The sequence below is a fragment of the Capricornis sumatraensis genome, chromosome 20 (assembly GCF_032405125.1).
Source record: "Capricornis sumatraensis isolate serow.1 chromosome 20, serow.2, whole genome shotgun sequence".
In the NCBI taxonomy this organism is placed as follows: Eukaryota; Metazoa; Chordata; class Mammalia; order Artiodactyla; family Bovidae; genus Capricornis; species Capricornis sumatraensis.
The window spans coordinates 56,202,768-56,327,856 of record NC_091088.1 but is presented as its reverse complement, the minus strand read 5'-3'; the positions used below and the strand labels follow the sequence as shown (position 1 = coordinate 56,327,856).

At 57.4% G+C, this 125,089-nt stretch overlaps 7 protein-coding genes across 14 annotated transcripts; 4 read left to right on the top strand and 3 right to left on the bottom strand.

Annotated features, from left to right (window-relative positions):
- Positions 1-4,327: 4,327 nt before the first annotated feature.
- Positions 4,328-11,042, bottom strand: ERF (ETS2 repressor factor). The gene is made up of 4 exons (XM_068993240.1): positions 10,911-11,042; positions 6,238-6,472; positions 5,736-5,851; positions 4,328-5,616 (listed from the first exon to the last, which is right to left on the bottom strand). The coding sequence occupies exons 1-4, from the start codon at positions 10,930-10,932 to the stop codon at positions 4,328-4,330; spliced, it is 1,662 nt and encodes a 553-aa protein (XP_068849341.1). The 5' UTR covers positions 10,933-11,042.
- A 15,140-nt stretch (positions 11,043-26,182) lies between these two features.
- CIC (capicua transcriptional repressor) lies at positions 26,183-50,527 on the top strand. 6 transcript variants are annotated; one of them, XM_068993216.1, is made up of 20 exons: positions 26,183-28,967; positions 40,975-41,124; positions 41,212-41,446; positions 41,547-41,676; positions 41,772-41,954; positions 42,035-42,200; positions 43,377-43,579; positions 43,668-43,893; positions 44,488-44,591; positions 44,810-46,025; positions 46,116-46,303; positions 46,684-46,805; positions 46,902-47,068; positions 47,167-47,457; positions 47,554-47,876; positions 48,156-48,409; positions 48,508-48,662; positions 48,743-48,874; positions 49,335-49,466; positions 49,570-50,527. In XM_068993216.1, the coding sequence occupies exons 1-20, from the start codon at positions 26,183-26,185 to the stop codon at positions 49,935-49,937; spliced, it is 7,530 nt and encodes a 2,509-aa protein (XP_068849317.1). In that variant the 3' UTR covers positions 49,938-50,527. The 6 variants fall into 6 exon arrangements, with proteins under 6 accessions (XP_068849317.1, XP_068849319.1, XP_068849318.1 ...); XM_068993218.1 differs by having other exon boundaries at positions 47,167-47,463; positions 48,511-48,662; XM_068993217.1 differs by having other exon boundaries at positions 47,167-47,463.
- An 861-nt stretch (positions 50,528-51,388) lies between these two features.
- PAFAH1B3 (platelet activating factor acetylhydrolase 1b catalytic subunit 3) lies at positions 51,389-54,301 on the bottom strand. Of its 2 annotated transcripts, none has more exons than XM_068993252.1 (6): positions 54,238-54,301; positions 53,755-53,848; positions 53,465-53,554; positions 52,663-52,779; positions 52,462-52,584; positions 51,389-51,683 (listed from the first exon to the last, which is right to left on the bottom strand). In XM_068993252.1, exons 2-6 carry the CDS (start codon positions 53,830-53,832, stop codon positions 51,393-51,395), a joined length of 699 nt encoding a protein of 232 aa, XP_068849353.1. In that variant the 5' UTR covers positions 53,833-53,848; positions 54,238-54,301; the 3' UTR covers positions 51,389-51,392. The 2 variants fall into 2 exon arrangements, with proteins under 2 accessions (XP_068849353.1, XP_068849354.1); XM_068993253.1 differs by lacking the exon at positions 54,238-54,301 and adding an exon at positions 54,045-54,122.
- Positions 54,302-57,932: 3,631 nt separating this feature from the next.
- PRR19 (proline rich 19) lies at positions 57,933-59,110 on the top strand. Its single transcript, XM_068993246.1, has 2 exons — positions 57,933-58,551; positions 58,638-59,110. Exons 1-2 carry the CDS (start codon positions 57,933-57,935, stop codon positions 59,108-59,110), a joined length of 1,092 nt encoding a protein of 363 aa, XP_068849347.1.
- Positions 59,111-60,988: 1,878 nt separating this feature from the next.
- TMEM145 (transmembrane protein 145) lies at positions 60,989-70,773 on the top strand. 2 transcript variants are annotated; one of them, XM_068993239.1, is made up of 15 exons: positions 60,989-61,108; positions 61,984-62,058; positions 62,165-62,242; positions 62,321-62,407; positions 62,488-62,547; positions 62,690-62,774; positions 62,878-62,949; positions 63,068-63,136; positions 63,462-63,542; positions 63,629-63,707; positions 63,857-63,950; positions 64,675-64,847; positions 66,744-66,864; positions 69,358-69,564; positions 70,511-70,773. In XM_068993239.1, the coding sequence occupies exons 1-15, from the start codon at positions 60,989-60,991 to the stop codon at positions 70,589-70,591; spliced, it is 1,482 nt and encodes a 493-aa protein (XP_068849340.1). In that variant the 3' UTR covers positions 70,592-70,773. The 2 variants fall into 2 exon arrangements, with proteins under 2 accessions (XP_068849340.1, XP_068849339.1); XM_068993238.1 differs by having other exon boundaries at positions 62,488-62,589; positions 70,039-70,773.
- Positions 70,774-71,834: 1,061 nt separating this feature from the next.
- On the top strand, positions 71,835-112,476 carry MEGF8 (multiple EGF like domains 8). Its single transcript, XM_068993215.1, is given in 42 exon segments — positions 71,835-72,187; positions 77,915-78,078; positions 78,315-78,521; positions 79,484-79,664; positions 79,751-79,839; positions 80,547-80,962; positions 81,407-81,552; positions 81,669-81,791; positions 83,727-83,881; positions 84,214-84,333; positions 84,665-84,809; positions 84,910-85,073; positions 87,323-87,523; positions 87,905-88,105; positions 88,523-88,759; positions 89,581-89,699; positions 89,795-89,926; positions 90,003-90,116; positions 90,555-90,803; positions 91,305-91,504; positions 91,743-91,953; positions 92,049-92,298; positions 92,815-92,947; positions 94,424-94,671; positions 94,762-94,872; positions 95,033-95,151; positions 95,525-95,732; positions 96,234-96,414; positions 97,186-97,349; positions 97,786-97,979; positions 97,981-98,129; positions 99,153-99,384; positions 100,516-100,639; positions 100,776-100,989; positions 101,144-101,358; positions 104,107-104,314; positions 104,511-104,670; positions 105,095-105,287; positions 105,964-106,134; positions 106,224-106,354; positions 107,031-107,163; positions 109,587-112,476. Coding segments are annotated over 42 exon segments (8,568 nt in total). The 5' UTR covers positions 71,835-72,000; the 3' UTR covers positions 110,856-112,476.
- A 3,652-nt stretch (positions 112,477-116,128) lies between these two features.
- CNFN (cornifelin) lies at positions 116,129-117,496 on the bottom strand. Its single transcript, XM_068993259.1, has 4 exons — positions 117,460-117,496; positions 116,904-117,014; positions 116,317-116,453; positions 116,129-116,218 (listed from the first exon to the last, which is right to left on the bottom strand). The coding sequence occupies exons 1-4, from the start codon at positions 117,494-117,496 to the stop codon at positions 116,129-116,131; spliced, it is 375 nt and encodes a 124-aa protein (XP_068849360.1).
- Between the last annotated feature and the right edge of the window lie 7,593 nt (positions 117,497-125,089).

Here is a 125,089-nt window from a genome sequence, read left to right as displayed (position 1 = left end):
CAAGCCGGGAAATGTAGTCGTCGCCACGCCCTCACCGCATTGCAGGTATAAAGCTACTTCCAAAGCACGCCGGGAAATGGAGTCCCATGTGATTCCTAAGCTCCAAGTGGATATTGCAGTTCCGGAAATAGGCTAGGAAATGGAGAGGCAGAGCATTCCTCCACCCTCGTTCGCTAGGCCGCAATCCCTGCTGGGAAATGTAGTCAACACCGAGGCTTCAGGGTAGTTGCTACAGCGAGCCTTGTGTCTTCTGGGAAATGGAGTTCAAGGCGGCCTTACCATTGACTGAGGGGGCGGGGTCTACCGTAATCCTGAAGCATGCTGGGGAATAGTCCAGACCGGATCCCGACCCTTTGTGAGAAGACAGCTGAGGTTTGCCGGAAAGAGCGTGAGCGAAAGGGGAAAGGCAGTCGCCTAAAAGAGACTGCGGAAAGTTTCAACGCCTCCTCTCCTGACGCCAGGTCCCAAGAAAGAGCCGAAGTCAATCAGGGACTACTGGAAAATGGAGTGCAAACACTCCCAAGTTTCCACAAATCCGGAAGGAAAACCCTCCCCGCCAACGATTTAGGAAACAAAGTTTCCGGTGGATTTTCAAGACAATACAGTCTTCGGATATTGTCTAGCTTTTCCTAACAATGTACGTTGCACCTGGAGGCTGAACTGAAGGTTGAAAAAAATGAAAACACAATTTATCTTGAACATCCCATTAAGCTCTTTGAACCCGCAGGCTTCCTAAATTACAGGATCCTGGAAGGCCCAAAAGAAGGAAGCCAGCTGCTAGGAGTAGCCTCGCGTTTTGTGCTCGCATTATGTTGCCCCCACTTATCGATTAATACCCGGAAGGACGGCAGTCCAAAGCGCGCTGGGAAACGGAGTTCGTTTGAGTGTGTGTGTGTGTGCTGGGAAATAAGAGTTCACGTGAATGTGTCGTCTGTGTGTTCCGGAAGTATTTGTAACTGAAATGAAGTCACCCTCTTCTCCTGCCTCGTGGAATGACGGGAAATGGAGTTCTAGGCTTCACTTTAATCAGATCCTGTGATCACTCTAATTGCCCTGCCCTTTGAAAAAAGTCTCGTCCACGCTGTAGTTGAGTGCAATTCCCAGCGGACACAAACTCCCGGGGCAGGACGGATAGTAACTCTGAAGCCTTTCGTACTACATTAACCAGAAGGCAAAGCACAGTCACACTTCCGCTCTCTTCGCAATGAATGCGGCTACATCACGGCATAGTCCAGAGCGGGTGCTTCTGGGAGTTGTAGTAATCCCACAGTCAAAGAGTTCCTGCTGCCCTCTGACGGCGGCTCGGAGTCCAAAAGCAAAAATCTGACTCAAGCCCCAAATCCTGGGGAATCCTAACCTGGACCAAGAAGGCTTACAAGGGCAGGAGAACAGGGCGGAACAGTGGCGGTTACTTAACGGCCAGAACCCGTGGGAAGTGCGGAGTGGGCCGCACGTGTGCAACCGCCAGAGGATATGGGGGTCCGTGGGAGTCTGAGGGAGTCAGTCTGAAGGAATCTTATCCGAATGTCTGTACGAGATGACAACGTTTGTTGAAGGGTGCTAGAGCGGTTTGTAAGTGGCTACGAGGGACCTCTGGGTGTCTAGAGATGCTTAGAGGTGTGAAGAGGTAAAATGGTCTTCCTGGAGAGGAGTGAAGTCAGAAAGGACTTGAGGTGTCTGTAAAAGGTCTGTGGGAGACTGTGAGAAACTGATGGTGACTGAGGGTATTTCTGAGGGACCTGAAGAAGTGAGGGATGGTTGAGAAGCCTAAGAAAGGAATTTCTGGGGACTGAGGGAGTGCTGGGGATTATAGGTAAGGAGAGGGTCTCTGACAATATGAATTAATTGATGGAAGTGTCTTGAGATCTATAGAGAGCTTTTACTTGGTATCAGAGATCCTGAAAGATGTGGAAGGGAGCAAGGGTATGACCTTGCAGAAACTGAATAGATTTAGATGGGCCACTTTAACAATGAGGAGCTGCTGGAGTTTTCAAGACCAGCGGCCACCTGTGACATCCCACTCAGCCAGAATTTGGAGAAAGAAATCTGGCTGCGCTGTCGTCTGATCTGGAGAGGGGTTCTGGAGATGAGTGCCTTTGACTCCATGGTAGATCCGGTTTAGAGGTGCTTTGAAGGCACTAGAATCAGGTGTTGAGACTACTAGTCAGGGTCCTCCCTCCTACCTCAGTGATGACATCCCCCTCTCTCCATCACACCACCACCAACTTAGCTGCATCTATGTTGCCAGGAGACACGCCTCATCCCTACTTCCAGAAATAGCCCAGTGGCCCCCACCCCAAGGGAGTGACTTACATCACCCAGGAGAGGGAGCAGTTGCCTGCAGGCCTCCACAGGAGCCTCACAGTACCCCAGCCCTGGATCCTTTCTTCACTGCCAACGGGCATCATCAGGGACCACCCACCCGGGGCTGGCTTGAAATGAGGATGAAATGAGTGGGTAGGAGTTTCCAGTTCCTTCCCCCAGAGTTGCATAGAGTGGGGTTTCATGGTGAAGCCATGCAAGACCAGGGCCCTCAATTCTCTTAGCAGCTGTGTGGCCTTTGGAAAATTCCTTTCCCTCTCTGGGCCTCAGGCACCTCACCTGCACTGGATGGGTTGTGCTGTCTCAAAGCACCTCCAGCTTGGATACCTCCTCCTGATTCTTTCATCTCTGATTCAAGCTCTCCAACTTGGGCTTCTGGCTTTATGACCTCTCCTCTCAGACCTTAGGAACTTGAGATCCTGGTCTAGAATCAACTATCCTGGCTTTAGAATTAAGTTGTTGAAAGAACATGTATTTCAGAGACAGACTTCATTAAAGTCCCAGCTGGGCTTAAGGCCTTAGGCAAGTCATTTAAGTGAGCCGCTAGCTCCCACCTTGGAGATAAAGAACTCCAGCTCCTAAGTACCTGGCACACAGTAGGTGAACAGCAACTGCAATTAAGCCAGTCTCTTCTTAATTTACTAGTGGAGTGCTCCCATGGGTTGATGGGAAGATCACAAAAGTGCCTTGAAAGATCTATATTGCAAGACACTGCAAGCCTGTCACCAAAGGACTACCAGATGAACTCATAAGCACCTCTAAGAGTTCATATGTGAGAGGACACCAAAGGTAGTGCAGAAGGAGCGCCAGGCCTTCACCAGAGCCTGGAGGAATGAACAGTACTTCACAGAGAAGAGAGGCATTTCAGGCAGAAGAACAAGGGCCATGGCCTGGCACTGAAGAGCCGAAAAGTGCTCCCAGGAAGAGTGGATCCCCAGAGGAGGGCCAGAGAATGCCCAAGACCTTCACCACCAAGCCCAGAGGTTTAGTGCCCCCCAAGGTCAGTTCATTTTCCAGGCCTGGACTTGACCCATTCAGATGGGCTTAGGCCCTCTGGCCATGGATCCACTCAGGGCCAAGGATGTGGCCCTGAGGTGGCTGCGTGCAACGCTCAGATCACTGCGTCCAAAGGTCCAAAGTTTTTATTGTTTTGAATACATTCTCCAGCAGCCCCCAACTTCCCTCCCCACCCACCCTCCATCCCCAATACAGAATAAGGCTTGACCACAGACCCCCACCCCAGGGGCTCCAGCTGGGAGGCAGAGGGGGCTTCCAGTTTGGTTTCAGGGCACCCCTTTCCCCACCCGCCTGCCTATGGGGCAAGTCCTAGGAGCAGCTGGGGGGTGAAGGGGTTGGACTGGCACTGGGGTGGGGACCAGGAGAGGGATAGCAGGCACTTGTAGAGATTTGTGGCCTATGGGCGGCACCCCTCACCCTCCTCTGCCCCCAACCCCCCCCAACACGGAATTTTTGGTTCATCATAAAATGTCCCTCCCTCCTCTGCTGCAACCCTGTGGGGCTATGAGAAACCCAGGCACTCACGGCCCCTGGAGGGGCGGGGAAGGCAGGACTGGGGCTGAGGACAGCCGGGGATAGACAGGGAGAGAGGTACCAGAGGCAGAGGACAGGGAGGGAGACAGGCTTTACTTCCTAAACGATTGTGATAAAAAAGTTCCTGGGCTTTGAGGCCGGAGCCTCAGTTCAAATATAAATTCCCCAGAATGGAGGTGGCCCCCTTAACTCCCCCCTCCCTCCCACCCCCACCACTTTGCCTGGAGCTTAGAAACCCACAGGGAAAGGGGATGGCCCCCCACCCTGGGCACCCACCCACCCTCACCATTAAAAAAAAAAAAAAATTAAAAGTTTTATACAAAACATGGGGGACGGGAAAGAGGAGGCGGCGGAGCGAGCCTAAAAAGCTGCCCTCACCTCCAGGTAATGGGGGGGTTAAGGCAGCAAAAGAGGCATGGGGGTAGGGGGAATGGGGGTCCCCTGCCCACAGCCCTCAGGAATCTCGATGCTCCAGAGAGAGCTGGGCTGTAGCGTGCTGGAGGTCAGAACTCACCCGCCTTGGGGTGAGGGGCCCCCCAGCCTCCCCAGGCCCCTCCCCACGCACCTTCTTGTCCTCACCCTCATCCTCAAGGCCCCCAGCGGGGCCCCCACCCCCTTCAAGGCGACAGTCTTCACTCCAGCGGCGTTTAAAGCGCAGCTTGAGAGGCATGCACTGGGCAACCCCGGGCACCTCGCCCGGGTCGGGCTTTGGGGGTGCAGGCGGCACACGAGGCGTCTTGAACACCTCCCCATCTTCTTCGTCCTCGTCGCTGATGTCAGTCACCTCCACCTCCTCCGACTCGCCTTCGGAGATCGGTTCCACCTTGATCTGCGGTGGCGGTGGCGGTGGCGGCGGCGGGGCCAGCACCCCGGCACCCTCGGCCAGCCCGCCTGCACCGCCGAGGGCCAGGCCGCCGCCCTTATCAGCGCCCGCCGGGGCCTTCTCCCCAGCAGCCCGCTGCCGGCGTCCCAGGGGGGGCGGCTGGAGCTTAAACTTGAATGGAGAGGAGGAAGAGGAGGCTGAGGCCGAGGAGGGGACCGGTGGGGTCTCGGGGGCCACGGGCGGCAGCGGGCACTTGTCGGGGCGCTGCGGCTGTGGCACCACCAGCCCGGGGTAGTGCAGGAAGGCGCGGGGGCTGAGGTGGTAGTTGTAGACGCTTTGGGTGTGGGCCTGCAGGTACCGTTTCATGTCCTCGGGGCTGAAGGAGAAGTGGGAGCCTCCCCCCGAGCCGCTGGGGCCCCCGCCACCACTGGGGTACATGGGGCTCAGCGTGGGGGAGGGGGTGTAGGCCAGGTGGGTCGGGGTCATGGGCAGAGCCGGGGAGAGCTGCGGGGGCAGCAGGGAGCCAGGCCCGGCTAGAGGCGACACGGGGAAAGGGCTGAGGGGCTCAGGGCCACCCCGGGGCCGGGGGTAGACACGGAAGACACCAGGGTCATGGGGCAGGCGGGCCAGCGGGGGCCCACGAAAAGCACCCAGCTCCGGGGGGCCGGGCGGTCGGGCCCGGGGGTCCTCTCCCAGGGGCTCTTCGAGCTCTGACGTGCCATCACTACAGTCACTGACGGAGCCCCGGCCCAGGCGCCGGGCCACCACGGCCGAGAAGAGGGATGATGATGACGAAGAGCAGGCCGGCGGTGAGCGGGGGTCCTCGGTGGGAGACAGCACCTCGGAGGGCGTCGACGGAGGAAAGCGGAAGTGGCTGCCGCCTGTCGGCACTGGCGGGGCGCTCTGGGGCACCGCACCCCCTGACAGGAGAGGGAAGACGTGATGTCAAGCCCCCCCCACCACCCGCTCTGCCTCGCCTGGACATTCGGGTAGACCCTGCTCTCCCTCTAAGGCCGTACCCACCAGCCCTGGTACTCACCAGCCAAGCCCACGTCGATGAAAGGGTAATTAACCAGCACCAGTTTGTTGAAGTTGAACTTGTAGGTGAACCGTTTCCCCTTGGTCTTGTGCAGAATGCGTTTGTTGTAGTAATAGCTGGGGGTGCAGAAACACCGTTCACCAGAGGGTCAGTCACAGGGGACCTGAATCTAGAACCCAAACCTTGACCTGTATTAGTGCTGCTCGCAAAGGGTGACTGAGAAACGTGGGCCACATGGGAGGAATCAAGGTCCAGAGGGTGGGGACCAGTTCTCCCCTTAGTTCTGGGGCCAGACTACAGGCCACATCCATGACCACGTTCTCGCTTTGGTGTGACACGTGGGCTCAGAGGGGTTAGAACTTGGCCCGAGGTCACACAGCTACCATGTGGCACAGCCAGAAGTCAAACCCAGTGCCCACCCCCACGGGCCAGGGGGCTCCCAACTGGTGTGTTGGGTGGGGGGGGCTGTCCACGTCTGCCCCAGGGCCTCTGCCCTCCTCACCGCAGAGCCCGGCTCAGCTTGTCATAGTTCATCTGGGGCTTGCACTTGCGGACCCCCCAGAGCCGAGCCACCTCGTCGGGGTCCTTGATGACGAACTCCCCGTAGTCCCCCTGCCAGGCGATGACGCCCTGGTATTCCTCCTTCCGCAGCAGCTCCAGGATAAAGTGCCACAGCTGGATCTGCCTGGAGCCGGGGGACGACTCCGGCTTGTAGGCCCAGTCCGGGAAGGCAAAGCCTGGGGACGGGAGGCAGGAGAGCGGCCCCGGGTCAGGGCGCCGCGTCTGGGCCCTGGGGCCCATCCCAGGGTCCACCTCCTATCCCCGCCCTTACCATGGGGAAACCCGTCTCCCCTCGGCCAAGCCAAGACCTGGTTAGAGGGAGACAGTGCGTGTCTGTGTGTGTGAGGGGGGCTAGACAGGAGCTGGGGGGAGGGGAAGCTGGAGCCTGCTCCAGCGACACCGGGAGAAACAGGAAACCGTCGGCGGCGGGTCCCGGGGCCAGTGCCAGGGGGCCAGGCACCAGGCCAGGCCGGCGGGCAGGGCTGCCAGTGGGGGAGGGGCAGGAAGGGGCACACGTGGCCAGACGGGCTGGGGCTAGCCACCCCCAGCCCACCCTCACTCCCATTCAGGGTCAGTCATTACCACGCCCCTGCCCCCCCAACCTCCTCTGTTCCCCTCCTAGGAACATACACTGTCTCCCTCCCAAGACCTACCGGAGCCCTTACTCCCACCCTAGGCCCCCAAGAGGAGAAGGTTTTTTTTTTTTTTTCTTAAAAGGACCAGGAGGGGTGCGGTGGCTGGTTGACGATGAGGTCAGCGCTTGCACACACAGAGGCTTCTGTCTTCCCTGGAGAGTGAAACCCAGACTGTCTGAGAGAGCGCCCCCCCATCAAGCCCGGGACCCTCTGTGCTGCACTGCCCTACCCAGACCCGGGCACATGGACCCAACCTGGCTGGAGGGCCTCAACACTGACAGGCATCGCTCGCTGCAACCCATTCCCCCTTCTGCCTTCTCATCTTCAGCTTTTTCCCTGCCCACCTACCTACCCGCCCCCAGCATTAACCTTGGGTAGAGGTTGGTGGTGGGCTGGTATGTCCCTAGAGGGGGTGGGCAGCCTGAGTGGGGGGAGTTGGGGGGGCTGCGGTTGTTGTCATTTCCCAAACCCCCGGGTAATCAGGGGCCATCAATAATTCAGCACAAGGCAGCCGGTAATGGAGGGGTGGGAGGAGGGAAAAGGGAGGAAGAGAAGAAGGGGGGAGGCAGGACAGGAACCCTGGTGCCACTAGAGGGAGAAGGCCAAGGTGGACAGCTAAGGATGGGCGGGTCCCCAAGTCCCAGTCAGGCTGCAAGGGCCAGCCTTCTTCCATGGCCCTGGCTCAAACCCCAGCTGAAGACGGCACCACCCCAACCTGAGGCAACATGGAATCTCCCTGAAAGCCCCCACCCAAGTCTGGAATCCAACAGGGGAGCCTTCCCGATGGGGACGCTGGGGATCAGCAGCTCCTGGTCCCAAAGGGGCCACTCCCTCTAAATCAGAGCTGACTCTAAACCCTGACCCCTGGCCTTGGGCAGACTGAGATGGCCAGCATTCCCCACCTGGTCCCTGCCCCATTCAGAAATCCCAGCCTCCAGTCAGTCCCTCAGGGCTCCAGGGATATGACCACATGACCTCAGCTGGTCACAGACCCAGGGTCCTGTACCAGCAGTTCCTGCTCCATTCACAAGTGACAGTCCCTGACAGCACCTTCCACGGACCCCAACATCCACAGCCCCATCCCTCTCTTGGGAATCCAGGTGTTCACCCCTTGATCCTCACCCTGCTAGAGAACCAGGTCCGACAGTCTTGTTCAGGGCCCAGAGGCTCTTGGGAACCCAAGAGACCGCCTGCTTCATGTACCCGCCAACCTTCTCCAAAAAACTCCTGTCTCCCTTCATGGCACCAAGCTTCACGCCCCCGCCCCCGCCCCCAACAAGCCCCAATCTGGCTCTTGGACTCGGGGTGGGGGCCGAAGCCCCTGAGACATCAGTCTAGGGTTGGGAGGGTGTACTGATTTCCACCCTCCCCCCAAAATTAAAGCCACCCTTCCCAGCCCACCCGCCCCAGCCTCCTTGTCCCGGTAACCAGGCAACGTGTGTGCAGCGACAGTCCTGGGAGCGGGGGAGCAGGAGGCTAAAAATAAACTTTGCAGAAGAGAAGGAGTGAGAGAGACTACATGCAACACAAAGGGAACTCAGAAGGGAGGTGGGGGGCTCTGGAAAGGCCTCAGGCTGCATTCTAGGGGTTGACCCAGGCCCCCTTAGTTAAGCCCCCTCCCTGAACAACCGTGCCCCGGGGCCAGGACCCTGGCTCCCACTCATGGCAGGGACCCTCCGCATTCCCAGGCCAACCCCAAAGCCAGCTTTCCTCATCGGACACGGCATACATGAGGGCCTGTTCCCAGCTTTGGGGGGAGAAGGAAGATGGGGGGTGACGTCAGGGTGTCTCAATGGGGCTCTGTTCCCCAGGCTTTGGAGCCAGGAGCCAGGCACGGGCAAGGGGAGCATGTGTGAGTGTGTGTTGTGTATGAGTCCACGTGCTTAAAACAGGGAACCACCCGGCCTACACCAAGAAAGCCTGGGGATGCAGGACCTCTGGAGCACGGGGTGGGGGGGGGGGGGGGGGGCGGTATAGCGAGGCAGAGACAGAGCAGCTGACAGAAGAACTGAGGACATTGCCAGACAGGGTGGAGAAGAGGCAGCAGACAGGAAGGGCTGGGATGGCGGGGTCCCAGAAGACACACCTGGATCCCACACAGGCGGGGTAGGGAATCTCCCAGACAGACTGTGGAAACCTGGGGGTGGGGGCGGGCGCGGGTTGCAGAATTCTCGCGCACCCCTCAAATTCACCTTAACTGCCCAAACTTTTTTCAAAAGGACTATGGGGGTCGGAAGGGAGGAGCAGTGGTAGAGGAAGAACACGCCGGCCTCCTGGGGGGCCCCACCACCTCCCCCACTCCAGGCAGCCCTCGGTGGCGCCAGGGCCGGGAAGAAAACAGGAAGTGGGAAACAGCCGCGGCAGAGGAGAGTGGGGCCGGGAGAGAGGATCGGATGGAGGGGCGCGCAGCGGCCAGCCAGGAGGCAGATGGACCCATGGACCCATCGGGAGGCCAGAAGAGGCTCCCGCCCCTTCCCCCAGCCAGAGAACCCACACACGGCGCGGCCCCAAGACTGGGATGGGGGAGCGGCCCAGCCGGTCCCACCAGGCGAAGGCCCATAGCAGGGAGCGAAGACGAGGCGGGGTTGTCTAGGTCCCTCGGCCCCCTCCTCCGGCGAAGGGGAGGCTCCGGCTGCCCCCGAGGCCCAGCGGCCCTGGAGCCTTTAGGAGCCAGAGAGTATGTGGGACGCACGTGACTGACCCTACTGCACTCCGAGCCCCTGCCCACACCCAGCCCCCTCCTCGGCCCCCAATCCCCAGGCGCCCGAGCCCTGCTCGGAGCCCTTTAAGAGCCGCCCCCACCCGCCCAGCGAGGGGGGGCGGGATGGGTGGGCCGGTCGGGGCACACACCCGCACACAGGAGCCGTAGCCGCGGCCGCCGCCGGGGGAAGGAAACAAGTTTGAACAGCGGCGCCCGGCCCCCTTCCCCCTCCCCCGTCCCCGCCCCGGGCCGGATTCCGACGGGGCAGACGGGCAGGGGGCGGCTGGGACCCCTCCCCCAGCGCGCCCGGGCGCAAAGTCCAGCCTGGGAGAGCCCGGGGGCGGCGGGGGAGGGGAAGGGGGAAAGTCCGAGTGGGAGGGGGGGTTAATCCTGCTGCCCCCCGCCCGCCGACCGAGGGGGGGAGGGGAACCTTGGTCCCTTAAGGAGGAGCAAGTTGGCGGGGAAGAGGGGGGCGGAGGGAAGAGACGGCCGGTTGAAAGAGAAGAGCTGGATGAGGGAGGGGGAACGGGGGGGGGGAGCCTCCGCGTCCCCCCCACCTTCCCCACCCTCCTCAACCCCAGGTCCCCGGCGGCGAGGGAGGAGGGTTCCCAGGTCTCTCCGGAGCGACCTTAAAGCCGCGCGTTCTAAGGTCGGAAACAAAAAGTTCCTTTTTCGAACGTTCGGGCTGCGCTTTGGAACTTTGCGACTCGGAGCGGGCGGGGGAGCGAGGAGCCGGCGGAGACGGGCGGGGGAGGGGCGGCGCAGCCCGGACCCCGAGTCCCGGGCTCCCCACTCACGCCCTCCTCCTAGAGGCCATCCCATATCCCCCTCTAAGCCCGTGCGGGGCACGCATCGCGGTGAAGGTCACGGGCCGGACCGTGCAGCGCGGAACCGGGAATAGCGGGCCCTGTGGACAGCGCCCCCCCACACACACCCCGCACACGTCCCGGCCCCCGGAGTGCAACGTGACAGAGCGGCTGGGAGGAACCCAGCCACCCCCGTGATCCCGGGTGTCAGGGAGAGCCCAGGTTTTGGGGTCCAGGCAAGGAAAGAACCAGGACTCGCAGCACCCAACCACTGCGCCCAGAACCAGGAATTGGGGGCCCGGTGCACACCCCCGCTCGCACCGCAAGAAGCAACAGGTCTCGAGTGCTTGGGGGGTCCCCCGCAACTGGGGAACACTCGGGCTCCCCCAGAACCCTTCAGCCCCCCCAAAGTTTCTCCGCCTGGTTTCCCGGGGCAACAAGTCTCCCCCACACGTGCTGCCCCCGCCCCCACCTGTGTCCGCCGGGGTCTTCATGCTGGGGGGCCCGGGGCTAGGCGCCCCGACTCCGGGCCGCAGCTCCCAGCGCCCGCGCTGCCCCGTCCCGTCCCGAGCACGTCGGGCCGCCCTCGCCGATTCACCCGGCCTCGCCTCTCAGAGCCTCTCCCCTCCCCGCCGCCGCCTCCCGGGTTAATATCGCACTCCGGGGCCGGGACGCCCACGCCCCCCGGCCGGCGACGTCACCGCCGCGTCGCCATGGAGACACTGTGCCCGCCCCCTCCCAGCGCACTCACACAGACACACACAGGCACACATACATACACACGCGCGCGCAAGCACACACATACACACACACACACACACACACACTCGCCGGCGCGCTGCCACTGAGGACCGGCCGGCGCTAGGCTTAAAGGGGCCGCGCGACGGGGGAGGAGAGAAGGAGGAGCTGGGATAGGATGGGGTCCTGGGGGTCATGACCTTTCTCTGAGGCTCCAAGTCTGAAGATAACTTTTAAGTCCTCAGGATCCGCGACTTGCCGCCCCTCCTCCTCCTCCTCTCCTGCCCACTGCGGGGTCCACATTTTCTTTGGAAGCCTGTAAGAGGGGTTGGGGGATACCTTATGATGAGTGTCAGAAACTTTTGTGAGGAGTATAGACCTTTTCGGAAGAACCAGAACTTTCTCTGCAGGAGGCCGGGGGAGGGGCGGGGGGGGGCGTCGGGTCAAGACCTCAGGGGATGATCCAGACCACAGTTCCCAGGCTGGCCTTGCCATGCGCACCCCCTCCAACCCTGAGCCTGACTGGGGGCAGCTGTCCAGGGGTGGGGTGGAATGGGTGGGAAGCATTTCCCAGTGTCGGAAATGGGGAGGCGGCTGCCTCCTCCGCTCCTCCAGGGATAGGGTCTTGGCCTTCCAGATAGCCCCAGTCCCATCTGGGGAGGAAGTGACCAGAGAGAAAGCACGCAAGAGCCGCCCCCCCATCTGCGACTGCAGCTGTCTTGGGAACACGGCTGGCGCCGGAGGTACCCCCACTTCCACCGCCAGGGCAGGGGGGTTCCGGGGGTGGAGCCAGGATGCGAGGGGGTGGCCAAAGTCTGAACAAATGTGCTCCCCAGGGACACTAAGGGGTCGCCAGGAGAGAGGAAGGCAGGGCTTAAGGATGAAGGCCAGTGCGTAGGGATGTGTAAAGGCTGTTCTCTGCAGCTGGGAGGAATGGATGGAGCCTGAGGCTTTGGGAAACAGGAAATCAGCAATGATCAGATGGCCAACGGTAGAGGGCAAATAGCAGTTATATTCACAGGTTGATCCTGGAAACAATCTCAGAAAAGACTCTGAGGTACCAAAAGAGAGGAAAGGGGGTTGGGGAGGAGATGCTCAGAGAGAATGAAACCAAGATAGGGAGAAGTGAATAGAGAGGAAAGGACTGAAGGGTTAGGTTCTGGGTGCTTAGGGTTTCAAGCCCACCCTCCTTTGGTGGGTTCCTAGAGGCCTTAGGGCAGTCCCTAAGCAGTGCCTCAGAAGAAGTCTCAGGCCTCTTCCTCGGGGAGACCAGGGCCTCCCAGGAAGCATCACCCCCTTGGGGAATTATGTAACCTTGCCTATGGACAGTGCAGCTCCCCCACGGATATTGTAACCCTCTGGGAGCAGTGTGGTCCAGCAATAATAACCATCATCATTGTTATCATAACAGCTCCCGAATTGCTAACGTTCATGATGTGCCAGGCGCTGGGCCAAGCGTTGTCGGGACATCTTCTCATTGAAGCCTCACAAAACCCCAAAGAAGGGAATTCCTATTATTAGCCCCATTTACAGATTAATGAAGCAAGGCTCAGAAACTGTCAGAGCCAGGATTCAAATCCAGTCTATCCAATTCAAAATCACCACCCTTAACCAGTATAGTTTATTATGTCTTTTACTGCCCCACCCCTCAGAAAAAGATAATGCCAAGTTTAAAAGATAATAGATCCAAACTACAGCCTCAGAGACCTCTATACTCCCACCAGAAGACAGAGACCAGGGTGGCAACCCAAACTGCTATTTCCTGTATGTGAGAGAGATTGTATAGAGCAAGTGAATTGATCTTTTTAAGCCTCAGCTTCATCATCTGTAAAATGGGGGTATTAATGATTAGGTTATTATGAGAAATCAGAGATTTGAGATAAGTAGGCAATAAATACTGGTGATAATTAGCAGAAGTGAGCAGCATAACCTGTAGACAATGTAAGCCTAGAGAGTCCAACTGTAGGCAGCAAACACACAAGCATGGACAGTGAAATTGCCTGTTAATGGCAGAATTCTACCCTGACTCAGCTGAATAATTCAATCCCACAATTTCTGTGAAACACAGTCATGGATGGTGGGCGTGCCTCAGGGGAGACTTTCAACCATCCACAGAGAATGGGAACCGCTGATGAAAATGACATGTCCACAGATATTATAACACGACTGCACCATGGAAGTGTGGACTGTGTTGGATAGTTCAGTTGCCTTGTGAACACTGGAAACCACCCCCAGGAATGGTGAACCCCACAATTACTGTGTGAAACACCCAGAGGTTGTGAACTTGTGATGAGAGCTCTCACTGCTGGTCAATCCTTGAAGACGTACTGTGCAACCAAGACCATGTGAACTCCAGTGGACAAGGATCCAACCCCTCCCCCGACTCTCCCCAGAAAGCCTTCACAAATGCCCCTGAGGCTGGGAAAAAGCACAGCCTCTCCCAGACCTCAGAGGTGCCCAGGATGAACAGGGTAACGCTCCGTGGAGAAAACACCTCTGTCTGGACAGTGAGGAGACACCCCACTCCCGTGGACCTAGTAGTTCCTGTTCCAGTTTACTGTCCTGATGCAGATAAAACAGTTATCCTGTTGTTGTCAGGCAAAGGCATGGACAGAACCTACAGAACCTACCCCTACAGAAGTCACAACCCTTCACAGAGTCACGCCTGGAAAGGAGACCGTGTGGACGATAAAAATCATAATCATCGCCCACCCATCGCCCCTATGAACAGTGACGAACCACCACTACTCTGTGAACATTGCCATTCCCTTGGAAATAGCGGGCCCCACCCACACTGTTTAGAGCAGCGGTACCCAACCTTTTTGGCACCAGGGACGGGTTTCATGAAAGACAATTTTTTCCATGGATGAGGGAGAGGGGGATGGTTTCGGAATGATTAAAGCGTATTACATTTATTGGGCACTTTTTTGTGTGATTATTACATCAGCTTCTAGATCATCAGGCATTAGACGGATCTCAGAGGTAGGAGACCCCTGATTTAGAGAGTGAAGCCACCTAAACTGTGTAGCCATTGCCAGACAGAAAATGTAACCCCATTAGATTATCACCCATGCTGGTCTCTCTGATTTGAAATGCCGAAGGACTCGAGGACTCAGTCCTAGGTCCTCTTCTCTTCTCCATCTATGTCCATGCCTTTGCCTTTGTCCATGCCTTTGTCCATTCCTTTGACAATCTCCACCAGGCCCATGGTTTTATACACTATATGCTATGCTGATTACACCCAAATTTCTGTCTCCATCTCAGGACTCTACCCCAAACGCCAGTCTCACACATTGAACCACCTCATCGGTATCTCCATTTAGATTTCTCAAGTTTTCCAAGTAAAAAAGATCTCTTAGAGCACCCCCATGGAGAAGGCAATGGCACCCCACTCCAGTACTCTTGGCTGGAAAAACCCGTGGACGGAGGAACCTGGTGGGCTGCAGTCCGTGGATTGCTAAGAGTCATACCTGACTGAGCGACTTCACTTTCAGGTTTCACTTTCATGCATTGGAGAAGGAAATGGCAACCCACTCCAGTGTTCTTGCCTGGAGAATCCCAGGGACGGGGGAGCCTGGTGGGCTGCCGTCTATGGGGTCGCACAGTCAGACAACTGAAGCGACTTAACAGTAGCAGCAAAGCACCCCCAAAGTGACCTCACCCCCAATCTTCCCCATCTCTGGAAATTGCAGCACCGTTTTCCTGGTTGCACAGGTAGAATACCTCGGGGTCATCCTTGACTCCTTTCTCTTCTCTGACATCCAGTCTGAAGGGAACTCCTCCCATCAGGTCTTCCTTCAGCTTTTTCAGACTCAGTCACCCTCCCCCCACACACATCCCCCACCATCTCCCTGGTCTGGTGACTCCTCACTGGTCTCCCTGCTGCCTCGTCCCCATAGTCTGTGCTCCACTGGCAGGTGGAAGTGCTCCAGTCAACCAAATGACATCCCTTCACTGCCCCAAACCCTCCATCAGCCCCTCCACTCCCTGGGAGGCTTTAACAACTCCTTGCCTGCAATGCCCTTTTCCCCTCCTGACCTCACTTCCCACCTTCCCCACTTCATTTTTCCTCCAAGTGAGCTCCAGCCTCTTTGCTATTTCTTGAATTTGCCAGGCATATTCCTCCCTTGGGGATTTTGCCCATGCTCTTCTATCTGCTTTGAGGGCTCTTCCACCAGAAGTCTGCATAGCTCTGCCCCTCATTCCCTTCAGGTTTCTATGCCAAAACCACCTTCTCAAGAGTTCCCTGGTGGTCCAGTGTTTAGGACTCTGAGCTTTCACTGCTGAGGACGAGTCAGGGAACTAAGATCCTGCAACTCGCACAGCATGGCCAAAAATTTTTAAATAAAACTAAAAATATTAAAAAACAAACACCATCTTCCCAGTACTAGGCCTGACCACTACATAGATATACATACATAACTATCTGTGTGTGTGCACTCAGCTGTGTCCGACTCTGCGACCCCATGGACTGTGGCCCACCAAGCTCCTCTGTCCATGGGATTTTTCCAGGCAAGAACACTGAAGTGGGTTGCCACTTCCTACTCCGGAGGATCTTCCTGATCCAGGCATTGAATCTGCACCTCTTGCATCTTCTGCGCTAGCAGACAAATTCTTTACCACTAGCGCCCCCTGGGAAACCCAGATATATACCTATATGTATGTCTATATGCTTTGGCCACACTGTGTGGCATGGAGATCTCAGTTGTCCCACAAGGGATTGAACCCACTCCCCTTGCACTGGAAGCATGGATTCTCAACCACTAAGCTGCCAGGGAAGTCCCTGACCACTATTATATTGGAGGCCCCTTCCCAGACCCTGTGGGTTCCTTTTATTTTTTTGCTGTACCATCCGGTATGTGAGATCTTATTTCCCCCACCAGGGATCAACGCGCACCCCCCTGCACGGGAAGCACAAAGTCTTAAGCCAGTGCCTAGACCAAGGTCCGTCATAGAGCTGTTGTTCAGTTGCCAAATCATGTCCAGCTCTTTCCGACCTCATAGACTATAGCAGGTCAGGCTCCTCTGTCCTCCACTGTGTCCTGGAGTTTGCTTAAATTCATGTCCATTGAGTCGGTGATGCTGTCTAACCATCTCATCCTCTGTCATCCCCTTCTCCTTTTGCCTTCAATCTTTCCCAGCATCAGGGTCTTTTCAAGCGAGTCAGCTCTTCGCATCAGCTGGCCAAAGTGTTAGAGCTCCAGCTTCAGCATCAGTCCTTCCAATGAATATTCAGAATTGATTTCCTTTAGAATGGACTGGTTTGATCTCCTTGCTGTCCAAGGGACTCTCAAGAGTCTCCTCCAACACCACAATTCAAAAGCATCAAATCTTTGGTGCTCAGCCTTCTTTATGATCCAACTCTCACATGTGTACATGACTATTGGAAAAATCATAGCTTTAACTGTACAGACCTTTGTCGGCAAAGTGATGTCTCTGCTTTTTAATACATTGTCTTGGCTTGTCATAGTTTTCCTTCCAAGGAGTAAGCATCTGTTAATTTCATGGCTGTGGTCACCGTTAAAGAGTAGGCTGTAGCCATAGATAGCGTAGGCTGTAGTCATAGAGTAGGCTGGTAATATGTACTTGCTGAAGTGAACTGAGTCCGAAAACAGATGGGATGAGGTGACAGTCAGAACCCATACAGAGTGTCTGTGACGGATGTAAAGCACATATACAGTATGACTGTTGCGTAGACAGTGTAGAGCCCCAATAAACATTGTAATGCTCAGAAACAGTATGAACTCCAGTTTAAACAGCATGACCCTTGTTAGCCTTGTCCAGATACGCTCACCTTCATAAAGTGATGCGAACTCCATTCGAACTACTCCATCCAAACTTTGTAAACAGGGTGGATCCATATAGCAGGGCAACCTACATAAATGGTATAAACCCCACGGAGACAGTATAACCCTCATAAACAGTGTGAGCCCCGTACAGATGGTAAGGAAACAAATAAACCAGGTGTACTGCGTACAAATGACTTGTTTCCTCTTCAGTGTGCGCTGCCACAGAGGCAGCATCACCTGCTTAACATGGTGTGAATTCCTCTAGCAGTAGGGTCAGTTCCCACCCCGGGGTAAACCTCACATGTATGGTGCAGGTAAGCATGTAGACAGGGTCACCTCAAGCAGCAGCAGGAGTCTTCATGTGAACAGTGTGGCCCCATAGTATGGCCTCAGGCAGTGTAACCTACCACGTGTCCCCATGTGGAAAATGCCACGGCTCAGGCGAACCACTCTGTGGACAGTGTAGGCTCAACCCTGCTGGCTCAGATGGTAAAGAATGTGCCTGCAATGCAGGAGACCCGGGTTCCATCCCTGGGCTGGGAGGATCCCCTGGAGAAGGGAATGGCTGCCCATTCCAGTATTCTTGCTTGGAAAATCCCAAGGACAGAGGAACCCAGTGGGGAGCCCATGGGGTGGCAAAGAATCAGACATGACTGAGTGACTAACACACAACCAACAGGTGCAGTAAACACCAATGTCACTGTCGGGTTTTTAAAACATATTTATGTGTTTGGCTCTGCAGGGTCTTAGTTGTAGCCTGTGGAATCTTTGATCTTCTTTGAAGTATGTGAGATCTTTAGTTGCAGCATGCAGGATCTAGTTCCCTGGCCAGGGACTGAGTATGGTCCCCTGCCCTGGGAGCACCAAATCCTAGCCACTGAACCACCAGGGAAGTCCCATCACTGTCAGTCTTACCAAGTCATAGATAATGTAACCCTCTCCCACAGACAGGTGGAAACTCCCTATTCCATTCAAACCCTCTGGGCTCAAATAGAGGTGGCCGAATACATCTGGCAAATAAGATATAAGACATATGGATAGAGAGGGGCTTCCACAAAAGCTGTTAAAAGACTCAGTGTCAACCCCCTACACCCCATATCCCTGCTTGGAACTTGGAGCCAATGGCAAGAGCTTCAGCAGACACTGAGGTAGAGGAACTAAGTGTGACTGAAAAGACAGCAAGGTGATTCTATCTCTTCAGAGGAAAGAGAAAAACACCTCCCTATTTTGTTTAAGCCACTGTTGGTTGGATTTCTATTGCTTGTGTCTGGACTTAAATCTAACCGATAATAGTTCTTTTTAAAAAATTCAATAAAGTTGAAAGACGATTAACATTTAAAAACCCCTCTGGGCTTTTGTAATTTTCATGTGTGTGCGCATGCGCTCAGTTGCTCAGTCATGTCTGACTCTTTGTGATCCCGATGGACTATAGCTGCCAGGTTCCTCTGTCCATGGGATTCTCCAGGCAAGGATATTGGAATTGCCATTTCCTCTTCCAGGGGATCTTCCCAACTTAGGGATCGAACCCATGTCTCTTGCATCTCCTGCATTGACAGGTGGATTCTTTACACCTGCACCCCCTTGGAAGCCTGTGTAATTTTCATACAACTTCACACATCCTCCCAAGCCTGAAAGTCTTAACTCTCCAGTAAAATTTACCCAACTCCCCTTCAACACAAGGTGTTATGACTTGTGTTGACTGTATGACTCCTTAAGGTGTGGTGTAACCCATCACCGAGAATAGGCCCCAAATAAAGGCCAAGAAATGATGAATTCTTTACAAAACTTTTTTATTTGGCTGCACCAGTCTCAGTTGCAGTACGTGGGATCTTTTTTTAGTTGTAGCACGTGGAATCTTTAGGGGCAGGATGCACATGTGGGATCTAGTTCCCAGATCAGGGATTGAACCCTGGGCCCCCTGCATTGGGAGCATGGAGTCTTAGCCACTGAACCAGCAGGGAATTCCTGAAAAGCAGGGACTCCCAGAGTCTAGTGCAGGACAGAGCACATAAAAAATCACTGCTCCCATTTACTGAGCACTTATTATACGCAAGGCCCTAGACTCACCATCTCGTTTCATCCTCAGCTCAACCTAATGAGATAGATACTTGAATGATTCCCATTTTTCAGATTAGGAGAGTGAGACTTGAGAGAGGTTCCAGGCCCAAGGCTGCACAGCTAAAAATCGTTACAAAGGGACCTCAAGCACTACACCATAACGCCTCCTGATGGATTGATAAATGCCCCTCAGATACGCTGCACCCTGGAATTTTTTCAGAAAGCACTACCACAGCACCCCCACAACACACACAAACTATGGACAAAGTTACCAGTAAGGCTGTGACAACATAAACTCTTCAGTTGGTGACAAGTTCCTTCTGAATACTACTACTCACCACAGTAGTTAATATGTTTAAAATTAATTAATTTATGTTTGGTTGGGCTGGGTCTTCATTGCTGTGCACAGGCTTTCTCCAGTTGCTGTGAGCAGGGGCTACTCTTCCGTGTGAAGTACAGGCTTCTCACTGTGGTGGCTTCTCTTGTGGTGGCGAAGCACAGGTTCTAAGCCCACGGGCTTCAGGAGAGGCAGTACATGGCTCAATAGCTGTGGCACTCCACAGCCTGCGGAATCTTCCAGCAGATGAAATCTTCCCTCACCAGGGATTGATTCCATGTCCCCTGCATTGGCAGGTGGATTCTTAGCCACTGCACCACCAGGGAAGTCTAATACTTGACATTTCTGAGGATTTACCCTCAAAAGACATGAGGAGACAAAAAAATACTTGACACATCCTTTTTTTAAAAAAATATTTATTTATTTGGCTATATCAGGTTTTAGTTTCAGCTTTGCACATCTTAATTCTTTACATTTTTGTAGCAACCCTATGCCATAGGATTGAAAAAAAAAATTATCCTGTAACAGATGTAGCCACTGAGGCACAAGGAATTCATGACTTGCCCAAGGTCATACAGCTGGGAAGAAGCCCAGCTCAGTTCCTCCCTGAGCAACCTGGCTAAGCCTGTGTTATCTCACTTCCTGTAGCACCACTTCCCCCAGCTCCACATGACAGTGGAATTTTGATGAACTGTGTAACTAAGTTAACGACATTTTACGTAATTCTTCCAGGGACATGTGAAATAGGCCTTGGACTGTGTGAACTGTCACAGACGGGTCTCCTCTATGCATGGTGTAACTAGAATAAGCAGTGGGGGGTTCCTCTGTGGACATTAAAAACACACCACATTCAGAGACAGTCTTGAACAGACAGTTGATGTTGTTAAGCAGTCGCTGAGTCCTGTCCAACTCTTTGTGACCCCATGGACTGTAGCCCACCAGGCTCCTCCGTCCGCGGAATTTTCCCAGCAAGAATACTGGAGTGGATTGTCATTTCCTTCCTTCTTTCCAGGGGATCTTCCTGACCCAGGGATGGAATGTTCGTCTCCTGCAAGTGGGTTGGTTCTTCACCACTGAGCCACCTGGGAAGCCTGGGCAGGAGAGAACCCCTGTCACTGTAGCATTATGCTCCCTAGGCAGGGTGAATTTCTTTGTGGAGACTGCAGAGCTCATTGAGTCTAATTCTCCCTCATGCCTGATACAGATTGACTGTGGAGCATGAAACACCATCCCAATCAATGGAAATCCTCCCCTCCCCAACACCACGAAAGCTCCCAATGGGCTATGTAAACTTTGGCCCAATATGCACCTCCCCATGGACAGTATACTTAATCTCTTTCATATCTGTGACAAAGTTAACACAGACAGTGAACATCACTAAGCATGGGGAACTTTCTGTGGCTTCTGTGAACACCTGTGGGACAGCATGAACCATTTTCCAAGGGTCTACCTAAATGTGCTGTGGGAACTCTCTGATGAATATAAGTTTGTTCAGACCCACCCATACTCAGCTATGCAGATGACACCACCCTTTTGGCAGAAAGTGAAGAAGAACTAAAGAGCCTCTTGAAAGTGAAAAGAGGAGAGTGAAAAAGTTGGCTTAAAGCTCAACATTCAGAAAACTAAGATCATTGCATCTGGTCCCATCACTTCACGGCAAATAGATGGGGAAACAGTGGACACAATGGCTGACTTTATTTTTCTGGGCTCCAAAATCACTGCAGATGGTGATTGCAGCTATGAAATTAAAAGACGTTTACTCCTTGGAATGAAAGTTATGACCAAGCTAGATAGCATATTAAAAAGCAGAGACATTACTTTGTCAACAAAGGTCCTTCTACTCAAGGCTATGGTTTTTCCAGTGGTCATGTATGGATGTGAGAGTTGGACTATAAAGAAAGCTGAGTGCCGAAGAATTGAAGCTTTTGAACTGTGGTGTTGGAGAAGACTCTTGAGAGTCCCTTGGACTGCAAGGAGATCCAACCAGTCTATCCTAAGGGAGATCAGCCCTGGGTGTTCATTGGAAGGACTAATGTTGAAGCTGAAACTCCAGTACTTTTGGCCACCTGATGTGAAGAGTTGACTCATTTGAAAAGACCCTGATGCTGGGAAAGATTTGAGGGCATGAGGAGAAGGGGACAACAGAGGATGAGATGGTTGAATGGCATCACCGACTCAATAGACATGGGTTTGGGTGGACTCTGGGAGTTGGTGATGGACAAGGAAGCCTGGCATGCTGCGGTTCATGGCGTTGCAAAGAGTCGGACGTGACTGAGCAACTGAACTGAGCTAATGTCTACCCCATGGGCATAGTATAAACAGCTCTGTAAAATTTCCCTCAACTCAGGGCCGACTCAATCTGGGCCTACTCAGTATGGGCCCACTCAATATGGAAGTGCAAACTCTCTTTTAGAATAATATTAAAATAGCAGTAATAATATGACAGTATAAGGCAGTATAAGTCATAACATAATATAGTGTGTTCAGTTGCTAACCTGCCTCTGACTCTTTGCAGCCCCATGGACTGTAGCCCGCCAGGCTCCTCTGTTCATGGGATATTCCGAGAATACTGGAGTGTGTTGCCATTCCCTTCTCCAGGGGATCTTCCTGACCCAGGGACTGAACTCATATCTCCTGCATTGGCAGGCAGACTCTTTACCACTGAGCCACCTGGGAAACCCTGTAATATAATAGCATAAGAAATAGTGTAAGATTTCTTCCCAGTGTGAACTTCTTGCAGGCAGTGAAATTTCTGCCACTCTCAAGGGAAATCTGTGGACAGCTGATGTGAATCTCATGGATAATGTCAATTTCCTTCATACTCAGTGAATCCCACTGGACAACTGCGATTTCCCTATAGCTCAAAGTGAACTGACCATGTCACAATATACTCTCTCACTTGTAGTGTGAATGTTATAGGCATACGGCCCTGCAATAGTCTGGGTGCATTTTCTTCATATCTGGTGTGAACCCCGTATCTGGGCAGCAGGAATCTACTACCAACAGGGCATATCCTTCTCCTCCCAACCCCAGTGTGATCCCTCCCCCCAGCAGGTGTGAACACCTACAAAGCGTAAGCTCTTCACGGAAGGCAGTGATGCTCCATGAAGGGCTGTATTTCCCCATCTCAAGTCTTCCTCTCACCCCACGGCCAGGGGCGCTATCAGAAAACTGAGCCGCCCTAAATGTCAAAGTCTTGGGGAAGGTGGCCTGTCCCCAGGGTCACCAAGCCCCAGGCCACGCGCGGGGACAACTCCGTACCGCGCGCCACCACACAAGCGCTAGTTCTCTACCCTCCCGATGGCAACAGGGCTTTCCGCGGGGCCGCGCCAGACTTTCTGAGACTGTTGATTGGTTGTAGTCGCGGCCACCCGGCAGCCAATCAAATGGGGGAAAGGTGACATCACTTATGCTCCTTCCCTCCCCCCACAAACTTCCCTACTCCCAGCTACCGGCAGCAACAACCACATGGGGGAGGGGTAAGAGAGTAGAACCCGGTGAGGTCATTGCACCGCCCCGACCGCTGCTGATTGGGTACGGGGCTCGAGGGTGGCGGTTGGCTGCTCCTCGCACCTCCCCCTTGAGCCGCTACCGCCGCCACTGAGAGGAGCCAGCAGCGACGCCAGAGCCGGGAATCCGGGTGAGTCGGGGCCCTGGGTCTAAGATGCTCCTGGCGTCCAGTGAGACTCACGAGGAACTGCCCTTTCGACTTTTTCTCCTCTCACGGGTTCTTCAGAGCTCCAGGCACTCTGTCACATGGGAGTTGTAGTCTGCCATGTACTGTCGACTATGGGCCAGAGACGTAAGAAGACTATCATTCCCAGCAGGAATTGCGACCAGCCGGTCAACAAACGCTCAGGCCACGCCTTCCAAGACTGCTCATTGGAGAGCCGGTCCCTTAGCCCCGCCTTCTTGCACTTCATTGGCTACTGTCCTTCATAGAGGCTGGGTTCCGGCCTAGAGTGTAAGACGACTGGGTACTGTATTCGTCATTCTGAACTAAGACGGACTACGATTGGTCGACGTTGATGTCCATCACTTGTTGTAGGGCAGGACCCTAGGCTGATCGGGCGGTCGTAGGCTCAGGTTGGTGTCGGTCCCAGAGGGAGGCCGATCTTGGACTTTGGCCCCTCCCCCTCGCGCTGCCGGGTGGGCACGATTGGCTGTGGCAAGCGTCGCTCGTCATTGAGAGGCGGAGCCGACCAGGCTCTGAGTATCTATTGGTCTAGGACGGCGCCGGTCAGCGGGGTTGTGGCCGCTGATTGGCTGACTGCTCCAGCTGTTGCAGGTCCATTCACCATTTTGTGTGTTGGAGTAAAAAAAAAAGGGAGAATCGAGAGGGAGAGCCGGAGGGGGGGCGGGGAGGGACCGGACCGGACCGAGCCGGGGCCACGGCCCCCCGCCCCGAAACCCCGCTGAGCCCGAGGTGAGGGGCGGGGCCAGGGCTGACACAGGCAGGGGGGATTTGGGGTGCTGGGGGCCGAGAGGGGACAGGTGGCAGGGACGGGGAAGGGGTACAGGGGAAAAGGGGTGAGTGGGATGATGGGAAGGTGGGACAGAGTAGAGGAAGTGGTGAGGAGAAGGAGTGACAGAAAAAGGGTGACAAGGAGGGGGTGGTGGGCAGAGACTTGGTAACAGGAATGGAGGGGTGACAGGTCTAGATCAGGGTGACAGGGATAGAGAGGGGACAGAGTTGGAGGGGGTGACAAGGAGAGGTGATGGGGAGAGAAGGTGACAGGTCCAGAGATGGCTGACATGAGAGTGACTGGGAGGAGGGGGTGACAGAGATAGATGAGGGTGACAAGGAGGGAGTGACAGAGGAGGGGGCCTAGGGCCTGTGAAGAGAGAGGTGGAGATAGAGATGGTGACAGGATGGGAAAGAGAGTGGCAGAGACGCTGGTGTCAGGAGGCCTGATGGGAGCAGAGGACGTGAGACCCTGAGAAGCCTAGGCCAGCCCGGGCTTCAGGAGTTACTGCTTAGATTCTGAGGGAGGTGAGGGCCCAAGAGGGCCTTGGGTGGGAGTTATCCTGAGAGGGTGGACAGGAAAAGAGTAGGCCCCAGGGGAAAAAAAGAGGCTTGGTTTCTGGTGTGAAGAACTTGGACCAGGCAGTGTGGTTGTAGGCCCTGGGTGGGGTATGCAAAGGTTTGTGTTGGGCCCGGTCTCAGTGCCCAGGACGGTGGCCCAGCGGGTCAGTGGGAAAAGGTGGTGGTGGCTGTCCAACTCCTGGATACTTGGGTGCCTGCCCCATTGTGAGAAGCCCCGGGGCCCCCAGCCTCTGCCCGAGAGGACCCCAGGATTGTCTCAGAGAAGGGGCAGCCTGGGACTGCAGGCTCCTAAGCAGCAGCAGGCCCCAAGTGGGAGAGCATGAGGTCGGGGTCCCGTGGGAGCCTGAAGGCTGAGTCAGGGGTGCCTCGGATCTTCTTTGGCTTATGGTCCTGGGTCCCCCAACCCTGCCGGGGGCCCCCTTTTTGGCCTCTCAGGTTCTTTTAGTCACTTCAGAGTGAAGTTTTTTCCCTTCTCTTCTCTCAGGGCAGCCTGAAAGGGGGCGGGCAGTAATGACTGTTCAGGAAGTGGGTGAGGTTGGCCTGCTGGGCTTGTCCTGCTGTCTTTGACCTTCTCCCACTTACCCCCACCTGGAGTCCGAGGGCATATTTGGGGACCAGGGGGGCCTAGTCAGCTCAGCCACCCTGCCAGAGCCAGCCCGGGCAGGGCGGGGATGCAAGCAGGCCAGAAGGGGGGTGGCTGGGCTTTCGGGTATCACGCTGGGTGCTGTGGGGGGAGGGGCAGGCTCCCATCCAGAGGGACCGTGAAACCCTGGGGTGTAGCCCTGTGTCCCACTGTGTGATGTGTGTGTCTCTGTGTGTGTGTGTGTGCTATGTGTGTGTGTGTGTGTGCGCGTGCGCTTATGTACAGCCCTGTGGTAGCACTGGGTATGAGCTCTTGCCCCAGACGTGCCCCTGCCTGTTCTCTGCCAGGATCTGGGGAGATGGCTGTACCTGGCAGGCCTGGGGTGCAGAACAGAGTGGGCAGCTGTCCCTTGGGACTTGCAGCTGCCCACTCCTTCCCACAATGCCTGGCCATGCCAGGCTGTCCGGGGCTGGGGTGGGGGTGGTAGAGAGAGGCTCACATCACAGCCCAGTCACCTCCCTTTCTGTCACTGTGTGCTTGTACATTTGTGTGTGTGAGTGCGTGTGTTCTCTGGGCAGTGACAGTGCAAGGAAGCGTGCCCTCTGGATCATGTGACAGGGAGCACACTGAAATGGTTAGGAGCACAGACTCTGGGGCCAGATTACCTGGGTCCAGATCTCAGCTCTGCCATTTCCCAGCCGGATGGATGTGGACGAGTGGCTTGATCTCTCTGTGCCCCAATTTCCTCCCGTGTAAATGCAGCTGATGGTAGCATCCGCCTCTTAGGGCTGTGGTGAGGATGCAATGGGTTAATAAAGGCAAGTCTAGCCCAGGGCTTGGCACAGAGTGAATGCTCCATAGGTGTGAGCTGTTACTTTTAGTCGTGGTTCCCTTGGGGCAGTCAGAGTGTGTGCCTGCACCTACTGTCCTCTGCAGAGAAAGCAGAGTATGTGAGTGTTCCCAAGGAACCAGAGCATATAGCTCAGGGCATATGGGTGCCAGTCTGTGTCTGGGTGCTGGCCAGGGGCCCACAGGAGTTGAACACAGCCAGGCAGGAGACCTTGGGGATCATGGAGTTGAGGAAGTAACCCCAGCAAGTGGGAAGTCTTGGGGGACACTGGGTCTAGGGGGGGTTCCTGAGGTTGCTCCCAATGATCCCTGTCTATCCTCTCACCCGGCAGGCGGACAAAAGATGAAGCCCATGAAAAAGGCGTGCACCAGCCTTCCAGGTTCTGGCAGCAGTGGCAAGTCCCCACCAGCCACCAGGGCCAAGGCCCTGAGGCGGCGAGGGGCTGGGGAGGGGGACAAGCCAGAGGAGGAAGACGACGAGGCGCAGCAGCAACAGCCGGGGCCAGAAGAGGCTGAGGAGGGCGAGGAGGAGGAAGCTGAGCGGGGCCCGGGGGCCGAGGGGCTGCCCCAGGAGCTGCAAGCCGATGACTCGGCCCCAGGCCCAGCCGAAGAACCCAAGGTGGAGGGGGAGGCGGGCCGCTGGGAGCCATCACTCAGCCGAAAGACGGCCACGTTCAAGTCACGAGCGCCCAAGAAGAAGTATGTGGAGGAGCATGGTGCCGGCAGCGGCAGCAGTGCAGCGGCGGGTGCCCCTGAAGAGCGGGCACGGACCCCCGAGGAAGCCGGCGCCCTGGGGGTGCCTCCACGGCCACCCACCTCCACGCGCTCCTCCTCCACCGACACAGCCAGCGAGCACTCAGCTGACCTGGAGGATGAGGCGGCCGAAGCCTGTGGTCTGGGCCCCTGGCCCCCTGGCAGCACCAGCGGGGGCTACGACCTGCGGCAGCTGCGGTCCCAGCGAGTCCTGGCTCGGCGCGGGGACGGCCTCTTCCTGCCGGCTGTGGTGCGCCAGGTGCGCCGAAGCCAGGACCTGGGTGTGCAGTTCCATGGGGACCGGGCCCTGACTTTCTATGAGGGGGTGCCTGGCGGGGGTGTGGATGTGGTTCTGGACACCACGCCCCCACCGGGGGCGCTGGCGGTGGGCACAGCGGTCTGTACCTGTGTGGAGCCCGGCATGGCAGCCTACCGGGAGGGTGTGGTGGTGGAGGTGGCCACCAAGCCCGCCGCCTACAAGGTCCGCTTTGGCCCTGGCCCCAGCTCCCAGCTGGGCCCAGCCGCCCTGCCGCAGCTGCCTCAGCCACCACACCGGGAGCCCGAGGAGGCGGTGTGGGTGGCCCGCTCCAGCCTCCGCCTGCTGCGGCCCCCCTGGGAGCCTGAAGCCCTGCCAAGGAAGCCCCCGGCAGGCCCTGAGGAGGAGCAGGCCGAGCCCGGGGCCACCCTGCCCCCCTGCCCTGCTGCCCTGGACCCCAAGCAGCCTGAGGACGCCGAGGTCTCCAAGATCAGCTTTGGTGGCAACCTTGGGGCTTGTGAGGAGGGTGAGGAGAAGCACCCGCCCGCCCTGGGCACCCCGGCTCTGCTCCCACTGCCGCCCCAGCTCCTGTCACCACCACCCAAGTCTCCTGCCTTCGCAGGCCCAGGCCGCCCGGGTGAGCAGCCCTCCCCGTGCCAGGAGGGGAGCCAGGGCGGCAGCCGGAGCAGCAGTGTGGCCTCACTGGAGAAGGGGGCTGCGCCGGCCGCCCGGGCCCGCACGCCCCTGACAGCGGCCCAGCAGAAGTACAAGAAGGGCGACGTGGTCTGCACACCCAACGGAATCCGAAAGAAGTTCAACGGCAAGCAGTGGCGACGGCTGTGCTCAAGAGACGGCTGCATGAAGGAGTCACAGCGGCGGGGCTACTGCTCCCGTCACCTGTCCATGCGAACCAAGGAGATGGAGGGCCTGGCGGACAGCGGCCCAGGTGGGGCTGGGCGGCCGGCAGGCGTGGCAGCCCGCGAGGGCAGCACTGAGTTCGACTGGGGGGACGAGACGTCGCGGGACAGCGAGGCCAGCAGCGTGGCAGCCCGTGGAGACTCCCGTCCACGCCTGGTGGCCCCCGCTGACCTGTCTCGCTTTGAGTTTGACGAGTGTGAGGCGGCGGTGATGCTGGTGTCCCTGGGCAGCTCTCGCTCAGGCACACCCTCCTTCTCCCCGGTGTCTACGCAGTCACCCTTCTCGCCAGCCCCGTCGCCCTCACCATCGCCGCTCTTCGGCTTCCGCCCCGCCAACTTCAGCCCCATCAATGCCTCGCCCGTCATCCAGCGCACCGCTGTCCGCAGCCGCCACCTGAGCGCCAGCACCCCTAAGGCGGGCGTGCTGACGCCACCAGACCTGGGCCCCCACCCGCCGCCACCTGCCCCCCGAGAGCGCCATTCCTCTGGCATCCTCCCCACCTTCCAGACCAACCTGACCTTTACTGTGCCCATCAGCCCTGGGCGACGGAAGACGGAGCTGCTGCCCCACCCAGGGGCATTGGGGGCCCCCGGCACAGCGGGTGGAGGTGCCGCCCCAGACTTCCCCAAGAGTGACAGCTTAGACTCTGGCGTGGACTCGGTGTCCCACACACCTACGCCCTCCACGCCGGCCGGCTTCCGAGCCGTGTCGCCCGCCGTGCCCTTCTCCCGCTCCCGCCAGCCCTCACCGTTGCTGCTCTTGCCTCCACCTGCTGGTCTGACCTCGGACCCTGGGCCCTCCGTGCGCCGGGTGCCTGCCGTGCAGCGGGACTCACCCGTCATCGTCCGTAACCCGGACGTGCCGCTGCCCTCCAAGTTCCCCGGGGAGATGGGCACTGGCAGTGAGGCCCGGGCTGGAGGACCTGGGCGGGGCTGCCGAGAGACCCCGGTGCCCCCAGGGGTGGCCAGTGGGAAGCCTGGCCTGCCCCCACCTCTGCCGGCCCCGGTACCCATCACTGTGCCTCCAGCTGCGCCGACTGCCGTGGCCCAGCCAATGCCCACCTTTGGCCTGGCTTCCTCACCCTTCCAGCCGGTGGCCTTCCACCCCTCACCCGCTGCTCTGTTGCCTGTCCTGGTGCCCAGCAGCTATACCAGCCATCCCGCCCCCAAAAAGGAAGTCATCATGGGCCGGCCTGGGACAGGTAAGAGGTTTTGCTAGAGTGGCTGGGTGAGGGCTCATTTTGTATTGGGTGACTGGCAAAGTGGCTCTTGAGAGAGGTAAGCTCCCCACCCTGGGGGGCTTTCAAGGGGAGGCTGGCCTCCCATCTGCACAGAAGTTCCCATGTAAATTCCTGTGTCAGGCTGAGCATGTGGACTTTGAAGGGTCAGTGCAGTGTTTCCAGAGGCCTCCTGGTTGGGGTCTACCAGTCAGCAGACCTTTGCTGAGAGTGCAGGCTCAAAGCCAGCTCCACCCTTCCCACCCCACTAGAGCTGATGGGGTAACAGAGATGGTAATCACGATGACAACTGCTATGGCCTGAGAACTGACAGGGGCATCACCGTGATAAGCACTATGAGTAGGTTATGTCTCCTAACCTCACACCCACCCCTTAACGTAGCACTCACAGCATACTGAACCTTGCTGTGAGTAGGCTCCTATAGAGGAAACTGGGAGTTTCTCCACGATCTAGTAGTTGGGAATCCACGCTTCCACTGCAGGGGACCCCGGTTTGATCTCCGATCAGGGAGCTAAGATCCTGAAAGCTGCTGCATGGTGATGCTGCTGCTGCTGCTAAGTCACCTCAGTCGTGTCCGACTCTGTGACCCCATAGACGGCAGCTCACCAGGCTCCTCCGTCCCTGGGATTCTCCAGGCAAGAACACTGGAGTGGGTTGCCATTTCCTTCTCCAGTGCATGAAAGTGAAAAATGAAAGGGAAGTCGCTCAGTCGTGTCTGACTGCGACCCCATGGACTGCAGCCCACCAGGTTCCCCCATCCATGGGATTTTCCAGGCAAGAGTACTGGAGTGGGGTGCCATTGCCTTCTCCGGCTGCATGATGCAGCCAGAAAAAAAAAAAGAGGAAACTGAGGTCAGGTTAGTTACTTGCCCAGGGTCACGTGGCTAGTAAATCCCGGAGCCAGCCTTCAAACCCAGGCTGGCTGTCTTGTGACCACTTGGCCACAGTCCTGGGTTACAGATGGGAAGACTGAGGCTCCAGTGGGTCCTTCTGCCAGGTGGTGGCAGGCCCAGGCCTGGAGACCTTATCTTCACTGCTGTACCTGGTAAATAGCACAGGTGTGGTCAGTGCCCTGGCGGGGATCCGGGGGTGTGCCGGGCATGCCTCCCGAGGTGAACCTCGTCTGGCTGCCCTCAGGACAGGACATGTAAGCCAGGGGTTGGAGGAGAAGTTGGAACCTGCAACCCTGGGACAGAAGAACCTCCTGGGAGGCTGATGGGAAGGCTCCGAGGTCAGAAGGAGCACAGCTGAGGACAGCCGGTGTGGCTAGAGGGCTGAGGCCAGGGGTGGGGGCGAGACATTTCTGAGATGGGGCTGGAGAACCATCTGGCCTGGGCCTTGTCAGAGCAACTTTCATGGAGGGTGACAAACCCGTCACTCACCCCTTCCCGAGCATCTTTTTCTTATTTACCTATTCATTTACTGTTGACTGAGGGCCCTCTCTGTGCCTGGCCCTGTGCTGGTTGACGCTAAGGACACAGCCCCATCCTCACAGGGCTCCTGGTTCCTGGAGTAGACAAACCTGTCCCCAGATAGTGGCTGTCCAGAGTGGTCAGGGCTGGGGTGGTCAGGGAGGACTTCTTGGAGAAGGGGCCGTGAGTGCATGCTCAATCGCTTAGTTATGTCCGACTCTTTGCAACCCTGTGGACTATAGCCCGCCAGGCTCCTCTCTGTCCATGGGATTCTCCAGGCAAGAATACTGGAGTGAGTAGCCATTCTCTTCTCCAGGGGATCTTCCCAACCCAGGGATCGAACCCCCAGATCTCCTGCATTGCAGGTGGATTCTTAACCGTCTGAGGCACCAGGGAAGCCCTCTAAAGTGAGGCCTGAAGGGTGTGCAGAAGGGAGCCTGGCAAGGCCGGCAGGAGGACCATCAGGTAGAGGGAAGAGTTTGTGTAAAGGCCTTGAGGCAAGAGCCAAAGTTTAAAGCAAGTTGAATCTGCAAAGTCAAGGGCTCTAGACCATGGGTGAGTGTTGGGATGTGTGGCTGCATAGGTGAGCAGCACATCAAAGTCAGATCATAGAAGGTCCTTCTAAGACTTGGGAACTTTATCCTGAGGGCACTAGGAAACTATGGAGGTTGTACCATATAGGGGGAGTTCCAGCCCCTGAAACCAGGGAAGAAGGAGGTAGACGTGGATCTCTGTAGGAGCCGCTGTGTCTTGGGCTGAAACAAAGACTAGTGTAGGAAGGAGCCCAGGCCCTGCCCTCACTCAGCTCCTGCCCAGACCCAGGGCGGAGGACACAGGCACAGCGCTTTCCCGCATGCTCACCCGTAACATTTGTTACATTTGTTATTTTGTAGCTGATATGAGCAAAATTCCACAAAGTGGGCACAGCAGGGATTTCTGTCCTTAGGCAGATAAAGACACTGAAGCAGAAGGACTCTATAACCATCCCGTTCAGCCCCCCACCCCCCACATGCCTCCAGCCCCCTGACACTGCCCTCACATATAGCACCGCTGGGTCATGACCCTCACTGCAGCTGTGTGGGGAGGGTGACCTGGGGCCTTCCAGGGTGGTCTGGCAGGGTTCCTGCTACTATTTTCCAGATGAGGAAAAGTGAGGCCCTGAGAGAAACATGAGTCCTGACGGAGGTCACCCAACCAGGAAGAGGCAGGATTGTGTCTTGAATCAGATCTCTCGATCTAGATCACAGGACCCTTGCTACCAGAAGTAAGAGTATTGAGTACCACCCATGGATGTGCCTGGCACACTGCTCAGTAAGTGCTCAGTGCACCTTTACTTGAGTCGTGATCACACCCCAGGAGCTCAGCAGGACCATTAGTTCCCCTGGACAGAGGAGGAAACTGCAGCCCCAGAGGCTGAGTGACTTGCCCGTGGTCACCCAGATAGGAACAGGGAGAGCCAGGATTTGAACCCAGACTGTTTGGCGCCAGAGCCCGTTACTCTCAGTAATGATGACAATAACAGTACCCCGCTTTATTGAGCACACACCACTGCCCAGCCGCAGGGATGGGGCTGCCTCCTTGAAACTTCCTGACACTATGAGATAGGGATTACCAGTTTCCAGCCTTGTCGTCCGTAGCGGGAGGGGGACTGAGGTTCAGGGAGGGGAGGCCCCTTGCTGGAAGCCACCTGGTCGTCAGAACTTGTCTAGTGCCTGTCCTGGCGGTTCTGAGCCGCGCCTCCCTGACTACACCCATGCTGAGGTATCCAGGCTGCCCTCAGGTTCCCAGCCAGTGGGCCCTTTTGTTCTTCTCTCAGAGGCCTCCCTAAAGCCTCGGGAGGTAGGCACCTTGGGGCCTTCTCTGTCTTAAGGCCCAGACAGGGCAGACCGTGCCCAGGGACATAGTGAAGCTATCACCCTTTGGCCCGCCCATGCCAGGGCCTGACCCTCTGTCAGGGCAGCAGGTGTGAGGGGGTGGCCCAGGGCAGCCTGCCTGCTTCTGCCCCCCGCCAGGCATTTGCTTCCGCTGGGGGACTTGCTGGAGCAGGCGGGCCGGCATTCTCCGCATTCTGTGCGTGGCCGGGCCAGCCAGCTGCCATCGCCACCTCCCTCTGACTCTTCCCGCCTGCTCCCCCGGAGAGGAAGCCGCCCCAGGGCCTACAGCCCTGGCCTAGGAGGCCAGATGTCTCAGCCTCGTGCTTGGCATGGCCTGCCTTCCAGCTCCTGGCTTCTGCCTGGGTTCCCTGTATTGACAGGCAGTGCCCCTTCTCCTGGGCCTGTCTGCCCATCTGCCTGTTTGAGCCACTGCGTATCTGTCTCTCCCTTGGGTACCTATGTCTGTCTCTGCCCAGGTCTCCGTTTCTGCACCTGAGTCTCCCTCTGTGGACTTCTGTCTGGCTTTCCCTGAGTCTGGCTCTCTATGGCTTTCCTGGTTTGTACCTCCTTAGATATCAGTCCTCGTTGGAGCTTTCATTCCACCCTCTTTCTCTTTTGCACCCCCCCCCCCCACCACCCCAGTCGTGGGCTTCTGTCTCTGGTCCACCCTTGGCCTACCCTCTGGTCCTCCTTCCCCCATTCTTTAGACAGACCTGCTTCCCCTATCCTAGCCCCCGCTCCCACTTTGCGCACATCAGGAACTCTGTTCCTCTAAGTCATTGAGAGTTGCTAAGCACCAGGTCTCTTGCTCCCTCTTTGGGGAGTGCTGGGATAATGTCTAGGCCTGAAGGCCCCTTCTTGGTCCTTGACAAATGTCCGCTCCTGTCCTGAAAGCTACTGAGAGTTATCGGGAGCTATCCTACAGACCCATCAACACCCAAGCACCTGTTCCAAGACAGGCAGGAAGGTGGGGGCTTTGGGGGCCAAGCTAGGAGATCCGGCTGTGGGGGAGCAGCAGGAAAGCAGTTCCTCTGCCCACCCACCTGCTCAAGGGCATGACCCGGATCACCCCTACCATCCCCACCCCCATCACCTTTCAGGAGACACTTTGGTGCCAGCTGCATTTAACTTGAGTCCCACGAGTAGTCCATCCCAACAGGCAGAATCTCAGAGACCAAGCAGTATCCACCCACTGTGCTTGGGTACGTTGGGAAAATGAGGCCCCAAGAAGAGCCAGGGGGGCAGCGGGGTGACGGGGAAATCCTCCTGACTCCGCAGATCCATACTCTGCCCAACCAGAATTTCGGTTTTGTCTCCAACAATAACCGCCCTCTCTCCCACCAGAAGTCTCTCTTCACCCCTCTCCCTGGCCCAAGCTGAGCAGCCCTGGGGTAAAGTGGGTGGGAAAGGCATATGTGGATGCAGGCACAGGCAAGGATGAGCAGAGGGAGGCCCAGAGCCAGAGGAGGGCAGAGGAGAGAAGCAACTCTGGCTTAATGAATGAGGTGATGAGGGAGGTTCAGGTAGGCTTCTCACTGGAGGTGACATTGGAGCTGAAGCAGGAAGAATGAGTGGATTTCAGGGTAGTAGAAGAGAAGGGCCATCCAGGCATAGGCAGCCACAGGAGCAAAGGCCAGGAGGGGTGAAAGTGCATGGTCTTGAAGTGGCCAGTTGAGGCTGGAGCTGACACAGGCCCTAGGCTTGGCAGAAGGGTGCCAAGAAAGACAGGTACAGCCGAGCCACGCTTGAGTGTCAGCCCCGTGAAGAGCCTAGAAACGGTTCAGAGCAGAGGGAGAGGGCTGGATCAGGCTGTCAAAGACCCCTGGATAGAAAGGAGACCTAGCCTGGGAAAAGAGGGTGAATTACAGGAGAGAGGAGAGAAGAGGCTCTTTTGAGGTAGCAGGAGTGAGTCTTGGAGATTTCTTGGAAGAACCCCCAGCGCCAGGCACTGCAAGGGGTCAGGCTGCCTCCTGGTGGCGGCGGGTGGCTGGGGTTGCTGGCCTGCGCATGCGCAACGCCGCGGTGGTGTGTGGCCCGCAGCCCCCGGCGCCCGGGCATTAATGGCTCCATTAGTGGCAGGGAGGGAGGCGCATTAGCGGCGACGACGGCGTCTGGCTCCCATTACCACCGGCGGCAGCGGCTGCACCGCAGGCGGCTGGACCCTCGCCTGCCGCGCCGCCGCCTCCGCCTGCACCCCGTTCCCTGTTCCCGCTCCGCTTGGGGGCTTGGGCCAGGGAACCCCCGTCTCCTCATTTCGGTGGAAAAGCTAATCGTGAAGCCAGGCAGACCGGGGCTCAAATCTTGATCGTGCCACCTCCTGACTGCAAGATCCTACCCCCTTCTGAGCCTGTTTCATGCGAAGCAGCCAGAGAAAGAGGGTGCATCGGGGGCTTTGTGGGTCCAGACCTGCACCCAGTCAGGGCCGCGCCCATTCCCGCGCCCTAGGGGGTAGGCCCGGGGCGTCTGGCCTCAGGTCTTCCCATTGGCTGCTGTCGCTCCCGCCGACGCCGATTGGTCGAGATCTGCTCCCCCCGCCCCTGCGCCATTAACCCTTGCGCGGCCGCGTTATCGGGCTGGGTGGGGGACCTCCCCCCCAGCAGACAGTTTGGGTGCCAGCTGGCCCGCGCCCCGCCGCGGCCCGCGTGGGTGTCAGGCCGGCCGGGCGCCCGCCCGCCCTCCCAGCACAAAGCGGCTTTGTGGGGCCCGCCAAGGGCTGGCTGGGGGCCAGGCGGCGAGTGGAAAATCTCGTGAGCGCGGGGTTGGGGAGGAGAACGCAGGGCGGCGCCCCCTCCTCCGCCCAGGCAGTGGCACCTCCCTCAGCCCGCGCGGACCAGCCCTTTCAGCCCCGGCACTTGTACACTCCCCCCGACTCCTTTTTCTACCCCCAAATCCACATCCCTCCCTCCATCCTATCCCGCTCCTCTCCCAATCCCTGGGGAGCCTCCCCCACACCTCTCGCTTGCCTCTCTTTCCCTTCTGGTCCCCCTGCCTACCCCAGCCCCACTCACACTGACTCACCCCGGCGCTATTTTTAGGCCCCCATCCCTCCCGAGCAGCACCAGCCCAATCCTGGGCTCGTTCCCCAGGCAACCCTGGCCGTCGCCGACTCCGCCCGGGGTGGGTGGGTGGGTGTGTATGTGGAGAGCGGGTGAGGGGAGCTGGGGACACCGGGGTGGTGAGCCGAGGCGGGGACCCGGGCCTGGAGAGCAGGGTGGGGAGCCGCAGGCGGCAGGGCGCGGTGCCTCTCGGGCTCAATAAACGGGGGCCCGCGAGTTCAGGGCATGTCTGCCTGTCCCTCAGTCTGTCAGCATCCCTGGCTGTGCGCCCCAGGGCTCTGGGCAGGCCTCAGCCTGTGCCACCCTGGGTGGCAGTTGCTCTCTCTGTCTGGGCTCCCTGTCCCCAGGCTGGGGTGGAGTGGTGCCCTGGGGATTGTTTGGGGCCAAACCTTTTGTGGAGTTGGTTACGCGGTAGTGCAGGGGTGAGCTGCACTGTAGTTCTGTCCAGTACCTGCTCTGAGTGAAGGGTGGTGAAGCACTCCCTCTCACATGGGGCTGAGGCCCTGGTTTGGGGAACCTCCTCAGCATTTTCCAACCAGGGAGGCCCCAGTTAGAGTTGGGGATGGCTGAAGACAAGGAACTGCTCCCTCTTCTCTACTCCTAATCACCCCCACCCAGGGTTCCTCCATTCCAAACAATGGAAACTAAGTATAGGGCTGGCCCAGTGCCCAGGGCAGGGGGGCCCTTCCCGCCCGGATTCCGGCCCCTCCCTGCTAGGCTGGGCCCCCACTTGGCTGTCCCCTACCCTGTAAGGGGCCTCTTCCCATCCCTCCTCTGTGGGCACTGCCTTCTACCAGATGTGCAACCCTCCCAGATGCCTGGGGCCCTCTTTCCCTCCTGTGCCAGGCTTAGCTCCTTTTCTCACGCAGCAGAAGTGGGGGTACTGGGGGCAGGGTTCCTCTGAGCTCAGTCCCTGAGCTGCATTGCAGTGGGGAAGGGGTTAACTTGCCAGGAGGTGACTCACCGGTGGGGAGAGGAGGGGGCAGCCACGGGGAGATAGAGCAGGCCACATTGATTTCAGCCTTGATTTCTGCTTCACATTGCAGTCCCTGGGGCAGTGAGGTAATGGAGGGTCTGAGTCTGGGGCTGCATAGGGAGGAGGGGGTGGTCACCTAATAGTCCCTGTGTTGGTCTCTTCAGGCTCACAGCCAAGAGTCTGGCCCTGCAGTCACTGGAGGTCAGAGGGCTATAGACCTCCCCTTTCCCGCTGGGCTCAGGTTACCTGGTTTTTGCCCCCTCTCCATGCCTTCATCTCTGTAGGTGCAGAAGGCTGGGAAGAGTTTGTGCCTGTCACTGATCCCACCTGTGTAGGAGCTCAGTCTCAGTCCATCTGAGCCTGTGCAGTCTTGACCTGCCCAGTTGTGACCCCAGGCCTCTGCCTTCACAGGATGTGACCTCAGGGCCCCTCTTACATGATCCAAGGCCACTGCCTCTGTGCCTGATAGGCCCCAGACCTTGTCTGTGACTCTTCGTGTACCCTCTGACTTTTCTATAGTTCATCAGTCTCTCCAAATCTTTGAACACATTCCCAGACCTTTGGGTTGGGAGTCTCTGCCTGTGTCTACCCTGAGGTTGAATTTTCAGTAGCAGAAAGAGCACTTGAGTTGGAGTGCTGGGCTGTTATGTCCCAGCTGCATGATCTTGCACCATTTATTGTTTCTCTGAGCCTCACTTTCTCATCTGAACAATGGGCATAATAAAGTGTACTTCCCTAGTGGTTATGAGGTTTCAACGCACAGGGTCATACATACAAGCTCCCCAAACGGAGCAGCCCCTGTGTTAGTTTCCCCTCTTCCTTCTTCTGAAAAGAATGACTCACAACCTAGAGTAGTGGCCTCCTGTGTTACACTGTGAGGTGGAGGGTCCCAGGTGGCCGCTAAGTGTCAGGTAGGGTTGCTCAGTGATGGCAAACAGCCATGGCACTTTGTATACCTGATGAGCCAGGGTACTGAAGTAGTGCTCACTGGGGTAAGTTTATATAGTGTGTGTGGTCAGTATGATGGCACTTGTGAGAGTTACCTGTGTTGGGGTTGGGAGTGCCAGGAAGGCCACGAGTGTTGGTTGTGTTAGAGGGACATAGGGTGTGTGCAGTGGACAGTGAGTGTGATGAGGTGTAGGAGATAATTCTGCCTGTTAATATGTCGTGTGTTTGTATGATGATTCACAGGGATGTGTGAGGAGTATATGCTTTGATGAAGCATATATGACAGGGCATATATGAAATGGGTGATGTGAAGAGGATGGGTGAGAACGAGTGTGTGTAACTGTGGGTGGGGCACGATGGACGGTTAGTATCGGAGGTAGTACATTATGTGAGGAAGTGTTCTAGGTGTGTGACTTCGTGTGAGAGTGTAAGAGGGAGGGTACATGTGACCCTGGGGTGTGTATAAGGTAAAGGGTGTGGTAGGAAGGTCTGTCAGGAGTGTGTGTCTGTGTGTGTGAGTTTGTGACTGCTGTTGTGAGAGTTGGTGAGGGCTCAGGGGTGGCCGGCCCACCCCTACACGCAGTTCGTCTGCCTTGCGGGGCCGTGCGCGCCCTAGGTGCGCGTGAGGGAGGTGGGCCGAGCCGCGCGTGAGCGTGTTCCTCGCGCGGACTGGACACACACAAGTACCACCCACAGCCCCGGGCCTCTGCAGCAAGGCGCCCCGAACCGCCCCCCTGGCTCGGTGCCTTTACTGCAGTGCGCCCTCCCTGCCGCCCTCCTCCCGCGGTCCCGCCCCGGGCCGGCTTGGGTCCAACCGGAGCCCGCCCCGCCCTGCTCTTATTTGCATATGACTGACGTTCCCCCGGGGCGGCCAATGGGGGCGGGCGCGGCGGGGCCTGACCCGCGCGCGGCGGCGGCAGCCAATGGATTTGCGCGCGGTGGGCCGGGCTTGCGCGGAAGGCCGCGGGGGAAGCGGGGAAGGGGCGGGGGGAGGTGCGGCGGGGGGAGGGGAGCGCGTAGTAGTGGCGGGGCGGGGAGGCGGCGGTGGTTCGGCGCGGGGCTCGCTCGGAGCGCACGGACGCACGCACGCTCGTCCGTCTGCCCGCCCGGGGCCGGAGGCCGACCCCGCGCTGAACCGCGGGCTCCAGGCCCGGAAAGGCGGGGCGCGGTGCCGGCAGCCGGGGCGCGCGGGGCCAGAGCCGTTACCCGCCGGAGCTGCGAGGGAGGGAGGGAGCGAGCCAGCGAACGGGGAAGGGAGGGGGCCGCCCCCGCGCACGCGCGCCGCGCCCCGCCCCACCTGCCCCGCCCGCCCGGCTCCGCGCGGGAGGAGGGAGAAGGAGGGGGCGGTGCCGATGGCCCCCGTGCCGCGCGCCCCGTGACGGCCCCCGCGCGCGCCGGGGGGCGGGGCGGGGCCGGCGCGCTCTGACCTACCCCCGCCCCCCGGGCGGCGGGAGGCAGGCGGCGTTGTGCGCAGGCGCGCCCGGCGGAGACCCCCGCGTGGGGCGGCCGGAGGGGGGCGGTGTGGGGGGGGCATGTGGCAACGGCCTCCAGCTCCCCCCGGGCCCGAGCGGCAGCGGCCGAGGAGCCGGCGGCGGGCGGAACGGCGACGGCCGCTGAGGAGGCGCGAGCCCCGGCCGGGCCCCCCCGCGCCGGACCATGTACTCAGCCCACAGGCCCCTGGTGCCCGCGTCCGGCGCGGCCTCCCGTGGCCTCGGAATGTTCGGTCAGTAGCGCCTGGGCCCTGGGACTGCAGGGGTCAAGATGTCGGGGTGCTGAGTGCAGAGTAATGGTGATGGGGTTACAGTACGAGAACGGTGGCGGCAGAGTAGAGGGGAAAGTTACAGAGCTCGGCTGGGCCAAGTGGTTAGTGACGGCAGGTGGGAGTGTAGCAGAGTGATAAGAGTGCAGAGTGGGGCGTAGCTGGGGACAGCTGTGGGGTTTAGGTGCGGGGTGGAACAGGTATGTTGTCATAGGAGGTGAGGGGTGCAGAGTACCTTGGTCTGGAGCATGGGTTAGAATCGTAGCAGTGTGATGCCTGGTCCCAGGTGTGAAACAGAGTGGGGAGGCGCTGGGGGCTGTGATTGAGAAGTGGGCTAAGGACAGGTCTTGGGTCTGTGAGTGAGGCGCTGTCTGCTCAAGAGTGATGTGTTTGTGGTGTGCTTTTCAGAGAGAGAGAGGGCAAGACCCAGGAACCTGGAGGGTAGTGCGCTGAGGAGGAGTTCAGGAGGGACAGGACCAAAGGACGGTCCTCCCATTGTCTGCTGGGCCTCTTCTTTCTCACCCAGCAGATCAGGAGGCAAGATCTTTGTGAAGAGAGGGACCTGCCCAGGTTGCTAGAGGCTCTTGTGGGTTTGAGGGCCCAGCAGGCTTGTGGGGCTCCAGGGCCCCAGTAGTGGGGATGGGGTTTTCATAGTCTCTAGAGTCCTCTCCAGCGTTGGCTTCTTTGTCCCTCTTCTGTTGCCTTGATGTCTACTTCTTGTTTTGGCAGCATCTCACAGAAGCAGGTCTTGAGGCCAGTGTCTCCCATAGGGGCTCCACGAGGATAGCCTTCTGAAGGCATTGTCGGGGGGAGGTCAGCTGAGGTCAAATTGATCTAGATCAGGGGGAGCTTGGAGTGATGGGGACTGGGGCTAGGGCGTTTTCCTCCTGTCTTCATGGTCTTCCCCTAGCAGGGGCCTTTTCTGTGGGTTCAACTTCCCCCAGGGAGCTGGCAGTGAGGAGACCCACTCCCAACCTGGGCCAGCCCCAGGAGTCCAGCCAGGGGTGGGCCGCAGCCTCTGGCTGGCTCTCTTATCACCCAGCTCCTGGAACAGAAGGTTGGCCCCTGGTGCGGGAGGTACCTTCCTGTGGATATTCTCAAGGAAACACCTGGCGCTGTTGCCTTGCCTGGGCAGGGTCTTGTAACAATTCTGTTGTCTGCACTATTGTCCCTGCCTTTTCTTCTGAGGAGCTTACCACACCCTCCCATCTTTCTGGGCAAGAGGGCTGGCCACTGTACTGGAGGAAAGCACAGGAGTTTCAAGTGAGGAAGGCGGGGAGGCCTCTTCACAATTAGTCGACTTCTCTCTGAGGAGAAAAGAGAAGGATGCTGGAGCCACCAGTGCCCAGCCAGGGAAGGGCAGGTCTGGGTCCCTAGGGTGTGTGGTAGGGGGAGGGAGGCAAGGAGAAAGGCCTGAGATCCCATGCCCTGTGGGTAGTGGGGAGAGGAGGGAAGGAGAGGAGTGGGAGAGGAGGTTGGGCCATCTGCCTCAAGAGAAGAGAAAGGGAATGTGAGGCCAAGGTGAGGGGCTCTGTCGGATGAGGCGTGGTGACGGGAATGGGGTGCGACTGGGGGAGGGTCTCTAGCCTCGCGCAGAGAGTGAGATGGCATGCAAACATGGCCTGGTTTGCGACAGGAGCCAGTCGTTCCTCTGGCCTGGTCCCTGGTGGCAAGGCTGGTGGAGGTAGAGGTGGGGGAGGGCGTGGGGTGTGAGGACTCTTTCCCTGCTTCTGTTTTCGTTCTTATAAATCTAGAAATCTGTCAGCGAGGAGCTCTTCCTGAGTGATGTCACACGCCTGAGCCCAGGGCGCTCTGGGATGGGGGAAGAGGGTGTAAAGAAGAGGGGGCGGCACCTTGTCCAGGGTGGAAAAGAGCTTGCTTTGGGTGGAGGGGGGTGTCAAGGCCTGGCTCTCCTGCCACACCACTCAGCTGACTCCTTCCCACAGTGTGGACAAATGTGGAACCTCGCTCTGTGGCCGTGTTCCCCTGGCACTCCTTAGTCCCCTTCCTGGCCCCCAGCCAGCCTGACCCCTCTGTACAGCCAAGTGAGGCCCAGCAACCTGCCAGCCACCCCGTGGCCTCCAACCAGAGCAAAGGTGAGGGGCGGGGGGCTGTGGGGAGGCCCGGGGATGGGGTCGGGATGGCCCTGGAGCCCTCTGACTCGCCCGCCGCTCTACCCGCAGAACCTGCTGAGTCGGCAGCCGTTGCTCACGAGCAGCCACCCGGTGGGACAGGGAATGCTGACCCGGGGCGGCCCCCAGGAGCCACATGCCCTGAGAGCCCAGGGCCCGGACCCCCCCACACTTTGGGGGTGGTGGAACCTGGGAAGGGCCCCCCTCCCACCACGGAGGAGGAGGCCCCTGGACCGCCAGGAGAGCCGCGACTGGACAGCGAGACAGAGAGTGACCACGACGATGCGTGAGTACCCTGAGGTCTGGGACCAGGGGAGGGGCGTGGCCGGAGACTCAGCTCTCCCTGTCCCTGCTGCTCTCTCTCCATCACATCTCATTCCCCATAGCTTCCTCTCCATCATGTCTCCTGAGATCCAGTTGCCCCTGCCACCCGGGAAACGCCGGACCCAGTCCCTTAGCGCCCTGCCCAAGGAACGAGACTCATCTTCAGAGAAGGACGGACGCAGCCCCAACAAGGTGTTTCATCTCCACCCATCCCTAGCTCACCCTGAGGCCACTCAAGCCCATCCTCCGGGTTCTAACAATCCCTTGCGGGCCGGTGTCTTCTGCAGCGGGAGAAGGACCATATCCGGCGGCCCATGAATGCCTTCATGATCTTCAGCAAGCGGCACCGGGCCCTGGTCCACCAGCGCCACCCCAACCAGGACAACCGGACTGTCAGTAAGATCCTGGGCGAGTGGTGGTACGCCCTGGGGCCCAAGGAGAAGCAGAAGTACCATGACCTGGCCTTCCAGGTAACGCCGCCACCTCTCAGCTCCTCAGTTTCCTCTGGTTGGGTGGATGAGTGAAGGGTCTCCCTGGCCTTTCCTGCTAGGTGAAAGAGGCCCACTTTAAGGCCCACCCAGATTGGAAGTGGTGCAACAAGGACCGGAAGAAGTCCAGCTCAGAGGCCAAGCCCACGAGCCTAGGGCTGGCAGGAGGGCACAAGGAGCCGAGGGAGCGGAGCATGTCGGAGACAGGCACTGCTGCTGCCCCCGGAGGTCAGTGAGCCCCTCTGCCCTCTTCCCTCCTGTGGGCCACCAGTCTCCCCTTTGCTTGCTCAGCCCGCTTCCCCAGAAGCTCCTCTCGGCTTCATTCCTTTTGATCCCCTCACTGCAAAGGCCCTGACACTGAGCTGTGGTGAAGGAGTCAGGGAGGTCCAAGGAGGTTATACGTCCAAACAGAAATCTCAACATCAAGTGTCATTTACTGAGTATTTACTACGTGACAGGCACTTCTTAGAGCATAATGTCTAGCATTCAAAACCAAAGCCCATTTTCCAGATGAGGAAACTGAGGCTCAGAGAGGCAAAATCACTTACTTGAAGTCACAAAAAACTAGGAAGTGGCCGAGTCTGAATTTAAACCCCAGCTTGGGGGCTTCCCTGGTGGCTCAGTGGTATAGAATTCGCCTGCCAATGCCGAAGACATGGGTTCGATCCCTGGTCTGGGACGATCCCACATGCCACGGAGCAACTAAGCCTGTGTGCCGCAGCTACTGAGCCTGAGCTCTGGAGCCCTGGAGCCATCACTATTGAGCCCATGCACCCGAGAGCCGGTGCTCTGCAAAAGAGAAGCCACTGTGGTGAGGTGCCTGCAAACTGCAGCTAGGGATCACTGCAGCTCAGGAAAAGCCAGCACAGCTACAGAGACCCAGCACAGCCTATAAATGAGTACATAAAGTCATTTAAAAAAAATAAATAAACCCCAGCTTGTTGGCTCTCAGGGCCGCAGTCAGAAAAGGCCCTTATTGGGTACTGCTGCTGACTGAGGGTGTCTATATAGAGTGCACTGCCCTGAGGCACTTTTCTGGAGATCCCTTGGGTTCAGGCCCACAGCCCTGCAAGGGATGTTCCTTTCTCTCTGAGACCAGGGAACATAGGCTCAGACAGTCCAGTGGCTGTCGGTTAAGCAGCGCCGCACGTACCTGTCTCCAGGCTTTTCTCCCCTCAGAAGGGCCACCTCCCAGGGAGCAGTGGGCTCATTCCTCGAAACCCCAGAGGACAGGAAGTAGTGGGAAATGCTGGGCTGGTGGGTGGTGCCTCTCTTCTGCCTGGTGGCCCAGGAAGTCCAACCTGCTTCCACCCAGTATTTAGAAGTGTCTGTGGATGTTTTGGCCAGCCTAGGCTCTGGTAGCAGGCTTCCTGACTGTAACTCTGTCTCTTTTCCGCCCTGCAGTGTCTTCAGAGCTCTTGTCTGTCACGGCCCAGACGCTCTTAAGCTCAGACACCAAGACTCCAGGGAGTGGCTCCTGTGGGGGAGAGCGTCTGCACGCTGTTGGGGGACCTGGCTCAGCCCGGCCCCGCGCCTTCTCCCACAGCGGGGTCCACAGCCTGGATGGTGGGGAGGTAGACAGCCAGGCGTTGCAGGAACTGACTCAGGTCTGGAGGGCGGGCCACAGGGGTAGGGGCGACGGGCAGGGAGGGAGATGACTGCCCTGGCTGAACTCTCCCTGCACTTGCCCTGCAGATGGTGTCTGGCCCTGCATCCTACGCCGGCCCAAAGCCCTCCACCCAGTATGGGGCTCCAGGCCCCTTTGCAGCGCCTGGGGAGGGAGGCACCCTGGCAGCCAGTGGACGGCCCCCACTGCTCCCCACCCGGGCCTCCCGCTCCCAGCGTGCAGCCAGTGAGGACATGACCAGTGATGAGGAACGCATGGTCATCTGTGAGGAGGAGGGGGATGACGATGTCATTGGTAAGCTGTCTCAGGACCCAGAGTCCTAGCCGGGGAACAGCAGGGTCAGGTTGGGAAAGTAGGTAGAGATTTGGCTCAGGTCCTTAGGCCCCTTTTCCTTCCCTTCCCCGTTTGTTTGTGATCCTGGGCCTGTTTAGTTCAGGCCCTACCAAGGTAGTCTGGCCCTGCCCTCGAGAAGCCCCAGGTCAGGGACTTCCCTGGTGGTCCAGTGGCTAAGACTTCTCCACGCTCCCAATGCAGGGGGTCCAGGTTTGATCCCTGGTCAGGGAACTAGATCCCAAGTGTTGTGACTGAGACCCAGTGCAGCCAAATGAATAAATGTTTAAAAAAAAAAAAAAGAAGAAGCTGCAGGCCAGACAGGAAGCCTGAGGACACCAGTGTGGCCGGGCCACTGGGGCATAGGGTCAGGTGCCGTTCCCTGCTCTCAGGGTCTGGCGGCAGGCAGGTGGGCACACCTGGGCTGAGGAACAGCATTCCTGGACAACACTTAGCCAGCACAGGGCAGAGCTGAGGCCAGAGCCAGGCTTCAGACCCTCCGTTCTGGGCAGCCCCGCGCCCAGCCCTTTCCCAACACTGTTGCGTCTGCTCTCTCAGCTGACGATGGCTTCGGCACCACTGACATCGACCTCAAGTGCAAGGAGCGGGTGACTGACAGCGAGAGTGGAGACAGCTCTGGGGAGGACCCGGAGGGCAGCAAGGTGCGGGCTTGGGGCTTGCTGTTGTCTGGTCAGTGTGTCCTGGGAGGGAGAATGTTCCTTTTCTGTGTGTCAAGATGGGGGCAGATTAGGGCCCAGAGGGTGAGCTATTTGCCCCATGGGCATCTCAGCCTGGATGAGTGGAGGCCTTTGATGGGCCTGGCTGCCAGGCAGGACGTGGAATGGGGACATGCTTGTGTCTCTCTTTTCCTTCCACTCAGGGCTTTGGCCGGAAGGTGTTCTCGCCTGTGATCCGTTCCTCCTTTACTCACTGCCGTCCATCGCTGGACCCTGAGCCTCCAGGGCCCCCAGATCCACCTGCAGGCTTCAGCAAAGGCTATGGGCCCACCTCCTCCGCGTCCTCGCCTGCTGCCTCCTCCTCCTCAGCCGCCACCTCCTTTCCACTGGGCTCAGGGACCTTCAAGGCCCAGGAGTCAGGTCAGGGCAGCACCACAGGCCCCCTCCGTCCCCCACCCCCTGGAACTGGGGGCCCAGCAACACCTTCCAAGGCCACCCGGTTTCTCCCCACGGATCCTGTCACCTTCCGTCGCAAGAGACCTGAAAGCGTGGGCGGCCTGGAGCCCCCCGGCCCCTCCGTCATCGCGGTGCCTCCCAGCGGGGGAGGAGGCGTCCTGCAGACACTGGTCTTGCCCTCAACCAAGGAGGAACGGGAGGGCAGTGGCGCGCGCGTGCCCTCAGCCCCAGCGCCCTCGCTGGCCTACGGGGCCCCAGCAACCCCCCTGTCCCGCCCAGCCGCCACCATGGTCACCAACGTGGTGCGGCCCGTCAGCAGCACTCCTGTGCCCATCGCCTCCAAGCCCTTCCCCGCTCCCAGCCGGGCCGAAGCGTCTCCTGGTGACACAGCCGGCGCCAGGACTGAGGCGGTCACTGGGTCCCGGGCACCAGGGGGCTCCCCGCTGGGCGTCAGCTTAGTGTATTCGGACAAGAAGTCAGGAGCTGCCACCTCCACGGCTCCACACCTGGTGGCTGGGCCCCTCCTGGGCACTGTGGGGAAGGCGCCGGCCACTGTCACCAACTTGCTGGTGGGCACCCCGGGCTATGGGGCCCCAGCGCCACCTGCTGTCCAGTTCATTGCCCAGGGGGGCCCTGGCAGCGGGGCGGCTGCCAGCTCGGGGGCCAGTGCTGGGAGTGGCCCCAATGGGCCAGTGCCCCTGGGTATCCTGCAGCCGGGTCCCCTGGGCAAGGCTGGGGGCATCACCCAGGTGCAGTACATTCTGCCCACGCTGCCCCAGCAACTACAAGTGGCACCGGCCCCTGGGACCAAGGCAGCGGCGCCCGGCGGCCCTGCCCCCACCACCAGCATCCGTTTCACCCTCCCCCCGGGCACCTCCACCAACGGCAAAGTCCTGGCTGCCACCGCACCCACTCCTGGCATCCCCATCCTGCAGTCTGTACCCTCCGCCCCGCCCCCCAAAGGTGAGGCCCGGGCCGGGCAGCACGAGAAGCGGGCTCCTGGCTGCCTCCGCTCCTGTGTGACCACCTGCTCCTCCGTCTCTCAACTTGCAGCCCAGTCAGTGTCTCCTGTGCAGGCCCCGCCCCCTGGCGGCTCAGCCCAGCTGCTGCCTGGGAAGGTACTCGTACCTTTGGCCACCCCCAGCATGTCAGTGCGGGGAGGTGGGGCCGGCCAGCCACTGCCCCTGGTGAGCCCGCCCTTCTCAGTACCTGTGCAGAACGGTGCTCAGCCACCCAGCAAGGTAAGGGCACCTCAGTGGCAGCCCCACCTGTCCCTTGCCTCTCTCCCTTCTGGGCTTTCGTCTCTGCGTCCTGGGGTTTTTGTGTCTGCCTGTTATTCAGTGTCTTCCTTTTCTCCCCTTTGGTGTGTGGGCCTCTGTCTCACTGTCTGGCTTGATGTCTGAGCATCTTGATTCTGCCCTCGGCCCTCATCGTTGGTCCCTTGTCCCTTCTCTGTTTCCAGCTTCTTGCTGCCTTCTTTCCCTTGATTTCATCCTCCCTAGCCCCAGTCCGATGTCTCCCTTCCATGTCTCTGCTGAGATCCAGCTTCCAAGGTCTCAGGCCTCCCCTGCCTCACTCTGGGGCCCTAGCTCAGCCCCTCCTGTGGTTCCCTTGCCTGCAGATCATCCAGCTGACTCCGGTGCCTGTGAGCACACCCAGCGGCCTGGTGCCGCCACTCAGCCCGGCCCCACTCCCCGGCCCTGCCTCGCAGCCTCAGAAGGTCCTGCTGCCCTCCTCCACCAGGTATGGCAGTTGAGCCCTCATCTGGAAGTCAGCGCAGGGGAGGGTTTCGGGGGGCTGGCCCTCCTCACACCTTCCCCTCACCTCTCCCTACTGCAGAATCACCTACGTGCAGTCAGCAGGTGGGCACGCACTGCCCCTGGGCACCAGTCCTGCGTCCAGTCAGCCTGGAACAGTCACCTCATATGGACCCACGAGCTCAGTTGCCCTGGGCTTCACCTCGCTGGGGCCCAGCGGTCCCGCCTTCGTGCAGCCCCTGCTTTCAGGTGGAGTGGGCCCGGCTGGCATCTGGGGACCATGGGGGGGGCCAAGGCAGCCCAGGCCCTAACTTGGTCCCCCGTCTCTGCTGTCTCTCTCTCCACAGGCCAAGCCCCACTGCTGGCTCCTGGCCAGGTGGGCGTATCGCCCGTGCCCAGCCCCCAGCTGCCTCCCACCTGCGCAGCCGCCAGTGGTCCCGTCATCACAGCATTTTACCCCGGCAGCCCCGTACCCACCTCCTCAGCACCTCTGGCCCAGCCATCCCAGGCTCCCCCAGGCCTGGTCTACACTGTGGCTACCAGCACCACCCCACCTGCTGCCCCCATCCTGCCCAAGGGCCCACCGGCACCCACTGCTGCCACCCCGGCCCCTGCCAGCCCTTTCCCTAGTGCCACAGGTGGGTGTCAGGCCAGGTGAGGGCGGGCTGACTGGGTGGACCCAGGGGATGGGTTCCTGTCAAGCCTGGCTCAGCAAATATTCTCTACACCCACAGGCTCCATGACCTACAGTTTAGTGGCCCCCAAGGCCCAGCGGCCCACCCCTAAGCCCCCCCAGAAAGTAAAGGCGGCCATCGCCAGCATTCCCGTGGGCTCCTTTGAGGCTGGTGCTCCTGGGCGGCCAGGCCCTGCACCCCGGCAGCCGTTGGAGCCTGGCCCAGCCCGTGAGCCCCCAGCGTCCGAGTCAGAGCTTGAGGGGAGGCCAGCAACACCAGCCCCTCCACTGCCCCCCGAGACCTGGACTCCCACAGCCCGGAGCAGTCCCCCGCTGCCCGCACCTGCTGAGGATCAGACCAGCACCAAGGGCCCTGAGACCATGGTGAGTGCCCAGCAGCCTGGGGGTGGCCACCACTGCTTGGCTCTGCTCCTCTGTCCCCTGTCTGCCTTTCTGTCCCATCCCTCTTCCCTCTACCTGTCTGAACCACGCCCTTGTGGGTTCTCTGGCCTCGGGCTTGTCTGTCTGCACGACTGGGTCCTGCCCACAGTGCTGTATCTCGGCGGTCAGTATCCATCTCTGTGATCGCTCTCTGTTTCTGGGTCTTGCCCTGGTGAGTCTGACCCCAGTGTTCTCCATCTCCTTCCCCACCCCACCCCCCAGGCCAGCAAATTCCCCAGCTCATCTTCAGACTGGCGTGTCCCTGGGCTGGGCCTGGAGAGCCGTGGGGAGCCTCCCACCCCTCCCAGTCCAGCCCTGGCTCCAGCCCCAGCTCCTGGTGGCAGCAGCAGCAGCAGCGAGGGCGGCAGTGGGAGGGCGGCCGGGGACACCCCCGAGCGCAAGGAGCCGGCTGGTGCCAGCAAGAAGGTGAAGGTGCGGCCCCCGCCCCTGAAGAAGACCTTTGACTCTGTGGACAAGTGAGCATGGGCTGGGGGACTGGGCGGAGCGTGCGGGTTGCTGGGAGAGGGGGCAGCTGCAGGCGGGGGCAGAGGAGGTGACCCTGCCTGCTCTCCAGCAGGGTCCTGTCGGAGGTGGACTTCGAAGAGCGCTTTGCCGAGCTGCCTGAGTTCCGGCCTGAGGAGGTGCTGCCCTCGCCCACCTTGCAGTCTCTGGCCACCTCCCCCCGGGCCATCCTGGGCTCCTATCGCAAGAAGAGGAAGAATTCCACTGGTAGGCAAGCGCCAGGCGCCCGGGGGAGGAGGGGGACAGGTGGGGGCCAAGGACCCTGAGCCTGCTTTCTGTCTGAACAGACCTGGACTCGGCCCCCGAGGACCCCACCTCGCCCAAGCGCAAGATGAGGCGGCGCTCCAGCTGCAGCTCGGAGCCCAACACCCCCAAGAGTGCCAAGTGCGAGGGCGACATCTTCACCTTTGACCGCACAGGTGCCGGCGTGGTGGCAGGCAGAGCTGTGGAGGACCCAGGGCCTCCAAGAGGGGTGGGGTCTCAGGAACAGGGTTAAAGGTCAGAGAGCGGGCCGGGAGTCGCTGAGAGCAAGGACAGCAGGCCAAGGGTGGGCTGTGGAGGTGTTCTGCTTTGTTGGCTGTGCTGGGTCTCCGTTGCTGCATGGTCTTTGTCTAGTTGTGGTGGGCGGGGTCTGCTCTAGTTGAGGTGCTCGGGCTTCTCACTGCAGTGGCGGCTTTGCTTGCGGCAGAGGACAGACTCAGGATGCAATGGCTTCTGTAGTTGTGTCTCGGTTCTGGAGTTTCACAGGCTCCTAAGGTCCCATCTGACCTTGGGCAGGTTCCCTCTCTGAACTCCAGTGTAAAACAGGATTCAGTGAGGGCTGAGTGGACCCTTGCACGGTGGTGGGAGGCTTGACCGGGCTCCCTGTGCTGCTCACAGGCACAGAAGCGGAAGACGTGCTCGGGGAGCTGGAGTATGAGAAAGTGCCCTACTCGTCGCTGCGGCGCACCCTGGACCAGCGCCGGGCTCTGGTCATGCAGCTCTTCCAGGACCACGGTTTCTTCCCATCAGGTAAGCACAGCTGGGAGTCTCGGGGCGAGGGACTTGGAGGGGGCCTACCTACTCATCTCACCCTGCCCTTCTCCCCCTCCCCACCTGCCCCTGCTGCCCACAGCCCAGGCCACGGCAGCCTTCCAGGCCCGCTACGCGGACATCTTCCCTTCCAAGGTCTGTCTGCAGCTGAAGATCCGTGAGGTGCGCCAGAAGATCATGCAGGCGGCCACTCCCTCAGAACAGCCCCCGGGAGCTGAGGCCCCCCTCCCCGGACCGCCCCCCACTGGCACTGCTGCTGCCCCTGTCCCTACTCCCAGCCCCGCCGGGGGCCCCGACCCCACCTCACCTGGCTCGGACTCTGGCACAGCCCCGGCTGCCCCGCCACTGCCTCCACCCCCAGAGCCGGGGCCTGGACAGCCTGGCTGGGAGGGGCCCCCCCAACCCTCACCACCCGCCTCTGGTCCCTCGACAGCTGCCACAGGCAGGTGAGGGGCTCCTGAGAAGACCCCAGACCCACAGTACCCCCCTCAGGACATGGACAGTATGTTAGGTGGCAGGAATGGGGGGGCAGGATGGTTGCCTCCTCCCCAGTAAAGCCATTTCGTCCTTTCCAGTTGGGGGCGAAATGAGGCCTGCTCCCTTGTCTACCCCCCTCCCCCGACAGCTCCCCCCCTGTGACAGGGGGCAACTGAGGGGAAGCGGGGCACAGTCTCCCTCCACCGAGCCCCTGTACATAACCTGGAGTGTGTTACCTTCAGACCTTTTCACTTGTACTTTATGCAAAATGGCTCGTGTGAGGGCTGCCAGCTGGAGGGTAGTGTGGGCCTCGGGCCACAGGGAGGTGCCTGTGGAGTAGGGGGAGTTCATGTACCCCTTTTTTCCCCAGAGGGGCTGGACTCAGGTTAGCTTGGGGGTGGGGGTTCCTGCACTTTGCCACAGGCACGGGGAGGGTTCTCTCCCCACCCCCTCTGCCCTCCCAACTTGGGTTGTACTTTCTAAGAAGGTGATTCCCCCACCCTCGTCCCCATCCCCAGAACAAAACATGTTGATCATGTGCAATATTTCTTACTGTGCTGAGAAGACGCAACGACCGAGATTAAAGCTGTTTAACACACCTGTGTGGCTGCCAGCTCTCAAGGGAGAAGGGATGTGGGTCATACCAGTCTGGCCCCCAGATGGCCGTGGGGTTACAGGCTTTGCCCCCAACCACTGTGAGGAGTGGGGTACCATTCCAGGACCATCCCCTACATCAGCGGGACCTGGTGGGCAGAGTCTGCCTACTCAGCCATTCGGCCAGGCACGGTTGGGGAAGGCCTTTGACTGGGTGCTGTGAGAAGGGCAGTGCACCCTTGATGTTCCAGGTGAACTCTCAAGGTCTGAACCAGGGCAGGCACTGGGTGGGAAAGCTGGTGGGATCAGAGTACCGCCCTGTCCCCAGTGACCCCTGCTGCCCCTGTGTGGCCTGAGCCAGCACTGCAGCCAAGTCAGAGGAATACTCTCCTGGTTTCCGCCTCGATCATACAGCCTTGGACAGTGCTTCTCTGGGAAGACAAATACCCATACACCATGTGGAGGGCTGATTGCCGGGGGTGGGAAAGTCAGAAAGCTGTCACAGGTAAGCTCAGGTCAGAGTGCAGCAGTCAGTGGGCTTTGACTGCTGGGTCACCCAGAATTCTCACTTGACCTTGATGCTACAGGGTCATGTTAGCAAACCAGTTTCACCTAGTGGGTTATTGATTGGCGGTGCCTGCTTGGAGCACTACTGTGATGGCAGAAATCTGTCTGACTACATGAACCAGAATATCTTGATGGATTGGTGAGGCCTCCCTTGGGCAGAGCTGCAGGGTCATAGACATCAGAGTTAGATACCCACACGGGCTTGGCCATAAAGCAGCACATGGAAGACTGAAAAATGGAAATTTAATGTTGTAGGAAGGAAGATGCTTAGGGGCTGGGTTCCGGCAGCGGGATACCACCCTGTCCCTGGTCTTGGGTTAGCAGACGCAGAAGCAAGGAGTGTAGGGCCCGGCAAACAGGTGTGTACCCCAGACGGCTCAGGTGCAGGTAATCATACATGTCGTGGTGGCTGATGGTACCATCTGAGTGCACAAAGCCAGGGTCTGCGTCCAGGAAGTGGGCCCGAGGGTGGCCAGCCAGTGCTGCCCGTACCAGCTCATTCACCCGTCGGTTTTTCTCTCGAAGTGGGTTGGGGTGCTGGCCCCGAGGAAGCAGGCCCTGGGGAAGGCACAAGGAGTTGTGAGGAGGCATCCTACCAGCATCTGGGTGTCCTGCTCCTGTGTCAGATTTCTCTGTCCCCCATCAGGAAGTCCTAAGCTCCAGAATACACTAGGAATGGGAAAATAGGCGTTTTGGAAACACAGATTCCAAACTATGGTCCTGACAGCTCACTCTAGATGTGGAACCTTCTAGAAGTAATGGAAGCTAGCTAGGTTCACCTTGGGAATGTCTGACTACTCTTGGCTATTTAAGTGTTTTGAGTTTTTCAACACCCTGATAGCTCAGTTGGTAAAGAATCCTCCTGCAATGCAGGAGACCCTGGTTCAATTCCTGGGTCAGGAAGATCCCCTGGAGAAGGGACAGGCTACCCACTCCAGTATTCTTGGCCTTCCCTGTAGCTCAGCTGGTAAAGAATCTGCCCGCAATGTGGGAGACCTGGGTTCGATCCCTGTGTTGGGAAGATTCCCTGGAGGAGGGAAAGGCTACCCACTCCAGTATTCTGGCCTGGATAATTTCATGGACTGTATAGTCCATGGGGTCGCAAAGAGTCAGACACAACAGAGTGACTTTCAGCAGTCCCTTGGGCAAAAGGGGCTATTTGCCCCCGAATATGTCCTTCACCACAGCCCTTCTGATGGGCACAGCAAGCTTCAACATGAGATTCTGCCTGAAAGCCACTGCTCTGAGAACTGCCCAGAGCCGTGCAGCTGTGGCTACACCCGAAGGGGTCCCAGACCACAGCCGTTCTTCCTCCCCTTGCCCTCCCCACTCTCACCAGCACCACGACCCGCGCCTGGGGCTGCCGCTCGTTCACCAGCTGCACTATGGCCTTGATGCCCCCAGTCACCTGCTCTGCGGTGTGCCCGTGGTTATTGGTACCGACCCAGACCACCACAATCTGTGGAAAGAGAGGATGGAGCGGCGGTGAGGGGGGCAGGCTGAGGGGGCTCTGGCTGCCCACCCAAGCCCTGCTCACCTTGGGCCGGATGTGTTCCAGCTCCCCATTCTCTAGACGCCACAGCACATGCTGTGTGCTGTCACCACCAATGCCAAAGTTAAGTGCGTGCAGAGGGGAAAAGAGCTCCCGCCAGATCTGTGGGCAAGAAGTGGTGTGGGCACAGGGGCATTGTCAGCATGGACCACCGCTCTCCATCCAAAGGTTAACCAAATGTCGTCATGTTAGAGCTTTGTTTTATGAAAGCAGTCTGGTTAAATCTCACCTTAAGCAAACCCCAATATAGTCAAACCTCACTTTACACAAACCCATCATGGTCTCACTTTCATAAATCCTGATAAAAGCAAGACTCCTTTTACGGAAACTCATTCTGCTTGAGCCAGGTATCAAACCAACAGCATTCCAGTTGAGCTTCACTTTGAGGAAAGCCATGGTTTAACACCTCTTAGTGAATAGGTAGCATAATTGAGCTCCATAGTAGAGACCTACTGACCTTCATTTTGTAGAAACAACTATAGCTTTGTGGAAATCCATTAGGGCTGTGCATTAATTTAAGCAAACAAAAGAGCCTCATGGTAGGCAATCTTCTTGCAAGAAGCCTCATTTTAAGTCTCACTATACACAAACTCAATACGACAAAAAGCCAGGACACAACACACTTCCTTCTCAGTAGAACGTGACACATTATACAGAAAATCTGGGTGTCCGGTGTTACGTGAGGGTATTTTGAGTACCCCACACACCGCCTAGCCCGGGCTCTGGTTCAGGAGAGTCAGTGAAGGCATAGGCCTGGGTGGGGCAGGAGGAGAGGGACGGGCCTCACCTCGCACTGGTGCATCAGCTGGACCAAGGAGTCACCGATGAAGACGACTTCGGGTTCCTTATCTTTGCTGTCTGCTACGAACCGATGGTGCTTTGGGGACGTAAAGGAGGGGAGTCAATGGCATGCACGCTGCGGCGCCCGCCCCACCCGGCTTCCTTAGGCAGCACCACCCCAACTGCCCTCAGTTTCCCAATCTCCCAGGGAGAGCTGCGGGAACCAGCTGCTCTCCTCTCCCTGCCCTCCCCGCCCCCAGCCCCGGACTCCGGAGTATCGCGGGCGGGGTCGCTCACCAGGGACATCCAGCGCCCGTCGCCCTGCACGTCCTGCACCGGCGTGGGCTTGCTGGCTGGGTTCTCGTCTCCACTCATCTTGGCGCCTCTGCTCCTGCAGGACGAGCGAGCGCGGTCGGCGGGACAGTGTTCCGGGAGGAGGTGGCGCCACCACGCCCACCCCTACCCCTCAGGCAACAATGGACGGTCCCGAAGCCCGCACTCCCGCGGAGAGCGCGACAGATTCCCGGGCACCGCCCCCGCTCCCGGGGCGGAAACCTTCACTTAGGAGGGGAGGTGTAATTGGGAACCTTAGCTTCCCCCACGGCGGCCGCGCAGTGGGCTCGTCCGGCGCTTCCTGCTCCGGCCGCTCACTCGGGCCGCGGCGGCGGCGGCTGGCGCACCCAGGCACCGGGGGGCGTGGGGGCAGGCGAGACCATCCAGCATACCGTGGGGAGGGGGTGAGAAACCACCCTACCGGCGTCACGGGGAGGAGCGAAATACCTGAAGGCCGAGAGTAGGCGGGGAAAATCTAGCGCCAGTCCTGGGGGAAGAAACCATTTGCTGTAGGGCGAGAAGTGGGGGGAGGGGCCGGGGTGGGGCTGTATGTGTGTCCCTCATTCACGTGGTGTTGGGGAATGAGTGGACGAGTCCATTCCTTGGATCTCTTGAGGGGGTGGCTCGTACGCACCTGGCTAGGAAGGGACGCACCCATTTTCTTCAGACGTAGGGGAGAGAAAAGGAGGACGGCAAAATGTGAAAATTAGAGGCTAAGCTGAAGGCGACACTTGAAGGCAGTGCTGGGACTTTAGTGAGTCTCTGCGCTCATGGCCCTCCCCTGCCAAAATCACCAGTTTTTGTGACATAATAGCTAAACTATATGTCTCAGCATTATTACCCTGCAGAGAGGGTAGTAGAAGATGCAGAAAGATAAGGGAAATTAGAGATGCTGCAAGGGCCAAGTTAGCTTGGCGCCCCTCCCGCGCAGCTCACCTTACAGATCTGTGGCCTCCGCTCCCCTCCCTAAACCTATGGCTGACCGACTTCAGTTGGGTGTGTCTGGGCTCTGAAACCTACATCCATAGCCAAGGTCATCTAAGGTAGCTGACTCCCACCTTCTGCCCCAAATTAATCTCAGACCTCAAGTCTTCCCAGATCTCCTTGTTCTGGGGGACCAGGTGGCGGGGTCCCACCCCCAAATAATCCTGATCATGTTCCTGAAGCTCCACTCCCAAATGAGACCTTCATAGCTATTCATTCCTTCTAGGAAGGTTGATACTGAGGTACAGAGATGCATTTTATTATGTTTATGTTTTGCCTCAATCCACTTGCCTGGAACAGGGCCTGACTCAGAGTTCAGTTTAGTTCAGTTCAGTCGCTCAGTCGTGTTCCACTCTTTGCGACCCCATGAATTGCAGCACGCCAGGCCTCCCTGTCCATCACCAACTCCCAGAGTTCACTCAGACTCACGTCCATCGAGTCGGTGATGCCATCCAGCCATCTCATCCTCTGTCATCCCCTTGTCCTCCTGCCCTCAATCCCTCCCAGCATCAGTCTTTCCCAATGAGTCAACTCTTCGCATGAGGTGGCCAAAGTACTGGAGTTTCAGCTTCAGCATCATTCCTTCCAAAGAAATCCCAGGGCTGATCTCCTTCTGAATGGACTGGTTGGATCTCCTTGCAGTCCAAGGGACTCTCAAGAGTCTTCTCCAACACCACAGTTCAAAAGCATCAATTCTTCAGCGCTCAGCCTTCTTCACAGACCAACTCTCACATCCATACATGACCACAGGAAAAACCATAGCCTTGACTAGACGGATGTTAGTCGGCAAAGTAATGTCCCTGCTTTTGAATATGCTATCTAGGTTGGTCATAACTTTTCTTCCAAGGAGTAAGCGTCTTTTAATTTCATGGCTGCAGTCACCATTTGCAGTGATTTTGGAGCCCAAAAAAATAAAGTCTGACACTGTTTCCACTCTTTCCTCATCTATTTCCCATGAAGTGATGGGACCAGATGCCATGATCTTTATTTTCTGAATGTTGAGCTTTAAGCCAACTTTTTCACTCTCCTCTTTCACTTTCATCAAGAGGCTTTTTAGTTCCTCTTCACTTTCTGCCATAAGGGTGGTGTCATCTGCATATCTGAGGTTATTGATATTTCTCCCGGCAATCTTGATTCTAGCTTGTGTTTCTTCCAGTCCAGCGTTTCTCATGATGTACTCTGCATATAAGTTAAATAAGCAGGGTGACAATATACAGCCTTGACGTACTCCTTTTCCTATTTGGAACCAGTCCGTTGTTCCATGTCCAGTTCTAACTGTTGCTTCCTGACCTGCATACAGATTTCAGAGTTGACTCAGAGTACCAAGTACTATCTGTGGCTGTTCACAAGTATTTGCTGAATAAGTATTAAAGGAATGGGTCTGATTCTGACCTTCTAGCCATGTTGGAGGAGGCAGACTCCAGACACACGACTGAGGGAAGGATCAAGGCTGTGATTAAGAAAGGTACAGGGGACCTTTGTGGGAGGAGAAAGAGATGGACTCTGAGGGTGAAGGATTTCTTAGAAGTAGTACCTAGGGCGTTTGGCTTTATAAGATTGTGAAGGTTGGACAAGCAATATTACCAGGTAATGCACAATATAGCTTATTAGGGTATTGGGAAAACCCTGGTATAGCTCGATTTGAGAGTTTGAGGGGGGAGTTCACTGGTGGACTAGTGGTCAGGACTCCAGGCTTTCACAACGCGGGCTGGGACTCAGTCCCTAGTCAGGAAACTGAGATCCCGCAAGCTGCGGGGTGGGGTTGGCAGGGGTGGGGGGGTGGGGGGTGGGGGGTGGGGGCTGGGGTGGGGTGGTGGGGTGGGGGGTGGGACTGAGGGGGACAAGTGTAGTGGGAAAGTTTATAGGCATCCATTCAACAAGCGCTCTTTCAAACTGGATGCTGGCACACCTCATACTTACAGCAGTTATAAGAAGGAGAAGATATCAACTCCATTTTACAGATTAGGAAACTGAAGCTCTGAGCAGTTACATACTTTGCCAAGGTCTCAGAGCTCAAATGTGCCAGTCTGGGCATAGGAACCTAGGTAGTGTGACTCTGAAGCCTTGCTCCAAATGACGACACTATATTGATTCCCTAGGGACAAACCCTGTTGACTGCGTGGGGACTGGCTGTATATAGAGGCTGCAACGACCCCTCTCCGCTTTGCCTTCGCCGCACCTTGCCACTCAACAGAGAAAGTCCGCCAATAGATGTCTAAACCAATCAGCATTGAGGAAGGGGGCGGGCCTAGTGGACCAAGGCCAATTGGCAGATAGAAGGTGGATAGAAGGTACTTAGGACAAATGAAAGAGATTTCTGAAAGTGAGGCTGGGAGGGGCGGGACTATAACCGGCACCGCGGGCAGCTGGCACGTGCCTCTGGGCCTGTGACTCTCCGGAACTGGATGCCAAAGGGCGTGGGAGGGGCTCGCGCATGCGTGCGTGCGTGCGTGCGTGCGTGCAGGAGGCCTTGTGTGAGGCCCGGAAGAGCGTCAGGCGCATCGAGAGAGCTGGGGTCACTGCGGAAAAGAAGCCATTGTCCCCCACAGCCACGTGGAGTGGGCAGGGCGGGGCGGGGTTCGTTGGGCATAGGAGAAGGTGAGGTGCCCCTCCTCACCAACTGTACCCCCATCTCTACCTCACCTACCTCACCAAGCCTTGAGGTCTACGCCTCTTCCATGACCAGGCCCCAATCCCTGATAGCCCCTCTGCTGCCCTTTCTGTCCTGCCGGCTTACTCTGTCTCTCCAACTTCTATTCTCTTTCCTGCCTTTCTCTTGCTACCATCTCACTCCACTTTCTGCATTCTCCAGTACTTCCTCTCCCCCTGGATTTCTCCTCTGTCCAAAGTCCCTATCTGGTTCACCAGATCCCTCCAGTATCATGATCCCTTTCCTGTCCCTTATTTTTAAGGATTTCCTCACATCCTAGTTCCATCTAACCCTTGATCTTCTGACAGATCTTCCCATTCAGCATGACTCCCTTGACCCCATCCTGCCCCTATGACTCTGCCTTTTCCCTCGTCTTTCCCTGACCAAACCTTTTCCGATTGCTCTCTACCAATCCATTTCTCTCATTTTGAGTCTCTAAACAGTACTCCCACTTGACCCCAAACCAACTCTTCTCATATGACTACCTGTCTTTATCTTCCAGGGCACCATGGATCCCGGGGAGCCAGCCCCCAAGCCTTTCCAGCAGCCTGAGAAGCCTGGTCGTGTCCGCCGTCGGAAGACCAGGCGGGAGCGTAATGAGGCCCTGGCGGGCAGTCGGCAGCCATTGGCCTATCAGCACCCTCCTGTGGCCAGTCGGGATCCACATATGGTATTGCGGAATTCTGTGGCCCCTACTGCTGCCAAGCTCGTGGTCATAACCCAGGGCCGCCTGAGCCGGGACCACCGGGGTCTCTTCAGCCATGAGGTGAAATCTCTGGACGTGGCCCGGCTGCTTAGCAGTGAGTCTCTGGAGTCGGGCACCCCTGCACTCACCACCAAGCCCTCCCCAAGCCCAGGCAGGGGCCAACAACCATCCCTACAGTCAAGGGGCAAGGAAAACCAGGTGCCTGGAGGCTCGGGCCCAGGCCCCCCCAGTCCCCCACAGCTCCCTGACTTGGAGCAGCTGCTGGGGGAGCTGCAATGCCAGCTGATTCTGCCACAAGCCTTCCCTAGGAGAAACCTAGTTCAAGAGGCCAGGGATGCTATCATGGGCACCTTACAGGCCTGCCATGGCTGTGTGCCTGACCTTACCCTGGTGCTCCGGGGCTGCCAGCCACACTTGCCAGGTGAGCTTAACTCCTGCCTCCTAAACTCCCGTTTCCTTTGTCTGCTCTTGTTCAGCTGTCCCTCACGCTTCTTTCCTCTGTGCCAGGGACCGAGCCTGGGGCCCATAAGAGGCAAAGGATGACATCTTCCTGGATCAACAGTCCTGAGCAGGCCCCAGGGGAGGGGAGGCAGAGGAGGCGGCAGGGGGCAAAGGAGCTCACCTTTGCTGTGCCTCCCACCTCCAGCACTCCTACTGTGCACCAAGTGAGCCTAGCACCACGGAAAGGTCCCTGGCCACCCCCATTATCCTCGTTGCCTTCGCCATCTGGGGCGGCCTGGGGCCCCCCAACAGCCTTTGATCTACTGAAAAGCATCTGGCTGGTAGCCACACCGCCCCCTCCCCGGCCTTGGGGGGTTGGCCCACCACAACTCCTGCCCCAGCCACCATCACCCTTGTTGCCCCAAAGCTCTGCCTTGGACTGGAGCCCCAGCCCCCCAGCACCACTGCCCAGCCTCTCCTGGATGGTGGCTCAGAGCAGCCCAGAGGCCTGGTCCTTTCCACCCATGAGACTGTACTGAACAGGCTGAGGCTGGGTTGGGGGCAGGAATCTCCAACTCTGATCACCTCAATAAAGTGTCTTCTTCACAGTCCTCTTGATTTTTAGTGAGTGGGTGGCTCAGGACAGCAGCTCTCCCTAGCTTTGAGTTCTGGGTCCAAAGTGGAAGGGAAGGTACTGTCCTCTGTCACCGTCCTCGGCCCAGAGACCTCCAGTCAGTCCAACAGGTCCACCCACTAAGGCCAATTTTGTGCTTGACTCTGGTGATGCTGGGGCTCTGGAGTGAGTGAGACTGAGGCTGTGTCTCCATGGGACTCCCAGTACAGTGGTGAACACAGTTTCAGCCCTTGTGGCATCTGAAAGAGAAAGAAGTCCAGGGGCTGGGGAGTCCAAGGAGGGAGTGATGACTCTACTCTGCTGACGAGGAGTTGACAAAAGACCCTTGTATTTTTCAAGTTCGGTAAAAATTTGCTAGTAGAGGAGAAAAAGAACATTCCAGGCAATCTAGAAATGCTTCTCTATGGAATAGCACGTGTAAGGCCCATTCTGCCTGTATCCCTAGACCATGCTGGGACTTAGCATGAGTTACATCTGGGCTCTGCTTATGAGGGGCTTCTGGTCTGGTGGGCACAAGAACAGTGTGTGGGCAGGATCAGGGCAGGAATGGCAGATGAAGCCTGGATATAGTGGCAGACTTTTTTCTTTGGTCTACAATATATTTAACATTTTTGAATCAATTATCTACTGTTACAAATCAGCTATAAAAAAAAAATTTCTGGCTTCTCTCTCAAAAAAAAACAAAAACAATGAAAGCAGAGAAACCGGCATATCAGACTTACTCTCCTTCCTCCGAAAACTTGCTGAAGCTAAGTTGCAGAGGCTCCTTTTTTGTGGGGTCAACACTCTCCATTTCACCTGCTTATGTTTCCTGCTTGGCCTCTTAACTTGGAAATTTTTTTAAATGATATTTTGAGGAGCAGCAAATTTTCTGCAGTGGAGGGGGAGGGATGAAGCTAAACATGTGTTGGAATCTGATTGGGAAAATGAAGCTGAGGGGCTTGGACTGTACTCTGTAAAGCTTTTCCAGGGCTCCCCATTGCCCACAGGGAAATGGTAAAGTCAGTACCAGAATGTAGGGGGCTGGCTGGGAGATCACACAGGTGTGACTCGGTTGAGGTCTTTTAGGAAGGTTATGGCAATGCTGGGATTTGAACCCAAGCAATTGATTTCAGAGTCTGCTTGTGGGTTTCTTGTAACACCACCCCTTCTGCCTCATGGCAACTGATTTTCACACTTTGGTAAGCAGTGACAGGACAGGGCCAGGCAGTAGCGGTTGTGGCTGAGGGCTCTCTACCACTTGGAGTTGTGTGACCTGACCCAGAACAGGTGGTTTACCCACTCTGCCTCTGTGTTTCTGTAGGAACTTCACAGGGTGCATGGGATCTGGAGTGGCCACAGCTGGTGATGGCTGCTATGGGGGCGGGGATGGGTAATCAAAGAGCTATTTGGGAGCTAAACTGAGGGGAGGTCAGAACAGAGCTGGGGCCTGGGGGTTGTGGGTCATCCTGAGATGGCAGCCTGGAGGAGGATGCTCGACTTGGGGGAATGCATTGGAGTTCATTTTAGGACACCGGGAGCCTGAGGTATCAAAGAGACTACCCAAGGGGAGTACTGGGGCTGGAGAGGGGTGGTGCGGATAGGAAAGGGGCGGCCCCTCCCACGGTGACTGAGTAGGGGCCAGGCCGGGTCATTCCGGAGGAGAAGGCAGGGAGCGCGGTGCCCAGCGGCCCCTTTAATCGGGGCCGCGCGCCAGCCGGCCCGCGCGCTCTCGCCGCCGTCGCCGGGCCGGAGTGGGAGCGGGAGCGGAACCCGGGCCGGGGCCGGGGCCGGAGCGGGTGGAATGGAGCCCCCGCGCGCACCCGCTCTGCGCCGCCTGCTGCCGCCGCTGCTGCTCCTAATGCTGCCGCTGCCCCCCCGCGCCCGGGCCAAGTACGTGCGGGGCAACCTCAGCTCCAAGGAGGTGAGCGCGTCCGGCCCTCCCCTGCCACCCGCCGGGCCCCCGAGGGACCGGAGGGAGAGAAGGGGGAAGGTGCCGCCCCGCCCCCTGCCGCCCCTCCCAGAAGGTCCCTGAGAGCCTGGGGGCGTGGAGCAAGGAGCGATGAGGGACTGGGTCTGGATTGAGGCTGAGGAGGCCCGGGGGATAGAGAGGAGCCTCGGAAATTGTAGGAGAGACATTGAGGTCAGAGTTGGGCGAGGAGGGGGGCGGGGTTGGGAGAGTCAGAGTTTGAGGTGGGGGTGGGGGAACCGAGGTGGTGCTGAAGGGACAGCACTTTTCACTGCAAGAGAGCCTGAGTTCACACTCCTGCTCAGGACCCAGATGGGGCCGTTTGGAATACTCCCCAGCATCTGATGGGCTCTGGGACCACTGTGGGGTGTGTGTGTGTGTGTGTGTGTGTGTGTGTGTGTGTGTCTATGTGTGTGTGTGTGTCTGTGTGTGTGTGTGTGTGCGTGTGTCTGTGGGGTATGTGTGTCTGTGTCTGTGTGTGTGTCTGTCTGTGTTTGTAACAAAAGATGTCCAGTGTGTGTGTGTGTGTCTGTCTGTCTGTGACAAAAGATGTCCAGGATGGGGATCTGGCCCTCCAGGCTTTCTCTGGCACCTGAGAAATGGGAGAAGTGTTTGAAAGGAGGGGAAGAAACTTGGGGGACATCCGAAGCAGGAATCCTGGAACCAAGGTGAAAGGATAACAGAATAATTTTGGAGGTGACCTGGTCCCCTTTATGCTTCTTAGGAAACCAGGAACTCCAGGGTAGGGAGGAAAAGTTGAGGGGGGGACTGTGGAGTCAAGGAGAGTTCTCAAAGGGCTCAGAAAAAGTCTGAGTGGGCCCCTTTTCCAGGACTGGGTGTTCCTGACGAGATTTTGCTTCCTCTCGGATTATGGCCGACTAGACTTCCGTTTCCGATACCCTGAGGTGAGCCTTGCCCAACCACTCACCATGCTGAAGCTGGACACCCCCTTGGCCTCCCAAGGCAAGGGCTACCCCAGCTCCCCAACTCCCCACATTTCTGGGTTTGCAGGCCAAGTGCTGTCAGAACATCCTCCTCTATTTCGACGACCCATCCCAGTGGCCAGCCGTGTACAAGGCAGGGGACAAGGTGAAGTCTGTGAGGAAGGTTGGGGGGGGACAAGGTTGAAGCTGGCCAAGGAGTGACCACATCCCTGTCCTTGCCTAGGACTGCCTGGCCAAGGAGTCAGTGATCAGGCCAGAGAACAACCAGGTCATCAACCTGACTACCCAGTATGCCTGGTCAGGCTGTCAGGTATGGGCCCGGCCTGGGGGAAGGGGCAGGTGCTGAAGGTCCAGGTCCAGGCGGGCTTCAGCCTTCTCACTCCTCCCCAGGTGGTGTCAGAGGCAGGAACTCGTTACCTGAGCTGCTCCAGTGGCCGCAGCTTCCGCTCGGTGCGTGAAAGGTGGTGGTACATCGCACTCAGCAAGTGTGGTGTAAGTGACGGGGGCCTTCTCCTCCTTGCCTTCCTGTCAACCCCTTCCCTGCCCAGGGCTACCCCCACCCCCCTTCCTTAGGCCGCCACACTCCCCACAGGGAGATGGGCTGCAGCTGGAGTACGAGATGGTCCTCACCAACGGCAAGTCCTTCTGGACGCGGCATTTCTCTGCTGATGAGTTTGGTGAGCACGTGGGGACCCAGCATCTCAATGGGAACCTAGAACTGGGAGCCTGTTGAGGGAAGACCCCTGCTGACTGCAGGGTTTCCTTCTGCCAAATTGGCAGGGATCCTGGAGACGGATGTGACCTTCCTCCTCATCTTCATCCTCATCTTCCTCCTCTCCTGTTACTTTGGATGTAAGTCCAGCCCATGGCGGGGGCAGAGCGAGGGGGGAGAGGGAAGATGGGGGAGGGGGGACGAGGTTGGAGGGCAGCCAACCTGTCTGTGTACAGCCTTCCCTTATCCTCCTCCTAGATTTGCTGAAAGGTCGTCAGTTGCTTCACACGACTTATAAAATGTTCATGGCTGCAGCAGGAATGGAGGGTGAGGTTTAGAGTATCTTAACTTTTGAGTTCTATGAGAGGAAGAGCTTAGGGCTCAGATACCTAGGCCTAAGAAAGGAAGGGCTGGGGGCCTGGATTCTTAGGTCTGAGGGAGGAGGGGCTGGGGGCCTGGATTCTTAGGTCTGAGGGAGGAGGGGCTGGGGGTCTGGACTTCAGAGCATCCCAGGAAGTCAGCAGGAGTAGCAAGTCTAAATCCTGATGGGGATGAACGAAGGGCTCTGGTCATCTGGATCACAGTGCTAGGGAAGAGTGATGCTCTAAAGCCGGTGTCTGTCCTTTCCTCTCGCTGCCTGTCCGCCCCTCAGTCCTGAGCCTCCTATTTTTCTGCATCTACTGGGGCCAGTATGCCACGGATGGCATTGGTAACGAGAGTCTGAAGATCCTGGGTGAGAAAGAAGTGGGCCCGGGAGGGTGTGGGGCTCTTCCCCCAGCAGAGCCCTGTGTCTGAGCTGCCCTCTCCTCCTTCTACCAGCCAAGCTGCTCTTCTCCTCCAGCTTCCTCATCTTCCTGCTGATGCTGATCCTTCTGGGGAAGGGATTCACGGTGACACGGTGCCCATGCTGGGGCGGGAGGGAGCACAGCAGGGATGGGGTGGCTGGGCAGGGGGGCAGGGCAGAGATTGGGTTGGGGGAGGGGGTGGCTACCCCCTCCTCTCTGACGGCCCCCACCCCTGCTGTCTCCCCTCATGGCCTGCCGCCAGGGGCCGCATCAGCCACTCGGGCTCGGTGAAGTTGTCTGTCTACATGACCCTGTACACCCTCACACACGTGGCGCTGCTCATCTACGAGGCTGAGGTGAGTCCCCCTAAAAGCTCAGGCTTTGCTCTGTCCTCCCCACCCCCAAGGCTTTTAGTGGCCTCTTCCACCTGCCTGCTAGTGTTCTTCCTGGCTCGCTCTCTCCCACTCTGTGGTTTTCCGCCTTTCCATCTGTCTCCCTAAGTGCATTCCCGTCTCTCTGTGTGGCTCTCTTCCTCCTCCCTCTGTCTCTCGCTGTCTGTCACATTTCATGCTCAGTGTCGTGACTAAGTTCAGGAGTCACACAGACCTGGAGTCCACTCTGGCTCTCCCATTTCCCAGCTGGTTGACCTTGACTGATGCCCACCTCATCCCCAGATCTGCTTCTGTTTTTGTAAAATGAGGAGGGTCTTATCTACCCCCGAGGACTTCTCTAAGGCTTTATATATCACCTTGACTTTGGCTGAAAGGCTTTCTGCTTAGCCTCAGTTTTCCCCTTCTGTAAAATGGGGTGAAAATAAGACCTGCTTCATCAACTTGGTGCAAACAGAACTTACACTTGGTGGTGTTCAGCTCTGTGCTGGGCCATGGTAGCAGAATAGTTTCTGTCTTTTCACTCTCTCTCTCTGCGTCTATCCTTTCATCTCCATCTTTCATTCTCCTACTGCTTCTGTCCTGATCAAGTGCCTCTGTGCCCTTTGAGGGTATTTGAGGGTGGGGTCTGGGGTCCCTGTGAGGAGGGCCAAAGGCCAGGGCTGTGACTGACCCTCTCCCTTGGGTCCAGTTCTTTGACCCGGGCCAGGTCCTGTACACCTATGAGTCGCCAGCAGGCTACGGGCTCATTGGGCTGCAGGTGGCCGCCTACGTGTGGTTCTCCTATGCTGTGCTCGTCTCCTTGCGCCACTTCCCGGAGAAGCAGCCCTTTTACGTGCCCTTCTTTGCTGCCTACACCCTCTGGTGAGATGTGCTGGGCCCCCAACCTGTCCATGTCTTCCCCGGCTCCCCAGAAATGGCTGTCTTCAACTCAGACCCTCTTCTGGGAGGCAGATGGACTTTAAAGTTAGGCAGCTGTCACCAGAGTCTGCCACTTACTTACTGTGTAACCTGGAAACAATTCCTTTCCCAAAGTGAAAAAAAAATATGAAAGCCTCAGGTCACCTACCCAGAAAGAGGAATTGTCCAGAGTATCTTCTGCAGATGGGTGTCTTGAGAGTGCATAGAGCAACAGATAAGGGCTTTGAGTGTGGCACATAGTAAGTGTCCAACAAAAAGTAGTTGTGATTCTTTTCATTTAACATGGCATAGCAGTAAAGTTCAGAGAAGGCAATGGCACCCCACTCCAGTACTCTTGCCTGGAAATCCCATGGACAGAGGAGCCTGGTGGGCTGCAGTCCATGGGGTCCTTAAGAGTCAGACACGACTGAGAGACTTCACTTTCACTTTCATGCATTGGAGAAGGAAATGGCAACCCACTCCAGTGTTCTAGCCTGGAGAATCCCAGGAACGGGGGAGCCTGGTGGGCTGCTGTCTGTGGGGTCACACAGAGTCTATGGGGTCGCACGACTGAAACGACTTAGCAGCAGCAGCAGCAGTAAAGTTACGGGCTTCCTAGGTGGTGCAAGTGGTAAAGAACCCGCCTGCCAACGCAGGAGATGTAAGAGACACAGGTTTGATCCCTGGGTGGGGAAGATTCCCCTGGAGGAGGAAATGGCAACCCACTCCAGTATTCATGCCTGGAAAATCCCATGGACAAAGGAGCCTGGTGGGCTACACAGTCCAGAAGGTCGCACAGTCGGACACGACTGAAACAACTTAGCACGCACACACAGCAGTAAAGTAGGTGGATTCTTTTAAATGATTTACTTTCTCATGTGTGCATTTTAAACATTTGCTTACCTATTTATTTGGTTGCACTGGGTCTTAGTTGAGGCATGTGGGATCATTAGTTGCAGCATGTGAACTCTTAATTGCAGCATGTGGGACCTAGTTTTCTGACCGGGGATCAAACTCAGGACTGGGATTGTGGAGTCTTAGCCACCGGACCACCAGGGAAGTCCCAAGTAGGTGGATTCTAAGCCAGATTACCTGGATTTAGATCCCAGTTCTAAAGCTTGTGGGGCTTCCCTGGCGGCTCAGATGGTAAAGAATCTGCCTGCAGTGCAGCAGGAGATCTGGGTTTGATCTCTGGTTTGGGAAGATTCCCCCGGAGAAGGGAATGGAAACCCATTCCAATACTCTTTTTTTTTTTTTTCCACTCCAGTATTCTTGCCTGGCAGGCTACAGTCCATGGGGTTGCAAAGACTTGGACATGACTCAGTGACTAACACTTTTACTTCACTTTCTAAAGCTTGTAAACTGTGTGACATTACACACATCAATTAAATTCTCTCTGCCTCAGTTTCCACACCTGTTTAATAGGAACAGAAATTGTACCTGCCTCATAGAGTCACTGTGAGAGTTACATGTGTGTATTCATGAAATGCTTAGTAACAGGTCTGGCATGCAGTAAGTCCTTAATTATTATTATTATATGTTAATTCAGTCATCAAACATCTGTTGATTTCCTATCAGGTGCCAGAAATTGGGGTGGGGTTAGAACTGAGTTAAATTCAACCTACTGCTTGCCCACCCCCCTCACCACATTTCCCAGGCCAGTGGGATTCCTGTGTCCTTTTAACGTCTGGCTTCTGAAGATCACACTGGCTTCCCTCCAGTTTGGGACCCACTTGGGGTGTGTGTGTGTGTGTGTGTGTGTGTGTGTGTGTGTGTGTGTGCATAGCAGGGGATTCGGGGCCATGGGGTGGGGTGGAAGGCAGGGATGGTGTCTCTACAGACCTACTGCCTCCCCTTCAGGTTCTTTGCAGTTCCAGTCATGGCCCTGATCGCCAACTTTGGGATCCCTAAATGGGCCCGGGAGAAGATTGTCAATGGAATCCAGTTGGGGATCCATCTGTATGCCCACGGCGTGTTCCTGGTGAGGCTGGGCATCCGGGGTGGGAGGCGGTGGGAAACCAGTGGGTGGAGGATGCATGAGGCCATCCACCCCTGAGCTGCCTGAATTTCTGTTCTGAGCGCTTGATCCATTTCCTTCAATTCATCCTTTAGGCATTCAACACACGCTTACTGAGAGCCTGCTGGGTCTTTTCAGGCTGTTCCACTGTATCCCCCAGAGTCCACCCTCTTCTATTCCTTTCTCCTACTTTTGTGTCCGGGGCTCTTGCCGCAGCCCTATGCTCTTTCTTTGCCCCCATCCCCATTTCCATCCTGACCCTGGGTCCCCAGACTCTCACTTCCCCCTTCTGTATCCCCACAGCCTTCCCTAAGCCCCTTGGTCTCTACTCCCCCGCCACCCCCTCACATTCTCCCATCTCTGCCACTCCATCACAGGAAGAAGCCACTGGGGTGGGTCAGGCTGGGGCTCCAGGGGGCCTAGATCTGAATGGCAGCAGAGGTTACCAGCACCAGCTCTCTTCTTTGCGCTGGTTTACATCCTATCTGGCTTTCTGGGAGACAGTCCAGTCCTTCTGTTCATTCATTCCTCCATCCATCCATCAACCATTCAGTGGGCACCTTTCTCAAACTAGCCTGTTTCATGCTAGAAACACCCATATGCCTTTATTTCCGCTGTCTTGTTTACTTGGCAGAGCAGCCCCAGGGCAGGATGGATAATAGTTATTGAAACCACTCTACAGAGAGGGGAAGCTAACGCCCAGAGTGGGGAGGTGACCTGCCAGGCTCCATGGCTATTGCTGGGGGTGGTGGAGTTCTCTAGCAGACCGAAGGTCTGACATAAGTGGGAACCAGACAGGGAAGTAGGCATTGCTGAGGGTCCCAGCTCCTGACTTGACGGGTCCACCATATATTCTTTGTTGGGAATATACTCAGCCACTGAGGGAGGGGGCCAGGTTCCCCATGTTCTACCCTGGAACCTGACTTAGGTACAGACTCACTTTCCTGGGACGGTTCCTCCTGACGCTCTGCAGGAAGTCACAGAGGGACAGAGAGAGGCAAAATGCTGAGAACCCACCATGTGCCAGGGCTTCCCAGGCGGTGCTAGCAGTAAAGAACCTGCCTGCCAATGCAGGAGACCTAAGAGACGCAGGTTTGATCCCTGGGTTGGGAAGATCCCCTGGGGGTGGGCGTGGCAACCCACTCTAGTACTCTTGCCTGGAGAATCCCATGGATAGAGACTGGCAGGCTGCAGTTCACAGAGTCGCACAGAGTTAGACACGATTTAGCACACACGCACACACCATGTACCAGAGTCTGCACCAGCGGTTTTCATTTCCACCTTCTTTTCATCTTTCCACGTAGGCACTGCAACTCCTTTTGTGCAGTGAGGCTCTGGGAGTTTAATCAGCGTGCCCCAGATCCCATACGCAGTGAACTGTGGGGCCAGGAGGTGGGGTGCAGGCTCAGAACACAGTACCCTTTCTGCTATACTTCACCTTCGCCCAGTTTCAAAAATGCTCACATTAGCTCAGAGCAGCTCCACCACCAGCAGGCATTCCATCGCTCTGGTTTCAGCTCCTTGTTCACTTATTCAGCAACAACCTTGGAGGGACTGAGCTGGGCTCCCATGTGCAGTGCTAGGGTCACCCCAGTCCCTGCCCTTGTGGCCTCCCAGCTAATCCGGAGACATCTCTACATTCAGCCATTATTTATTGAGAGCTTATATGTATCAGGCATTGTTCTAGAAGATGTTGGGGATTCAGCATGGAAAAGAACCATCAAGTACCTGCCATCAAGGAGCTAACATTCTAGAGTCTGTCCGTTGCTCTCCAATTGAATTTTCTGTTTATGAAAATATTTTACCATCTGTGCTGTCCCATACAATAGCTACTAACCCCATGTGGCTACTGAACACTTAAATGTGGCCAGTGTGACTGAGAAATTAAAGTTTTAGCTTAATTTTGGTTATTTTAAATTTAAATAGCCACATGTAGCTAGTAACTGTTGTACTAGATGGGCTTCCCAGGTGGTGCTCATGGTAAAGAACCTGCCTGCCAATGCAGGAGACCTAAGAGATCCAGGTTCAATCTCTGAGTGGGGAAGAGCCCCTGGAGGAGGGCACAGCAACCCACTCCAGTAGTCTTGCCTGGAGAATCCCATGGACAGAAGAGACTGGTGGGCTACAGTCCATGGAGTCGAAAAGAGTTGGACACAACTGAAGCGACTTAGCACACCCACATCCTACTAGATATCAGGATGCTGCAGCTTAACCATTCAGTGATAACTGGGAGCTCAGGGCTTTGACTGAGGAAGCGCCTGCAGAGTAGTAAAGAGTGGTGACAGAATGAAAGTTAGAGCCCAGGACATTGTGAGAGCCCAGAGGAGGTGCCAAGTTCAAGGGTTTCAGAGAAGCGGGGGTATCGAGTGAGCGGGAGAATCCTTAGGGCTCCTGTTTATGAAGGCAGCCTGAGGCCTGGACAGCCCTTCTCCAACCTGCGCCTGCCCTTCACCCCAGATCATGACACGCCCTTCGGCGGCCAACAAGAACTTCCCATACCACGTGCGCACGTCGCAGATCGCCTCGGCCGGAACCCCGGGCCCTGGAGGCAGCCAATCCGCAGACAAGGCCTTCCCGCAGCACGTCTATGGGAACGTGACGTTCATCAGCGACTCGGTGCCCAACTTCACGGAGCTCTTCTCCATACCCCCGCCCGCCTCCTGCGTAAGCCCCGCGCCCCCGGCGCCCGAGGAGCTGCTGGCGCCGCCCCTGGAGTACCTGACCCCGCTCCCGGCCCCTCCACCGCCCTCCACGCCCAGGCGCCTGAGCCCACCCCCTGCCTTTCGCAGCACCCGCGCCCCCACGCCGCGCCGCGACCGTCCCCCGGCGCCCGCGCCCACCTTGCCAGACTGGGTCCTGGCGCTGTTGCGTACGCCCCCTCAGACACCCCGCGCGGTGCCCCCGCCGCCACTGGCCTTCCGCGGTTCTCCCCCACCTCCCCGGCCACCGCCGGAGTTGGCCCGGCGCACCCCGACTCCCCCGCTTGAGTACCTGGCCCCACTGCCCAGGCGCCCCTGCCTGCCCCCTGCGCCCACACCTCGGGAAGGGGGATCATCGCGGGGAGGGGGACGGGCCTTCGGGGCTGCATCTGCCCCTCCGTGGGTCCAGGACGGCATCTGATCCTGACCCCCCTCCCAGGCCGGGAAGCAGGTGGAGGAGACAGCGGTGGCGGCGGCGGTGGCCCCGAGGGGCCGCGTGGTGACCGTGGCCGAGCCGGGCGCGGTCTCCCCGCCCCCTTCCTCTCGGTTCCCCAAGGCGGCCGACCCAAGCTGGGATGGCCCGACGCCGCCCTACCAGCCGCTCGTGCCCCAGACAGCGGCGCCGCACACCGGCTTCACCGAGTACTTCAGCATGCACACGGCCGGGGGCACTGCACCCCCGGTCTGAGCACCCCTGCCCGCCCCTGCCCCATGGGCCGCGCCGGGCCCCGGCCGGGCTCCAGATCCCCTCTCTAACCCGGCCCCAGGGCTCTGCCATCCCCGGCCTTGCCAAACCTCCCCACCCCGCGTGCCCAGGTAGGGGTGCGTAGGGTCCCGTTCCCGCCCAGTCCCCCTTTGACTCTTGTGCCAAACGGTCCCGCGGGAGCCGCTCTCCCCGTCCCCTCCCTCAGCCCCTGCCCCGAGCGGCACCGGATTCTGGGCTCCCGCTGTTCCGTGACCTCCGGCCCCCTGGCCCCCTCCGAGACCTCTGACCCCGCCGGACCCCGGAACACCAGTGACGATCGCCGGGACCCTGCCTGAGGCTCTCCAGGAATCCGCGACCCCGAGCCACTGCTCCCAGGACAGATATTGTGAAGCTACCCTCGAATCTGAAACCTTCCCCTGGATCTCTGTGACCTCGGACCCGTACTCTGCCCACCCTATCTCCATCCCGGAGGCCCTCCCTCAGGTCCTTGGCAGAAAGAATTTTCCCCCTTCTTGCCAAAATAAAGAGGATTCGTTGAGTTTTTATCTTTAAGATGGACTCTTTCACATCTTGATAGTGCTCAGAGACCGGGCTGAACACGAACCGTTCCAGGCTCGGGACCTCAGTGTGCCCAACTGTGAAATGGTATCTTGTGAGAGACCTGCATAACCTGCCCTTTTGTTGACCCATAATCGGAGAGCCCTGAAGGTATGAATCATTAGCAGAGTCCTCTTACTGTAGAGTTTTATTTTTACCTTCTCTGCCCCAGTTATAGGTAGAAGCGCCCTCCAGTGGCCGATGCTTTGCTCAGCCACCTGCACCAGGAGTTCGAATTAAGATTTTAGCACCGCGCATGTGTAATTCTCACTTCTCCGGCCGAGGCGGTCTGCTGCGCCTGCGTCTAGGAACAAATGGGCGGGGAAGTTTCCGGAAGTCTCTCTTTGTGGAGGGGTGGGGTTGGGTGCTCTGCAGTCCTCCCAGGGCCGCTCTGACCTGCGTCTCTGCAACTTCTCGCCTCCTCTTTATTTTTTATTCCACAGCGGCCGCTAGGCCCCCGCCCTCCCGTCCTCCCCGCGTTCTTCCCGTGGCCGCTCTCGCCCTCCCGTCCCCTCGTCTCTCTGATCTGGCTCATCCGGCTCGGACGGGAGTCGTGGGTGGGTGAGCAAGCGAGTTGGTCTATGGGGTCCAGGCCTGAGCCCCTGAAGACTGACTCCGCCCTGGGCTCCCTCTCGCGCTCCGCCCCTGGCTGGAGCGTTCTCTCCCGGAGGACCCTCCGGTCCAGGACGTGCCCGCATCCTTGATGTAGGCCCCCGCCGAACTGTACACCCCTTCGCCCACTGGGGACCCGAGTGGTCTATAAGGTCCGTTTCGGCCTGCAGCGGCCTGGGACTGTAACTGCTGGACATCGTTTATGGGGTCAGCTAGCCTATGGGGGCCCATGTCTACAAGAGACTCGCATGGCCCCTAAGGGTCTGCCCCGTCCATAACGACCCCCATTATAGGGTTTTCCATGGGTCTGTAGGGCCCACCCCGCCATCTCCAGAACCCGGCGACAGCGGCTGTCCCAGCGGCTCCTGGACCCCGTTGGTCTACAAGGCCATGTCCCATCCATAGAGGTCGCATTTGCAGGGCTTCAAACGGGGTGGAAGGCCCTCACCGGGGCTTTACGACCCGTCAGTACGGGAGGAGGCGGCGATGGCCCTGGGTCGGGCTCTGGCTGTGGCGCTGGCTATATCATTGGCCATGCTGGGGCCACTATCTCCTGGAGCCCAGGCAGGGGACTGCAAGGGGCAGCGGCAAGTGCTGCGGGAGGCTCCAGGCTTCGTGACAGATGGTGCGGGCAACTACAGCGTCAATGGCAATTGCGAATGGCTCATCGAGGGTGAGTGGGGCCGCCTGGGTCACACACCCGCTGGTGCGCTAATTCATTTATTTGTGCCCTCATTCATCCACTGACCACGTTCAGAATCCGTTCTGGTCCAGGCCCTTTGCTCTAAAATGCAGCCAACCTGGGCCCTGCCTTGGAAGGCCTTGAAGTCTGATGGGGGAGTTGCAACCAGACCCAGATGGACAATTACAAGCCACAGCATCAGTGCGGGCTGTTCTGAGTAATCCTTAGATACTTAGGGACTACTCTGGCGGTCCAGCAATTAAGACAGTGCTTCAACTGCAGGGCAGGGGACGTGAGTTCCATCTCTGATGGTGACTAGGATCCTGCATGCTGCTTGATGTGACCAAAAAAGTAAAAATAAATTAAAAAAAATTTTTTTTTAAGCTTCATTTAAAAAGAAGTTGTTGGAAACTCAGGCTTTGAGCCCAGCCACCTGGCTTCAGATTTGGGTTCCGCTTCTTCCTAGCTTTGTGAATTTAGGCAGGTGGCTTCCTTTCTCTAAGATTTGGCTTTCCCTCTCTGCATGTGGTGATAGTAATAGTACTCACCTCATAGGGCTATCGCAATTAAATGAGAACAGGTACTTACTGTGCCTGGTACATAGTAAATATCCAATAAATGTCCTTAGGATTATTAGTGTTGTTCTTTTTAAAGTACTTCAATGAAAGCATTTTTTCAGTCATTCATGTGCCAGGTATTGTCTTTGCCACTGGGATTCAGCAGAGATACCCACAAGCCTCAGCAATCCATGATGACTTGGGGCTTGGAATCTAGTCGGGGAGACAAACACATTAATAGTCCAACCCGGAGTGGTCGGGGCTGTGATGGAGGAACCCCACGGACCTGGGGATGCCCAGAGGAGGTACCTAATCTTGTGGGGTGAGTGAAAGTAGAGAAGGCTTCCTGGAGGAGGAGATGTCTGAGCTGAGGACTAAAGACCTATGGGAATCAGCCAGGAGTAGGAGAAAAGCATTCCAGGAAGAGGGAATAACCTGTGCAAAGGCCCCATCTTTACTGTTCTGGGCTCCCAGTCTAGTGGGGGAAACAAACCCACCCCTAGGGAGTGAGAACCTCAGAGATGGCATCTGACTTAGCCTGGGCTATGCCTGAGACCAGAGGTGTATGTAGGAGAGAGCAAACGGGCATTCCAGATAAGGAGAATAGCCCATGCAAAGGCCCGGAAATAAGAGTATATGATGCTTTTGTGTGTGTGAGTTGCTCAGTTGTGTCCCATTCTTTGTGACCCCATGGGCTGTAGCCCACCAGGCTCCTCTGTCTGCGGAATTCTCCAGGCAAGACTACTGCAGTGGGTAGCTATTCCCTTCTCCAGGGGAATCTTCCCGACCCAGGGATTGAACCCAGGTCTCCTGCATTGGAGGCAGATTATTTAAGATATCTGTGTGTTAGGACAGAATCCAAGAAGACAGTGGTTGGAGGGTTGGGAGGAACCAGAAGGTGTAGAATGTGGTGATTTTGAGCTGTGCCCTGAGGACAATAAGGAGGTGGAGGAGCAATCTAAGGCAGTGGCTAGAGAAGTCCAGGAAGGCCTCCCTTGGCAGCAAATGAGGAGCTAGCCTCCAGAGAGAGGTGGGAGTCCCCCAGAGGAGATCCTGGGCAAAGACCAGAGGTGTGACAGGGCTGGGGTCATGCCAGACCTCCTTTTGCAGGCTTTGGAGCTTGGTCTTTATCTGGGGACACAGGGCATCCTTGGAAGGTTTTCGAATAGGGAAAGTCATGATTCAGTTTATGGTTTAGAAGATCTCTATGGCTGTTGTGTGGGGTATGGGTGAAGCATGTTTCTTGGGTTTGAGTGTGTCTCCCCAGTGTGGGGGCCATCCTCATCTAGGGGTTGAGAAGAGAATGGGAAGTTTGTGTATGCACTGGGGATGTAAATTATTCTCTGGCTTTGAAGAGCTCCAGGCTGGTTGGGGATGGTAAGGCTAGACACAGACATTCAGCCTCCAGTGTGCTCAGGGCTGAGACGGAAGGAGGTGCCTGGTTGGGTAGACGAGCCTAGAGGAGTGAAAAGACTCTGCTGGGAGTCACAGAGGGGCAGCCACTGAGCAGGGTTCTGAAACATGCACTGGAGTGTTGTTCAATCGCTAAGTCTGGCCTGACTCCTGTGACCCCATGGACTACAGGATGCCGGGCTTCCTGTCCATCACTATCTCCTGGAGTTTGCTCAGACTCATGTCCATTGAGTCTGTGGGTGCTATCCAACCATCTCATCCTCTGTCACCCCTGTCTCCTCCTTCCCTGAAGCTTTCCCAGCATCAGGGTCTTTTTCAGTGAGTCAGCTCTTCGGACTTGGTGGCCAAAGTATTGGAGCTTCAACTTCAACATCAGTCCTTCCAATGAATATTCAGGGTTAGGAGTATACCGGGTGAAAAAGGAAACAGCGCCATGAAGACAAAAGAAGGGCTTGTAGGGCTTTGCTCGTGGTCCAGCAGTTAAGTCTTCACTGCAGGGGACATGGGTTCGATCCCTAGTTGGGGAACTAAGATCCCATGTGCCGCCAGCAAAATAAAAGAGAGGACTGGTGGGTCTCAGAGCCATGTCTCAGCTCGTCTGATCTGGCTGAATTGTTGGCTGGGAAGAGCAAAGCAGGCCAGAAACAGGGGAGGAAAGGCCCTAAATGTCACAATGAGCAGCTTGACTTTTCTCTGGGGGTTGATGGGGAGCCAGAGGGGGATTTTGAGGAGGAGTGAGGTGTCGCTGTCAGGCTGGGTGAGGGGCAAACTGGAGACTCGGTGTGCTTGTCTTGTAGGAAAGGATGAGTTCTGAATTGGGGCAGGAACTAAGTGGGTGGAGAGGCATGGAGAATGCTGAGAGATGTGTGACGTTTCACCCATGAGACCTGGGGAGCGGTTGGCTGGATGTTGGGGTCAGGAGGAGTCTGGGAGACTTCTGGATCCCTCCTTGAGGCCCTATCCTTCCCAGTGTCTGTCACCTCTAAGAACCAACATGTTCCCGCATCTATTAAAAAGTAAACAAATGATGCACTTACTTTTTTTTTTCCACCATGTTCACACTTCATTGGGCCCAGTCCTCGTAAGGATTCATAACATCCTTATGAATAAGAGGCATTAAGCCTTTGAAAAGCAGGGGCGTTTGGGCTCAGATCTCTGTCCAGCATGGTCTAGGGATTAGGCCCTTGTTGGATGGAAACAGAAGGACTTGGACTCAGGGAGGAACTTCAGGAAGGCAGATGGTGAGCCTGCGGCCACCAGCAAACACTTGACAAAGATGTGTTTGTTGTGATTCTAGGGACAGAGCTTTATAGTGTGGTTGAGGCTGGTAAGATTCCGGGAGGTCTGTTTGCCCGGCCTGGCTGAATGGTTCTTCTGCGTACTCCAGACCACAGTTCGAGTGGTCTCTGCGTGATGTTCTTGGGGGCTCTGGCCAGAGCCAACAGGGGAGGTGCCAGCTTCAGTATTCTGTCTGGTGTATTTCTTCCTTTCTTCATCCCGTATTTCCTGAGCCCTTGCTCAGCACCAGGCCCTGTGCTGGGAAGAATCGGGGAGGGACTCCCAAGATGAGCAGGCCCAGGCCCTGTCCTGTGGGCCTCTTCAGTTGCAGGGGAGACAGACGTGGACACAGATGGTCCTGGCCCAGAGAAATGGAGGTTGTATTGGAAAGTGAGAACCTGGAGGGACCCTTCATCCAGCCAGGGGGCATCAGGGAAGGCTTCCTGGAGAAGGGGGGGAAGTGTACTGGCAGGAAGGGAGAACGTGCTCAAGACAGAGAGAGGAGCTTGTGCAAAGGCCCAGCTCCTGATCGAACTGTAAGCTGTGGCGAGATGTGGGGCAGGTTGAGACTCCAAACCCCCAGTTAGGGAGCTGAACTTCTTCCTGGAGGTGGTGGGGAATCACCGAGGGCTTTTGAGCAGGGGAGGGTAAGGACCAGAGGTTGAGCCAGGGGGATCCTTCAGGGAGTCATGTCAGGGGAAGACAGGAGGTGAGGAAGGAGGCCTGCCCTGGCATGTTGAAGTCCCCATCTGGGATCGTCACACCAGCATTGGTGGGTGAGAATCATCCCCAAATTACATCAAGGAAATTGAGGCCCCGAGAGCCCCAGGAACTGGTGAAGAGTGGATGAGCACCTCCAGTGCACAGATGGGTGTAGTGAGGAGCATGGGAAAGGGTGCTGGTCCTCCAGCAGGTCCGAGCAGAGCTGGAACCCGGGTCTCCTAGTTGCCCGAGCCCACAAGACCACCCTGAGCCCCCAGTGAGAGACATGGGGTCAGAGAACCTTCTGGAACCAGACAGAGAGCAATAATGGTGACAGTGCCAGGAGTAGTGGCATTATGAAGTGTGAGGCCCCATCATAAATCAGCACTTAAGGTGCCTTATCCGTTACGGCGTCCCATGTGGTCACAGTCATCGGAACAGTCCCCTGGGCCAGGCACTCAGGATGCTCCGTCATGGGCGGGCAGTTGATGGCAGCTCGCAGCTCAGCTGGGAATGACAGCTGGGATACCCATACATGGCCCCTCCACGTGATGCTGGCTTTTCATAGCATGACAGCTGGGTTCTGAGAAGGAGTAATCTGCGAGGCTCAGGTAAAAGTGGTGGGCTTCCTCTGATCTAGCCGTGAAAGTCCCAGAGCCTCAGGTCTGCTGTTGTGTATTGGCCAAGCTAGTCTCTTCCCAGATACAAGGGATCACGAGTCAGCCCTTCTCTCTCTCTCTCTCTTTTAATTTAAAAAAATTTACTTATTTATTGGTTGCACTGGGTGTTCATTGCTGTGCATGGGCTTTCTCTAGTTGCGGTAAGTGGGGGCTTCTCGAGTTATGACGTGTAGGCTTCTCATTGCGGTGACCTGTTGTGTAGCACAGGCTCCAGAGCACAGGCTCAGTTGCTCCGCAGCATGTGGAATCGTCCCAGACCAGGGATTGAACTTGTGTCCCCTGCATTGGCAGGTGGATTCTTATCCACTGTACCACTGGCGAAGTCCAGCCCTCATCTCTTGATGGGAGGAGTGACCAAGAAGTTTGAATCGACCACAGTGATCATATCCCCATTTTACAGATGAAGAAACAGATCTAGAGAGGTCTGGTGACTTGCCCGACGTCACACAACTTACTAGTGGCTAGTAAGTGGCAGAGCCAAGATTTGAGCCCAGACAGTCTGGCTCCAGAGGCTGTGCCCTTAGATAGTACGATACACAGAGAGAAGAGACTGGGTCAGAGCAGAGAGGAGTTGTGGTGCTCCAAGTTTCGGTCTTTGCCCAGGGGGAAGAAATAGGCCTCTTCTCTTAGAGTTTCTTGAGCCTGGAACACAGGATGCCCACCAAGGCCCTTTTCCGTCTGGGAGTTTGCCTCTCTGCTCGGGTGTGAACCCTGACCTTCAGGCTTAGGCGTGTTCAAGGCTCAAGAATAAATGGGAACAGTTCTTTGTGACCACTGGCATAGGGTTCCTCTCTGCACACCAATTTTCCCAATTTCTGAATGATAAGGGATGTTTGGCCTGATCTCAGGAGCCCTTCCCAGGGTTGATACTGTCCTTTCTTCTTTGAGCTTCTGTCCCTCTTGCTGTTGCAGCCCCATCCACCCTGGGCTGGGAGCCTGGGAGCCCCTTGAAGGCAAAGCCCAGGCCTGACTCATCTTGGGGCTCCAGCATTGTGAGGAACAGGGCTTGGTGTTTGTGGGTGGGCTGCGTGGAGGCGGGAAGGGGAGGGTCCACGTCTGAGCCCTGCCTCCCTGTTCTCACCGCTCAGCCCCGAGCTCCCAGCACCGCATCCTACTGGACTTCCTTTTCCTGGACACAGAATGCACTTACGACTACCTGTTTGTGTATGACGGTGACTCCCCCCGCGGGCCCCTGCTGGCCAGTCTGAGTGGGAGCACGCGGCCTCCGCCCATCGAGGCTTCCTCGGGCAAGGTTGGTGGGGCTGGGCTGCGGGGCCGTGGCTGGAGGAGCCAAGTGAGTGTGTAGGACACGGGGGTAGACACACAGAGGGAAACACGAGGCCGGGGCACTCGATATCCATCAGAAAGATACAGGGACAAAGAAAGGTGGAGAGAGACAAAGACAGGAGATGGGGCGCCCCAGGGTGGGGGGCACAGGAGCAGACCCCCCTCCGTGTCACCCCAGAGCCCTGTACCCCATGCCTGCAGATGCTGCTGCACCTCTTCAGCGATGCCAACTACAACCTGCTGGGCTTCAACGCCTCCTTCCGCTTCTCCCTGTGCCCCGGCGGCTGCCGCAGCCACGGACAGTGCCGGCCCCCGGGGGTGTGTGTCTGCGAGCCGGGCTGGGGGGGCCCTGACTGCGGCCTGCAGGAGTGCTCAGCCTACTGCGGCAGCCACGGCACCTGCGCCTCGGTGAGCCTGTCCCCCCGTGTCCCCCTGGACCCTGGCCTGTGGTCACACCTTCCAGCCCCACCTCCTGGCTCTGACTCTGCCCCTGCCAGCATGCCATGACCGCCCCCATGACTCTGACCCGCCCCAGCCCTGCCCTGGGACCCTGCTCCCTCCTACAGAACTCCCCTCTCCGTCCACACCCCCCTCCCCCACCTGTGACTCCATCCCACTTCATCAGGGGGCCCCTCCTCAGCCTGAACCCAGTCCCAGCCTCACCTGTAACCCACCTGTCACCTGTGAACCTGGCTGCCTTCCTCTCGAGTCAGGCCCGACTCCACCCTCCCACCCCTCCACTCTGTCTGGCTTGGGTGCCCAGCTGTGACTTCTGACTCCGCCCCCCCAGTCTTTATTGAATCTTTATTGAATTTGTTACAATATTGCTTGTTTAATGTTTTGGTTTTTTGGCTGGGAGGCACCCCCTTACTGGAAGGTGAAATCTTAACCACTAGGCTGCCAGGGAAATCCCATGACTTCTGACCTCTGACCACTGACCTGGGGCCTAAGCCGTGCGTGTCCAGCTCTGGGACTGGATCAGCCTTGAGCCCTCTCTGCCTTAACCTGCCCGGACCTGAGTTCTTCCAGCCTAGGCCAACCCTGACCTCACCACTGTCTTTTTTTTCTCCAACCTGTCTGTCTGTCTGTCCTCGTTTTTCTTTCCGGGTCTTTTTCCTCTTCCTTTCTCTGCTGGTCTGACTTCTCTCCACTTCTCTACCTCCCTCTGGTTGTGTCTCTGTGTCCGTCTCTTCCTCTGTCTGCTGCCCTGTCTCGTTCCTGTCTCTCTCCTTGCCTCTTGGTTTTTCCATCTTCCCCTTTCGTGTTCACCTCTTTCCTTCTCACTTTTTGCTCTGCCTGTCTCACTCTGGCTCTTGTCTCTGTTCCCTGTCTGTCTGTCTGTCCCTGCCTGTGTGTCCCCATCCCCCCAGCCCCTGGGACCGTGCCGCTGTGAGCCTGGTTTCCTGGGACGTGCCTGTGACCTGCACTTGTGGGAGAACCAGGGGGCTGGCTGGTGGCACAACGTGAGTGCCGGGGACCCTGCCTTCTCTGCCCGTATCGGGGCAGCTGGGGCCTTCCTGTCCCCACCGGGGCTGCTGGCTGTTTTCGGAGGTGAGCAGATGGCACATGATCTGAGTCTGGGGTCTGGAGGCCTGGCAGCCTGTGGCCAGGGCCTGACACTGTCCTCCTCTCCACAGGCCAGGACCTCAACCGCGCGCTGGGGGACCTCGTCCTATACAACTTCTCTGCCAACACCTGGGAGCGCTGGGACCTGAGCCCTGCCCCGGTATGGACCCCACCTCTGCCTCGCCAGGGGTGCCTGTCCCCTCTGTCAGAGCCAGCCAGGGCATCCCAGTTGCTGTCGTCCAGTAGCTCAGTCATGTCTGGCTCTTTGTGACCCCAGGGACTGCAGCACACCAGGCTTCCCCGTCCTTCATTATCTCCCCAAATTTGCTCAAACTCAGATCCACTGAGTAATGGCACTCCAGAGTGACCCTGTTGCCCCGCACACCCCCGGCCCCTGCAGCCTGATGCAGGGCCACCGGCCCCTCCCACTCCTGCCTTTCTTTCTTCTTCCTTTATCCTCCTTTATACATCTTACCTTTCGCGTGTCTCTTGTCTCTCTCGGTTCATCTTCCTATTTTTTGTCCCTGACTCTGAGTTGTCTGCTCCCTGGGTCTCTGCGTCTCCTGCTCCCTGGGTTGTGTCTCTGACTCTCTCTCTTGGTCTCCGTCATTTCTCCCTGACTGCTCCTTCTCTCGCTGTGTTTCTCTGCCACACCTCTTTTTGTATTTGCACGAGTCTGTCTCTCGGGGTCTCTCTTCTTTTCTCTCTTAGCACGTGTCTGTCTTTCTCTCTGCCTCTATTGCATCTTCTGTCTGTCTCTCCGTCCTGCCCTGTCTCAGCATCTCTGGCTGGCTGGCTGTCCCTGTCCTTCTGGGTGGCACCACCTGTTTCCCTCTCCATCTCTGCCTCCTGGTCTCTTGCTCACAGGCTGCCCGTCACTCCCACGTGGCTGTGGCTTGGGCCGGCTCCCTGGTGCTGATGGGCGGTGAGCTGGCTGATGGTACCCTCACCAGCGACATCTGGGCTTTTAGCCCAGTGGGTGGCGGCCGCTGGGAGCTTCTGGCACCACCTGCCCCCAGTCCCTCGGGGCCGCCCGGCCTGGCAGGTCACGCAGCAGCCCTCGTGGACAACACGTGGCTCTACGTGTCTGGTGGCCGCACCCAGCACGACCTCTTCTCCTCCGGCCTCTTCCGTTTTCGCCTCGACGGCACCAGTGGGGGCTACTGGGAGCAGGTGATGCCAGCAGGTGGGCGGCCCCCTGCCGCCACCGGCCATTCGATGGTGTTCCACGCCCCCTCCCGTGCCCTGCTGGTTCACGGTGGACACCGGCCCTCCACTGCCCGGTGAGTGACCTTCCCTCCACCCCCGCCTTGCAGAGCCGGGCCTGGCCCGACACCCTGGGCCTCTAGGCTTTGGCGGTCTTCGCCCTCCGATAGACTCCTGCGGTCACTCGGCCACCCCTTCCTTTCTTCCTTCATGCATTCATTCGCTCACCCACTCACCCAGTCTCTACTCTGTCATCCAGCTTCTCGGTCACATGCTTCCCCACGCACGCCCACTTGCCGATCAATCTGCCTCACCTCTGCTTGGTGTCCAGCCCTGGCTAGATTATGCAGGGAACCCAGAGATGTGTCGGACTTGGGTCCTGCCCGTGAGTTGCTGCTAGTTCCAAGAGGATAAATATCCAGTAAAGCCAGTCTCAACCCTGGGGGATCATGACTCCTAAGAACCCAGAGGAGGGAGAGGCCCTTCCTGCCCTGAGCTCCTCTCCCACCCCTCCCCGACAGATTCTCTGTGCGGGTGAACTCCACCGAGCTCTTCCACGTGGATCGGCGTGTGTGGACCACCCTGAAGGGCCGGGAGGGACTTCAGGGCCCACGGGAGCGAGCCTTCCACACGGCCAGTGTCCTGGGCAACTACATGCTGGTCTATGGTGAGGAGGCTCCCTGTCCCCGCCTGCCAGGGGCCCACGTCTGAGCTGAGACCCCCTGCATGGATGCCCTCACCTCCCCCAGGCTGGCCAGCTGTGCCCCTTTCCTCCTTCCCCAGGGGGCAACGTGCACACCCACTACCAGGAGGAAAAGTGCTATGAAGACGGCATCTTCTTCTACCACCTGGGCTGCCATCAGTGGGTGTCAGGGGCCGAGCTTGCCCCTCCAGGAACTCCGGAGGGTGAGTGGCCCCTCTGTTTCTGTCAAGGGCTCCTGAGGGTCACTCATGCCCCCACTGTGATGTGGGACTTTGGGCAGAAGCCACCCGGTCCTGTTTGGAGCTGGCCTCAGGAGGCGTGGCTGCACTGGAGGCAGGCCTAGGCTGTTGTTGCTGTGGAGATGGGAGACGTATTCAGTAGCATCAGATCTGGGTTGCAGTTGAGGTTTTGCCAGTTTTCAGCCGTCCCAGGGAACTGCCTCCAAAGAAGCGCCTTTCTCAAGATCAGACAGTGGGCAAATGCTGAAGTGGAATGGCCATTCCTCAACAACCTTTTGTATAAAAGCCATCATTTAATCTCTCTGTACCTCAGCTTCCCCCTCTGTAAACTGTAATAGCACTTAAACCTCTGGGCTGTGATGAGAATAAATTGATAAAGTGAAGGACAAGTGAGCACTGTCCAGAGAGGGCCCAACACACCGCCCTAAGAGTGCAGGGCCAGAGGGCTCACCTGGAGGGCACATGGAGAAGCCTTGCAAGCTCAGGAGATCAGGGGTAGCTCTGCAAATAGGAGGAAAGTCACAGGCCCTCTCCTTGGAAAGACACTTGTGTGCACAAACCAGGCATATCCTTTCAGCGGGCTCTGGACTTCCCAGAGGCCCATCTGTTCTCCCCACCCTACTGAATAGAAGGGTGGGAACAAAGGACAAGCGTAAGAGAAGGGACAGTAACGTTTAAGGGGTGGGCAGGAGGAGGGGTCCCTAAGGAACTCTGTTTGACCGTCAGAAATAAACCCTTGGCCTAGCATTGGAGGCCTCTGATCCCAGCCCCCCTTTAGGCTCCCTCACTGGATAGCCCAGAGTGTGAGGCTTCTGGAGGCCTCTTCTTTCTTTGTAGATTTTGATCCCTGGGCCAGGTCCCCTGCACCTATAGAACATATAGGTAAGAGAGTGAGGGAGTCACCAGTCCCTGACCACTTACCCATCAGTCAGGACTCTTGGTTGTAAGCAACAGAAAGCCCATTGCTTAAGCAAAAAGAAGAATGTCTTGACTCCCTTGCGTGAAAACTGGCTGCAGGCTGGCCTGGACCCAGGTGCTCCTGTGATGGCCTCAGCCACGTCTCCCTCCAGTTCTCAGCCCGGTTTCCTTCAGTCTCTGGCAGGTTTGCATTTGTAGATGGTCACCAGCAGCTCTGTGATTATAGTCACCCCCTTTAAAATGCCCAGAGAGAGGGGACAGATGTATACCAATGGCTGATTCATAATGATTTATGGCAGAAACCAACACAATATTGTAAAGCAATTATCCTTTGGTTAAAAATAAAATAAATTTTTTAAAAATGCCTGGGAAAAAGACAGTATCTTTTCCCCAGGAATAGTAGGAATTACGTTCCCTCCCTGAACTAGTCACTGACTCTGATCAGCCTGGGCTCAAGCCCCACTGCTGCCAGAGTCCAGGCCAGCTCGACTTGAGTCTTGGGGAGTGTGAGTGGGAGGGGTGGTTTCCCAGAGGAAATGCAGAGGCTGTCCCTGGAGGGAGGCGCAGGTGTCAGACAGATGTGAGCCAGGTAGCCCACCTCAGCTCCCCAAGGTTCCATTTACAGAGGAGGAAACCAGGACTCAGAAAAATCTAGTCTCTTGCCCAAGGTCACACAACTAGTCAGCAGTTGATCTGTGATTTGAAAGCAAGGAAGTGGTAGACCCAGGATTTGAACCCAAGTCCTTCTGATCCCAGAGAGCATGCTCTGTCTGAAAGATAACTCGGGCAGCGGTGTGGGAGCTCCAGGAGGCGAGAGAACTTGTGCCAGAGCAGGGCCAGGCAGGCTGGGAGTGTCTCATTGGACAAGTGGGGTCGAAGCATGGGGGGGTCAGGGGTGGTCCTCTAGGTGGGTAACCATGAAGGTGAGAGGGGGCGTTGCAGGGGTGGTCTCATGTCCTTGTGGGGTCTGTTTTCTCCTAGGCCGAGCAGCGCCTCCTAGTGGCCGGTACTCACACGTGGCGGCTGTGCTTGGTGGCAGCGTCCTGTTGGTGGCCGGGGGGTACAGTGGCCGGCCCCGTGGGGACTTGATGGCCTACAAAGTGCCCCCTTTTGTGTTCCAGGCGCCTGCTCCAGACGTGAGCACTGGGGTGACAGGGAGAGGGTGGCTGGGGAGGAGGTGGCCTGGTTCCCATGGTTAAGGGAAGTTGTTGGGGGAGGGTCCCTGGGAGAAAGGGAAGAGATCCTGAGATCTGTGATGGGAGGGAGGTCAGACAGGTGCAGGGGAAGAGGAATGGTGGTCCCTGGGGCTGAGGGCAGAGGAGCAGTGGTCCCTGGGGCTGGGGAGAAGTGGACTGGGGTCCTCAATGTTCTGAGCAGTTGGGGTCCCCTGGGACCATCAGAGTGAGTGGGGGTGTGGGAGAAGGCTCCAGGTCTGAGCAGCCCCTCCTCCCTGCCCACCTGTCTGCAGTACCACTTGGACTATTGCTCTATGTACACGGACCACAGCGTCTGCTCCCGAGACCCCGAATGCAGTTGGTGTCAGGGGGCCTGCCAAGCCGCCCCGCCTCCTGGGACTCCCTCGGGGGCTGTGAGTGACTGTCTTCGTCCTCTGTCCCCTAGCACAAGACCTGGTCCTCAGTGTTGTCTTCTGCCTAAACCAAGTCGAGACGGACTTTGCTGCACTTGGGAGACTCATTTTCACACTTGAGATGGGCATTCCTGACCCTTGACCCTCTTCCCCATCCTTTTGTACTTCTGATCTGTCCCTAGATCCCCCACCCCGTCCTTTGATCTTTTTGGTTTCAACTCGGCTCTCAGTCTCTTTCTTCAGTTTCCTGACCTTTCTGCCCCAAGACTCCTGAGTGTCAGGTCCCTTAGGCTCCTGTGGGTGGTGACTGCCATGTGTCCCTCCTCTGCAGTGTCTGGCTGCCAGCTGCCTGGGCCTGAGCCGTCTCCTGGGTGACTGCCAGGCCTGCCTGGCGTTCAGCAGCAGTGCAGCTCCCCCCCGGGGACCCGGTGCCCTGGGCTGGTGTGTGCACAATGAGAGCTGCCTCCCTCGCCCTGGTGAGTGTCCAGTGGCAGTGTGGGCGGGGGTGGGGTGGGGTGGGGGGCGGCCCAGCCACCGCACACCGACTTCCCTCTCCTGACCCTCCTGTCCCCACAGAGCAGGCCCGCTGCCGTGGGGAGCAGATCTCCGGCACCGTGGGCTGGTGGGGGCCCGCTCCTGTCTTTGTGACCTCCCTGGAGGCCTGTGTCACCCAGAGCTTCCTGCCTGGCCTGCACCTGCTCACCTTCCAGCAGCCACCCAACGCCTCCCAGCCTGACAAGGTGGGGAAGCCAGGGTGAGGAGCCCAGCATGGAGTGTCGAAGGGCCTGGTCTTAAGAGTTCTCATTTTTTTTCAAATGGATCTTTTTAAAAAAACTTTTAAAGTTTGTTTGTCTATCTTTGGCTTTGGCTGTGCTGGGTCTTCATTGCTGCATAGGCTTTTCTCGAGTTGCAGAGGACAGAGGCTGCTCTCCAGATACAGTGCACTGGCTTGTCACTGTGGTGGCTTTGCTTGTTGAGGAGCACGGGCCCTAGGGCCTGTGGGCTTCAGTAGTTGCCGCACGCAGGCTCAGTAGTCGTAGCTCTCAGGGTCTAGAGCACAAGCTCCATAGTAGTCGTGCAGGGGCTTATTTGCTCCATGGCACGTGGGATCTTCCCAGACCAGGGATTGAACTTGTGTCTCCTGCATTGGCAAGGTGGATTTACCACTGAGCCACCAGGGAAGCCCTCAAATGGACCTTTATCACTCTTGTGTTTACCCCTTAAGTCTTCACATTCAAGGATCTGATTTTCCTTATTGACTTAATTTTTCTTTTTTTTTTCCGAAAAACTGTGGTGAGATAACACATCACATAAAATTTACCCTTAGTGATATTTAGCACATTCATGATATTGTGCAACTATCACCACTGTCTAGTTTGAAAATGTTTTTATCACCCCAAGAGGAAGCCCCAGATCCACTAAGGCATCACTCTCCACTCCCCCCTCCCTTTGGCCTCTGGCAACCACTAACCTTTTTCTGTATCTGGATATGTTAACCCTGATGGACAGGGAGGCCCGGCGTCCTGCAGTTCATGGGGTCGCAAAGAGTCGGACACGACTGAGCGACTGAACTGAACTGAATAGGTCGTACAATGGAATCATATAATACATGGCCTTTTGTGTGTGGCTTCATGCACTCAGCAAATGTTTTCAAGGCTCATCCGTGTTGTGGCACGTGTCAGACCTTTATTCCTTTTCTAAAAATTTATTTGTTTGTTGTGCTGGGTCTTCGTTGCTGCGGGTGGGCTCTCTGTAGTTGCAGTGAGGGGGATAGTCTCTTGCAGTGCACGGGCGTCTCATTGCAGTGGCTTCTCTTGTTGCAGAGCACAGACTCGGGGTGCACGGGGCTCAGTAGTTGTGGTGCTTTTGGATTTCTAATCTATCCTTCCACAGTTTACCTATTCAAATATGAGTAAATTGATATTTAATTATTTTTGTTTCTTGCGGAAAAAGTAACGTGCCATCTACACTGTACTGCCACGTCCCTTTTTTTCTTGGTGTATCCTGGCAAGCTTCCCGTAGCAGAACTTAGGAAACACTCTCTGTCTCTCTCTTTTTCTAACAGCTTCATAATATTCCATTTACATTCTAATGCCGTAGTGTTCTAGTTTATTTAAACAGTCTCCCATGGGCTTCCCAGGTGGCCTAGTGATAAAGAATCTGCCTGCCAGTGCAGGAGACATAAGAGATACTGGTTTGATCCCTGGATTGGGAAGATTCCTCAGGAGGAGAGCATGGCAACCCACTCCAGTATTCTTGCCTAGAGAATCCCATGGACAGAGGAGCCTGTTGGGTTATGGTTCATAGGGTTGCAAAGAGTCAGGCACGACTGAAGCAACTTAGCGTACACGTACCCATGATGAATACTTGGGTTGTTCCCCCTTTCACAATGATAAAAACACATACTAGCAGTAAATCATGTAATATGTCTGTTACTTTGAATGTTGGATTTGGACTCTTTTTTTATCTTTTTAACGTATAACTTACATACTGGTTCATTTTACAACAAAGAACAGGATACATAGGGTGAGGTCCTGAAGGGATCTGACCTTCTGTCCCCACGGAGTTAGGGTGAGACATCTTCCTGGAAAATGAATGTGTTCACTAACCTGTAACCTGGAAGTTCTCCAAACCCCCTAGTTAAGGGAGCTGGACTCTAAAGGGCTTAGGTGGAAAGATAGGATGTTGAGGAAGAAGCTGCTGAGAGATCCAGGGCCCTGGAGTTTACTGGGAGGTGGAGATGAGCAGGGGCTGGGACCCCGCTGCCTGCTGTCCGAGTTGGAGCCCAGCTCCCTTCCTAGAGTAACAATGGGTGAGCTTTCCGTCTCTGCAGCACCCCTAATCCTGGCCTCAGACTCCCATATAGTAAAACAGAGGAGGAGATTGGGTTGCTTGGTCTCTTCGGCTCGGCTGTGGCTGGAGAGGCCTGAGATGCACAGGGCCGGGCAGAGAGGTCCTCAAGCTCGCCTCCCCACCTTGGCCGGCACAGGTCTTGATCGTCCGCAGCACGACCATCACCCTGACGCCGAGCTCTGAGACCGATGTGTCCCTGGTCTACCGTGGCTTCATCCACCCGCTGCTGCCGGGAGGCCCTGGGGGGTCTGGGGCTGAGGATGTGGCTGTGTGGGCCCGGGCGCAGCGCCTGCATGTGCTGGCCCGGATGGCCCGGGGCCCGGATGCAGAAAACATGGTAAGAATGCCTGGGAGGCTCAGCGGGCTATTTGCGGTAAATACAGGGGGTGTGGGTGTGTGGCGGGGAGCAGCACTGGGGAGAAACTGGAGGCCTGGGATGTACCCTTAGTGGAGGGAGGGCCTGAGGGGGTCTTCATTTGAACAGAATTAGAGGGGAATTTTGAAAAAAGTGGAAGCTCTCAGTTACCAGGTCAGACTCCGCTGAGGAGAAGGTGGGTTGCTGGGAGGTTTGGGGGTGCTGGGAGGTTCTTAGGGTCCAAGGAACCCTGAGGCCCTCCTCTTCCCTGGAGGGAGTGGGTGCTTGGTGGGTTTGGGGCTCTTGGGGATTTCAGGAGCCAGAGTGTGGGTGGCACATTCAGGGGCCCCGTCTGTCCCCCAGGAGGAGGTGGGGCGCTGGGTGGCACAGCAGGAGAAGGAGACAAGGCGGCTGCAGCGCCCAGGGTCAGCTCGCCTCTTCCCACTGCCCGGCCGGGGCCACAAGTATGCAGTAGAGATCCGGGGCCAGCTCAATGGCTCAGCAGGCCCCGGGCACAGCGAGCTCACCCTGCTGTGGGACCGGACTGGCGTGCCAGGTGGCAGCGTGAGTACCCAGACGCCCTGGACTTGCTGAGCCCAGGGCCATGAACTAACTCCCTTGACCCTCACCCCTTACTCCTGAACTCTGGGCCTTACCTTCAGCCTCCCAGACCCCAGCATCTGACCTCCGGCGTCTGACCTGGTCTCATATTCTGACACCTGTCCACATCTCCGACGCCTCCCACCCTGACCCTCGCTGACCCTGACTTCTGCCCTCCCTACTTTGACCTCTGATCTCTAGATTCTCTCAAACCCTGATCCCCTTTCGTCTGTCAGTGTCCTAGATCCTGACTTTTTGCATGCCCAAATTCTCAGCCTTGTCTCCAAACCCTGAAGTCTTTAGCTCCAAACACTGATCCCTATCCCAAACCTTGACCTAGAGCATGGAGCCCTCACCTTCCTCTGACACCCCCACCCCCAGGAGATCTCCTTCTTCTTCCTGGAGCCCTACCGCTCGTCGGCCTGCGCCTCCTACTCCTCCTGCCTGGGCTGCCTGGCAGACCAGGGCTGCGGCTGGTGCCTGGCCAGTGCCACCTGCCACCTGCGCCAGAGCGGCGCCCACTGCGGGGACACTGGGGCCGGTGGGTCCCTGCTCGTGCTGGTGCCTGCCCTCTGCCCGCTCTGCGAGGAGCATCGCGACTGCCACGCCTGCACCCAGGTGCCCACCAGGCTGGAGCTGGGAGGTCTTGGCATGGAGTCGGCCAGAGCAGGCGGACTCAGCCCTAGGGGGAGGGTCCCCAGGACTGGCTGAGGGACCCTGGGTAGTGGTGAGGACAGACATCTGGGGCCCTTGTTGTTAGCAGGTGAGAGTCAGGTGGGAGAGGGGCTGGAGAGCAGGCTTGACGTAGGCATGACTCTGCATGTGACAGGGACCGGAGAACCGAGCTGGACGTCTCTGCACCAGAGGGTCGTTATCTGCTTGGAGAGTAGAGCCCAAGAGCAGGTCTTGAGGCCTGCTGGCTCTAGAAGTTCAAGCCACCTAGTCAGCCATTCACCTCCTTCTGTTCCATGTCCTCATTTTCCCTAGAAGTTCATTCCTTGGGAGGGTCAAGGGAGCCTCAAGGGCTCCAGACTTTCATTCCCCACCCCCAGCCCGGGCACTCGAGTCCCAAGGGGAAGGACAACACCTTCCTGTCCCCACTGCACCCTCATCCCTCAGCTCAACAGAGATTGCCAAAGAGCCTTTCCTGTGCTTTTGTTGGGGCTGGTGCCAGCTCCTGGACCAGTGAGGCTGGGGGAAGAGAGGGTGACCCCTGCCCATCTCTGGATCCTGGGGATTGGGTCAGCCCCACTTGGACCACACAAAGTGGTGCTGCTGCCCCCAAAGCGAGCCGTGTGGGTCAGGCAGAACCCGTGGATCTCCCTGGCTGCAGGAGGGAGGCGAGCTTGGACCAGGGATCTGTGAGCCGGTGCTGGGGACCTGGCGCCAGGAGGCCCAGGGCAAGGTTCAGCTGGGCTCTCCCTCCTCCGTCCTCCCAGGACCCCTTCTGTGAGTGGCATCAGAGCACCAGCCGCAAGGGGGACGCGGCATGCAGCCGGCGCGGCCGGGGTCGGGGCGCCCTGAAGAGTCCGGAAGAGTGCCCCCCACTCTGCAGCCAGTGAGCGCCGCTGGGCCCTGGGAGAGGGCGTGTGAGGGTGTAGGGGGGCTGGGCGGCGTCCTGACCCGGTGCCCCTGTGCCCTGCCTGCCCCCAGGCGGCTGACCTGTGACGACTGCCTGGCCAACTCGAGCCAGTGCGCCTGGTGCCAGTCCACCCGCACCTGCTTCCTGTTCGCCGCCTACCTGGCCCGGTACCCGCACGGGGGCTGCCGAGGCTGGGACGACAGGTGCGGCCTGGCGGCAGGGGCGCAGAAGGGGAGGGTGGAGATGGGGTGCAGCGGCCTCACACCCGCCTCCCCGCAGCGTGCACTCGGAGCCTCGGTGCCGGAGCTGTGACCAATTCTCTAGCTGTCACGAGTGTCTGCAGAGCCACGAGTGTGGCTGGTGTGGAAACGAGGACAACCCCACGCTGGGCCGGTGAGGGGGCGGGGGCGGGGCGGGGCCGCGGGGGCTCGCTGCCCACCCTGATTCTCACGGCCTCTTTGTTTCTCTGCCCCTTGGCCTTTTTCTCTGTTCTCCCCCCTTCTCTCTCTCTCTTTTCTCCCTCCCAACTTTTCCCGTTTCTGTGACTTGTTTCCTCTCATCCTCCCTTCTGTTTTCTTTCTTCTGATCTTTGTGTTTCTCTTCTGCCTCCCTTTGTCTGTATCCTGGCCCCCTCTCCTGTCCTTTAAAATCGTTTTTGCCTGGCTTCCCTGGATTTTTCTCTCCCTGTCTTCCATTTCTCTTTCTGTCTGTCTCCATATTCATCTTTGCGACTCTCTGGTTTATCTCCTCTCTCCCTGTCCCTGTTTCTCGGTCTCTCTCCTTACTGTGCCCCTCCACCCCGACTGCCTTCTTCAACCCCTCTCCCCGCAGTTGCCTCCAGGGGGACTTCTCAGGGCCTCTGAGTGGGGGGAACTGCTCCCTGTGGGTCGGGGAGGGCCTGGGGCTGTCTGTGGCCCTCCCCGCCCGCTGGGCATATGCCCGCTGTCCAGATGTGGACGAGTGCCGCCTGGGCCTGGCGCGGTGCCACCTGCGGGCGACCTGCCTGAACACACCCCTCAGCTATGAATGTCACTGCCAGAGGGGCTACCAGGGCGATGGCGTCACTTACTGCAACCGCACGTGAGTGGGGCCTGGGTTTCCATGGAGATGTCGGCCCAGGGCGGGTACGGGCGGAGATGCTGGGTGGAACTGATGCTGGTGTTAGGCTGCCTTCCCTGGAGCCAGCCTCCCCAGTGAGCCTTGGGTTTTTACCTGGCAGAACAGGCCCTCATTAGACCGACAGGGTCCTCAGTGTTACACAGTTACTGTGGAGACGGGTCACCCTTGGACTAGAGGCCGCAGTTGCCATAGAGATGGAGGAGGACCAAGTGGAAAGGGGTCTCTCTTTCACAAAGAACAGATCACCAGTGGTGATATTTGGTTTCTATAGAGACAGGAGTTACTACACGTGATGGGGTTACCTTGGAGACAAGGCAACCCACGGAGTCCAGGATCCTGGAACAGGCAGTAGCTTCTGATGGTGTTGCCATGGAGATACTGGGGTGGAGCAGGGAGAGGGGTGGATGCCTTGGGGGCTCCAGGCCTGCCTATCCTTCCCCCACCCCCGCCACGCCCCCTCAGGTGCCTGGAGGACTGTGGCCACGGTGTGTGCAGTGGCCCCCCAGACTTCACCTGCGTGTGTGACCTGGGCTGGACATCGGACCTGCCCCCTCCGACTCCTGCCCCCGGCCCCCCTGCGCCCCGCTGTTCACGGGACTGTGGCTGCAACTTCCACAGCCACTGCCACAAGCGGGGGCCCGGCTTCTGCGACGAGTGCCAGGGTGAGCAGCCAGCCCGCTGGCCTTGGGCACCTCCCCGGGGGTGGTGAGTCCCCACCCCCAGCTCCAGGTCCCTCGGTCCCACTGCCTGTTCAGCGCCCGCCCTCCCTCCTGGGATCTGCACTTCCTCCTCAGTCTGGGTCCCAGTTGCCCCTCTTTGAGCCAGGTGGGATCAGACAGGGTCGGGCTCCTTCCTGCCTTGGCCCCTGACCCTGCCTCCTGCCCATGGGGACCTCCACAGACTGGACGTGGGGGGAGCACTGTGAGCGGTGCCGGCCTGGCAGCTTCGGGAACGCCACAGGCTCCGGCGGCTGCCGGCCCTGCCAGTGCAATGGGCATGGGGACCCTCGCCGAGGCCACTGTGACAACCTCAGCGGGCTCTGCTTCTGCCAGGACCACACCGAGGGTGCCCACTGCCAGCTCTGCTCCCCTGGCTACTACGGGGACCCTCGGTGAGCCAGGGGCCAGCCAGGCCAGGGTGGGGGTCAGGGATGTGGCGGGCCGGGGCAGGACTGATCTGACGCTGCCTCTTCTCTCTTCCCTACAGGGCAGGTGGCTCCTGCTTCCGGGAGTGTGGGGGTCGTGCCCTCCTCACCAACGTGTCCTCAGTGGCACTGGGCTCACGCCGGTTTGGGGGGCTCCTGCCTGCAGGTGGCGGGGCAGCAAGAGCGGGGCCTGGCCTGTCCTACTGTGTATGGGTTGTCTCGGCCACTGAGGTGCTACAGCCCTGTGCCCCCGGGACCCTCTGTCCCCCGCTTACCCTCACCTTCTCCCCCGACAGCAGCACCCCGTGCACGGTGAGCACCAAGGGCGCTCATGACAGGCCCACGTTCCCCCACCTAGGGGGAACCTTCAGACAGACCCTGGCCCCCACGTCCCTGCTTTTTCATCCATCAAACTCCCAACTCTATTCCTCAGGCCCCTACCCCTCTGTTCCTCAGCCCACAGACCCTCCCACTTGCCAGGCTGCCTCCTGTTTCCTGGACCCCAGTTTCCCATTCCCCAGTCCAGGCATGGTAAACATTTGTACCTTGAGTGCCAACTCTGATCGATTGGTAGTGGCTGCCAGGATCTGTGCATTGAGAAAGAGCCTCCAGGCACAAGTGCCTGATTGATTAGCCATGTCTGCTGTCAACACAGGCTTGGGAATGGTGGCCTCCATGCCACAGCATGACAGTCGAACTAGGTGGTTCAAGCAGCTTTTGCCCCCGTCTCAGATTGCCATCTCTTTTTGAGCTCCTCTCCTCCAGACCCCAAGGATCGCTTTGTCTCTTCCTCATCATCCCCTGATCCTTGATTCCTCACTCCTCCAGCTGAGCTACGTCCTGGCTTTTGATGGATTCCCACGCTTCCTGGACACTGGTGTTGTCCAGTCGGACCGTAGCCTCATTGCTGCGTTCTGCGGCCAGCGGCGGGACCGGCCCCTCACTGTGCAGGCCCTGTCTGGTATGGGCACTGGGGGAATGGGACCGCGGTCCTGGACTGTCCTTTGTCCCTGTACCTTGCTGCCTGAGGTGGGCTCAAGACCCAGCCTGACTGTCCCAGCAACTGATTTGCTGGGTGATGCAATTCCTTGCCACCTCTGGGCCTCAGTTTCTTCAGCTGAAGATTGCACTGCCTGGGTTGTGTCTCTGGAAAGAAGGTCCAAGTGGGGGACACAGAATGTAGCTGGTGTGGCCCCCGAGCATCTCTCTCTTCAGCCTAGTGGTTCTCAACCAGGAGTGACTTTGCCCCTTGGGGTATTTGGCTGTGTCTGGAGATGTTCTGATTGTCACAATTGGAGGTACTACTGGTATCCCATGGGTAGGGGTATCCCATGAGTGGGGGCCAGGGATGCTACTCTGCAGTGAAAGGGCCTGTCTTTGGAAATGCTTCTCTTCCTATTGTAAAACCAAGTGGCTACAAGGCTGTGAGAGGGCAGAGTTGGAGTTCTGCTGGCGATGGCATACAAACCCAGACCCTGCACAGCGAGCTGCTAGAGCTGAGGGGTCCTCTGTGTCATTTCACCCAGCAAATGTTTACTGAGCACCCAGCTGTCAAGCTGGGCCTTCCTGGGCTCCATGCTGGGCGTGTCGGAGGGAATCAGGGACACAGGCGCTGCCTTCATGGACTCACAGCAGAAGGGGACGTAACAAACAGCAGTGAACAAATTATAGTCAGAATAGTGACACTTTTTTGAGAAGGAACGAGAGGAAATGGAAAGGACTGGGGACCTGGCCTGTCTGGGCAGGTGAGGAAGCATTCTTTGCAGAAGTGAAATTTTACTTGAGGCCTGAAGGGGGCGGTGTGGGCAAGGACGACTATTGAGGGAGGCATAGCAAACGCCCAGGCTCTGAGACTCCGCGGTAAAGAATTGGCCTGCCAATGTAGGAGACGCAGGTTCGATCCCTGGGTCAGGAAGATCCCCTGGAGAAGGAAATGGCAACCCACTCCAGTATTCTTGCCTGGGAAATCCAGTGGACAGAGGAACCCTGCAGGCCACAGTCCAGGGGGTTGCAAAGAGTCGGACACGACTTAGTGACTAAACAAGACGACAAACAATAACTTCCTGTTCCGAGAATAGGAAGCTGGCCAGTGGTGCTGGAGTGCAAAGAGCTGGAAGGGTGAGAGGGGATGAGGTCAGAGAGCCTGCAGGCCTACTGACTCTTTGTATTTTTTAAAAATATTTGTTTCTTTATTTGGCTGCACTGGGTCTTAGTTGTGGCACGGGCTTAGTTGCAACATGTGAGCTCTTAATTGGCAGCATGCAGTTAGTTGCGGCATGTGGGATCTGGTTCCCTGATCAGAGATCGAACCCATTCCCCCTGCATGGGGAGTGTGGAGTCTGAACCACTGGACCACCAGGGACACCCAACCCCTGTCTCTTTAAATATCACTTTGTTGCGGCTTTGTGACGAGCCTCTGGACTCTTTCCTCCAACAGGGCTGCTGGTACTTCACTGGGAGGCCAATGGCTCCTCATCCTGGGGCTTCAACGCCTCCGTGGGCTCTGCCCGCTGTGGGTCAGGGGGCCCTGGGAGCTGCCCTGTCCCCCAGGAGTGTGTGCCCCAGGATGGGGTCCCAGGTGGTGGACTCTGCCGGTGTCCCCAAGGCTGGGCTGGCCCGCACTGCCGCATGGCTGTGTGTCCTGAGAACTGTAATGCCCACAACGGGGCGGGGACGTGTAATCAGGTACGGGTAGAAGAGAGCAAGCCAGGTGGGACGGGGGGTGGGAGTAGTAATCAGGGCAACCCCCCCCCAGCTTCTTCTGCTATCCCCCAGAGCCTGGGCGTGTGCGTCTGTGCTGAGGGCTTCGGGGGTCCTGACTGTGCCACGAAGCTGGATGGTGGGCAGCTGGTCTGGGAGACCCTCATGGACAGCCGCCTCTCAGCTGTGAGTTATGGGACACCACTCCCCAGGGAGGTGCTGTGCAGCCCGCCTCCTGGATCATTCTCCCTGCTCCATTCCCCAGACTACCCCCAGAGACCCTGTACCCAGCCTGCCACTTGGTAATGACCTCACCTGAGCTCTCCTGTCCGTGCCCCACCCCCAGGACACTGCCAGCCGCTTCCTGCACCGCCTGGGGCACACGATGGTGGAGGGACCTGATGCCACCTTGTGGATGTTTGGGGGCCTGGGCCTGCCCCAGGGGCTGCTGGGAAACCTGTATAGGTGAGGACGGCCTGGGAAGGTGGGACACCTGAATGACAAAAGGTCACCTCGGGGGAGGCTGAGATGCCTGTCCCATAAGAGTCCCCTGCGGAGGGTGCAGAAAAATCTCCACAGGTGCAGGATACCCCAAAGGATGCTGGTATGCTTGTCACAGGAGGCTTACCTCAGGGGCTGGGGTGCTTATTGAGGTGGTGGTACCCCAGAGGATGGTACAGTGATTGTCATAGGAGGGTCACCTTAGAGGTGTTGGGGTACCTGCTAAGTGGGGGGTGATTTCCAGGGGATGCTGGAGTACCAGTGGGCGGATGTTGCCCCAGGGGGTTATGGGCTGACTGCCACATAGTGAGGCTGCTTTTTGGCATCTTGGCCCCAGGTACTCAGTGAGTGAACGGCGGTGGACACAGATGTTGGCAGGAGCCGAGGATGGGGGCCCAGGCCCCTCTCCTCGCTCTTTCCACGCTGCTGCCTACGTGCCTGCTGGCCGTGGGGCCATGTACCTGCTGGGGGGCCTCACAGCTGGGGGCGTCTCCCGGGACTTCTGGGTCCTCAACCTCACCACCCTGCAGTGGCGGCAGGAGAAGGTGAGCATCTCAATCCCCAGGTCCCCACAGCCAGGCTCCAGCAGCTCCAGCCATCCTTGCCCCCAGAGGAGGATGCTTTGTCCTGGGGCCCCAGCACAAGTCCCAGAAGTTGAATTTCCTTGGCCGTCCTGGGTCACATTTAATTCCTGAGCCAGTCCCCAGCCAAGGGGATGTGACCCTCTGGGTGGCCAGGCTGGGACACAGTTCCCTTGTCGAGCTGGTACACTCAGCCCTGTGCAGCCAGGGTAAGAGCCGGGGAACAAGGGATTCCCAGAGGAACCCCGGGCTATTCCCACCTGAAGAAGCAACACCAAGCAGGCAGAAATAGTGACGGGTCTGCTCACCTGCCAGGACCATGACTGGTGGGAAGGCCTGGAGTCTGACCTGTTCCCCCTTAGCGGTTCAAGGGGAGAATGGGGAGCTCTGAGCCTTGCTTCTATGCACAAAATGACCCCTGATCTCTGCCCCTCTCCCTGGTGACCTCCACCCTTCATCCCCCAGGCCCCTCAGACTGTGGAGCTGCCAGCCGTCGCTGGTCACACGCTTACTGCCCGCCGAGGCCTATCTCTGCTCCTGGTGGGTGGTTACTCCCCGGAAAATGGCTTCAACCAGCAGCTGCTTGAGTACCAGCTGGCGACTGGCACCTGGGTGTCCGGGGCTCAGAGCGGGACGCCCCCCACAGGTGGGCCTGGGGACAGGGTGCGGCCTGGGGGCTGGGCACAGCGCTTTTGACTCTTGACCGTCCTCTCTACCTCCTCCAGTCTGTGGTCACTGCCCCTACGCCTCTTGCCTCCCTGTGTACCCCATCACTCACCCACCTTCTCAGGATGCTGTCTTTTGAGAAGTTCAGTTTCTCTCCTTACCCCTCCCAGACTTCCTGAGAAGCTGCCCCGCCTCCTGCCTAGTAGCAGTGGAACACTTTCCCTCTCCCAGGCCCGAGAACACTGCCCCTCAGATATTTTCCTTTCTCTCCCTCTCCTCTTTCTTTCCTTCTTTGGCTTCACCGGATCTTAGTTGCAGCACGTGGGATCCTTCGATGTGGCGCAGAGACTGCCCAATTGTGGCGCACAGGCTCAGTAGTTGTAGCATGAGGGCTCTCTAGTTCCGTGGCCTGTGGGATCTTTGTTCCCCAACCAGGAATCAAGCTCTCATCCCCTGCATTACAAGGTGGATTCCTAACCACTGGACTACCAGGGAAGGCCCTCTCCTTCTGCCATTCTTTGATCACTGTCCCCAAGGTCCCTTTGATCACCCTGTCTCTCTCTTTTCCCTTTCCCAGAGTCTCCAGTGGCTGTCCTTTAGCACTGAAGGGAGAGGGAGGGGTTGAGAAAGGCTCCCAGGTCTCCGGCATCAGGGCCTGGTAGGGTGGTGTCGTGGTCATGAGAAGGGGAGCTCAGGGGGCCTTCTCGGCCCCCAGCCCTTCCCCCAGCCTCTGTGCTCACTCTCCCCCCAGGTCTCTACGGTCACTCTGCTGTGTATCACGAGGCCACCGACTCCCTCTACGTGTTTGGGGGTTTCCGCTTCCACGTGGAGCTGGCAGCCCCATCCCCTGAGCTCTACTCCCTGCACTGCCCTGACCGCACCTGGAGCCTGCTGGCCCCTTCTCAGGGAGCAAAGGTCAGGAAAAAGGGCCAGACAGATGAGTCGGGGGGGTGGTGGCGGGAGGGCCCCTCCTTTCCCAGTGCCCCAGGGAGTGGCTCAACCCTGGATTCCTACTCTGCCTGCTTTCCAGTTCCCTCCCCCAAGTCTCCCCTTCTTCTCTCTGGCCTGGAGGTAAGAATCATCCACCAGGAGATCAGAGGCCTGTGTTCTGATCTGGTGCTCCCACACTCTGGGTGTGGCCTGGACAGGCCCCTCCCCTTTCTGGCACCCCCAGCTATGAAGCAGGGAGCTGAGGTCTCTTGTGCTTCCACCTCCAAGGCCAAAGGCGTCAGTGTGAGTGAGAGCGGGAACCTGGGTGCCTAGAGACAGCTGCATTTTCCATCTGTGAACAAGCTTCCAAGCCCTTCTTGGGGCTAGACTGCAAGGGAGATGGAAGCACGAGCCTCAGCAGGAGAGCCCCCAGTCCAGCTGGCGAGGTCACACGAGAAACCAGGGGTTCATCTCAAGCCATCCAGGCTGGCTTCCTGGGGAACAACATGGGGCATGAGGGTTCTAGGGGTTCACAAAAAGGAGATGGCTCTTGGGTGGGCTGAGAGGGAGCGGAGGATGTGGGCTCTCATAGGCCACCCTGGCGCGTGTTCCCCCAACAGCCCCGGCCCCGACTCTTCCACGCCTCGGCCTTGCTAGGGGACACCATGGTGGTCCTCGGGGGGCGCTCAGACCCCGACGAGTTCAGCAGCGACGTGCTGCTTTACCAGGTCAACTGCAACACCTGGCTCCTGCCTGACCTCATCGGTGAGTCCGCCACCCTCCCGGGAGGCCTCGGAACAACAAGGGGGCGCTCTGGCCTGGTCTGAGACCCCCCCACTCATTGGCAGTCACGTGGACCCCTTCAGACTGACAGGCAAAGCTCCCGTCCTCCACATTATCTCAACACCCACGGAAACACCTTCCTTCCTTTTTTTTTTGTTAGGAATGTTTTAAATTCTGATTATGAAGTCATGGTAGGTAATTTGTAAAACAGGAAAAAAAGCATCCCCCATAATCCCATTCTCTAGAGATGACTGTCATATGTGAGGGTGTTTCCTCTTAGTCCATAGGCTGGCAAGGGGCTGTATCTTGCCTTCGTATTTCATTTGACCATCGTAAGTGACTGACTGTGTTTCTGGCTCTGTCTCCTTTTCATTTTGTTTCTCTCTCTGTCCCTCTATCTCTAGTTTTCTTTTGCTTTTAATCTCTTTTTTCCACCACTCTGTTATTTATTTATTTTTTTTAGGATTTAAAAAAGAGTAGGTGCTCTGTGATGACCTAGATGGATGGGATGGAGGTGGGAGGGAGGTCCAAGAGGGAGGGGATATATGTATACATATAGCTGGTTCACTTTGTTGTACAGCAGAAACTAACACAACATTGTAAAGCAGTTATATTCCAATAAAAATAAATAAATGAAAATTTAGGGGAAATTCAGGTAATGAAATTAGCCACTGTAAAATGAGTCAAGTGACGTTCAGTACCTTCGCAGTGTTGTTCACGCACCACCATGTGGTCTGGTTCCACAAAATTTGCCTCTGTTTTTATTCCACTCTTTCTGTTCCTTTTCCTGTTGGTGTGTCTCTCTCCCTCTTTCTGTCTTGCTGTGTGTGTCTGATTGTCTTGTTCTGTTTGGCCTTGTCTATCTTCTCCCTGCCTTTTCTTGTCTGTCTCTGCTCTTCTTAGACCATCTCTCTGCCCAGCATCCCTCTCTGACTGGCTCCTGTGTGTGGATCTCTGCCTCCAGTCACCTGTTCTGTGTCTCTGAACTTTTCTGTCTTTCCCCAGGCCCAGCCTCCGTGGGACCGCCAATGGAAGAGTCTGTGGCTCACGCTGTGGCCGCGGTAGGGGGTCGCCTGTTTATCTCAGGAGGCTTTGGGGGAGTGGCCCTGGGCCGCCTGCTGGCCTTGTCCCTGCCCCCTGACCCCTGCCGCCTGCTGCCCTCGCCTGAAGCTTGTAACCAGACTGGGGCCTGTACCTGGTGCCATGGGGCCTGCCTGTCCGGGGACCAGGCCCACAGGTAACAGTGGAGACCGACAGCACATGGGTGGGGGGTACTGGTGCCGTCTAGAGGGGGCTCTGTGCTGGGCCAGGCTTGTTGGGGAGGCCTCAGGAAGGTACTGTTGGGTTGGGACACCAGCTCCCCTGGGAGAAGGGCCAGCTCATCACAGGCAGGGCAGGCATGAGGAGTGCCTGAGTGGGGAGCCCTGTTTGTGGGCTGGGGCAGCTGAGTCTGAACTGGGCCCCAAATGACCAGCTTGGGGTCATTTAGACCACGAAGATTTGAAAGTAGGGCTGTGTCTAGTGGCTTTTAGAAACACCTGAGTTGGGGAAGACTGAGACTGGAGAGGTGGGTGGGTCTGCTCAGAGGGGGCTCCAGGGCCCAGCCACCCTGGGCTGCGTCCAGCTCCGGAGACTCCTCTTCTGTAGTTTGAGAATCTAGGCATCTATCTTGGGAGGCTGAAAGTACTTTGCTGGGTTTAGCACAAATTGTACTGGCCACAGTTACCCTCTGCTGACATGAGGCTACTAATGGGCTTTGTTTTGTCCCATTACATGTGTCACCGTGTTTACTACAGACTATTATAGGGTCTGATTTTTAGGGTGCTCCCCCAGACTCTGCTTGGGGTGTTACATAACAGTGGGTACACCCACTGCTTTTCTAAAACCTAGAAAATTCTGAAACGTGTATTCCTTCAAGGATTTTGAGTCAGGGATTGCGAGCCTCCACGTGGGTGATGGGGAATCACTGAAGGGGTGAGCAGGAGAGGGCAGGGGTGGGCTCATGGAGGAGGGGATGGGGAGGGGAGGCTGCAGGTGGAGGCCTGAGAGGAGGAGCCTTGACCTGGGCAGGGGGCTGCAGGGGTTGGGGAGGAGGGGGTGGTCAGGGAAGAAGTTAGGAGGCAGAGGCCTCCATGGGCGGAGTGCCAGGAGGACATGGGGTGTTGTCCAGTGTCTCTGGGATGACAGGTGGCCTTGGGACCGTCACCAAGTGAGCTCAGGAGGGGCCAGTCTGGGAGGCCTGTGCTGAGACTGGGATGGACCTGCGGGGGCTGCAGACCAGAGTCCAGGAGGCACCAGGGAGGGGCGCTGGGTACGGGGAGGATGGAGCCTGGCTGAGCGTGATGGGCCAGGCCTCCCGCCTCCCCAGGCTGGGCTGTGGCGGCGCCCCCTGCTCCCCTATGCCCCACTCCCCTGAGGAATGTCGACGTCTGCGGACCTGCAGTGAGTGCCTGGCCCGCCATCCCCGGACCCTGCAGCCTGGAGATGGAGAGGTGAGTGATGGGGCGGGGGGGTTGGGGAACGTGCTTCAGGCACCACAGGGCTCTTCACCTGGATCAGGTGGCAGCAGCTGAGACTGGGGGGGTGCTGGGGGGCCTGACGACCCCTCTGAGCCGGTGCCCCCCCCAGGCCGCTGCCCCCCGCTGTAAGTGGTGCACCAACTGCCCCGAGGGTGCCTGCATCGGGCGCAGCGGGTCCTGCACCTCAGAGAACGACTGCCGCATCAACCAGCGCGAGGTCTTCTGGGCCGGGAACTGCTCTGAGGCCGTGTGCGGGGCGGCCGACTGCGCGCAGTGCACCAGGGAGGGCAAGTGCATGTGGACGCGGCAGTTCAAGAGGACGGGTGAGTGCAAGGCCTGCTCCCCGAGAGGAGAGTCCGGGGGCCTGGATCCTGCTCCAGGGACGCCAGGGGCTCAGCAGCCTGGTCTGAGGGGGGAGGTGGGGAGTGGGCAAGGGACCTGGACCCACTTCTTAATCCCTGCACCCCCCAACCTCAGGGGAGACCCGCCGCATCCTTTCGGTGCAGCCCACCTACGACTGGACGTGCTTCAGCCACTCGCTGCTGAATGTGTCCCCGATGCCGGTGGAGTCATCACCCCCGCTGCCCTGCCCCACACCCTGTCACCTCCTGCCCAACTGCACCTCCTGCCTGGACTCCAAGGGTGCTGATGGGGGCTGGCAGCACTGCGTCTGGAGCAGCAGCCTCCAGCAGGTACCACACCCGGCCGGGGGTGCGGGTGGGCCTCCCCTCCCCGCCACGTTCACCTTTCTCACCACCACCGCCTCTGCCCCAGTCCTCCTCTGCTTAGGTCTGCTCCCGCCATCACCCTTCCTCTTCCTTCCCACTTTCTCTCCTCACATCTCTTTCCTCCTTGTCTTGTTCTTTTTTGGCCACGCCACGGGGCTTATGGGGTCTTAGTTCCCCAACCAGGGATTGAACTTGTGCCCACAGCAGTGAAAGCGCAGAGTCCTAACCACTGGACCACCAGGGAAGTCCCTGAATCCCATTGTTCAAGTGTTTTTAGAGACCTCAGTCTCTGCCCTAAACCCTTGTGACTGGTAACTCCCCTAAGTCACTCCATTAACATAAACTTAGGTGTAAAGGGGTTCCTTGTGAATAACAAAGGACGTCCCATCACTCAGGAACCCCTGTGCCTTTTAGTAGCTCAGTACCAGGAACCCGGGACAAAGACCAAATGTATTTGGCATCATACCACTCCATCCCGTAGGAGGGTCGTCCACATTAGATGGGAGAATTAATTAGAGCCTGGAGCAGTGCCTGCTGTTCAGTAGAAACTCAGTAATACCACCCCCCGATGCCCACCCCCGGGAAGATCTCCATTCTCAACTCTCTGTGCCACACGGAGAGGGTCAGTACAGTGGCTGGGGGTGGGGGTTGCTCCCTGTGGGGGCGCTCAGTGTGGCTGCAAGGGCAGAGGCCCCCTGCGGTGGCTCCTCAAACAAGCAGAGGCCTCTCTCATCCTCAAGCCTGGGCTCCTTCTGGTGATACAAGGTCTCCCTAAGTATTTTTGAGGTTGGTATTATTTGTCTTTACTGGGATTCCAGGGACTGGAAGACAACACCAGAGAGCCTGCAGGCAGCTGAGGAGCTGGGAGGCGGGAGGGAGTGGTGGGGCGGCTGAGTGGATAGCACGGAGCTGAAGCTGCGTGGGAATGTCAGAGGGCCGCTGCCACATCTGACTTCTGGGAGAAGCAGTTAAAAGCTAAAGTGTGTTGGCTCCGGGTTTTTTTTTAAAGACATAGGTCGAGGGGACTTCCCTGGCGATCCAGTGGTTGAGACTTCACCTTCCAGTGCTGGGCTGCGAGTTTGATCCCTGGTAGGGAACTAACATCCCACATGCCTTGTGGCCAAAAAAAACCCCCCAAAACTAAAAACATAAAAAAATACTGCTGCCCATCCCCCAACAACAGATCAAATGTAACAGGTGTGCAGACAAGACCTGTTGTGCTGTGGCTCAAGGGCAGCCATGTTGTAACTGTCAGACTTTGTTCTGAATGACTTTGGCCTTAGAGCCTGGGGCAGGCAACAGGGTGCTGTCTTCCCCACTGACTGGCTGGCTTCTTCCTTCCCTCCCTTTCTTCTTTCACTAAATTCATCACCAAGCACCTTCCTCATGCCGGGCACCTTGCCAGGCGGTGGGCATAGGTCAGCAGACAAGCTGGGACCCTGCGTCTCTTCCAGGAAACGCAGTTAATGGTGTTGGGCAGCATCGCATTGGGCCACTACAGTGGTCCCAGAAGAGAACACTTGGCCGACTGGAGCCTTGGGCTTCTCTCAGCCCCCTTCCCGATGGCCCTGCTGTCTGTCAAGGGGGCACTAATTTTAAATCTGGAAGCCTGACCTGGAGGAGAATTTGGCTCCGGCTGTTCAGCCAGGTTCAGCTCATCACCGGCATAGCCCGCAGTGGGTTCAGAGCTCCGGCCGCAGCAATCAGGGTTTTCTATTTCAGGAATGCACAATTGCTTTGTTTCTTCCTGAGTGCATCCAGACAGACAGCCTAGACTAATCCCTTTCCCCTTGTACTTTACTTAAGGCCAGAGCTGTAAATAAAATGCTATCATACAGTGAGGTAAGTTCCTGATCTCATTGCATACCCTGTCTGAGTGCCCGGACACAATAAGTGATGGTGTATGAGCTGCACTGCAGCGCCTGACCACAGACCCCAAATCCTCCCAGCCAAGGGCAGGAGGATCCTGTTGCCCCAACGGCTGGGCCCACGTTCTTTTTTTTTTTTAATTAAAAAAAGTGGTTCTTCTTTTTTTTTTTTTTTGGCCACTCTGTGCCTCATGAGGGATCTTAGTTCCCCAACCAGAGACTGAACCTGCAACCCCTGCAGAGGAAGTTCAAGGTCCTAACCACTGGACCACCAGGGAAGCCTCTTCCACGTTCTTTCTAAGAGACTGTGGCTGGCATCCCCCTCCTGAATCTTGTTTCTGTGTCCACCTGGGACCGTTGCCTTTCCTTGATTGTAAGAAACGGCTGTATCCCAAGCCAGGTGGTAGAGAGGGCTCGCTACACCAACACAGTGGCGCCTCTGGTAAGGCGGGTGGGAAGTGCAGCCAGGCACTGGAGACGGAGCCCGGAAGGCTGCCTCTCTCGTCTTTAGTGTGTGTGGGTCTCATCTCTGCTGCCTTCTGCCTCTGCTCTTTCCTTGCCCCTCCCCACTCTCTTCCTCTGCTGTCACATGTTTATCCAAACGGCCCGGCCAGCCCTGGTCCACACAGTCTAGTTTTAAGACTGTCCCTAGCCTGACTTCCAGTCTGAACTTCCAGTTACAAAGGCTGAGAAGGGAGGATGCTGTGGCCCCAGGTGATGTCCGTTTTGGCCCACCTGGTTGTGGCCAGCAGGGGTGAGATCTCCAAGAAGAGGGTGCGGCCCAGGGAGCTCCCCAGGACACGTGTGTCTGATGCCCCTCCTCTGCCATTTCTGCTCTCCGCAGTGTCTGAGCCCCTCCTACCTGCCCCTGCGGTGTATGGCCGGAGGCTGTGGGCGGCTGCTCCGCGGACCCGAGAGCTGCTCCCTGGGCTGTGCTCAGGCAACCCAGTGCGCCCTCTGCCTGCGGCGCCCCCACTGTGGCTGGTGTACTTGGGGGGCCCAGGATGGGGGCGGCCGCTGCCTGGAGGGTGGACTCAGTGGCCCCCGTGACGGTGAGACAGACGGCTTTGGGGATGGGGTGAGGAGGGCTGGCGCCTGTCTGGGTTCCGATATGGGGGTTGGTGTGGAGAATGAACTTGCGGGCCCTCATAGGTGGTGTTAGGGGAAAGTGGGAGCAAGGGCCAGGGTGGCTGGGTGGGAGGTACAGAGGCTCTTGCCTCCCAACGAAGCCTGGTATCCTCATATCAGGGCTGACGTGTGGGCGACCTGGGGCCTCTTGGGCCTTTCTTTCCTGCCCCCCGGAGGACGAATGTGCCAACGGGCACCATGACTGCAATGAGACACAGAACTGCCACGACCGGCCCCACGGTTACGAGTGCAGCTGCAAGGCAGGCTACACCATGGACAAGTGAGGCTCCGGCTGGACCAGGGCTCTGGTGGGGTTGAGGGGAGCAGGCCAGACTGACCGTGGAGTGGGAGAGCCTGTGAGGAGCAGTTAAGGATGGGGCATGGACCCAAGCAGGATGCAAGGAAACACAGTCCAAGGTGTGGAGGAGGGCGTGAGGTAGGCGCTCGGTCCAGGGAGGGCAGGCTGGTATGTTGGTTTGAGAGGGTGCCCTGGAATGGGGGGCCGTCGCTCCCGCAGGAGGTTCTGGGCTGGACCCTGGAGCAGGGCAGTGATGGAACAGACCTGGGGCAGGGTGGACTAGTGAAGAAGAGGGTGGGTGGTTGGGGTGGGCTCTGAGAAGCTGTGAGGACCCTGACGCCAGCCAGGTCTGCCCTGTGGAGGGGGCGGCTGCTGCCCTGCCCTGACCCCCACCCCCTCCCCGCAGCGTGACGGGGCTGTGCCGCCCGGTGTGCGCCCAGGGTTGCGTGAATGGCTCGTGTGTGGAGCCCGACCACTGCCGCTGCCACTTCGGCTTCGTTGGCCGCAACTGCTCCACGGAGTGTCGCTGCAACCGTCACAGCGACTGCGCCGGCGTGGGGGCCCGCGACCACTGCCTGCTCTGCCACAACCACACCAAGGTGGCCGTCCGGGATCTCCAGGCCTGCCCCCGGGCCCTGCTGGCCTTCCGCCTGTGCTCAGGCATCTTGAGCCTCGTCCCAAGCCCCTGTCAGCTAGACGCAGGGAGGAGATGGCATAGCCCCATCTCAGGGGGGATGAAAGGACTGTGGGGACACCTTCTGGGGCTGTGTCACAGTGGGGTGCCTGGGAATAGTGTGACAGTTAGTGCTGGGCCAGGGAGGGTGAGCATGTGGAACAGCATTTAGGATCAGGTAGGGAATGGCTTTCTGACCTCAACACCCCGGACTGAAGGGGACTGAGACCCCGTCACTGGAGGTGTGCAAATGAAGGTGGAGGGCCAAACGGTAGAGGGGCTGGGGTGGCCCAAGCCAAATGCCGGAGCCACTGCTGCCTTCCCATGGTGCTCTCAGGAAGTGGAAAGTGTTAGTTGCTCAGTTGTGTCCAACTCTCTGCGACCCTGTGGACTGTTGCCTGCCAGGCTCCTCTGTCCATGGAATACTGGAGTGGGTAGCCACTCTTCTGCAGGCCAGGGATCAAACCTGGGTCTCCTGCATTGCAGGCAGGTTCTCTACTGTCTGAGCCACCAGAGAAGCTGGGTGCTCTCAGAACCTCCCCCCACTCTCACACCCACTAGGACCCTTCACTGCCTCTGACCACTCTGTCCCTGGTTTCCAGGGCAGCCACTGTGAGCAGTGCCTCCCACTGTTCGTGGGTTCAGCCGTGGGGGGAGGGACCTGCCGGCCCTGCCACGCCTTTTGTCGCGGCAACAGCCACGTCTGCGTCTCCAGGAAGGAGCTTGAGATAGCCAGGAGGGAGCCGGAGAAATACTCGCTGGATCCAGATGAGGTGAAAGAGGCTGGGGTCCTGAGCTCCTGGGTCTGAAGGAGGGGTCTGGTCCGTGTTGGTTGGCGATCGCCCTGTCCTCCCTTGGCCAGATTGAACAGTGGGTGACAGAGGGTCCCAGTGAAGATGAGGCTGTGTGTGTGCACTGCCAGAATAACAGCTACGGGGATAAGTGTGAGAGCTGCCTCCACGGCTACTTTCTCCTCGACGGGAAATGCACCAAGTAAGTGGAGGCGGGCCAGGGACCTCCGCCTTGCCCAATAGGAGCAGCTCTGAGAGCCCGAGTCCTCTCCCCAGTCCTCAGCCCTCAGGCAAGGATGAGGTCCCATGAAGCCAGGGTTGGGGGCAATAGATAGACTCAGGTGGGAGACCTTCCACCTCAGAGGCTGGTACTGAAATGCAGGCTGCTAAGCAGCCCTGGTGGAGACTGTTAGGCAGAGAGACTGCCCTGGGATGCCTCTGGTGGGCCAGTGGTTAAGAATCCACCTTCTGATGCAGGGGACGTGGGTTCCATCCCTGATCCAAGAACTAAGATCCCACATGCTGGGGAGCAACTAAGCCTGTGCACTGCAACTTGAGAGCCCACATGCCACAATGAAGACCCAGCGCAGCCAAAAATTAAAAAACATTTTTAATTTAAAAATAAAAAATAGAGAGGACCCTGAGGGAGACGCCTCACGCCAGTCTCCCCATTCCATCCCCTTCCTTCTGACCCTGGAGTCCGTCCAACCTAGGTTCTAATCCTGACTTAGCCACCGAACAGCTCTGTGGCCTTGGGGTAAACGGCTTGACTGCTGTGAGCCTCAGCTTCCTCTTCTGGCCTCACAGATTGTAGCATCCAGCCTGGCCCCTGTAGGTCATGGGAGCTCTATAACCCGCATCTTCTTCCCTCTCTTCAGATGCCAGTGTAATGGCCACGCAGACACGTGTAATGAGCAGGATGGGACAGGCTGCCCATGTCAGAACAACACAGAGACAGGCACGTGCCAGGGCAGCTCCCCCAGTGACCGCCGAGACTGCTACAAATACCAGGTACGGCTGGAGATGCAAGTTACGGGTCAAGGGCACCAAGCCCAGAAGAGGTCCGAGCTGGGATGAGGCAGCCTGGCTCAGGCAGGACTGACAATATGGTTCTGGTATATGTGGTACTGGGGATCAAGGTCAGCTTGATAAACTGATCCCTACGGAGAAGGCAATGGCACCCCACTCCAGTACCCTTGCCTGGAAAATCCCATGGACGGAGGAGCCTGGTGGGCTGTAATCCATGGGGTCGCTAAGAGTCGGACACGAATGAGCGACTTCACTTTCACTTTTCACTTTCATGCATTGGAGAAGGAAATGGCAACCCACTCCAGTGTTCCTGCCTGGAGAATCCCAGGGACAGGGGAGCCTGGTGGGCTGCCGTCTGTGGGGTCGCACAGAGTTGGACATGACTGAAGCGACTTAGCAGCAGTAGCAGTCAGTGTCAGGCCCTCAGCGTAATACTGGGAACCCAGAAATGAGCCTCCTGGGGGGCTTTCAGGGTGGTAAGGAGACAGGCTCCATTACAGGTAGTCACAACTTAAAGATGGCAAATGCTGGAAAACTCATATCATAGTAGCTGAGCAAAAAACAAAATGTGGCTCTCAAAACTGAGTTCTGGAGTCTGCCTTCAGGACTGGCCAGATCCAGGTGCTCACACCTGGGATTGACCAGGGTCAGTCCAAGCTCCAAACCCACAGCTGTCTGACCCGGGACAGGTGTCACCCAGGACCAGTTTTGCTTTCTTGATGTTTAATCAAAAGGCCTGTTGGTCTTTGTCTGAACAGACAGCTTTGGAGATGAGTTCAGACCTTCTCCTCCAGCAGCTCTGTTTGGGGGCTCTGATAAAGCAGTTTCTTTCATTTCTAATGACAGCAGTTGTTGCTGTTCAGTTGCTCAGTCATGTCTGACTCTTTGCCACCCCATGGATGGTAGCTCACCAGGGTCCTCTGTCCATGGGATTCTCCAGGCAAGAGTACTGGAGTAGGTTGCTATTTCCTTCTCCAGGGGATCTTCCTGACCTAGGGATCAAATCTGCGTCTCCTGCATTGGTAGGCAGATTCTTTACCACTGAGCCACCTGGGAAGCACCCAGTGATAACAGTGGTAGTTACTATATAGGGAGTGCTTGCCACTGAGTTGGAGTTATGCCACAGATACAGTGGAGACAGCACACACACGGAAGGCTCAGGAAGGCTGTGCTGAGGCCTCAGTGAGCTGTGGGCAGAAGAGGAAGAGGCTCAGAGACCTGTCCGGGGTCAAACAGCTGCATGGGTTTGGAGCTTGGATTGGCTCTGGTCAACCTCAGAGACTGAGTGATTTCTACTGGACTGCAGGAATCAAGTGAGCTGTTACCCATCCACTCATTCATTCCGCACATATTTACTGAGCACCTAGTTACACCAGGCACTACGCAGAGGGCTGGGACACAGAAGGGAACAAAACAGGCAAAATGTTCTGTCCTTCCCTGGTGGCTCAGACGGTAGAGAATCTGCCTGCAATGCAGGAGACCTGGGTTTGATCTCTGGGTCAGGAAGATCCCCCGGAGAGGGAAATGACAAGCTACTCCAGTATTCTTGCCTGGAGAACTTCACGGTCAGAGGAACCTGGTGGGCTTGAGGTCGTAAAGAGTCAAGCATGACTGAGTGACTTAATGCTTTCACTTTCTGGCAAACTCATGGAGAAGTCCAGCAATAAACAGAAAAATAAGTCAGACACCCAGGGTGTTAGTGATGAGCAGTAAGGAGGAAAATGAAGCAGAGAGGAGGGCTCGGGGGTGTGGGGGAGTGGAAATGGTAGATACAGTGGCCAAGAAAGGCCTGAGCGAGAAGGTGTCACTCAAGGTGACACTTGAGTAAAGACCCGATGGACGTGAGGACACTGGACATTCAGACTTGGGGGAGCAGGGGAGCGATCCAGGCAGAGGCTCAACCAGTACAAAGGCCCCGAGGGAGGACCTACTTGTTACAGTCAGAAACAGCAAGGCCAGCAGGCCAGGCGGGCCCACTCGTGCGGAGCCTATGATTTCAGCAGTGTTTGCTCCCCGGGTACAGAGGAAGAGTCTCCAGTTCAGCAAGGGTAGGTCACTAGTCCAAGGCCACATGGCTAGGGAGGTGGTCAAGCCAGGATTCAACAGAGCTCTGCATCGCTGTGTCTCAGAGTTCCAGAGGCTTCGCCATCAGGGTGCTGTGCTTGCTGGGGTAACACCAGGAACCGCAGTGCTGGAGTGTAGGCTGCCGTTGGTGTCCACACTGTCAGGGATGTTTGGGGGGGCGGGGTCACAGGGAAGCTGCTGGGACATGGGGACAACTAATCAGTAGATACAAAATAGAGGACCTGGTACAGTGGCAGAGGTTACTTACCAGTAGGTACAAAATACAGTCTGTCTCCTTGGAGGACTGGACACTGAGTTGCTTCACCCTGCCCTGCCTGCAGTGTGCCAAGTGCCGAGAGTCATTCCACGGGAGCCCGCTAGGGGGCCAGCAGTGCTACCGCCTCATCTCCGTGGAGCAGGAGTACTGCCTGGACCCCACGTCCCAGACCAACTGTTTCCACGAGCCCAAGCGCCGGGCTCTGGGCCCCGGCCGCACGGTTCTTTTTGGAGTGCAGCCCAAGTTCACCAATGTGGACATCCGCCTGACGCTGGACGTGACCTTTGGTGCCGTGGACCTCTATGTCTCCACCTCCTATGACACCTTCGTGGTCCGCGTGGCTCCTGACACTGGTGTCCACACCGTGCATATCCAGCCGCCACCGCCTCCCCCACCCCCCCCACCCCCTGCTGATGGTGGTCCCCGGGGACCTGGGGATCTGGGGGGACCCGGGGCTGGAGGTGGGCCGGCTACCCCAGCAGAGCCGCGAGTGCGGGAGGTCTGGCCACGGGGCCTGATCACCTACGTGACAGTGACAGAGCCGTCGGCGGTGCTGGTGGTCCGTGGCGTGAGGGACCGGCTGGTCATCACCTACCCGCACGAGCACCACACCCTCAAGTCCAGCCGCTTCTACCTGCTCCTGTTGGGTGTGGGAGACCCAAGTGGGCCCAGTGCCAATGGCTCAGCTGACTCGCAGGGCTTGCTCTTCTTCCGGCAGGACCAGGCCCACATTGACCTGTTTGTCTTCTTCTCCGTCTTCTTCTCCTGCTTCTTCCTCTTCCTCTCGCTCTGTGTGCTGCTCTGGAAGGCCAAGCAGGCCCTGGACCACCGGCAGGAACAGCGCCGGCACCTGCAGGAGATGACCAAGATGGCCAGCCGCCCCTTCGCCAAGGTCACCGTCTGCTTCCCGCCGGACCCTGCTGCCCCAGCCCCTGCCTGGAAGCCTGCCGGGCTCCCGCCACCCGCCTTCCGCCGCTCTGAGCCCTTCTTGGCACCCTTGCTGCTGACGGGGGCCGGCGGGCCCTGGGGACCTGTAGGAGGCGGCTGCTGCCCACCGGCCATCCCCACCACCACTGCCGGCCTGCGAGCCGGGCCTATCACCCTTGAGCCCACCGAGGATGGCATGGCTGGCGTAGCCACACTGCTGCTCCAACTGCCTGGTGGGCCCCACGCACCCAACGGCGCCTGCCTGGGGTCAGCGCTCGTCACACTGCGGCACCGGCTGCACGAGTACTGCGGCGGCGGCGGGGGCGCTGGGGGCAGTGGGCACGGGGCTGGTGCGGGCCGGAAGGGGCTGCTGAGCCAGGACAACCTCACCAGCATGTCCCTCTGACCCTTGGCGGGACCTTCAGCCCCAGCAGTCGAGTCCCTTTAGGGTGGCCGCCCTGGACTTGGGGCCCCTCCAACTGGGACACTGTGTTCTCAGAGACCTCCGGTTTCTTTCCCCTGGGGGGAGGGTCCCCAGACACAGCCTTCTTTGTTCTGCGTTCAACAATTACTGATTACCTACTATGCGCCAGGTACTGTTGAAGACACTGGGCGTGAGTAGGAACCGAGACAGTCAAGGTCTCTGGTCTCGCGGGAGTTTAGGTCCCAGTGCCGGGAGTCAGTCTACGTGCGCATGCGCGCGCTCACGCACAAACGAGGAAAAGCATGTCTGAACCGGACTAGCGGTGTGAGTTAGCAACGGGGTGAGGGACCTTGGGGTCGTCACTTGTTCAGTGTGCGAAGCTCGACTTTAAGAAGGAAACCGACTGTGGGAGGAGCTGTGGGGAGCGGGATCCAGGCAGAAGGAACTGCGAGGACAGAGGCGGGAAGTGGCTGATGGGAAGTGGCTGATGTTACTGAAAAGGGTCGGAAAGCTGGCCAGTGTGGCCCTGACCAGATGTGCAGAGGCGGTGGGGTCAGGGTCGAGCAGGGGGCGGATCACCCGGGGCCCATCGACCCCGAGTAGGACTTGGGGTTTTATTCTCAGGGCATTGGGAAGCCATTGGACAGTCTTCTGAGGGAGAATGACAGGATCCGATGTATTTAAGAGGTCACTCAGCTGTGTGGAGAATAGACAAGAGATGCCGAGAGAAGCCGCAGGGGGACAGGACCCGAGATGGGCCAGGTCAGGGCAGAGGCTGTGAGGAGTCTGGGACAGAAGTGGGAGGTGAGTGGAAGGATGTTATCATGGCATACATGGACATCGGAGTAGGGGAGGGAAGGAGGCCAGGCTGACGCCAGCTTTGTGGCCCAAACTGTGGGCCAAGGTGGGACAGACTGGGGCTGTGGGGGAAGATTAGTAGGAGTCCAGCTTTGGACCTGAGATGCCTTTCAGCAACATCTCCTCGGTCAAGTCCCACCAGGGACACAGCTGCTGCCCTGAGGATCTCGGCAGAGGGGGGTGAGTGTGGGGGTTGGCCCAGTAGTGAAGGAGGGGTGCTGCTGAGAGGAGACTGGAAGTGGAGCCGCCCAGCGAGCCACAGCAAGATGCTGTTTCTGCTACCACGAGGCTGCAGGGACAAGCTCAGGTGGTGTTCCCCAATACCCGGGCCAGTGTCGCTGCGCTGCCAGGGCGCATGAGGAGACAAAGCCCCTGCCTGAGATGCCGGCCTGGGTGAGGTTGTGGGGGAGGGGGATACCCAGGTTGGGAATAGAAATGACAGTTTTCAACCTACAGCTCTCTTCCCAGATGACGTTGCCTTGAAGCAGCATCTGGCCTTTCCCCAGGGCCTCCCCTCACCCCAGCTGCCACCTTGGACTTCTGAGCCCTTCTGTCCCTAGGACTGCCCCGCCTCCCCCATTCCTGACCATCTTGAACTTCGGACTCCTTCTTTCCCAAGACTCCACCCCCCCAGCTGTGTTTTGGACCTTGGAAAGTGGGGACCCTGTGTCTTCCTGTCTGCTGGGGGCCTTCGTCTAAGAGGCTGATCCCTGTGTGCCATCAGAGGCTGTGGGAAATTGGGGGAGCAGTAAAAGCAACAAATAAAGAGTGTGTGGAAGACCCGGTATCCAGTGCCGTCTGTAGTAGATGGGCTGGCTTGGCTCTCTGACCTGGCACCTGAGAGCTGGTTACGTCGGATAAACATCCTTATCTTGGTGCCCCCGCCCCCCAAGCCATGTGGCCAGGGCCTGACTCTTCACCATGTCTTCTGGTGGGCATGGGGGTGGTACCACTACAGAAGCTCTTGTTGCCCAGAAGGTGTGAACTGAGGGGACCTGAGGGCAGTGAGACCTTTTACCCTTGCCCAGATCCCTATCGAGAAGAGACCCTTACTCAGCTCAGGAAGGAAAACAGCCTGCCTTGGTCCCAAGTTCGGGTTTTATTCTGGCCCCTGACATTAAGTGAACTCAGGCGGCACAAAGACTGAAATGAGGCCTTGGCACAGTGAGTGTTCTCCATTTCAAGTAGATTCTCAACCCAAATGGAAAGCAGCATGGAAACATCTGTTTGCCAGTCCCCTGGGTGAGCAAGAGCCCTGTTGTGAGGGAAGGTAGGGACAGGAGACCCCATCCCTTCAGTGTGGCTGGGAGTGTTCAACAGTGTACTTGTGGGGGGCATCCCTGGTGGCTCAGTGATAAAAAAATCCACTTGCCAATGCAGGATAGAGGGGTTCGATCCCTGATCTGGGAAGATCCCACATGCCACGGAGCAACTAAGCCCAGGTGCCACAACCACTGAGCCTGTGCTCTAGCATCGGAGCCAAAACCTCTGAGGCCTGACAAGCCCATGCTCCCCAACGAGAAGCTGCTGCAACAAGAAACCTTCGCCCTGCAACTAGAGAGTAACCTTGTAGCAAGGAAGACCCAGCACAGCCAAAAATAAAGAAATGAAAAAAAAATTTTTTTAAGTTAACTTTCTGCAAACCCAGCCCTGAGGCACAGGCTGGCCACCTCTGATATTTAGCCAAGAACACAGAAATGTGTTGCATCGAGGGGGCCAGTGAGCCCTCAGTGCAGTCTGTGACTATCATGATTTTTTCAGACTTGATGGGCAGTTTAAGGAATTTGGGGGGATTACTCTGCCCACACACATTTTGCCTTCATGAGATGATAGTCGCACCTGACCTCCAGGACGTGACTGTGAACTTACATCGCTAAGTATCAATGCTGGATGGCTCGCTTGATCTTTTCATTTTATCTTTCCAACAACCAATTGTATGAGGTAGGTACCACGTAGTGTCCATCTTGCAGATGAAAAAACAGTACTTCATAGACATTATGGAGAAGGAAATGGCAACCCACTCCAGTACTTGTGCCTGGAAAATCCCATGGACCAAGGAGCCTGGTAGGTTACAGTCCATGGGGTCACAAAGACTCAGATGGCGAGTGAGCGACTTCACTTTCTTTTTCTTTGAGTGACAGCTGCCATACGAACCCAGACCTTCTGACTCTCTCACCCACGTTCCTGACCACCAGGCTCTTCCACACCCCAAGGAAGGACGGCATTACTCAGCACAGATTGACCTCACTGAAAGCTATCTCAGCGCAGAGCAGACGCCAGGAGTCGGTGTTCAAAATGGCCAATTTGTGCTCAGGATAAGGCAGAATTGTCCAACTGGGGAAGCTACAGTGGGACATGCTGCCTCAGGGAGTCTGGAGCCAGTGGTCACGCATAACCAGAAAGGAGCTGAGGTTCTTCCAGACTCCTACATGTTGTGCTCAGACCCTTTGGTAAGGCCTCTGCCTAACACTCACGCTGTGACTTTGCCTTCCTAAGCAGAACATTTGCTCTTGGACTGGATTTTTCCTCTGGGACAGAGCTACCCTCCCTCCAACCCTGCTATGTAGATGTCCCTGTACAGATGCCCCATGGCGTGTGTTCCTCCTTCCTCCATGTCAGCCCCTTGCCTGGCACCTCTCCCTAGTATCCACACACCTGAATGCAAGAGGCTCATAGTGAAGTGAGAGAAAGCCTGGACACGGGAGGCTAGGGACCTGGATTCTAGCCTGTGTGTGGCCACTCACATCCTAGGGACTTCAGGAGAAATTTTACCAAGGGCCTACAGCACTCCAGCACTGCGCTTGGTGCTTGGCATGAGTTTTCATTTGATTTTTTAATTTATTTGGCGGTGCTGGGTCCTAGCTGTAGCACGCGGGATCTTTAGTTGTGGCATGCGGGATCTAGTTCCCCAACCAGGGATCAAACATGGGCCCCCTACACTGGATGTGCGGAGTCTTGGCCACTGGACCACCAGGGAAGTCCCAGGGAGGCCTCGCTCTTAAGATGACGTGAGCAGCAGTGAAGGAATCAGCCATAAGGACATCTGAGGAAAGAACTCTGAGTTGCGGGAAGAGCCAGAGCAAAGATCCTAACATGGGAGCATGCCTAACATTTCAGAGAAACAATAAAGAGCCTCCTGTGGAATAAAGAGAATAAAGAGGGAAGGTCACAGGGGGGAAAAAGAGGCAGATTGTGCAGGTCCTTGAGTTGCTGTGGGGATGCTGTTTCTTTCTCTTTTTTTTTTTGTTAATACTTATTTTTATCTGTGTCATACCTTAGCTGTGTCTTGTGGCTCACAGGCTTATTGCTCTCTAGCATGTGTGATCTTAGTTCCCCGGCCAATGGTTGAACTCATTTCCCTTGCATTGGAAGGCAGATTCTTAACCACTGGACCACCAGGGAAGTCCCCAAACTCTGGCTTTTTCCTCCATGCAGGAGGTGCCATCAGAGGGTTCTGAGCCCAGGAGACATGTGATCTACTTCCACACATGTCCACAGGGCTCCTCTGTGGGGGAGAAACTAAAAACGGGCTGGAGGTAAGGCAGGAAGCTCAGTGGCGGAGCCACTGTGGTTGGAACAAGTCTTGCAGTAGAGTGGGGAGAAGGGAGACTCTGGATATGTTCTGAAAGTAGAACCACCAGAATTTGTGGGGGCAAGAGGCTCAGAAAGTTTTATTAATTTACTAAGATAACACAGCTAGTAAGTGGCAAGAGTCACTGGACAGGTCTGTCCAGTGTTGAAACCTGAACAGTTTCTAATCTGCTAGTTGCTTTTGCAATAGAGGGTGGATTGAATCAGATGATCCTTGAGTGTTCCTTTCAGCTCTAGAATTTTAAACCTGACAGTTCTGTGCTTTGAAGACAGAGCCCTCAAATCTGTTAGCACTGTATGTAGACCAAGAGTCCACAGGCAATGACTGAGCAAGGGGACTCCTAAATTTGTTCTTTGAAGGGTTAGTGTCTGCATGGTTCCCAGACAGCCTTTCTGGGTTTGCTTCTTTTCAGGCTCCGGTCAGAGCTTTAGGTTGGCACCTAAGGAGTTAGTGGTTTTACTTTGTTAGCGAGGACTCCCCGACTTAGTGAAGGAAGAGACTTGCCAACGACGTACACAGCAGATGCAGGTCAAGCATCTTCCTCTGGAACTCCCTCCACACCTAGGCATCTCCCTTGTGTCCCCGCCTCCCCCATCGAACCTCCTTCTCCACCCCGATTCCTTCCCTGGGAGAAAAAGGATGTAGGCGGAGTTGGTTTTCAGGTTTTTATTGTGGTCGCATTTTTGGTGAGGGATGGGGTGGAGGGGCAGGCCCTCCCAGGAGAGGGCAGAGGAGGGCAGGCGTCACGGTGGGGAAAAGGAGAAGGGTGGGGGCGAGGGGCAAGGAGAAGGTGGGGGAAACTTCTTTACTCTCGGATCTTCAGTTCCCGCGCCATCTGACAGAGGGCGCAGGGCAAACAAAAGGTGAGGGCCGCCCAGTCCTTCCCGACGGAGCCCTGGAGGGTGGGAGAGAGAGGTTAGCAGCCCTAACCTGGCACCCGAGGAGGCCAGTCCCCCAGCCCTCGGCTCCCACGGGTCCCGGGCGCGCACGCACCTGGATGCGGTAGCGCTCGCGCATGCCGGTGCGCAGGGAGTGCAGGCCTCCGGGCAGGTAGGGCGTGCAGCAGCACTCGCCGAAGTCGTCGGAGATGCGGCAGGCGAGGCACAGGGGGGCGAAGGTGCCGCACAGACCTGGAGCGCACGCAAGGCGCTAAGGGCGGGGCCCACCGGCTGCCTCCGGGCGGCTCCGCCTCGGAGAGGGGCGAGGCGGGGTCCGCGGGGCGCCGGGTGAGGGTCCCAGAGGCTACTGAGTGTTGAAAGAAGTGAAAGTCCCAGAGGAAATTAGGGGCCCGAAGAGTAAGGGTTTCTAGAGCGGGAAAGAGGGTTTAAAGAAGGAGTTGGAGCCACAAGGAAAACAGTCGAGGGTGCAAGGGGGACGAGGAGGGTCCCCGTGAGAGTTGGAAGGTGTGAAGCCAGGATCCTAGGGAGTATCGGGCGTCGGAGAAAGGCGGGAGGGTTAGAGACCGGGGATTCAAGGCCCACGGAAGGGACCGGGGAGTGGGGTGAGGAGGGCGAGGAGGGTGACCCTCCTTCCCCTCCCGCTCCTTCCCAGGTCTGGAGAGGGAGCGACAGAGCACTCACAGACGGGCATGTCGTTGCAGCAGTCCGTGAGGCCGGTGTGCCAGTCACTGAGCTGGGTCTGGTAGCATGTGCTGGCGCTTTGGGGCTGACTGGTCACTGGGTAGGACATGGCTGCAGAGGGAGGCGGCGGGGGTCAGCGGGCAGCCTCGCAGCACCTCCCCGGCCCTGGCACCTCTGCCGCCCCTCCCTCTGCCGGGCAGTCCGGGCAAGGCCACCAGGCCGCCCACCGAGGGGACACCACTGCGTCTTCCCAGTCCCTGCCGCCACTTCTCGGCATCGCCACCCCCGTTCTGTCCCCGGGGTTGCTGCATGTCTGGTTCAGCTGGGGGTAAGGGGGGCATCCTGCAGGTCTAGGGGAGGTTGGCGCCACATGTGGGCGGGGCCGAGACGTGCCGCCGCCTCCTCCAGGTCTGGGCTTGGGGTGCTGGGTTCCCGCGTTTCAGGGCTTCTGGGGTGCAAGCAGGCGCCGTCTGTCTTCGAAGCCAGAGTGCCCAGGGGAAGGAAGTGGCCATGTTCCAGGGACTGGAAGGTTTGAGGGTCCATCCAGCGATCCCACCTTTGCCTTTCACGTTGTCGTGCATCTCAAACTGCATCTTGCTGGCTCTGAGGAGGTGGCGTTGGGGATGGCAGAGGTGGCGGCGGTGACAGCGTCAGAGTCTGCCCAGGGGGTGCTGGATACTGAGGGAGGTCAGGGCAAGGGGTGGGGCACTGGGGGCTGAGTTCTCAGGGGTAAGGATGCTGGGGAGAAAGAGGCCAAGTCAGCTTGCCTGCTAGGAAAGAATGGGACAGGGATGTATGGGGTTGGGGGCGAGAAACTCGCCCATCTCTGTACAGCTGCCCGACAGACCCCAGAGGACCCTCTTATACCAAAGGCAGTGCTGGAGAGAACGACCAAGAGACAGGCAGAGTCTGAGACAAGGGCAGAGAGAGATCAGAGCTGGGTGCCTATAGAGATGCTGCCAGTAGCACTCACACCTGCCCAGTACCTTTTTTTTCTGCAAGCCCATTTCACAGACAGAACACTGAGGCTCAGGGAGTTGAAGAAAAACACCTCATACCTGATGGCCCAGCCAAGAGGGTTAGCAGAGGGGGAACCAAGCCCCAGAACTTCCAAATTCAACCCAGTGTCAACAGGTTGAGAAGGGGGGGTGGTCACAGGGGCCATGAGGAAGACAGGGATGTCCAGAGAGGTAAGCAGTCAGAGGAATGTAAGGAGACAGATGTGGAGTCGGTTGGAGGAAGAACAGAGCAGAGGTGCCAGCCTCTGAACAGAGAGCTGTGCAGGGCGGATGCCCCTACCTGCAGGACTGCTGCGCGATGGTGGAGACAGAGGTATGGGTGACGCCTGGGCGCAGAGTGGCTTATAAATGGGCGGGCTGTGTGGTGCTGGGCGGGGCTCTGACAAAGATGCCCAGGGAGCCAAGCCGGTCTGGCTGACCCTCTTCTCCCCACTGGGATTTCCCCTCCCTTCCTCTCCATCCCTCATCCCAATTCTGCTCAGCCTCAGAGGATCTAGGAAATAGTGGGGGAGGGGGCCCAAGGGTGAGGAGCTGGGCGTAGAGGTCTAAAGCCAAGGAAGGCAGCAGAAAGACAGAGAGATGGAGACAGAGGGCAGAGGGGGAGGTGCACGGGGCACAGCTGTCCAGAGACCAAAGAGAGGGAGAGACAGAGAGACGGGGAGGGACTGGGAGGCAGAGAAGGCGAGGACCAGAGGGTAGAGAGAGACAAGGAGATTCAGAGAGATGGAGAGAGACAAGAAGACAGAGAGAGATGCTGAGACAGTGGGGCACAGACATCTGGGGAGAAGTAACAAGAAAGGGGAAGCCAGAGATTCAGAAAAGAGAAAACAAGTCAGGTGAGTGGGGGTGCCAGCCACTGGCCGACCCACGACCCACAGCTTCGGGGGAAGGGAAAGGGCGAGAAGAGAAAGGCCGGTTGATGCTCCCACCACCCTTAGTGAGGCCCCAACTTCCCTGGGAGTGGGGGCTTCGGGTCCTCCCATTCAGGCCCACCAGGCACATGGGGGGGCAGTGTGTTTGGGGGGTTGACCCATGCTGGAACCAAAGTAAATAAACACGCCTCACCCAACTCCAACTTCGGAAGGGAGGACGCTGGGAACTGAGAAACCTGTGGTTCCTGAAGGAGGAAGATGTGGTCCAGAATGCTTGAGTCCAAACAGAGCAGAGCACTGGGGGCCAGGACTCCTGGGTTTGAGGGCAGAAGGGGCTGGGAGTCCAGACTCTCAGGTCTAAGCTAGACTGTGTCCCTGAGTCAGGTAGGGGTCCTGGGATACCCAGACTGATGGCTTCCTGGGAAATGAAAGAGCTGGGGGCCTGGATGCCTGAGTCACCCAAAAGTCTCCCCTCAACAGGTCTGGCGGGGTTGGAGGTGACTCAGTGAAGGAAGCGGCATTAGAGCCGGGTGGATGAGGTTCCCAGCACGGGTGTCACTCCAAAAATGTAGGAGGCACTGGAAAATCGGGGTGTTAGCTGCAGAGGGAGTGGTGTCGTCACCATGCTGGGTATCACCTTACTGATCTGGGGTCCCGCTTTCCCCCAAGCCTTGGTCTCCTGGCACCACCCCGAAGTGGCTTGCTGTCCTTGTCCCAGACCTGAGGGCAGCACCCAGCCTCTTGCCCGTTGTCTCCATCACTTGGTCCTGGAGCCTGAATGTCTGGGAAACATCTCCGCGCTCTGTGCCCCATCTCTATTATTGTCTCTCTGGCTCTGAATCTCTCCTTTCTTTCTTTCTTTCCCCATCTCTGCAGATCTGTCTCCCAGTTTCTTCTGGTTCTCTGTCTCCTCATCTCTGAGGCCCTCCTCTCAAGTTCTGTGTCTCAGTGCCCTTATCCGGGAGTCTCTGCGCCCCTTCTTGGCATCTCTCCCCACCTTGAGGCCTGCTCCTTGGAGATAGCCACAGGGCCCCCTCCCCCAGCAGACCAGACCATGGGCTGCAGGTGACTCAGTCAGGGTCAGATTCTAGGGCTCCCAAGATGACAACCTGAGTTGTCCTCAAATTTCCTCTTCCAACTCTGACACAGCCCAGGGGCCCCAATTAGATACAGCGACTCATGTAGATGAGGAAATCAGGACTGGAGAAGCTGTGAGGTGGCCTGCTCCGGGGTGAGGAGGAGGGCAGAGGGCAGGACAAGGAAAGCTGGGGGCTGAGGGGTGACCACGGCAGAGTCTCTGGGCACCTGGCCTACATCCCCCTCAAATGGGGTTGCCAGAGAAAATACCGGATGTCCAGTTAAATTAGAATTTCAGATAAACAATACTTTTTTACTGTAAGTATGTCCCATATGGGGCTTGCCAGGTGGCTCAGCGGTAAAACATCTGCCTACCAGGGTTTGGTCCCTGGGTTGGAAAGATCCCTTGGAGAAGGAAATGGCAATCCACTCCAGTATTCTTGCCTGGGAAATCCCATGGACAGAGGACCCTGGTGGGCTACAGTCCATGGGGTTGCAAAGAATTGGACACGACTGAGCACCTAAACAGTAACAGCAGCAGTGTCCCATATGTTGGAGGGAATATACTTACTCTTAAAAAAGTATTGGGTTGGCCAACAAGTTTGTTCAAGCTTTTCTGTACCATCTCTGTACCATCTTCTGTACCATCTCTGTACCATTTATGAAAAAACCCGATTGAACTTTCAGGCCAACTGAATATTTGCTGTTTACCTGAAATTCCAATTTAACTTGGTGTCCAGTATTTTTATTTGCTAAATCTGGAAACTCACTTTCAAAGAAGGGAATCCATAAAGAAGGCAATCCACTCCAGTATTCTTGCCTGGAAAATTCCATGGACAGAAAAGCCTGGCACACTGCAGTCCATGGAGTCACACAACTGAGCATGCACGCATGAGGGGAGAGGAGGGAGATGGGTTGGTAGCAAAAAAACAGAACGAAAATAAAGCCGGGGGCCGGGGGCCGGTGAGGATCCAAGTGTCTGTGCCCCAGGAATCCCTCCTCAGAGTTCCCTCCTCGCCTCCCTTAGAACCCAGTCCCTACTCCAGAAGCCAGGCTCCCAGCCTCTTTCTCCCCAGAATTCAGGTGTCCAGGCCAGATCAGGGTCCAGTTGCCCAACGTGGGTTTCACAAGGAGGGTGGTGCCATCCATGACCCTGGTGGAACCAGTCTGGCTGAGCAGACAAGTGAGGTGGCCCCCATCCCATCCTGAGCCTGCTGCTTCCTCGAGGGCCAGCCCAGCGGGGCTGGGAGCGGAACAGGACGGACTCAGGGAGCTCTGGGTGCGTCAGAGTCTGGGTTTGGGTGTGTTGTATCTCTGCTGTGTGGTGTGTGTGCCTCTCTGGGTGCTGTTGCTTCTGTGTGGGGGTTGTCACGATGTGTCTCTCTCTGAGCGTTCCTGTGTCCTGGGGTGTGACACGTGAGAAGGTCTTTTCTATTTACGTGTCTGTATTGCCCTGCTGTGATCCTCCCTCCTCTGCACCTGTGTTTGGGTGCAGTCTCAGTTGTCAAGTTTCTGTAATTCTGACTAGGTGAAGGCAGGCATTATTATTTTGTAGCACTTAATTTATTTATTTTCGGCTGTGCTCCGTCTCCGTGGCTGCGCAGGCTTTTCTCTAGTTGCGGCGAGCGGGAGCTAATCTCTAGCTGCAGGGTGCGGACTGCTTATTTCGGTGGCTTCTCTTGTTGCGGAGCACAGGCTCCAGGGCATGTGGGTTTCAGAAGTTGTGGTTCCCAGGTTCTAGAGCACCGGCTCAGTAGTTGTGGTGCATGGGCTTAGTTGCTCTGTAGCATGTGGGGTCTTCCTGGATCAGAAATTGAACCCATATCCCCTGCAATGGCAGGTGGATTCTTTACCACTGAGCCACCAGGGAAGCCTAGGAATTAGTTTTTGAGTGGCAGCTTTGTATTCTGGACTCTATAGCCAGAAAACCTTAGTTCAAATCTTGATGGCCTCTGAATGGCTGTGAAACTTTGGGCAAACCACTCGACTTCCCTGGACCTGTTTTCCCATCTACAAAATGGGTTTTTGCCAATAGAGTTGCTGAGAGGATTAAATGAGTTAATTCATGTAAAGAAACTGCACTTGGCCCATAGGAAACATTTTGTGTTTATGAGGATAGTGGGGATGATGTTCTAGTTGCTGGTGATGCAATAGTGAATAAAACCAAGTCTTTGCTCATGGTCCTAGTAGGGATTGGATGAATGGCCTGTCTGTGGCTGGGCATATAACCACACAACTGAGGTGTCTCTTTTGCATGTGAAATGGGATATTTCTGTGTGGTGTCAGTGCAAGTGATTTCACGATTGTGCGCCCGTGTGTGTGTTTGTAGGTAACTTCGCATGCTGTGTGTGGGTTCTCTGCTTGTGTGGGTATAAATGCACGATCACACCAAGCAGGCATTGGAGGACACATGTTTGTTCTGATCTTGCATTCCTGACTCTGAGGTGCCAGGGGTGTGCCTGTATTTGGGGTCTTGAGAACTCCTCTTTCCATCATATTAAAAAAAAATTGTATTTATTTTAAAGTTTATTTTTGACTGTTTTGAGTCTTTGTTGTCTTGAGGGTTTTCTCTAGTTGCGGAGAGTGCGGGCTTCTCTTGAGCACAGGCTCTAGGGCTCTCAGGCTTCAGCGGTTGTGGTGTGTGGCTCAGTAGTTGCAGTTCCCAGGCTCTAGAGTGCAGGCTCAGTAGTTGTAGTGCCCGGGTTCAGCTGCCCCGGCACATGTGGGATCTTCTTGGACCAGGGATCAAACCCATGGCTCAGGGTAAAGAATCTGCCTGCCAATGCAGCTGGCTGTAGTTTCTCCCTAATGGGAATGGTGGGCCCAGAGGCTTTAGGAGAAACACCAGGGTCAAAGGGAAGATGAGAGGAGACAGGTGAGGCCTGGGCGGGGATGAGAAAGAACATGATGGGAAAGCAGGGAGAGATGGAGGATGGGGAACAGAGGAAGAGCTGCCCAAAGAGATGTGGATGTTTGTCCATCCATTCCATAAGCATTTGGTGAGCCCTTGCAATGTGCCAGGACCTCTGGCAGGCATTGGTTCAAGGCTTGGGGAAAAGTAGAGAGACCCAGAGGGATGAATACCCACCAGGAAAGCTTTTGGTGCCCCAGGGTGGCCCACCTGTGTCCAGAGTGGGCCTCAGTGACGGTTCTGGGTGATGGGATCCAGCGATGGGGAGGGACAGGGAGGGACCTGCCCTTCTCCAATCCTCCCTGAGGCTGATCTGGGCAGATCAAAGAACACAGACTGGGGGGGCCAGGGGCCCGGGGGAGGGGGAGGGTTCTCCCAGACCAGGGACATCCCAGGAATCATCTCTGTCATCTCCTAATAGGATAATGACACACGACACACCCATACCGTCCTAATCAGTATTTTCGACCCCAATCAGGCCCAACACCCATAGTGAGAGGCCTGGTATCTGAGAGTTGAGGCGGAAATACCTGGGAATCACCTCCCTTACCCTTCCTCCTCCAGACCTCAGGAGTCCCAGGCCCCAAACCCCCACCCCCACCCCCTGGGAGTCCCACTCTCAGTCTCTCTTCTTTTTTCACTGTGTACTTTCCCCTCTCTCTCTGGGCCTGTCTGTCATTATCCATCTCCATGTGTGTTTTGTGTCTCTCCTGTCTCTTTACATCTGGATCTTGATTCTCTCTCACTGGGCCTCAGTTTTCTCACCTGTCAAGTGGGAATAATAATAATCTAATCACTTAGAGCTGTTAAGAGGAAGACATGAGATAATTATGTAAAATGTTTAGCACAGAACCTGGGCCACAGTAAAGTCTGTACAAGTGAGCTCTATTGCCGTTATTGTTTTCAGTATTTTAATCTCTCAGTTGGTATCTGTGCTTTTCTCTTGGTTTCCACGAGTCTCAAGTCTCCTCCTGTTCTGGATTCTTTCTGCACACAGCACCCGCCCCTGGCTTCCCTTTCAAGGATGAAGTAAAGGGCAGTATCGAGGCCAAAGCTTCCCCTAAGCCTTTTTCCTATTCATCTTTAGTCTAAGCCCCACCTCAGGAACTCAGAACTCTGGCTCCAATACAATACGTAGCCACAAAATCCCCTGAACTCCAAATCTGTGATCCTTGGGCAGGCCAGTGACCCTTGGGATCCAGGAGTCCCCGAATCTGGAGCACGATTCTTCAGGGTCCCAGCTCCCCTCTTCCTCAAGATCCAGGAATCCGGACGCTCAGCCTCTTCCTCCCTCAGACTCAGAAGTCTAGGCCCCTCAGTTTGTCCTCCTCAGGACCAAGGAGTTCGGACTCTCATCCTCTCTCAAGATAGGATCAGGCCGTCGAACGGTCCAGCTCTACCCGCAGCCGGAAACTTCACTCAAGATCCTTCTGCAGTCGCCCACGCGCTCAGCAAGCTCGGGAGTCTGTCTTTTTTAGAGGCGTGTCTGACACCAGAGCACGCCTCCGAAATCGAGCTGTGATAAGCTACCCGTGACGTCAGACACCAGCTTCCAGCCAATAGACACTCCGCCCCCTAACACCCTGGGCCACTCAGGGCAGGGAGCATTCCCTAGTAGGCGGGGTCCACAGCCCTAGGAGGACCGCGATAGAGCGGTCTCCGCAGGTCCAGCCAGGCAGCCAAAAGACTAGGTGTTTGCCGGTTAGTATGTGTGTGTGGAGGGGTTTGCTTCGTAGACGCTGGAGCGGCTCTTGAGCGGACAGGTTCTGCGAGTCTGGCCTGGTAAGCCCTTCCCAGCACACCCAGTATTGGGATTCTGGACACAGCTCGGACGGGAAACAGTGAGATTTTGTTGAGGCTGGAGGCGGAGCGGGGAGCTGGATGCACAATCTCAGAAATTTCTCCATCCCTTCCCTTCTCCAGCTACTAAACTCACCCGTGCGTTGTTCTTCCTGCCCTCATTAAGTACCTCACTCACTGATTTCCTCATATGGCGACTCACTCGCACTCGCTCATTCACACATTCATCCACCCAGTACTTATATTTCCTGAGGCTCCCAGTGTGCTAAGCCTCCTGCTGGGCAATGGTGGTGATCAAGATGAGTCAGGCCTGGGCCCTGCCCTTAAGGAGCCCAGGTCAGATGGGAGGACAGACCCATATATTGACGTGCAGGGGTTTGCGGAGGCAGGGGAGTCCAAGAGAGTCCTTTTTGAGTTTAGTGACACAGGAAAGGATTTCCAGAGGCGGGAACCTCCCTCTCCTGACTCCTCCCGCCTCTTGGATTGTCTCATGAAGGCTTTTTAAAC

Bases quoted from the DNA above. Each gene is read 5' to 3' on its own strand.
- CIC (XM_068993217.1), top strand. From the start codon at position 26,183: ATGAAGCCCATGAAAAAGGCGTGCACCAGCCTTCCAGGTTCTGGCAGC. The intron at 28,968-40,974 runs GTAAGAGGTTTT...TCCTTCCCACAG, and splicing joins CATGGGCCGGCCTGGGACAG to TGTGGACAAATGTGGAACCT. The intron at 48,663-48,742 runs GTAGGCAAGCGC...CTGTCTGAACAG, and splicing joins GAAGAGGAAGAATTCCACTG to ACCTGGACTCGGCCCCCGAG.
- ERF (XM_068993240.1), bottom strand. From the start codon at position 10,932: ATGAAGACCCCGGCGGACACAG. The intron at 6,473-10,910 runs GTGGGGGCGGGG...TCCCGTCCCCAG, and splicing joins GAAGACCCCGGCGGACACAG to GCTTTGCCTTCCCGGACTGG. The intron at 5,852-6,237 runs GTGAGGAGGGCA...CTGCACCCCCAG, and splicing joins AAGCTGAGCCGGGCTCTGCG to CTATTACTACAACAAACGCA.
- TMEM145 (XM_068993238.1), top strand. From the start codon at position 60,989: ATGGAGCCCCCGCGCGCACCCGCTCTGCGCCGCCTGCTGCCGCCGCTG. The intron at 62,059-62,164 runs GTGAGCCTTGCC...CTGGGTTTGCAG, and splicing joins TCCGTTTCCGATACCCTGAG to GCCAAGTGCTGTCAGAACAT. The intron at 63,137-63,461 runs GTGAGGTTTAGA...TCCGCCCCTCAG, and splicing joins GGCTGCAGCAGGAATGGAGG to TCCTGAGCCTCCTATTTTTC.
- CNFN (XM_068993259.1), bottom strand. From the start codon at position 117,496: ATGCAGTTTGAGATGCACGACAACGTGAAAGGCAAAG. The intron at 117,015-117,459 runs GTGGGATCGCTG...CTCCCTCTGCAG, and splicing joins CGACAACGTGAAAGGCAAAG to CCATGTCCTACCCAGTGACC. The intron at 116,219-116,316 runs GTGCGTGCGCGC...CCCACCCTCCAG, and splicing joins GCGAGCGCTACCGCATCCAG to GGCTCCGTCGGGAAGGACTG.
- PRR19 (XM_068993246.1), top strand. From the start codon at position 57,933: ATGGATCCCGGGGAGCCAGCCCCCAAGCCTTTCCAGCAGCCTGAGAAG. The intron at 58,552-58,637 runs GTGAGCTTAACT...CCTCTGTGCCAG, and splicing joins CTGCCAGCCACACTTGCCAG to GGACCGAGCCTGGGGCCCAT.
- PAFAH1B3 (XM_068993252.1), bottom strand. From the start codon at position 53,832: ATGAGTGGAGACGAGAACCCAGCCAGCAAGCCCACGCCGGTGCAGGAC. The intron at 53,555-53,754 runs GTGAGCGACCCC...ACGTCCCCAAAG, and splicing joins ACGGGCGCTGGATGTCCCTG to CACCATCGGTTCGTAGCAGA. The intron at 52,585-52,662 runs GTGAGCAGGGCT...CTCTTTCCACAG, and splicing joins TGGAACACATCCGGCCCAAG to ATTGTGGTGGTCTGGGTCGG.